We start from the raw sequence: 144,179 nt of genomic DNA, 5'->3' as shown, positions 1-144,179 counted from the left end.
TGAGTTACTATTTAGGAAGGGGCATCCGAAGAAGTGGGTATTCACCCACGAAAGCTCATGCTGCAAAACGTCTGTTAGTCTTTAAGGTGCCACAGGATTCTTTGTTGCTTTTACAGATCCAGACTAACACGGCTACCCCTCTGATACTTGACACCAAAAATAGAGAGAGGAACTTTTTTTAAAGAAGTGCTTTGTTTCATAATATATAGAGATTATTACATGCCCCTTCCTAAATAGTAACTCATTTGAGGTGTAAATGTTCTTTTTTATATGAGCATATTGAGATCACCTTTTATTAATGTGTGCTGTGAAGAGTTTCTGGAGAATGACACCAAAGTGATGGGCATACTGATTTCCAAAATCCATTCCAATCTTGATATCTATAAAGTAACCTTTGATTTCCCCCTAGTATTTTAATATGCAGGATGGTTTCTTTAATTTAATTCTTCCACTGAAGCATTAGAAAAGTAACATTTTATTTGTATTTATGCAGCTCTGTAAATTTCCTGAATGGAAAATACTCTGATTTGAATTTGTATCACACTTTTCATTCCCAACATTCCTCTGGCCATACTAGCACATTTTCTATTTAACTACCCATGGATTTATAATCTCCCCTGGAAGTCCAGTGGTAATTTTACATAATTATTCTGAGCAGAACTTGGCCCTTAATTAGATTTCTTCTTTCTTTCTTTTTTTTTCTTTTACAAAGAACTGAGGTCCAGTCCCCAAATAGTGGGAAACCGAGCAGCCAGAGTGTACTACATATTGTACCAGCCACTGGATGAGTAAGACCAATGAGGAGGGCCCTCCCTGTGGGGATAGGTTATCTGAATGGGTTTGTAGGATTTACCCCATAGATTTTAGGAGACTGTTGGATCATCATACTATTGGAAAAGAAGCTGTTTTTCCTTCTTCCTGAGCTTTCCATATCTATTAATGTTCTACTTGTTGGTGAATGAGAAATCTAATCTCAAAGGGGGAAAATTCTTGAAAAGTTTAAAGCATAGAAGTGCTCTTGTGAGGCAAGAGACTGAACTTGTATGCATTTATGAAAGGGTAGAGTTGTAGCCATAAGTTAGATGGGAAAGACTTACTGGGTCATCCTATCCATTTCCATGCCCAAAACAATGAAGGACTAGTTCTCTAATTTTTAGTGTTTGGCCAAGTTTAGATTTACATGTCCCAAGAATAGACCAATCATCACTTTGTTTCAGTGACAGTATTATGATAGTCAGCAAACGGGAAACAAATGAGTGATGCAGATCTCTTTGAAAGCCAGAGCTGTTACTGTCTTGTGACTGGTCCTGCTACTAAACAACTTAAATACATATATTTTAATATAATCACATTGTATTTAAATTTATAACTTAAGTAAAAAATTAAAGTTGGAATAGTAGATATATAAGAATAGCTACAGTTCTTGTTTGAAAGATATTGGATTGGCAACATGTCCCACAGTGCAGTCAATTGACAAGGACAATATACCATAATTTTTTTTCCTCCTGTGCTTTATTTCTAATTGCTACATTCATTTGATGCAACTGACATTGCCAGCTCAAAAATCATGTCTCCCCTCTCCCCCCGCCCCCCCGCTCCCGCAATCATGATTCAGTAATCATGGGTGAGATTCTGTGTGTTGTGTATTTGGTTGTTGTGGTAATAGAATCTTGTTGTTGCTACGGCAACTGAGTTAGATTATTAGGGGATAGCCTAGCCAGTTTTGGCTGGTTCCTGTTAGTTCAGTGTGTGGCAATATATGGCTGGTTGCAAGGTTTACAGTTCTCTGTGTCTCCAGTGATTTCTTCCTAAAACTGCTGACCCCAGGGATATAACAACGTGGCGATGAGGGTGGGATGTCTGTGCTGCCCCAGCAACAGAAGGAAGTAGAAGTCAAGGTACAACAAAAAAAAACCCAAACACCTTTTTGCTGCTGGAAGGGGGTGAGAACTGGCTTGTTTGCACTGACTGTGCAAACTGAAACTAAAACCATATACATACAGAGCCACTGGAACCTCTTGAGGAGACTATAGTGCAATGGCATGTATACACTGAGCGTTTTGAGCTTTTTGTTATTGCAAATGACATTACAGAAGTGAAGAATGTGCCAATATTCTTAAGTGTTGTAGGGGCTAAAACCTACTCCCTGGTATGCAGCTTACTACACCCTGTTAAGCCAGAGACCAAATCTTTGTGGAAATTGTGGGGCCCCATTTTTCTGTACAATTTGTAGCCACTTTGAAAGTTTGCAGAATATGGTGAATTTAAGGAGATACTAAATGATGCCCTACGTGACAGATTAGTGTGTGGCCTGCACAGTGAAGCTATACGGAAGTGTTTATTGACAGAGGCTCAACTTACCTTACAGAAGGCTGCTGACATTGCGGTCTCTATGGAACTGGCAACAAAGGAGGCGCAATCCCCTAGGGTGCATAAGGTGTCACAAGAACCTACCCACAAAACTGTGGGGAGTCAGGAATGTTACCACTGTGGTAAGCTGGGTCACTATGCATCAGAATGCTGGTGTAAGGACCTGGTGTGTCGACACTGTGGCAAAAAGGAACACATTGAGTGTGCCTGTAAACAATAGAAAAAGAGGCCTGTGGTCTGGCCAACCAAAAAAGGAAATCTGCATACCCTAGAACAGACCCAGGATGACCAAGGAGACACCTCATCACAAGAAGAGCCACTCCACATTTTGTCTTTGGCAGTGGGTTCACATGAATACTAGGTAACCGCGTTGTTGGACGGCAAACCTATATGGAGTGCAGCCATCTTGATGGTCTCTGAGACTGTGTACAAAGAAAAGCTACAACATCTTCCACTTAAAGCAACAAAAACAATTCTGAAGACATATACGGGAGAAGCTGTGCCCATGTTGGGCACTACTGATGTTAAGGTAGAGCTCAATGGACAGGCTGCTAAATTGCCACTGTTTGTGGTGAGAGGTATTTACCCAGTCTTAATGGGTTGGTCTTGGCTTAGGAAGATCCAGCTGAACTGGACAGAAGTGCATCAAATGACTAAAGAAGAAACCAGTCTGCCTGATATACTAAGGAAACATGCTGCTGTTTTTGGAGAGGATCTGGGAAGTATGAAGGGAATCACTGTGACATTGAACATTAAACCTGACAGTCAACCAGAATATCTAAAAGCTAGAACTGTGCCATATGCCATCAGGCTGAAGATTGAAGTGGACCTGGAGCACTTGGCAACAAATGGAGTCCTAATACCTAATACCTAATACCTAATACCAGGGCAACTCCTATTGTTGCAATAGTGAAGAAAGATGGCTCCCTCTGGATCTGTGGTGATTTTAAAGTCACTGTCAACCCAGTGTTGTGTGCAGAGCAATACCCGCTTCCCTGCATCGATGACCTCTTCCCAGGTCTGGCTGGGGGATAAAAGTTCAGTAAGATCTATCTGAGTCAAGCATATTTACAGATGCACATCGATGAAAAGTCCCCAAAGTTGTTGACTATTGTGATGCATAAGGGGGTTTATCAATACTGTCGCCTACCCTTTGGAATAATGTCTGTTCCCGTCCTGTTCCAGAGGGCTATGGACCAGATCTTGTGTGTCTTGCCAGGAGTCCAGTGCTATCTGGACGACATCCTGGTCACTGGAAGGAATGAGGACGATCACCTAAAGAATTTAGATGCTGTCCTACAAAGACTGGAAGAGTATGGCCTATGAGTCCGCAAAGACAAGTGTGAATTCTTCCAGCCCTCTATTAAATATTTGGGACACATCATCGATGCTACAGGTCTTCGTAAGCCCCCTGCAAAAGTTAAATCTATTGTGGAGCTCCCCCTCCTCGAAATGTTAGGCAGCTTTGCTCATTTCTAGGACTATTGAACTATTATGGAAAGTTCATCTCACAGTTAGCCACACTGCTAAAACTACTTCACAAACTCCTTGGGCAGAACAAGGCCTGGAAGTGGACTGAAGCCTGTGATGTTGCATTTAACAAAGCTAAGGATGCATTGCTAAATTCTGAAGTTCTAACACACTTTGATCGATCCTTACCCCTACAGTTGGCCTGCGATGCATCCCCTGATGGAGTGGGTACAGTCTCTTCACACATTATGCCTTTGGGAGAAGAGAGACCTATTGCTTTTGCTTCATGCACTCTACGCAAAACAGAAACTAACTATGCCCAAATCGAACGTGAGGCATTACAAATCATTTTTGGAATTCAGACGTTTCATCAGTACCTGTTCAGACAGAAGTTTTCTCTTCTAACAGACCATCGACCACTGACTTCAATTTTTGCACCCCACACAGGCATTCCCCCATTAGCTGTTAGTTTTATGCTACACTGGGCATTGTTGCTTTCTGTGCACACATATGAAGTTAAGTATTGGAAATCCACTGCATGGCAATGCGGATGGTCTCTCAAGGCTGCCTTTGCCAGTCAAATGTCAAGATATTGCACAGAAGCAAATCTTTTACTTTGAACAGGTAGAGAATACCCCCATCACCACTACTCAGGTAAAGAAAGCAACTCGAGTTGACCCAGTATTGTCCCAAGTTATGGACCTGGTGATGCATGGAACATCTTGATGGACCTCTCTGGTCTCACCCGACCTTGTTACCTACATGTCCAGGAGGATGGAGTTATCGATCCAATCTGATTGTTTGTTGTGGGGGAGACGTGTCATTATCCCACCACCACTGAGATCACAGATGTTAGAATAGCTACATTTCGGTCACTGTGGGTGGAATAGTGTGCATGAAGGAAATTGCACAAAGCTATTTTTGATGGCCTGGACAGGACAATGCTATTGAAGAGAAGGCAAAAGCTTGTATGTCATGTCAGGGTGTGAGGAATGCACCCCAGTGGGCACCCCTACACCCATGGGACTGGCCTGCAAACCCATGGCAACATATTCATGTTGACTTTGCTGGCCTACTTGAAGGAAGTATGTTCTCGGTGGTGGTAGATGCCCATTCTAAATGGCCAGAAGTCTCTATAATGCAGTCCACTACTGCAGAGAGTACTATACAAAAACTGTGAGGACTCTTTAGTCATTTTGGTCTGCCAGAACAACTTGTGAGCGACAACGGACTGCAGTTCGTCTCTCAGGAGTTTCAAAATTTTATGAAAGCAAATGGGATACACCACATCACTTCAGCACCATATCATCCATCCACCAATGGATTAGCTGAAAGATTTGTGCAGACAATGAAACAAGCTTTGACACTGGCAAGGGGACAATTATCCATTCAAAAATGTCTAGACACCGTCTTACTATCCTACAGAAAAACAACTCATGCTACGACCAAGGCATCCCCGGCCTTTCTAATGATGGGACAACAGCTGCACACTTGCTTTAATCTACTGAAACCTTCTGAACCCCAACAAATTGTGCAATGTCAACAGCAAGATCAAGTCATCAGGACTGCACCCAGAGCAAAAGACCGAACCTTTATCCTGGGAGAGCCAGTTATGGCTCAGAATTATACTTCTGGAGCTAAATGGATCCCTGCCACTGTCATCGCTCAAACAGGACCTATTTTCTACACAGTCCAGACTGCAGAGGATCTCACCTGGTGGTGACATGTAGATCAGCTGCTGCCAGGTCATACCAGTCCTCAGGACAATTCTTCAGTTGAGTGGTCTGACTTCACGACTTCCGACGAGACACTGAATCAAGAATCACCTGTTCCTGACTTTTCCCCTCCATTACTGCTGGTGGCAGAGATACCTCTCTGCCCGGAATGAGCTGATACCACATCCTCACCCATTCGCGCTACGAACCCTCAGCCCATTGTCAGGCCCGTGCCCAAGACACTTTCAGGTGCAACAACACCAGAAGTCTGCCGTAATCCACCTAGAGACAGAAAGCCTCTTCAGTGGCTGGATCTTTAGCTAGGTTGAACCCCCAGTTACAGAGCAAAAAAATCCATTGGGTTTAGACGGGAACGGAGGCAGTCTACCCTCCTTCTCTAGTTTAGTGTTTGTTTTATTTAGGGGATATACTTATTTAAGGGGGAGGAATATGTTGTGTATTTGGTTGTCGTGGTAATAGAATCTTGTTGTTGCTATGGCTACTGAGTTAGATTATTACGGGATAGCCCAGCCAGTTTTGGCTGTTCTTGTTAGTTCAGCAATAAATGGCTGGTTGCAAGGTTTACAGCTCTCTGTGTCTCCAGTGATTTCTTCCTAAAACAGCTGTCCCCGAGGATATAACACTGTGCTGTGCTTCTGAGAGACACAACTCACAGACCAGGGGAGGCTGGGACTAAGGTCACTTTAAGTTGTCCCAGTCTTGGTCTCCTCAATGGCCTCTATTTTATATAGCAATGGGGGCTTGTCCCTGGCTGTCTATGTACTGCAGTGCTGCCAGGATCTTGGCAGCACTATGTGCTATTTGCCCATGCTTGATATACTCCTTATGTCAGGGCTTGCAAGGGGGTCCTCAGAAGGCTGCTTTATGGCTGTCTTAATTTCTGTGAGGGAGAATCCTCCCCCAAAAAGAACAGTGGATAGTAGGACCCTTTATGTCATCCCAGCCTTTCTGCTTAGTGTAAGGGGTCCAGAGGATCTTTTCCAGTTAGACTTTAAAAAAATACATTATAGAACTTTTATTTGCCTTCTGATTTTGAACCTTTATCAATCACATTTTCAAGCTTTTCACTATAACTGTGAGAGTGACAACTTTTTCAATGAAAAATTACTTTTTCACCATAGTACTTAATATTGTTGATGGGTGAGGTTCATATTATATATATTTGAAGCTTTTAAAATAGCTAATTCAGGATAAGAAGGCAAAAAACAAAAAAAACAAAAATGAAACAAAACCATGGTTTTTACCAAGGACTAAAAGTATTATGTTCTTCAGCTAGTGGTTTATCCCTATTACTCTGGGGAAGAAGCCTATAAGTTAAGATCTATAATGGTGGCCAGCAGATAAGAGATTTTTCCCTCTAAAAAGCTTGGATCTATATTTTAAACTATAGATTCATCACAGTGAAATGGTTTAATTAGGCTTATGGGGAGAATATTGGCTGGGCCAAACCAAACAACCTACACATGGGCACTTTTTGTCAGGTGTTTATGGAAAGGCCATTGTAAAGTCAGGTTGTATGCAGAGAATACAAGATACAATTAAAACCAAGTATTATGCACAGAATCATAGAAGTGTAGGACTGGAAGGGACCTCAAGAGGTCATCTAGATCAGTCCCCAGCACACCAGGAAGTATGACATAATAACTAGAATACTCCTGACAGGTGTTTGTCTAACCTCTTCTTAAAAAACTCCAATGATGGAGATTACACAACCTCCCTAGGCAATTTGTTCCAGTGCTTACTCTGACAATTAGGAAGTTTTTCCTAATGTTCAGCCTAAACCTCCCTTGCTGCAATTTAATTCCATTGTTTCTTGTCCCATCTTCAGAGGTTAACGAGAACAATTTTTTGCCCTCCTCCTTGTAACAAATTTTATATACTTGAAAAATATTACCATGTTCACCCCTCAATCTTGTCTTTTCCTGACTAAACTACCCTTTTTTTAAAAATTTATTCCTCTATTTTCTAGAACTTTTATCATTTTTTCTCTCCTCTGGACTTTCCCCAATTTGTCCATATCTTTCCTAAAATGTGGCACCCAGAACCGGACAAAATACTCCATTCAAGGCCTTATCTGCATGGAGTAGAGCACAAGAATTACTTTTTTGTCTTGATTACAACACTCCTGCTAATACATCCAAGAATGATGTTTGCTTTTTTGTAATAGTGTTACACTATTGACTCATATTTAGCTTTTGATCAACTATGACCCCCAGATCCCTTTCCACTGTACTCCTTCATGGGCAGTCATTTCCCATTTTGTATGATTGTTCCTTCCTAAGCAATGACTCTGTAACAATTTTAATAGTGAATGTGATGAAAGCCAGCCCCCTTACCCTTGTCCATCCCCCACCCCCGAGCTAGGACCAGGAGCAGAGCTGTATCTCTGGGAGGTGGGGACCCTCACACAAGGGTAAGGGGGCAGAGGCTGGGACCACAGCTGGGGGTGGGCATTGGGCCAGGAGTGGAGTCCCTGGCATGGGGCTGACAGCCGGGACCCCACATAACACCTGGGGATGCTGCAGCACCCCACACATAGTTCCCGAGCTTAAGTTCCTAAGTGGAGTATTTTGCATTTGACCTTACTGAATTTCATCTTATTTACCTCAGAACATTTCTCCAGTTTGTCCAGATCACTTTGAATTTTAATCCTATCCTCCAAAGCACTTGCAACTCCTTCCAGCTCGGTATCGTTCACAAGCTTATAAAGTTTGTGAACTTATGCCATTATCTAAACCAGGGAATGGCAACCTTTAGTGTGCAGTATGAGGTGAGAACTGGGGCCACTTTATCTTTTACCATGGTTTAGATCAGAGATCGGCAATCTTTGGCACACAGCCCATCAGGGAGATCTGCTGGCTGGCCCGGATGGTTTGTTTACTTGCAGCGTCTGCAGGTTCGGCTGATCGCAGCTCTCACTGGCTGCAGTTCACTGTTCCCTGCCAATGGGGACTGCGGGAAGTGGCAGCCAGCACATCCCTCGTCCCGCACCGCTTCCCGCAGCCCCCATCGTCCTGGAACGGCGAACCGCAGCCAGTGGGAGCTGCGATCGGCCAAACCTGTGGACTCTGCAGGTAAACAAACTGAGTAAAGTAAAAATAAAAACTATGTATGTATTTCCTTTCTTCAGTTTCAGCTGCAAAGAATCCTAGTTGAGATGCCTGAAAGATGGTGAAATATATTAGATAGGTCCAAAGAAAAGTGTATTGGGAGTCCTCAGTGTAGAGTTGATAAATTCAGGTGTCCAACAAACTGTATAGGGGACAGAAGAGTATCAGATACAACTATAATAAAAATAATATATTCCTTTAATGGGGCATTTTGACGTAAGTAGATCAAGACTCATATTCCCCTTGATTTCACCAAACTCTCTGACTTGCATGTACTTAATTTAATCTGATTATGTTTTTAATTTAAGAAAATATGAAATATTTTAGGTAATTTATTTCTATTCTAAGTACCATAGACAGAAAAATAGCTCTCTCTGAGACACACTGAAATAGTGTTTGTCACTATATGATTTTTGCGTGCCCAAGATATTAATTTGAATCATCAAGAGGCCTTTTAAAAACTTCGTTTAGTAATTAATTCATCAAGTGCCTGTTCAGGTGAGTATTATAAACTACTTGGTCTTTCTGCAGCAAGGAATGTCAGTGCCACTCAAGTTGTAAAATAAAACCTGTAAAAGTTTTGTGTTTCCACCTTTGTCTAAACAACCAACACGTCCTCATAGATGATTTCTTTGTTACTTCAAATTGCCCTAAGCCATTTCAGTCTGTTAAGCATTCATTGTATTTTGATTGCCTTCAGTTGACATCAAATGGGATTCCTCAGCTTCTCTCATCTAATCAATATCTTCACTCATCCTGTCCCATACCTAAAAGAACATAATCATTCAGACATACATTTTACAATGAATTATATATATTGTAAGTGCATTCAAGAAAAAATATATATATATATATGACAGACTTCCTGCCCACTGCATATATATATATATATATATATATATATATATATATATATATATATATATATATATATATATATATATATATATATTCAGAAAAATATGAAGCATATATATCCATCATCTTCATCTTCTGCTCTGTCTGCTTCATTTTTTTCTTTAATGCACTTACAACGAGACTGGATAATTATCCTAGAATATATGCTAAAGGGAACAGTTCTTTGTTAAGGAAAGGGATATGATAATCTAAATGATCTCTTCCATATGTTTCTGTGATTCACAAGGGATGCATGCTCCAAAGAGCATTAGAGAGTGCAAAAAAAGTTGCTAGATCACTTTATATCAAAAAACAATTGTTAGAGTAGTAATGCCACCACCGAGTGCCAAAGTCAATAAAAGAGAGAGTGGATATGAATTTGCCTTTTTTTTTTATTCACAGATTCAGACCCAGGATTCTGTGCCCATGGTTATTTTCTTACTTATTTTCTTATCAGCATCCTAGATTTCTTGTTTAGAATGTTATTTGTACAAAATATAACAAATAGGACTCTAAGTAGACATTATACAATTCAGTTTTACTACACTGTTCATTCATTTCACATCTAGCTAATACCACTTGTGGGGATTTGCATTAATTGGAGTACAAGGTATATAGAATCTTTAATTCACATCTACCAAGTTACTATTAAGAGTTAATGATTCCTTATTCTACTAAAACAACGAGGAGTCCTTGTGGCGCCTTAGAGACTAACAAATTTATTTGGACATAAGCTTTCGTGGGCTAAAAACTACTTCATCAGATGCATGGAGTGAAAAATACAGTAAGCAGTATAAATATTACAGCACATGAAAGATGGGAGTTGCCTTACCAAGTGGGGGGTCAGTGGTAATGAGGCCAATTCAATTAAGGTGGAAATGGCCTATTCTCAAATGTGTCTGTTGGCTAACTATGTTCCTTCAGTGGATAAGCAGAACTCTTGAAGTTTAGTTTCTGTTGAGTATGTTCACACTTGAGTTCAAGACTTTCATTGTGTGACCGTTATACCAATATTCTGTTCCATGAATATTCCTGAAACTGGTGCCTGGGAAAGAGAGTAAGCCCATTCTGCACTGTCCTCACAGCAGGACCGCTTCTATCACACAGAGATGGGCAGGGCTCATCACTCTGGGTGTTATGGCCTGGCATACAGGGTCTCAGAACCATTTGGGTTTGTCTTGGCTGTCCCTCTTTCATGACAAGGAATGGGGGAGGTGACTGAGCAAAACTGGAGTGGCATTACAACCTGGTGCCTGGGGTCACAATGCTGCTCAGCTCCTACAGCAACTAGTCCAAACTCAGGTAGTGCTGAGACTCTGTACACCAGGTTCCAACACCACTCACTTCAATTCCACAAGTTTGGGGGCCTTGGGAAAACTTACCTTTTGCCCAGAAGATGGCCATGCATTCAGATCTGTTGCTGAATCGCCTGGCAACCTCTTCCGACTTTTGGGGTAACTATTTGTTTGAGGGGCTCTAACCTGTTGCTTATGTGTGTTTGTCCTTGAGACTAAATAAAATGGAAGTTGTATGTGAAAGTACTCTTGTTCTGTGCTGCTTGCACCAACCATCTATCAGCTGGATATGCTGTGTCCCCATTGATTTATTTCCTGACAAAGAGTAAAGAGCTTTGGGTTGAGAAAAAAACCCTGGGTAATATATACATCATTGTTTTTATAAAGATCTTAATAAATAAATAAATTAAATAATGCAGCGTTGTTAACATAACTCAAAGTATATAAAAGGAAATTATGGATTGAATAAGAACATTAACTTTGGGGATAATATACAGAACGTTATCTCTAGTGGTGTAATTTGTTCTAGTAACATTTTTAGTGTATGCTTTACAGGGCTGCTGGTTGGTTCTACTGGTATATGACATCCTTTAAGTTTCCTTGTCACGGTGAGTAAGATTACTGACTCTCTAGCTCGGGGATGGAGAGAAGCAAGAGAAATCCTGACCAGTCAAAAATATCCAGATTCTTCACTGCTTTGTCTCTTTTGTAGTTATTCATCCGCTTTGCACAGGAATAAATGATTTCACAATAGTAAATATATGTGTACTCAAAACTCTTCAATCCTTCCCTCAAAAACTACTTTCCATCCATCTTCCCTTCTTCATCCTTTTCTCAATCTGTCTTTTTTGCCTGTTGCTGTCCTTTGTCCTTTCATTTGTCTTTCCTACTAGACCTGAACATAACCGGAAGTAATCTAAATTGCAGTAATGTGAATTGCAAGATGATGAACTCAAGGACTAATAAGAAAGTCTGCTATAAAGCTTAGAGTCATGAATTGGAAACCACAGAGGAGGAGAAAGACTGGAGTTTGTTTATTGATCACAATGTGATTCAGCCATGAAAAGGCAAATGTGATCCTAGAATATAGCAGGTGAGGTATTTCCACTAGAGATAAAACAGTATTAATGCCATTGTACACAGTCCTGGTAACATCTCATCTATAATATTGTGTACAATTCTGGTCACCCAGGTTCAAGACAGGTAAATTCAAACTTGGCTATGTAGCGAAGGGCTACTAGGATGACCAAACTAAAAGATTTTGGCTTGTTTAGTCTAGCAAAACAAAGGCTAATGTGGGATATGATTGTTCTCTATAAAAATAAGAGGGAGGGAGAAGAGCTATTTTAGCTAATGGACAATGTTTGCACAAAAACAAATTTATGTGAACTGGTCATGAATAAACTTATGCTGGAAATTAAAAGGAGGTGTGAGGATCTAGAAAAGTCATCCAAAATGAGTAGCGGGGAAAATGATCTAACTAATTTTAAGAAGGCTCTTCATAAGTTTTTAAACATGATTATATGATGGCATTACCTGGGGCGTCAGAAGACTGAACTTAATGACCCAGGAGGTCCATTCCCAGTCCTATGCCTACGTGACTTGGGAGAGGGGAAAAACTTTAAAGCTCAAAAGGTTCAGCTCAAATTGTGGACACTTGTTTGTATGGGATTAAAAACTTTATCCCACTCACTTCAGTCTTCCCTAATTATAAATCAAAATCTGATCTTGATCTGACATTAATTTCACACATCAGATTCCCAGTGAAGTCAACAGGAGTTTAGAGAATATGCTAGGAATGACTCACTAATAGACAAAATATATGTAAGATATAAACAAACTGACAAAATCCTGACAATAAACTTTAAAGTTCAAATGTTAACTTGTACTAGTGTAATAAAAAGGTCACTGCAATGTGAAAGGGAAAAATATATTGAATGTCCTTATTTTACCAAAAAAGGCAAGAAAAATAAATTCGGTTACAAAATGGTTAACTATTGGGGCTAGTTTCTCCTGCCCCCTTCAACAAATGTTGACCAATAGTCCCATTCATTTCAAAGGGATTACTTGCATGGTAAGGCACTAGACAATGTGTGTAAGGTGGGAAGAACTAGGTCTTTTTTAGACATCAGTAGCCTTTAACCAAACCTTCAGAAAGATTCTATTTGCCCCAAGGAGCACAGAATATTAATAGTTGTCAGAATGTGATTTTAATATAGGCAAGGTGTCATGATGATAACATAAGAAAGGCAATATTGGGTCAGACCAATGGTCTGTCTAGCCCAGTATCCTGTTTTACGATAATGGCCAGTATCAGATGCTTCAGAGAGAGTGAACAGATCGGGACAATTATTGAGTTATCTACCCACAGTTGTCCAGTCCCAGCTTCTGTCAGTCAGAAGTTTAAGGACAGCCAAAGCATGGGGTTGTGTCCCTAACCATCTTATCTAATAGCCATTGACAGACCTATCCTCCATGCACTTACCTATTTATGTGTTGAACCAAGTTATACTTCTGGCCTTCACCACACTCCTTGGCAACGAGTTCCACAGATTGGTTGTGGGTTGTGTGAAGAAGTATCAGAGGGGTAGCGTGTTAGTCTTGATCTGTAAAAGTAGCAAAGAGTCCTGTGGCACCTTATAGACTAACAGACGTATTGGAGCGTGAGCTTTCGTGGATGAATACCCACTTCGTCAGATGCATGTAGTGGAAACTTCCAGAGGCAGGTATATATATGCAAGCAAGAATCAGGCTAGAGATAACAAGGTTAGTTTGATTGAACTAACCTCGTTATCTCTAACCTGATTCTTGCTTGCATATATATACCTGCCTCTGGAAATTTCCACTACATGCATCCAACGAAGTGGGTATTCACCCACGAAAGCTCACGCTCCAATACATCTGTTAGTCTATAAGGTGTCACAGGACTCTTTGCTGCTTGTGAAGAAGTACTTCCTTATGATTGTTTTAAACCTGCTTCCTATTAATTTCATTAGATGACCCCCTTACTTGTGTGTTATGCGAAGGGATAAATAATACTTCATTATTCACATTCTCCACACATTCATGATTTTATAGACCTCTATCATATCTCCCCCTAGTCTTCTCCTTTCCAGGCTGAACATTCCAGTCTTTTTAATCTCTCCTCATATGGAAGCTGTTCCATAACCCTAATAGTTTTTTGCTGGCTTCCTCTGTACTTTTTTCCAATTCAAATATATTTGTTTTGAGAGGGGGTACCCAGAACTGCATACAGTTTTCAGGGTGTGGGTTTTATCATGGATTTATATAGTGACATTATGAGATTTTTTATCTTATTATCTTTCTCTAGCCTATTGGTTCTTAACAATCTGTTAGCTTTTTTTATCCTTTGCTGCATATTTAACAGGTGTTTTCAGAGAACTATCCACAATAACTCCAAGATTTCTTTCTTGACAGGTAACAGTTAATTTAGCAATGTATAGCTGCACGTTGGAAAACATAATCCCAATTCTTTGTACTTATTAACACTGAGTTTCATCTGCCATTTTGTTGCTCTGTCACCCAGTTTTGTGAGACCTCTTTGTAACTCTTCACAGTTTGCTTTGGACTTAACTATATTGAGTAATTTTGTTTTGTCTGCGGACGTTGCCACCTCAATATTTTCTCCTTTTTTCCAGACCATTTATGAATATGTTGAATAGCATAGGTCCTGGTACAGATCCTTGGGAGACCCTGCTACTTAACTTATTCCACTGTGAAAACTGACCATTTATTCCTACTCGTCCCCACCCCCATCTTTTAACCCATTACTGATCCATGGGAGGACCTTCCCTCTTATCCGATGACAACTTACTTTCTTAAGAGCCTTTGGTGAGGGAAAAGCAGCAAAGAATCCTGTGACACCTTATAGACTAACAGACATTTTGGAGCATGAGCTTTCGTGGGTGAATACCCACTTCGTCGGATGCATGTCATGCATTCATGCATCCGACGAAGTGGGTATTCACCCACGAAAGCTCATGCTCCAAAACATCTGTTAGTCTATAAGGTGCCACAGGATTCTTTGCTGCTTTTACAGATCCAGAGTAACATGGCTACCCCTCTGATACTTGGTGAGGGACCTTGTCGAAGGCTTTCTAAAAGTCCAAGTACACTATATCCACTGATTTACCTTTGTCCACATATTTGTGGAGCCTCTCAAAGAATTCTAATAGACTGGTGAGGCATGATTTCCCTTTACAAAAGTTGTGTTGACGCTTCCTGAACATATCATATTCATCTATGTGTCTGATAATTCTGCTCCTTACCATCATTTCAAATAATTTGCCTCACACTACATTTAGGCTTACTGGTCTGAAATTGCCAAGATCACCTCTGGAGACTTTTTGAAAAATTGGTGTCACATTATCTATCCTCCAGTCATCTGGTGTGGAGGCTGATTTAAGCAATAGGTTACATATCACAGTTAGCAGTTTTGCAAATGATGAAACACTTAGATTCCCCAACTAGGAGTCAGAAGAGATACAAAGACATCAGATCACTCCTTTTTGTTAATTCTGATTAGTCACATATAGATAAGAACTTGATAACTATTCTAGTATTGTGGCTATATAAAAAACAAAACAATGGTTTATTTTTAATTGGTAGTAAAATAACCATAACAACTGTGGCTTAAAATTGGCACCCTTATTTTTACCAGAACGATATCCTATGTTCATGCTGTAAATAAATAAATAAATAAAAAAAGACTTATAGTGCAAGTCCTGATGCTATAGAAAAGCTTCTTCATTAAAATTACAGAAGGATAATGCATCATTATCTTGTTGCATATACATATGTAAATAACAACATTTCCTCCCTGAAGATTTTTTGGCAATCTATTCCATTTTTCTGTGCCACATAATTTAAGAACATATTTTATTTCCTTTTCTTTGGCACTGACAAGTTTCATTTTCTTGCTAAGGTGGAAAACACTTCCTCCAGCACCGATAGAGGTAAACTGTACTATACCTATTAGTAAAATAACTTATTGCATCAGTTGATATACAGTCATGTCAAAAAAATCATTCAACTTTAGCTCAGAAATGTACCGTTTCCTCTATTCTTTTTGGCAACTAGTTCAGTTGATTAGCGTTTTTTTATAATTAGGACTATAGTGTATAGAGATTATCCAGTAACCTTAGTGGCAAGTGAAGTCCCAAGAAGATCTCATCAACTTCTTTTGGCTGATATAATTCCCACCTCATGAATTAAACTAACACAGTGAAGCAGATCAGGCCCCATATATCTTCTGCATCTTGCATAACATTGGCACATATTCTTACATTTTACTTTTGAATAAACAACTGTCTTGCAATAGCCTAGTTTGTTAGTCTCTTTGTGTGCATCTATAGATCTTGCATTAATTCTGCCTAATGCCCATTTATTATTATAAAATATTTATTGCCAAGTGCACTTGCAGCTGTATAAGACACAAAATGAGACTACAATTTTTAAAACTGGGCACCTAAGGTAAGGCACCTAAACCCATATTATGGTTTCATAAAGAAGGGCTATGATTATCAGAGTGCCTCATCACCTGCTGACTTCAATAAGATCGTTGAGTGTTAATTGCTGCTAGAAATCCAGTCACTGACTGAGGTTGCTAATTCCATAAATAAACATCTACCTTTGAGCACCAAGCTCAAACTTTCGGTTACATCCTTCTTCCCCAAAAGATTGCAATTTAAAGGCCGGCTCCTGTGAGGTGCTGAGCATCTCCTGGTGGATTTTAAGTGCTCACAACTCCCAGTAATTTCTATGGGGATTGTATGGCTTCTCTTCACAGGGGGCACTCAGAACCTTAAAGGAATGTAGGTTTGAACGTCCCAGTTCTCACACTGAAGTCAAGAGAAATTCTACTTTGTACTTAAATGTAAAAGTAAACAGGCTCTAGCAGACAGATTAGGAACAGGGAAAAAATGATGTGAAAGATGGAAAATGGTTAAAACTTAAAACATTGCTTATGTAACCGTTCTGCCAGGGGGAGCCAGCAGCAACCAGTGCCAGGTTCAATATCTGGGGCTTTCTTTTCAACAATACAACACAGAACTGGCTCGAGCTCCCACCCAGTAACCTGGGAAAATTACACACCACCCCCGGGCACCTCTGAGAGGCAAACCTTCCCCCTCTTGCAAGCACAGAGTCTGAGTGTAAAAAAGAAACTTTTAATGAAAGGAGAGAAGTCACCTGACATTAATTAGGGAAAATGCCATAAGCAGGCATTCATAAACATAAAACTGTAAGCAGGACATCCATCCCAGAGTGTGTAAGTGCCTTCTGATTCATATTCTTGAGTTCTACAATCAAAAGTTCCTTTTCTGTGCCCCTTTTTGCCCCCTCACCATACCCCACTCACAGTTGTCCTTGATCAGGAGGATCCAGGGTTCAGAAGTGCATCTGTGTGAGTTCACCTCCCACCTGGGGAAGAAGACACCTGGTTTGCTCTGCCATCTAAGCACTTGCTCTGGCTGGTCGCCTCACCAGCCACTGCTCCTCGCCACCTGGCTGCCCTGCCAGCCGACTGCTTGCCACTTTCGCCGGCCACCTGTCAGTCACCTCCTGCTTCTACCTGCCTCTCTGCTGTGACCTCTGTAGGTCAGTCTCTTAGTGATTTTTAGCTCTCAGCAGGCTGGGCAGAAACACTGTCCTACCACAAGTTATTTCAGCTCTCATTGAGTACTTAACATAACAAAAGACTCACAATGAAGCCTATTTAGCTCTATCTTTGAACAGGGGGAGGAACAGGCTAAATCGGACCAGGGACCCTTAGGGAGAGTCCACACCTCCTGGCTGGGACACCTGTCTCTACCCTTGTTACTTTCACAGGAGTATGTAATTCGAGCCCCTGGTTTAATGAGGTCCTTTCAGCTAGGGTGACCCCTTCATTTTGGACAGGTTAAGCACAGTTATGTTCCCCTTTAAGACAACAACAAAGACACACCAACATTAATAACAGCATTTCACTCCCCCGCATTCAGTACTATAGTAATTTGTAATCCACCACCAGCCAACGTTGACTGCTTTGAGCAACACCATTCTATCTGCTGGATATCTAAGCAGAGTAGGTGTGTTCCTGTACATACAGTTTACTCCTGAAGTCTCTCCCTCTCCCAGATTGCTGTCAGGGGAGAGTTCATTCAGACCCTGCTTACATTTAGTTTCTTATAATTTTAAAATATAACAAATTGATGCCGTAATGGTGAGGTAGATAAGCATTGCTGGCCTTCTTGTTAAAATAAAGGTTATCTTAACTGTGAAATACATAAATTCAAATGTAACCTCTTGACCTGAAATAAGGATTGTATAAGTTGGAATTTTGAATGCCCTTTGGCAAAACCAACACTGACTTTCATTAATGGTGAGATTATGACATTTTTATTCAATGAATAGAAATCTAGGGGACTCTCTCAGAGTAAAGTACTAGACAAAATGACTAAAACTTTCAGAATTTGGCTCCAAATGTCTTTAGAAAATAAGATATAAGTGGAAATATTTGAAATACTGCGAGTCTCAGAGACCCTTGTTAGAGAAACCTCCTAATTAAATTTTATTACTCTGTCAAATACTGTCAGAAGCCATATATTAAATGTTCAGAATTCTTATAAGAGATCTGTATTTAATATGCCCAAGGATAATGATAAAGGAAATAAATTGTTTCAGAGGTAATTCCAAAAATGCAACATTAATTCCAAACAGAAATCTGTGAAATTAACCAAAGTATTTTATAATTTAGAATGCTGGAGTAGTTTCTCATTACACAGGTCTTATTGTGAAAATATGTACAAGTGCCTGTGATTTTAGAAAAAGTACTCCACTAAAACATACCAGATTACAGGTTGTGGTATGTCTGAGTTAATTACAACTCAAGATTGTCAAGTAACAGGTTCATTTGGAATTATCTAATTAAAGATTATCAAGCATAGATTAGTACAGAACTATACAGAATCCAGAAAGGATAGATACGTTGCCACCTTTTGTGTCTAACCAAAAGCTGGCTTTGTGTCTCTCCCTCACTGTATCTGGAGAAATACAGCGGAGTTCATTCTCCAACTAAGTTCCCATGCCAGTTGTTAGGATATAGATATTTAGGCCTGTTTGCAAAGGCCTATACTTTAAGAATTTTGGTGTATTTTTATTACTTAGCTAGTTATAGAGGTATAAAAGAAAGAATTAAAATTACGGTTTGCCTGTTTAAGGGCCTTTTTTTAGTGTGACAGTTTGAGGCCTTGTTTTTAGGCTAAGGCCTTCAGCTAAGCAGCAGAAGCAGCCATAAGCTGGGAAGTCTATGGTTACATTTTTACATTTTAAGCTAGTCACATTGAAATAAGGTGCTATTGGGCTGTTAGGAATACAATTTTGTTTTGAGAATGCCTATTACCTCCAGAGAAAGGGAAGAGCCTAGAAGACGTAAAAGGAAACTTAGTTTGATAGCATTTTGTTTGGCAAGAATTTACTTATTAATAGCTGGGATGTGATTTTTTACATTTTTTTAGTTGTTTTATTACTGTAGTTCCCATTTCCCTGTTGTTTGTCTGTATGATCTTTGTCTTCTTCTGTAACTGTTTCTGTCTGCTATATAATTAATTTTGTTGGGTGTAAACCAATTAGGGTGGTGGGATATAATTGGTTAGATAATCATGTTACAATATGTTAGTATTGGTTAGTTAAATTTTAGTAAAATGATTGGTTAAGATATAGCGAAGCAGAACTCAAGATTTACTGTATAGTCTGCAGTTAATCAGGAAGTAAGGGGGGGAATGGGGACAGGAAATGGGGGTGGGAGAATTGGAATAATGTTTTGCTAAGGGGGGGGATGGTAACAGGGAATAGGAACAGGGACACAGGCAAGGGTCTGTGGTGTCAGAGCTAGGAAGGGAGACACTGAGGAAGGAAATTGGAATCATTGCTTGCTGGAATTTCACCCCAATAAACATCAAATTGTTTGCACCTTTGGACTTTGGGTATTGCTGCTCTCTGTTTATGCGAGAAGGACCAGGGAAGTGAGCGGGTGAAAAAATAAGCCCTTTAACATCTTGGTGCTGTGACTCGGATGCATTGCATTGGATAGGTCAGTGACAGCCTGTAAGTCCCCCTCCCCAACAGTCCACGCAGCTGCTTGGAGGGGGTATAGTGAACTCTCTTAATGGTAGTTGTGGGTTCTGGCAAGCCAGGGTAAAGAAACCTCTTTTGCTAAAAGAAACATATTTTGATGTCATTTCTATAGATTCTCAGTTTACCTGATTTATATGTGAAGCCATCATTATTTACAACTGAGAGGACTAACGTGATAATATATTTTAGTCAGTCTTTATTCTCCCATAATTATTCTTTCTTATCTGCTGTAACAATGATCCCTTATCAGTTTCCAAGGTTTATATAGGCTTATGTAAGCTAGATAGATTAGCTAGATAGATATAGATATAAGTAGTCCCTTAATATTAAATATATAATATACATAATATTAAGGAAATGTTCCTCCTAGACTATCTGAAATTCTATGGACACAGAGGTGCCCAAGAAAATTAAATGCTGTCCAATACGTAGAATTCCTGAATAGGGTTACTTATTGGTCAAGGACCAATGTTCTGGGCCATAGAATTCAACATACTCTTTGTTAGTACCCTAAAGATTCTGAAGAATAACTAATATATAAATCAAATATAGAGAAAGTAAAGAATTATAAAAGGTTAATATTTACTAATAGGTACTAACAAGTTACTATAATCAGCAAAAATCACCTTCTGATATTTCAGTACAGAATCAAGCATCTGATATAACATATGTCATATGTGTGATCAGAAGCAAAGAACTATTGATAATATGGACCAAGGAACTTTTTCAATCTTATTAGAATCATTTAATGAAAATGCACCACACAATAGCTATATTTATTGAGCAGATAGCGTGAGTTTACTATGTCTTTAGGAGTTGCTGCTGAGCTTGCACAGTGCAGTGAGTAAAGATTTGTTTGTCATTATCATCATCTATAAATAAACAACCCCCTAAGTCCTATCAGAACTGCCATTTCTCTCATGGAAATAAATGCTCAGTGGTAGAGCAGAACAAAAATGTCATCTTAAATATGTTACAATTTCTTGTCTGGTGATTTATTATAGCGATGCCAAATGAAGCTTATACCCTGTAAATTCCAACATGTGTTTATCATCCAATACTCATTTACCTTATATCACATGTCAAAATAATTTCCTTATCTCTGTCACTGGGTTACATTAAAATTGGAATTTATTGCTCATTCTTCTTTTCCTTTTTGCAGACAGTGCAGTATGCTTCAGAGATTAAAGGCTGCATAAAAAAAGGATAAAATTATATGTAGTTCAGATAAAAAAAGCTTAGCAAATACATTGTAATGGACTCATGGTGATAACAGGAAGTCACAATTAAGGCAGTTTATTGTTCTGCACAATAATTCAGTGGTCAAAGCTTATATTTACAAAATGACACTAATTCAAATTCAACTGTGTTAATGCAATATTAAGTCTGCATAGCTAAAGTTACATCATATTGGTACAGAAATAAGTTTGATGCCAATTGTAACTTGGCGACAGTGCACTGTGTATCCTTCATGGTTTATGGTGTTATAGTTATATATTAAGAAGTGGGAAAACACTGTAATCAACTTCTCAGGAGAATTTGCTCAAACTTTTAAATGAACATGGTTCATCCGCCAAATTCTTTGGAGCATAGGGTCATAATTCAAAATTATCTGGACAAATTGGAGAAATGGTCTGAGGTAAACAGGATGAAATTTAATAAAGACAAATGCAAAGTGCTCCACTTAGGAAGGAATAATCAGTTTCACACATACAGAATGGGAAGAGACTGTCTAGGAAGGAGTACGGCAGAAAGGGATCTAGGGGTTATAGTGGACCACAAGCTAAATATGAGTCGACAGTGTGATGCTGTTGCAAAAAAAGCAAACATGATTCTGGGATGCATTAACAGGTGTGTTGTGAGCAAGACACGAGAAATCATTCTTCCTCTCCACTCTGTGCTGGTTAGGCCTCAACTGGAATATTGTGTCCAGTTCTGGGCACCACATTTCAAGAAAGATGTGGAGAAACTGGAGAGGGTACAGAGAGTAGCAACAATGATTAAAGGTCTAGAGAACATGACCTATGAAGAAAGGCTGAAAGAATTGGGTTTGTTTAGTTTGGAAAAGAGAAGACTGAGAGGGGACATGATAGCAGTTCTCAGGTATCTAAAAGGGTGTCATAAGGAGGAGGGAGAAAACTTGTTCATCTTAGCCTGTAAGGATAGAACAAGAAGCAATGGGCTTAAACTGCAGCAAGGGATGTTTAGGTTGGTTGGACATTAGGAAAAAGTTCCTAACTGTCAGGGTGGTTAAACACTGGAATAAACGGCCTAGGGAGATTGCAAAATCTCTATCTCTGGAGATATTTAAGAGTAGGTTAGATAAATGTCTAACAGGGATTGTCTAGACAGTATTTGGTCCTGCCATGAGGGAAGGGGACTGGACTCAATGACCTCTTGAGGTCCCTTCCAGCCCTGCAATCTATGAATCTATGAATAATACATTAGTCTACCATGAGTGATCATGACTTCTGCTAGTCACAATTATTTAGCTTGCTGAAGGTTCAATCCCTGCTGAAGACTAGTATCTCTATACTACTAGTATGGCTCAGATGCTTGGTCGCCTCAGTGTTTTCATTAAGAGTGTATGGCAATGGAAAAATTACAACATTCTGGTAGCATATAGGAATGGGTAATAATCCTTTAAATAGCTTGAATTTTAAAAGAAAGCTACCCAGTTCCTATACACTACAATGCTATATGTCTATATCTAACTTTATAGACATAAAACATCTGATAACATTCTATTTGGGAAATATCATTCACTGACATATCTACAAACTGTAATAATCCATACACAAGGGAGCATAATTAAAGCTAAACATGCAGCTTTAGCGCATACCATTCTGGACCTTCTAATAGTTAACCAAGCAACATTAACATATTTTAAAGTAGGGTTTTTAGTATGGTTGTTTCCCAGGTATTTTTAAAGAATATATTCCAAAATATTGCCAAAAACAATTGAAAATTGCAACATTCAATTTCTTTGCTCTCAGCACTTTTCAACTGAGTTTAAATTGTTGCCCGATCTTGAGATTATGGACTAATTATATTGATTACTTAAGAATCCCTAGTTATTACTTTGAAGGTTGACAGGTTCTTCTCTCATGATCAGGCCCACTATTATTTACATTATTATGTAGTTGTGGACCCCAATGTGCACAGTTGCAACACTCACACTATATGGACTCTTTTATATTTACAAATATAGTTTATTAATACATTTAGCATCCTCTGTGGGTCCGGAGACAGAATAGGCCCACTGCTTCTCCTGCATATTATAAGAGGCAATTAAAAGGGGGCTGCCTGGAGAAGGATGGGCTCTGACAGGTTAGAAATTTGCCCAAGACACACCAGATGATGAGCAAGTCAATGGTGTCTGTCATAACTATAAAGGGAAGGGAACAGCCCTCCTGTGTACAATACTCTAAAATCCTTCCTGGCCAGAGACACCAAAATCCTTTTACCTGTAAAGGGTTAAGAAGCTCAGGTAACCTGGCTGACACCTGACCCAAAGGACCAATAAGGGCACAAGATACTTTCAAATCTTGGTGAGGGGAAGGCTTTTGTTTGTGCTCTTTGTTTTGGGGGTTGTTCGCTCTTCGGATTAAGAGGGACCAGACATCAATCCATGCACTTCAAATCTTTCTGAACCAGTCTCTCATATTTCAAACTTGTAAGTAACAGCCAGGCAAGGCGTGTTAGTTTTATCTTTGTTTTCTCAACTTGTAAATATTCCTTTTTGCTAAGAGGATTTACCTCTGTTTGCTGTAACTTTGAACCTAAGGCTAGAGGGGGTTCCTCTGGGATCTATGAATCTGATTACTCTGTAAAGTTATTTTCCATCCTGATTTTACAGAGATGATTTTTACCTTTCTTTCTTTAATTAAAAGCCTTCTTTTTAAGAACCTGATTGATTTTTCCTTGTTTTAAGATCTAAGACTGGATCTGGACTCACCAGGAATTGGTGGGGGAAAGGAGGGGGGATGGTTAAATTCTCCTTGTGTTAAGATCCAAGGGGTTGGATCGGTGTTCACCAGGAACTTGGTGAAGAAGTCTCTCAAGACTATCCAGGGAAGGGAGTTAGTATTTGGGAGTGATGGCAGCAAAACCAGATCTAAGCTGATAATTCAATTTAGGGGTTCACATGCAGGTCCTCATATCTGTACTCTAAAGTCCAGAGCGGGGAAGGAACCTTGACAATGTCTATACCGGATTGATCGCAGCCCAAGCTAATAATGACCATGCCATCCATCTCCCACTAGGGCAGACGCGACAAGTATACTACTGGTGTAACCCCAACAAAGAGGATCAGTGAAGCGATAACATCACCATAGCCAAATGGAATGCAAGGACATTGAAACAAATAGGGAATTTGAAAAAACTCACGTACGAAATGGAACAATACATCTGGCACCTCCTAGGAATCTCTGAGGTCAGATGGAAGAACTTTGGAGAGGTACTAATGGAGGAAGGCCATGTATTCTATTACAGTGGAGAGGACAAACATATCAATGGTGTAGGATTTCTTGTGCATAAAGATATCACAAATTCTGTATTAGGATGCCACCCAATGACCAGCAGGCTTATTTCCATCTGTCTAAAGGCAGTACTATTTAATATCACAGTGGTATAATTCTACACCCCTACAACAGACTATGACAATGAGCAAATTGAAAATTTTTACAATCAGCTCCAAGACATCATCAACAAAAGAAAGATATCCTGATTGTACAAGTAGATTGGAATGCTGAAGTGAGTACTGATGCACAGGCATATTGGCGAGATTACTGTGGTCCTTTCTGTAATGCGGTAAACAATGAGAGACGATTGAGACTTTTGGAGTTTGCCAGCTATAACAATCTGGTTCTTGCAAACACATTAAGAGCACATAAACCGTCCAGATGATCAACATGGCATGCACCTAATGGTCTACATCACAGCCAGATCGACTACATCATGGTGCAAAACCAATTTCGTTCTGTGATTAACAGAGCTAAAACAAGGAGCTTCCCTGGTGCTGATATTGGAAGTGATCATGACCTTGTGATGCTAAATTTTTGGCTGTGGCTAAGGAAAATTGTCAGGCCAAAGTTCACCAAATCCAAGTTTGACTCTGACTCAGAGTCCGAAACATCGCAGCGTCATTCCAAGCAATGATCAGCAGAAAATTTGCCCCGCTGCTTGCTGTAGAGGAGGACGTAGAAACAATGACCAACTATTTCAGTGCTGTAATGAATGAGGCAGCAATAAACATCCTTGGGAAACATCATAAGAAAACAAAACCGTGGGTCACAAATGAAATACTACAAATGTGTTTAGAAGAGAACTTGAGAGACAAGAACAGAACTGAGGTAGCTGATAAATACAGAATACTTGGCAGAAAGTTAAAGAAAGGAATGAAGGTGGCTAAGGAGATATGGATTGAAAAACAATGCTCTAACATTGAAGAGTGTATCAATAATAAAAAGAGCAATCGAGCCTTCCAGGTTGTAAAAGATATGATGAAGGAAAGTTGGACCAATTCAAGACAAAGAAGGGAACAGTCTTACAGAAGAAAGGAACAACATCAATAGGTGGACAAACTACTGCTCTGATTTATACAACCACCAGACAAATGGAGACCCTAGTGTCTTATACAGACCAGATTCAACAGAGGAGGATGACTTTCCAATACTACGTGAAGAAGTGAAGACCGATGTGAAATCATTCAAAACCAGAAAGGCTACAGGTATTGACAACATCCCAGCCAAACTGATGAAATTCGGAGGAAAAATAGTAATAGACATACTCACCAAGATTTGCAACAAGATCTGGCAGGCTGGTGAGTGGCCCTGCACATGGGCACAGTCACTAATCATCATTCTGCCAAAGAAAGGCAACCTGCAATTGTATCAAAATTACCAGACCATAAGCTTAATTAGCCATCCCAGCAAAGTGATGTTGAAAGTCATATTGAACAGATTGAAGCCACAAGCAGATAATATCATTGCTGAAGAAGAGGCTGACTTTCGTGCTGGAAGAAGTACCGTAGAACAGATTTTCAACCTTTGTGTCCTATGTGAGGAGTACTTACGACACCAACAGGACATCTACCACATCTTTGTTGATTTCAAGAAGGCCATTTGACAGAGTATGGCACGAAGCTCTCTGGTCGTAAACTTATTCTTATAATTAAACAACTGTATGTCAATGCCAGCAATGCAGTTCTTGTCAATGGCACAATAGGAGAGTGGTTTCGCACCACTGTTGCAGTCCGGCAAGCAGGGCCGGCGCTTCCACTAGGCGATCCTAGGTGGTTGCCTAGGGCAGCAGGATTTGGGGGGGCGGCATTTTGCTGCCCTCGATGGAAATTCGGCGGCAGGGGGTCCTTCCACTCCGGGTCTTCGGCGGAAATTCGGAGGCGGGTCCTTCACTCGCTCTAGGACCCGCTGCCAAAGTGCCCCAAAGACGCGGAGCAGAAGGACCCCCGCTGCCGAATACTCAGAGGAGGAGCACTGCCGCCTAGGACTGCAAAAACCCTGGTGCCTCTCCTGCCGGCAAGGTTGCCTTATTTCACCGACACTGTTCAACATCTTCTTGGAGCACATAATGATTGATGCCCTAGGCAGATCACATATGTACAGTCAACATTGGGTGGTGAACAATCACAAATCTTCAGTTTGTTGATGACATTGATGGCCTGGAGGCAGCGAAGATGAACTTGCCAACCTGGTGAAATGATTGGATGAAACCTCCACAAAATATGGCATGTAAATCAGTGCAGAGAAAACTAAGCTGATGACAAACCAATGTGGTGGGATCAGCTCACATATCACTGTCAGTGGACAAGAGCTGGAGACAGTGAAATCGTTCAAGTATTTGGGGCCAATCACCACTGAGGAAGGTTCCAGGGCAGAAATTCAGGCAAGAACTGCTCAAATAACAGCAGCAGTGGCACAGCTAAAGCCAATTTGGAGGAATAAGAAAATCTCCCTGGAACGCAAACTGAAACTGCTGCACATATTGGTCATCTCCATTTTTCTGTATGCATGTGAGACATGGACCCTTACAGCCGAACGTGAATGAAAAATACAGGTAGTAGAGATGAGATGCTTCCGTAAAATCCTGGGCATCTCCTACTTAGACCACGTCACTAATGAAGATGTCCGCAACATCATCACCCAATGCGCTGGGTCATATGAAGACCTCCTGACAACTGGGAAGAAGCGCAAGCTTAAGTGGTATGGCTGTATAAAAAGATCATCTGGCCTATCCAAAATCATCCTCCAAGGGACAGTACAGGGGAAGAGAAGAAGAGGTAGACAGAAGAAGAGATGGATTGACAACATAAAAGAGTGGACAGGAATGGACTTTGTGGAGATTCGAGCACTGACACACAATTGTCAGGGGTGGAGGCAATTGGTTGATTGCTCATCAATGATGGTGCCCCAACGACCAGTGTGGTTATGGGAGTGATGATAATGATGATGATGAATACATTTAGCACAGTCACAAACACCCCAACTTCATAAGGTAGATAGAGATACTACAGAATGTACCTCTGCATATCCATATACTTACACCATCCTTTGTAAAACAACTTGAAATGTTAGCCATCATCTTCTTCATCATCACCAGTGTCCATAACCTGCCTCATTATCACCACTGGCCATCATCCTGGCACCTCTCAAGGACTATATATTTTATAATATGATATGCTGATGACAATATGTTGATGTATATTCAGTAGAGGTATTTCCCTTTTTCCTTATTTGTATATCCTCACCTCCTAATTTTGGAGTGTCTTTCTTCTCTAGGTTAGTATATCAATGATCTCAACTTATTATCATATACATTAATTCGTTACAATGGCCCTTTTGTGGTTAGGTATCTCAGGATGTGCTCATGTACCTGTTATGTACTTCAGTTCTTTGCCAGGACACGCTGGTGATTGGACCATGCTCCTGTGACCAGAAATTCCCCTTAAATATTCTATTTTCAGTTCCCCAAATACTTAGGGTTTTCCACTGGGCCGTTTATCTGTGCAAAGTTCATACACCTCAAGCCTTACGCTAACATGCTGAAGCTAATGTCTTACAGGATACAGGTCTGTAGGTTCCTTGCATTACTGCTAAATATAATGCAAAGCAGTGAATATAATAAAGGCAAGCTAGCCCACTGGGCTACAAAACTCTCATCCAATTGAAGGAGTTTAGCACACACTTTGTTTACCTGTACTTGCATCCTCACCCAGCCTGGGAATAACTCTAATAATTCTACAACAATGCGTAGTAGGAAGTCCCTTTCTTGGACTCCTACTAAGTTAGCCTGAGTCCTTACCTTAATCCCTTACAAAGTCCACTTGAGCCTTTCTCATCAACCTGACTAGCCATTTCACTGAGAAGACCCAGATACTGTGATGTTCTGGGTCTTGAAGCCAGGCCTGGGAGTCCCCAGACAGCTGCCACATACTGGCCTTCACCCAGTGGCTACTGATACCATATGGGCTGAGAAACTACTAGAGCTATAGCTCCAGCAAAGGAAACCCACAGGAACTGTGATTGGAGGATGGCCCGGCTCACCGATTGGTCCAACTATACTATTTAAGCCAGGAGGAGGAACAAGAAATTTCTCTGAGTAACAAAGTGGTTTCCTGTTGTGCATGCCTCCTGCACTTAATCCTGTTCCTGCTCCACTCCTAGCTCCTGCCTTCACTCCTGTTCCCACTGTGCTTGAAACTCATCTCTCCTCCTGCCTTCTGCCTCACCTCCAATCCTCAGGGACCAGTCTTGGCTATGACCCTGGCCTCTGACTTCTGACCCTAACTCTGGCTTGATCCTGGGCTCTGGTACTGTAATTTGACTCTGGTGCCTATCCTTGGCTTTGTTCCTCAACCTGTATGTCTGCTCTGCCCACTAGACATGACCACCTACATCCCCCTCCATAAAAATACATACCAACTTGCCTTACACTTTCTAGTGTGGCTGTCAAACGATTAAAAAAATGATAATAATTAATAGCGAGATTTAAAAAAGTGATTAATCACAGTTTAATTACACTGTTAAGCAACAATAGAATACCAAATTTTTAAATATTTTGGATGTTTTCTACATTTTCTAATATACTGGTTACAATTACAACAGAGAATACTGAGTGCACAATGCTCATTGTATATTATTTTTCAGTACAAATATTTGCACTGTAAAAAAGGTAAAAGTATTTCTATTCACCTCATACAAGTGTTGTAGTGCAATCCCTTTATAGTGAAAGCGCAATTTACAAATGTAGATTTTTTTTAATATAACTGCACTCAGAAATAAAACAATGTAAAATTTTAGAGCAGTGTTTCTCAAACTTTTTGTGCTGGTGACCCTATCTGGGCTTAAAAAAACTTCCCCTCCACCCCACCGCTAGAAAAAAATTGTGATCCCATACCTTCAGCTTGCAGGGCTTGGGGCTTCAGCCTTCAGCCCCTCCTTGGGACACAAGGCTCCAACTCCCTGCTGCCTCTGGAGCTCTGGGGCTCAGGGCTTCAGTCCCCCTCGGGTCTCCAGACTTCAGCACCACTTGGGGTGGGGGATCTGGCCTTCAGCCCCACCCCTCACTCCAGGGTTTGGGGCTTCAGGCCCCCTTGGGTCTCCAGACCTCAGCCCCAGTTGGGGCACAGTTCTCCTGCCTTCATCTCCACTCGGGGTGCAGTGCTCCAGCCTTCAGGCCCCCTCAGGGGTTCAGGCTTCAGCCCCCCAGGTGGCGTGAGGCTTGGGGTTCCAGCCCCACTCCTGACACAGAGCTCCAGGGCTAAGGGTCCATCCCCCCCCATTCCTCCCTCCAAGATTCGAGAGTCGGGCTCCAGCCCCCACTGCCTCTAGAGTGTGACTAACTCATGAAAAAATTAACACATTAATCATGCTGTGAATTAATCCTTAATTGCCAGCCCTAGTGCAAAGTGAAAGGTCATGAGGATTTAACAGTTAGTAGTAACAGAGGAGGAATAAAGCCTGGGTGTATTGGTTGATGACTATGAGCTGCCAATGTGACGCAGCTGTGAAAAAGGCTAATTCAGTCCTAGGATGCATCAGGTGAGGTATTTCCAGTAAAGATAGGAAAGTGTTATTACCATTGTACAAGGCACTGGTGATATGTCATCTAGGATACTGGGTGCAATTCTGGTCTCCCATATTTAACAAAGATGATTTCAAATTGGTTCAGACTTAAGAATCTTGACTTGTTTAGCCTAACAAAACTAAAGGCTGAGGGAAGGTATGATTGCTCTTTATAAATACATCAAAGGTATAAACAGTTAAGGGCCAGTGGTAATACAAGAACAAATGAATATAAACTGGCTATCAACAAGTTTAGGCTTGAAGTTAGATTAAAGTTTCTAACCATCAGAGGAGTGAAGTTCTGGAACAGCCTTCCAAGGGGAATAGTGGAGGCAAAAACTCTAACTTGTTTCAAGATGGAACTTGATAAATAAGGCTCTCAAATGATTAAAAAAATTAGTCAGGATTAATCACACTTTTGATTGCACTGGATAAAAAGAGAGTATAGGTAGCTATTACAAGGCTAAATTCCAGTATCACCAAAGTACTTCAAGTCTGCAGTACCACATACACGTTAAACATGCTTTCACCTCCAGTTCTTGTGCTACTGATAACCACCGACAGCAAACGAATCCCATCAGCTGTGATAGAGCACATTTACAGAGTTTCAGGATTGCTAGAAGCCCATGGAACAAAGTATAACAGCTTAACCCAGGGGTTGGCAACCAAGGGGTAATCACACCGGCGGGCCAGGCAGTGTGTTTACCTGCCGCGTCAGCAGGTTCGGCGGACCGCGACTTCCACTGTCCATGGTTCACCATCCCAGGCCAATGGGAGTGGCAGGAAGCGCCACAGGCCTGGGACAGTGAACCATGGCCAGTGGGAGCCGTGGTCCGCTGAACCTGCCGATGAGGCAGGTAAACGAACTGGCCCTGTTCGCCAGGGTGCTTACCATGGCGAGCCGCGTGCCAGAGGTTGCCGACGCCTGGCTTAACCAATGCTATTGGAAAGTGAATAGCTATGAACTTCAGACCACTCAACATTTTAAATGACAGAGGGATAAGGGATGTGATATGACAAGGGGGGAGGGATAGCTCAGTGGTTTGAGCATTGGCCTGCTAACCCAGGGCTGTGAGTTCAATCTTGAGGGGGCCACTTAGGGATCTGGGGCAAAAATCAGTACTTGGTCCTGCTAGTGAAGGCAGGGGGCTGTACTCAATGATCTTTCGAGGTCCCTTCCAGTTCTAGGAGATTGGAGATGTTATTCAGATTGCCTCTTCCAATCAGTCATACTCCTTGCCCTCCCGAGGAACCATTGCATCACGAATACATGACCTATTTCACAATGAAAAGGCTACAAAGTAGGAGCTTCTGAAAAATGCACTAGCTGTTGCTTTAACTGGTGATCACTGGACATCCTTGAGCTATCTTGGAGTCCCAGCACACCTGACTTATGCTGTTTCATGGGCAGCAGGTATAATAAGCCGGGGGATGCGGCACAGCTGTCACAGACCAGTTGCTGAACATCTGGGCAGTGGTGGCTCCGCCTCTTCCCCTCTGTGCTCCACCTGTTCCCTGAGGCGCCTGCTACTGCTGCCTGGTGAATCTTCCTTTCTCCTCCACTCCACCTCGCCCTCCCCCGGATGTCCCCACCGCCTTGGGTTAGGAGACGAGTAGCAGGCAGGTGGTAGAGTGAATAGGTGAGCAGTGGGCAGGAGGGTGAGGAGGTGAGTGGTAAGCAATGGGGGAGTGAGGAGGTGAACAATGGTTTGGGGGTGAAGAGGTGAGCAGCGGGTGAGGAGGCAAGAGACAGTCAGGGGAATGAGGAGAGAGTGGAGGATGGGTGGGCAGGCGGGGGGTCTCATGGCAGACAAGGGAATGATGAGAGAGCAATAGGCCAGGGGGTCATGAGACGAGTGTGTGTGTGTGGGTCTTGCACCTGGCTGGGGTGGGTGGGAGGTGAAGAGGTGAGTGGAGGGCAGGGACACCTTGGCTCCCCCACCCTTGGCAGGCAGGGGGTCCATGGCTCCTCCCAGCTGTCTGGGCTCCAGCTGCCTGGGGGCATGGCCTCATGGAGAAGGGGAGAGACAGGTGTGGGGCCATGGAGGAGACGGGGGCCCCTGACCCCTTGACTTTTGAGTGGGCTCCACTGCCCCCAAATGCTTCTCTCCTGTCTGCTGTGATAGAGTTACAGAATATTTATTTATTACCTTATAATGTGGGTATAGATATTATAACTGAGATTAATGCATACAGCAATTTACAAGCATTTCATAGAGTCTAAACACTAAACACATTCTTATAATGCTAATATCAACACATCAGTGAGCCAATCTGGTTCTGGCTATGTATTTGTATGTGTTCAACATGATATACCTAGAGGCCTTGGCATCAGCTGGCACCTGATCTGCCAGCATCACAGTGATGACTGGAGCAACCTTGAAATGCAAATACTGATTATGAATGGCATCAGTGTACAGCAATGTTTAGTTCTACCCTTGCAAATGCGAACAGAACATCTCATTCAGAAGTGTGAAAACTGCATTGGTTTTCTTTAAAAACGGGCATAAACTCAAAGGCAGAAGAGACCCTGTAATTAGTAATGACTTCCAATTAATTTCTGGCTGTAAGGGAAAATTACTGTTTTTGACATATAAGACTCTAAACAGTAATCAGTCTTTAGATAATGTTAGCATATGTCTAACCTCTAGCTGACTTTTAAAAAATAAGCACTTACAGATGCTCAGTTGTGTCCTTTATTAAAGTCAAAGTTTGGAACAGCTGAAGAGATGAGACAAACTGTATTTTGCATAGTAAAATGGTCTATGTTATGAACTGTACAGCCTGGACTTTCCAAATGCTAAGGAATTTAGTCTCTCCATCTGGTGTCTATGATGCTTCCATTAATGTCTATGGGTATTGTGTTCCCAAAAGAAGAGGAAAATAAACTCTTGAAAAATGAATGTGCATAACTTAAAAAATTGAGGAAAAAAGAATCATATGAGTCTAGGGCTCAGAAGAAACACTGTACTGACAGCCCTGAAGATCGGAACAGATACAGCATGGAAAGTGGCAGTATGTTCTTCCTCAAGCTAAGTCAAAAAGGCAGCAACAGGTATTAACTATTTGGATGGTAACTTGTGCATAGCTTGGTCTCTTAATAATTCTACTAACTTCCCTGACTGCTGTTAGCATTAGCTTAAAAAAAACCAATGACAAATCGTGATTTTTATTCAAAAAGTCTGCCTAAATTTCCATGTATATAGACTTCCTGAACTCTAGTAAATGGAACACAGCACAGTGCTACACAGTTCTATCCTTACCAATAGACTTTGGCAGTGCTAATCTGGCTAATGGCCAAATAATAGCATAAAAGGTTCTCTGAAAGATTAATGAAAATGTCATGCACACCAGGAGACAAGTGAATGTCCCAAGTATTTAGCAATTTTAGAATTAAAGACCCTGCCAGCTGCTTATCACTCCATGTATAATTAAATTGATTTAAATTAAGAGGAAAGATAAGGAGTTCAATTTGTCTCATATTTGCAGAGATCAGAGCTGAAGAAATGTACTTTATTCTAGAAGCACCATTTGCTGTTCAAAGGGGTATTTCACAGTAAATGAGACATTCTATACCATTTCTCTTTCATATTTGTTCATAGAATTATTTAAAACAAATCTTTTTATGGTTTGAGTACTGTTACTTCACATCATATTATTCTCATAGCCAATATATCTCAGTGAACAATATAGGAATAACTGTCTCATCTTTAAACAGGATAATAAACTTACATTTTGTAGGTATTTATAGCCTCTGAAACTGTCATTATAGTAACAAAAAATCCTGAATTAAGAAGACTATTTTTGATACACAAAATTTTTAATTTTTTATATGTCATGGAACTTACATATTAGTGTATGTAGGGAATATTAGGGCAAGGATAGACTTGTGATAAATACACTGGGTGGGGATTCAGAAAATCTGGGTTCAATTCCTAGCATTGCTACAGCCCGCCTGTGACCTTGGACTTTCTCTCTCTATGCCTCAGTTATCCAACTATAAAATTGGAATACCACTTCCTTACAACATAGGCACATTCTATGGATAAATTCATTAATGTTTGTGAGGCAGTTAGTGACAAGTGCCATATAAGTAGACAAATAATGTGGTATCCCAATAGATAAGAGAGAAGTACTATATTACATGTTCCATTTTGTACCAGAGAGTTATAGATTCCAAGGCCCGCAGGCATCTAGTCTGACCTGCTATATAACACAGGCTATAGAATGTTCCCCAAATAATTCCTAGAACATATCTTTGAGGAACAACAAAAAAAAAAAAATCCCATCTTGACTTAAAAATTGCCAGTGATGGAGAATCTACCACAACCTCTGGTAAATTGTTCCAGTGGTTAATTACTCTCACTGTTAAAATTTTACATCTTACTACCAGTCTGAATTTGTCTAGGATTGTATTATACTTTTCTCTGCTAGATTGAAGCCCATTATTAAATATTTGTTCTCTGTATTGATACTTGTAGACTGAAATCAAGTCACCCCATAAACTTCTCTTTGTTAAGCTGAAGAATTTGAGCTCCTTGAGTCTATCACTATAAGGCATGTTTTCTAATCTTGTAAATATTCCCGTGGCTCTTCTGTAAACTTTCTTCAATTTATCAACATCCTTGAATTGTGGGTATCACAACTGGACACAGTATTTCAGTAGTGGTAGCACCAGTGCCAAATTCAAAGGTACAATAATCCAGAGGTGAAAGTAATTTAACAGACTTACCGGTATGCAGGGTGGCCAGGGTCCTGGGCAAGATGGTGGAGGAAGCTCCTGGAAGGGGCGGGGCCTTGGGCAAAAGGGGTGGGTCCAAACTCCCCCAGCCAGCCCTTCAGCACTCCCCGGCCCATGCCACCCGGGTCTCCAGTGGCAATTTAAAGAGCCCCTGGCCCTTTAAATTGCCAGGCCCCGGCGCAGCTGCTCCTTTTGCCCCATCATCAGCTGCCCTGCCGGTATGGTCGGCTGACCAGGAGCCACTTTTTTACCGGTACACTGTACCAGACTGTACTGGCTTACTTTTACTTCTGCAATAATCCCTCTACTCCTATTCAAGAGTCCCCTGTTTATGCATCCCAGGATCACATTAACTCTTTTGGCCACAGCATCACATTGGGAGCTCATGTTCCTCTTATTATCCACCATGATGCCCAAATCTTTTTTCTGAGTTATTGCTTCCCAGAATAGAGACCCCTATAGGCTAAGTATGGCCTGCATTCTTTGTTCCTATATGTATACATTTAGCCACAGTAAAATGTATATTATTTTCTTACGCCCAGTTTATCAAGCAATCCATATTGCTGTGTATCAGTGACTTGTCCTCTTCATTATTTAGCACTCCCCAATTTTTGTATCATCTGTAAACTTTATCAGAGATGATTATATGTTTTCTTCCAGGTATTGCCTTGGTAGTCCATCGATCCGATGATGACAAATCTGTGTAGATCATCTATTGTTGTTCTCATGGTGTGCCCTCTGATGACTGTTCAAGCCAATTCTAGAGGTGCACATTTTGCTGCAGATGGTGCATGGGAAGTTTGCGGTCAGTGGATTGTGTGCTGCTGGTGCTCTGTGACATCGTTTGCATGCCTCTTGTAGACGCTGGCAGTGGTCTTCCTCAAAGGTGATATCTGACTGTTGCACACCACTGTGTTCTGTCACTGGTGGTGTCCTCAAGGTCTCTAGGTTTGATACTGCTGTACTGCAGATTGGCTTTGATGATGTCCTTGTAACATTTCCATGGACGACCTATATGCCGGATGCTCTGGGAGATCTCTCCATACAGAAGCTGGCAGGGGATTCTGTTGGCATCCATGCGGCTGACATGACCAGTCCAACGTAGCAATGACTTCATGATCATCATTTCAATACTTGTCATCTGGGCTCTCTTGAGGACCTTGAGATTGGGCACTTTGTCTTGCCAGCGGATCTTCATAATGTTGTGGAGACAGCGCATGTGGAATGCTTTGAGCTGCTTGATGTGACGCCTATATAGTGTCCATGTTTCACATCCGAACAAAAGAGATGAAAGAACAACAGCTCTGTACACAAGCAGTTTTGTTGACATCCGGATGTTGTGGTGATTTAAAACTTTCACACGCAGACAGCCAAGTGCCTGGCTTGCTTTGGATATTCATTCATTGATCTCATTATCCAGTGATCATCACTGGATATGACACTACCCAGGTATTTAAAGTTCTCCACTACTTTCAGCTGAGTGCCATCAATGGAGATACTTGGGACAGAAGCATTTGATCCAGGTGCAGGTTGATGGAGTACTTCTGTCTTTCCGAGGTGGATAGTCCGAAAAGTTGCGAGGCCTCAGCAAACTTGTTGACAATGTGCTGAAGATCATTTTCAGTGTGAGCCATGAGGGCACAGTCGTCAGCAAAAAGTGCCTCAGGAAGGAGTTTCTGCACTGTCTTAGTCTTTGCATTCAGGAGACAGAGGTCAAAAAGTGAACCATTGTGCCGGTATTTCAAGTATATACCTTGCATGGTTAAGGACACATGCAAAGAACAGATTAAATAGGACAGGAGCGAGAACACATCCTTATTTCACGCCGTTGGTGATGTTGAAGGGGCCTGATATGGCTCCATCAGACAATACTTTGACTGTTATGCTGTCATGAAAATGGCATATAATCTGGACAAATTTTCTTGGGAGCCAAGTTGTGTTAGAATGGTCCAAAGGGCTTCCCTGTTGACGGTATCAAACGTCCAGGTATTGATAAATATGTTAAATAGCATAGGTCCACAAAACAGTCTCTGTAGGATGCCACTGTAAACACACCCTCTTGATAACCATTTCCCATTTACAATTTCATTTTGACATCTTTTAGTTATCCAGCATTTAATCAATTTAATGAATGCCATGTTAATTTTATATTCTAGTTTTGTAATCAAAATGTCATGCAGTACCAAGTCATATGTGTTACAGACATCAAAGAGCATTATGTCAGTTCTATTACCTTTATCAACCAAACTTACAATCTCATCAAAAAGATATCAAGGATCTATTTTCCATAAACCTATGATGATTTGCATTAATTAAGTTACCCTCCTTTAATTCTTAATTCATTGAATCCTGCCTCAACTGTTCCATTATCTTGCCCAGGATCGATGTCAGGCTGACAGACCTATAATAACACAGATTGTCCATTTTATCTTTTTTTAAATTTACCCATTAGCTTTCTACCAGTCCTCTGGAACTTACCCAGTTCTCCGAGACTTATTGAAAAGCTACAGTAAAAATCCAGCAAACTCCTCAACCAGCTCTTTTAAAACTCTTTGATGCAAATTATCTGGACTTGCTGATTTTAAAATGTTTATTTTAGTAGCTTATATTTAACATCCTCCACATGTACCAATGGAATGGAAAGTCCAAAGTTTATTATCGCCATATGATGAGATTTTATTTTGTATGTGTTTTGTCAACTATTTTTTAAAATGTGCAATATATGAAGAGCAACATTGAAATTATCTTCTGTGGCTATAATTATGGATTTCTAAATAGGTTTGCAGCAGTGTGTTTTTGTTTTTGTTTTTTTCATTAAGATGCAAAGTAAGCATCAAGCACAACTGCTGAATATTAAATATTATCTTTGAACAGCAGTACAATAGCTGCAGATTGTGCCTTAAGTTATTGAGCCCAGTCTATGGTATAAGTTACACTGACACTTCCCATTAAATTCAAGTGCCATTGTGATTGAACAGAATGTGGCCCTCTTGGGGCCAGATCTTGAAGTCCTTACTCACCTATAACTATTTCATTACATTTTGCTGATCCATTGAATACAACATACATTATTTTTAAGGCCATGTAATCTAAAGTTGATAACTTCTGTAGCTTGTCAGAATCATCTCTGTAGATATCACTTTGCCTTCTGAGCACTATCCATACAGTTAAGCTCTTGGTCAACAATTTCATATTCCTAACCATGTGTCCAGTTGTCTTTTTCTAAAGAAAGGATTAGAGTGACTATTATACTATAAATGTTGTATACTATAGTTGTGGTTACAGGTGTTGATTAAGAAACAGGATACATTTAAAAAAATACTGCACACTTTACTTTTCTTTAGACAGAACTCCCTTTTCAGTCAATGCAAGCTTTGCTTGAGCATGTGTAGCAACTTAGATCACAGGACAACAGCAGGATTTTAACCCAGGACTTTAAGCACTGCAATCACACTTCTACTACATGATAACTAAGTCTATAATTAAGTGTGTGCCTAATGTCCATTAGTAATGTGGTCTTGAGTTCAATGAAGGGATTACTGGATGAAATTCAATGGTTTGTGTTACACAGGAGGTCAGGCTGATAATCATAATAGTCCCTTCCGGCTCCAATTCTATGAGTTTGAGTAATAGACAGCTATCCCTGTGGATCAGCCATTGAGAAGGGATGTGTATCCCAATGAACAATGAGCATTATAAACAACCAATATAAGGAATGCAGAATTAGGGCAACATGAAGAGACTAAGTCTCCAGAACAAAACAAATATTTTGAGTCATTCCAACACAACCAATTTTCTTGTCTCAAATTAATTTTAGTATTCAATAGATTGTGAAACTATTTATTTACCTAAAATAATAAAGTCAAGAGGTAAGTGCCAAAGATTGGCAATTGTTTCTACAAGCAGCTGCTTGCCATCAAACAACACAATTTATCCACAATACAACTAGTTGTTTATAATGTTCAATCATTTCTCATTAGCATTTTGTCTCTTTGAGACCTAACATCTAAAACAAATGAGAAAGCAAATAAAAGGTAAAACCTGATGGTTTGCCAGTAAACTGTTAGCAATTAGCATAATTAGATTGGACACATACAGAGGAAAGCTTTTATTTTATTTTTCCTTATTGAAACTGCCAATATCATTCAAAGACTAGGCCATACAATTTTTCAAATAACTCAGTATTGTCATCACATTTTAAAATCTCCAGATAGGTAATAATTGGAGATATACCAATCTCCTAGAACTGGAAGGGACCTTGAAAGGCATTGAGTCCAGCCCCCTGCCTTCACTACCAGGACCAATTTTTGCCCCAGATCCCTAAGTGGCCTCCTCAAGTATTGAATTCACAACCCTGTGTTTAGTAGGCCAATGCTCAAACCACTGAGCTATCAGTTCCCCCCAAAGATGTCTTCCAGCGGGGTGTATCAAAAGTCTTGCCATAAGAACATATAGTAACTGAGTTCTGCTAAAGGAACCTTTCTCACTGCTTTATTCTCAACAGACTAATTCTTCGGTTCCTGTGCTGGAAAAAATTTTCTACTTATCTAAAAGGCTGAAGGGAAAAACCCTTAACTATCTCAGATTAGTTGTTATCTTATATATCCACTGTCTTTAAGAATTTTGTATCCCACAACATATGTTCTTTTGTCTTTAGCAAATTAAAACTGAGAAAAAAACTATACAAACAAAATTGAGATTTTTCTGTATGCTTACAGATCTTCAACATTCTTTAAGCCTTATCTATTTAATCCCCTCTAACTCCAGACAGTAATATCTGAGCTAATTTGAATCTGTTAATAGCCAGGATATACTCAGAACATTTGTACTCTGACCTTATGGTCTGAAAAACATTTCTTAATGAGGCATTATAATAGTGGCATGTTATCCACATGGAACTTTATCGCTAGCTTTAAAACTTTGACTTTGTGAATTAGTTCACTGTGGAAAGCCATCAAAAGGTTCTGGATATCACAGTTTGACTACTCTAATATTAAATGTTAAAGTTGATCTCTTTTCAATGTTTGTAAACATTTTAGTTTCATTTTAGTTTCATTTTAATATTCTGAAGAGTCTGTCTTGCCAGTTTTGTTTTTCCTCATTGGACAGTTTATGCTTTCTATCCCTCCAAAAACAGATTACTGCATCCAGGGTGGCTGACATTGCTGTATGCTATGGGCTGCTACTGGGAAGTCTTAAGGGTATGATTAGAGCTCCGTTTTCTTCCCTTCTTTTGTTTTCCTAATTGTTTCTCAGTGAGGTTGATCTTGGTGACTGGACTTCAAGTGACCGCAACAGAGACTTTGTACTCGAGCTGGTTGGAAACAGAATGTCCATTCCATTTAACAAGAAACTGTTCCAAAATGAGCCAAAAAGTCAAAGTTTCACATGTAGGAAAAATTTTGCTTTGAGATCATGAAATCATTTTGTTTTGATAAAGTAAACATTTTGATGTAAAATATGATACTATTACATATAATGTAACTGCATTTTCCATGACAAAACCACTCCATTGAAATAATGTTGACCAGCTGCACTCGACACCAAGCTAATAGCAGTGGACACATGTACACAGACTCCCTCAGCCTCTTTTCATGCTAGCCAGGATAAAAAAGGCTGCCAATGGGGACATGAGCCATTCTTGCTCCCTTACTTATAGCCCTAAGTGCTTTCTCTGGATGCACTTCTAACCTATGTTAACAGAAGAAAGGTTTTGCATGACAGTTGCTTGCATGACCTTAAATCAAAGTCACTGAATATGGATTTAGCTAACAATAAGCACTCAAGTTTGAATACTACCCAAGTACAACAAATATTCCACTGAAAAATCGCCACAAGTACTCCTGTTCTATATGCTCCGTATTACTCTGACATCTTCCATGAGTTCTATTAATATAGAGGTCTACTTCATTTTTCTACCTTAATGGTGATTTTTTTTTCTTTTCAAAACTAACCTACTAATACCTTTAGTGAGTTCTCACATCATTTGTGCTTTCCGTCTTTGAATTTCTGACATATATTCCAGACAAAGCATGGTATAAACATAGCCAGTTATTCTATTCACTTGTTACACTTGCTGTGTAGTGCCAAGTGCAACATACAAGTACAACAAGGTTTCAAACAAATGTATAAAACAGATTATAAATTCTCCAATAATTGAAAAAATATTAAATTTGTGGTAACTTTGCACCACCTTCCAAGAATGATTCCTTCCCCCTCCCTCTTGAAGTATCCACCTCTATGAACTATGAAAAGATAAAATATTTTTAATCCCCTTCAGTAACTGGAAAAATTATAACTATAGATCAAATACAAATATAAAACAATATTTTTTAAAAAGTAAGTAAATGTCAAAGTATAATGGCAAATTTATACACTTAACCCTGACCTTGCAGACATTTGTATAACTTTTTTTCTTCATTCAGTAGGACAATTGAAATGCATAAATGCACTCATATCAATAATTGAGGGACTTAGACCATAGCCAGGTGCAGAACATATAATTACTGATATAGGTTTCTAAGTAATCCCAAAATGTAAACCCGAATACTTAGGTACATCACTCATGAAAAGTTGTACAGAGATTTGTTTGTGGAAAGCAAAATGAGTGGAGATTGTCCCTCAGTAATTGAGAATTAGGTAGGTTGTCTATTTAGAAAACACAATCCATGAGAAAAGTATTTCAGATACTTTCCTGGCTGCGCTTCTCATCGGCACTCCAGCTCATCCCTCCTAGTATTGCCGATGTCCGGTGATGAATTCTATGTAGATGTCCCTCGACCACCTGATGGGATCCAACACCATGAGTTGCAGCATCAGCTGAGCGTAGCGTTGACTGATTCCGCGTTCTCTCAGCACTCACTAGTTACTGGGGTCCCCTGAGCCCAAGGCTCCAATAATCAGTGGACCTGGTAACCCTTAGCTCTCAAGGTGTCGGCCAGAGAGGCATATTTCTCTACCTTTCGAGCTCAGGCATCGTGGAAGGCTGGTGTCCTGTTCTCGAAGAGCATTGTGATGTCCACCATGATGATCTTCTTCCGGTCCTCATGGGTGATGACGATGTCCAGTCACAGTTGGCTGTCGGTTCCGGGGATGGCGGATGCCCACAAATGGGCAGACAGATGCAAGAAGTGGACAAAGTCTTAGCTCTGCTCCTCCTCAGTATGCCAGATAGTGCAGCTGAATCTGCTTGGAGGGAGAACCAAACTCTCCCAATAAGAGGGCTGCTGTAGCTTTTTTCCTGTATGATATGAGGAAGAAGGGGGGATCAAGTTGTGACTTCCAGAGTCAATTTGGTCTTTATTGTGCTCCTGGGTCAGTGCACGTATGTACGTCTCCTTGCCTGGGGTTGATTTCAAAGTATCAATCTGCCCTATAATGAGATAATTACTAGTACAAAAGACATATGAGCCATTTTGAAAATATTACCACCAGCTGTATGATTTGGATGGCCCCAAAACTTTTTTGTCATTAAAGACACATTTTCCAATGGTAGACAACGTATTAGAACTAACCATTGCTCACAATTTTTTCCAAAAATGCTCACAAATAGTTTTTTTACTCTCTTTTCTATACAATGGACATAAATTATACAATTTAGAGAGGGCTATGACTTCCTGCTAAGTCATGTATTCTATCCTCTTGCTACTACAGTATAATTCATCACAGTATATTCTTCTGTGTCATGTTATGTGTTCTCACTTTGCTATTTCCTGCTCATTTCTTTAAACGGTTGCCTTGTATTTCACTTTTCAGGCAAGAATTTAAACCGCACAACTTAATATTACCAACAGACTTAATTGACATACCCTTTATATGCTTGTCCTAATACTTTAAAAAAATATGTTGTAATGCCTGCAGTGCCCTACTGGTCACCTTTACCTAATACAAATATTACAGTAACCTACAATTAGGGTACAAAACCTTTCCTACAACAGTGTTAGTGCAGTCTTGAAAGCCCTTTTAATGTACAATATATACAAGTATTTTTAATAAGTATGAAATTCAGAAAAACACCAAATCCTACATTTAAAATTAAATAGATTTAAAGTTAAATAGATAAAAGTCAATTGAAACTCATAAGAGCACAGACTAGTCAGGGCTGGCTCCAGGCACCAGCCGAGCAAGCTCATGCTTGGGGCAGCAGATTCCAAGGGACGGCATTCCACCCAATCCTTTTTTTTTTTTTGCTTCAGTGCTTTGGCCGCAGGTTTTTTCTTTTTGGTTCGCTGCTCCAGCCGCCCTGTAGGGGGCAGCAGCGCAGAGGAGGGGAGCACCCTGCTAGGAGCAGTGCCAGGTCTGTAGCAATCCCGGCAGGGCAGCCCGCGTCCTTCCCTGCCTGCCGACCGGAGCGGCGCAGAGCCCTCCTGGCAGGTGGTGCGGCGAGCGCCCCGCTGAAGGAAGCCCTGGCTGCCCCACTTCTATATCTCCCCTCCGCTGCCCTGGGCACATCTGCAGGGCCGGGAGTCCCCCTTCACCCGCGCTCCGTCTGCCCTGCAGGTTTGTTTGTTTGTTTGTTTGTTTTTCCCCTTCGCTGCTCCGGTGGGCTCACAGGTTTGTTGGTTCCCTTCCCCCCATTCGCTGCTCCGGCCAGCCCACAGGTGTGTTTTTGCTTGGGGCTGTGAGACTAGTGCTCTAGAGACAAGTATTTTGCTAGTTGTGAGAAGAAAAATGTTTTTGGTAAGTTGTCACTGTCCAACACATATATTTACTTCTATTGCTGTTATGCTTCTCCATGGACCTTATTAGTGCAGTGTCTTTCTTTGTTTTCCTAAAACACCCTAGCAACCAAAAACCAAAAACAAAAAAAAACCTAAAACACAAAACCCCATATGTTTTCTGAAATGCATCTAGAGAGATAGATTGGTATCAGAATAGTCAGAAAATTATGCCTATTTGAAATTCTCACTGTTCATTCCTGATCACATACAGAGGAATTAGTGATCTACATTACTCAGTCAACATGTGCTATGCATTAGGGCAATGATTCAGGATGGGCTGTACAATGAGAAAGTTAACTTCATATTTATTTCAAACTTCTTTCTTCAACTATTATGGTTCTCTTGAAACCACGTCCAGTATAATAAATTACTTGTCTGACCTTTTTAAATGTAATTACTTTTTAAATTTCATAATTATTTTCTAAAATGTGTGTAATATTTTTTATTCTAATTATTTATCCACAGTGCAACAGCTTTCTCAGGAAAGACTGAGGAAGGCCTATATTATATTATCCCATGGACCAGTGACCAGGTGCTAACTTGAGAAGTGGCAGATCCTTCATCAAATCCCTTCTTCCTCTTAGGTGAAGCAGAATTAGGAGACTTCCACATTCCAGGTGACTGCCCTAATCACTGGACTAAAAAATATGAGGGAGGTTACCTTCCCTGTGTCCATCCCCAGCTGTTTTGAGTAACCTTGTCTATAGGGGCCTGAACCTGCAGATGAGGTTTGAGCATACTTACCAGACCATGAAGGCAAATTAGAGGGAGAAATAGCTATCTTCTCTCAGTGTGTGTATCATTCTGGAGATTAGTTGCCAGAATATCTGGCATGAGGCAGTAGTGTGCATGGTCAAAGACAGAAATATTTGTGTCTGGGGAACTTTACAGCAAAAATGTAGGTGCCTGGTGAGCTTAGACACCTACAGGGCTTAGGAGCAGCTAAGCAAAAAGAAACACAAATAAAGTGAATTGTTTGACTTGTATTGTAAGTGACACTCCTAGATCTGCCTTTTAACTGTATGGGGGCCAATAGCAAATCCCAACTGCCAATCTTTTAGTCAACATGCACTAGCCAACAATGATACTACATTTAGAATTACTGTACAAGGATTAGTAATTTCTTCTAGCAGATTTTTTTTTCATTTGTTGGGAAAATGTGGAAATTGTCTGACATCCAAATGTACATGGCCAGATCTAAGAAGGCTGAATTAACCATGGCTTATATTAATCATAGTAAACCATTGAGAGGGAATGTAGTGCTTTTAAAATGGTAAAATTCAAAAAACTTTAACAAAAGATACCCTAAATATTATCTATATATTGACTAAATTATATTGGAGAGCCATGTGATAAATTGTGATGTTGCCCCTTATGGGGAAAAATTCTTATATAATTAATAGAAAATGATAACAGTTTTATGGCAAAATGGGAGGAGGGAAGGACAACTGTGACTTGATTCTCAGAAGGGGAAGAGGAAGAGGGACTGCAGAAGAATACCCAGTATGACTATTGGTGCGGAGGACTAGCCATGTCACAGTATCTCTATTGGGAGAAGAAGTTGTATTAACAAGGATTGTAAAATGTGACTTGTCTATCAAGGAGGACGAGGTCACACAAGTAGTTGTATGGATAAATAGAGGAGTTCCACTATTTGGATCATGGCCAAATAACTGTATACCTTGGAATCCTAAGCACTAATTGCTATTGCTTTCTCAATATATTAGTCAATATGTCAGGTTGCCTCATTGCAATTAAAGGAATGCCTGCTTCTGCTGATACCATTATCAGCCACAACCCAGCACTATGCATGGCAAAGATGTTTCCCATCAGAGATGTTGGCTATGGTTTAGGCAATGGGCTGAATGTTGGTTTTCCTGACTGTTAAGGTATGATCTGACTCTTTTCACATTTTTTTCTGTGAGTATTATATCAGGCTGGATTTTTACAGCATTGAGAAAAATGTCAGCTTTTCCTCTTCTCTTATGGAATATCCACATTCAAAGAAACCATACCCACTGGTTCTTGCTCACATTAAAGATTTATGTGGATGTGGTGGGAGAAGAGGGAGGTGTTTACATTTTTCTGATTTTCAGTAATTCTAGGAACATTGACTTGCATAGTTTTGATTATCATTCTCCTTTTTATTTCTCTTAAGATACATTTTTTATTTTTGTCTCTGTAGAGTTTCTTTGTTCCTTTTCAGTTGATGGTTGTTCTCATACATTTCTATTTAATTCATGTAGTTTATTTTGTGTACCATACTATTATGGCCCATTTTCACAATAAGTTTTGTGAAATCTTATTGACATATTTATTCCGTTTTATTTTTTTTCACATAGCTTCACCTGCTTCTTTCACTACTTACGTGGTCTCTGATTGTGCTGCTGCTCAGTAACTAGCAAACTGAATGCAAAAGAAAGTAGGATTTTCTGATCACAGGTCTGAGATTGTTCCATTTTTAAATGTATATTTAAATTTATTCATAGGCCTCTGTATAACTGTAGTTTCTGAGAGCATTCACAATTTCAAACTAATCTGTCACATAATGCATTAAACGTAAACTATTTGTATATTTTTGTTAATCTTCCCTTTATTCCTTGCGCAGGAAGAGGGATGCATCAAATGGAATACAAACCTCAATCCACAAGTTACTGCTGTTGTTAGAGAGTACCAAAGGGGCAGCCTTCTGCTGTTTAAGATCCTGATTCAGCAAAGTAGTAAAGCACATGCTTAATTTTAAGCATACTCTTGAATTAGGAATTTAAATATGTGCTTTCCTGAATTAGGGCCTAAATAGTCTAAATAAATAATACCCATTCAGACTTGTCATATGCAAGTTTATGAACTCTGATGGAAATAGGAGAGTTAACAAGTAGTCTTAATTGTGCCTTATTTAACTTGTCTGTTAAATCACTTATTCCTTTCACGACTAATCTGTTTTTTTAGGCATTATGGCCTACGGTTTCAAAAGCAATTAATGATTTTTAAGTCCTCAAACTGACACACCTTAACTGCCTGTTTTTCAGAGGGCAGGTGTCAGCATTTTCTAAAAATCTGACCTTTCCCAGTGCCTCAAGCTAGGCACTCAAACTCACTTGTCACTCTAAGCTTTCATCTTGACATGGCCGAACTGTTCTTTTTGCACATGAACAATAAAAGATTAGATAATTAAATTGCAATTGGATCTGAGCCAATGTTATTTTCACTATAAAGAAATCCTGCTCCAGGGTTCTCTGAAATGATGCTGGGAATTTCAATGTACCTTGAAGAGGTGGGCAGTAATGTTACTTGGTGAATTATCTATTGAAACCTTCTCAGTTCCAGTAAAACTACTACTGATAAATTCATAGGAGTTTATCATCTTATAGATTAAAGAGAAAATTTGATTAAATGAAAAATGATTAATTTTATTCAAGTAGCAATGTATTTCTTTTCACGAAAATTGTCACATCTGCTGCTGTTTCTGTTGTTTATGGTAATTGTTGTTAATATTTAGGTATTGGGATATTACAATATCATAAGAAAATGTAGGTCAAAAATTACCGCTCCTATTACTCTTCCTAGAGCTTTTAATCTTTAGATGCCTTTATTTTTTCTAAACATTCTCCTTGACTTGTCCTTGTGTTAATCTCCCACCAATATTTGATAGATGTCTGGGGCCAAATTTTCAAAAGGTTTAAGAAATGTGTTCAAAGAATTTGTAGCAACTAATGTGTACAAATCAGGCTTCAATCCTGCATACATTTCAGTGGCCCATGCATGTAATGTTACATGTTTAAGTTACTGGAGAATCAGGACCTTAGTATTTATACATGCAGAATCCTATTTTGTACATTTGCATGCAAAAAATTGGTGCATTTGTAAGTTCTTGAATAGGCTTTATTTCGGCTAAAGTTAAGCATGTGCTTACATGCTTTGCTGGATTAGGACCAGAACGTTCTCCACTTTATAAGATCAAACTCCAGTTTTACATTTGTGAAGGGAGTTTCTGGAAATTGAAATTGGACCATCCTGCCTGGCCCCTGAGCTCCTGGCCTGGGAGGCTAGCCCCTGGCCCCTCTCCAACTGTCTTCCCTCCCCCACAATGCTCGGAGCGGCAGGGCTGTGAGCTCCTGGGGCAGCGCAGCTGACCCAGTGCTCTGTGCTGCATGGCGGTGGCGGTGGCAGTGGAAGTGTGGCCCAGATCCAGCCATCCACCAGTGCTCCAGGCAGCACGGTAAGGGGGCAGGGAGCAGAGGGGGTTGGATAGAGGGCAGGGGAGTTCGGGGTGGTGGTCAAGGGGCGGAGGTGTGGATGGTGGTCAGGGGGGAAACAGGGGTTTGAATGGGGGCAGGGAACCTGGGGGGCAGTCAGGAAGGAAGGAGGGTTGGATGGGGCAGCAGGGGGCAGTCAGGGGAAGGGGTTCCAGGGGCAGTCAGGGGACAGGGAACAGGGTTCTGTAGATGGGGCAGGAGTCCCGGTGGGGGAAGTAGGAGGTGGGGGCCAGGCCACAACTCCCTCCCCTAACCAGCCCTCCCCTAACCGGCCCTCCATACAATTTACGAAACCCGATGCAGCCCTCAGGCCAAAAAGTTTGCCCGCCCTTGATGTAGACCCAGGCAAAGAGATAATGTGTTTAAGTAACATTTCTGACATTAGACTTTGTGTCTGCTTCATAATGGTTCAGTATTTTGGGGAAACATTACTGTATTGATCTGAAATAAGATGTAGTTTTCCTCCAGTGAGAGAGAAATTGAGACAAGACAATCCCTACTTACATTACTTTGGCCTAACATCCTAATTCTAATTTTGTTGTTGATTTATCTAAAAAAAGCACAAATTGTGATATTACTTAGCAAAACCGGGTGGACTTGATGAACAGATTTCAAACGTTGTGAGGTTACTTTATCTTGATGGCTGTAAGATTACAGAAACATTTTACACATTGATGGTATCATAGCCAATCAGAGTAATCTAAAATGTAATTGTGCAAATATCTTCTAGAAATATATTTTGTGACTATTTCAAATCCAAGATGTAGTGTAGGTACTTTGGACTTGATCCTGCACCCCTCACTATCACAAATAGTCCTAGTAAAGCTATTTGGGCTGCTTTAAGGAATAGGGTTTATTAATAGTGAGAGTTGCAGGATGTGTCCGTCTGAAACTCATGCAATGGTATTTGTCCATATACTTCAGTCATCTTACCCTTTACAATGTGATTCACTTCCAGTACTTTTCATCCTAACTTTTTCCGTGAAAACATTTTCATTGCAATCTTTCCCATTCTCTGGCTTGTTGCAACCAACCTGAGAGTGAGGACTCATTTTTCTCCAACACCATGCTTGTTGTACTGTACGTAATATAAAACCACCTCTTAAACCAGGGGTGGGCAAACTACGGCCCGGGGGCCATATCCAGCCCTGCAGACGTTTTAATCTGGATCTCATGTTCCCACGGGCAAGTGCGGTTGGGGGCTTTCCCTGTTCTGGCGCTCCAGCCCGGGAGCGGAGTCAGGGGCTTGCCCTGCTGGGCTGTGGCTCCGCACAGCTCCCAGAAGCAGCGGCATGCCCCTCCTCCAGCTCCTATGCTGCTCCCACCACAAGCACCACCCCCGCAGCTCCCATTGGATGGGAACCATGGCCAATGGGAGCTGTAGAGGTGGTGCTTGTGGACGGGGCAGCGTGCATAGATGCCTAGCTGCACTTCTGCACAGGAGATGGAGAAGGGACATGCCACTGCTTCTGGGAGCTGCTTGAGGTAAGTACCACCAAGAGCCTGCACCCCTGACACCCTTCTGCTCCCCAACACCCTGCCCTAGCCCTGATCCCCATTCTGCCCTCCTAACCCCTGGATCCCAGCCTGGAGAACATTCCTTAACCCTTAACTCCTCATTCCCAGCCCCATCCCAGAGCTCCAACCCCCAGCCGGAGCCCTCACCTCCCCACCCCCCATGCCCCAACCCTCTGCCCCAGCCCAGAGCCCGCATCCCCAGACGGAGTCCTCACCCCCTCCTGCACCCCAACCCCCAATTTCATGAGCATTCATGGCCCGCTGTACAATTTCCATACCCAGATATGGCCCTCGGGCCAAAAAGTTTTCCTACCCCTGTCTTAAGCCTTTCTTTCCTGAAGGTCCTTGTAGAGTTGAAGAGGACAGATTTCTCACTTTTGTTCCTCCTTCTCTCTCCTGCAAAAAAAGCAAACAAAATTCCCACATGGTTTTTAAATTTTAATAATCCATTACTCTCAGCCAGTTTTACAAGAATGTTCATTCTTCAAGAGACCTCCATTTACTTTGTTTCATCTTAAAACAAAAGTATTTAGGTCTTATTATAGTCAAAATGCACATCCACGATTGCTGGAAGAATCCCCACAAGCCTCTTGTGCTTCACAGCCACAGAGGCTAATCGTGATGTTCGGCATACCACGTGCCATATTAGTCATTCTGTGCTTCACCTTTCCCAAGGTCTGAGCCTCTGATCCCATTTGACATATCTGCAATATGATAATGATCAGAATGCTACCAGGGAACTCCACTGAGGATGCGAGGAGTACCATAGATATCTGTCTGTTTGAGGGAGAAGAAGAGCTGTTTTCTGCCTGCCTGCCTGCCTGTGTTCAGCTGTGGGAGTACATTACAGGGGCAAAAGCCAGACGTTTCGCAGTTGGGCTCTTGCCAGACTGAATGAATGAACCATTCCTGAGTCAAACAGCAACAGATGTGCCTTTCAGTGGTTTAAATAGGAATGTAGGGGTGGAAAGATAGCATTGTGGGGCTGGGTACAGAGCCCCTTCTTTTCCCCATTTCCCGACTTCCTGCTACTCTTTGCAAACTGGACTGGCTGGGTGGATTGGGTAGTGCCAGTCCAGAACAAGGACACAGAATAAACTATGTATCAATTGGAAGGGTTTGAGACAATGAATAGACGAGGGAAGAGCGAGACAACAAGCCCAGGAAGATTTGAAGGGAGGACAAAGAGAAAGCTGAGAATCAGCAGTGCTGAGCTGGGCCTAGAGAGGCCACGTATCTGGTTTTTGAACTGGACAGTCCACTTTTGGAATGGTTTGTCCCCCATCCAGTACTGGGACAAAACTCGACGTGCTTTTCTCTGGTATTGGATGGGTGATGCCATCTTTCTGAGGGTTGTGTTCTGCTCCCTGCTGGTGTGACCTCGCCCACACGGTACATTCAAAGTCATGCTGGTGAGGGGGGTCACACCAGTGGGGGTGGGCACACACCCTTCCTGGAAGTACCAGAAATTCCAGTATTCCAGGAACCTGTGAGTGGCCACCCTAGCTGGGGCATAGAGCAGCTCCACGATGCAGGAGTAAAATCTGAACTAGGTACTGCTTGCAGAAGAGCCTGCTACTGCACTGGTGCTTTCAAAAGGGGCTCTTACAGCTGCGCAGCCTGGATCTGACATGATACCTGAGATGACATAGAAAGACCCAGCATTCTGAGCTCACAGTGTATGCCAACATCAGAGTTCACCGAAAGGTTGCATTGAATGAAGGGAAGAGGGCTGCACTGGCATGGGGCAGAGTGTCTATGTGTATCTAGCCACGTGTGGGGGTGGGTGTTATGTGCCATGTGCTTTATGCTGTATCAGGGCAAGGGAGTCTGTGTAACAACTCCTGCTAGAGACCCTGATCTGGGTCTATCCTGACTTTGCCTGGGCTAGATGAAAATGTTGTTCTATTGCTAGTTGTGGTGCTTGTTCCAGGGGTAAACTCTGACACCACATGGAAGGAAGGTTGGTATTTGTGCAGAAGTGAATGGCTGGGATCTGGGACCCTTTCCCCAACTTCTCTGCCACCAGAGAACACCTTTCTTCAAAAACCTTAACTTTCTCATGATTGTTGAGACTGGACTACTCTCACCTCTGCCTGGAGCTGAGTGGCCCCATTCCAATCTTGGCTTTCTCGTCTCTTTTTGGAGAAAGGGAGATTTATGTAAAAGATCCATGAGGCCTAGTGCAGGCAAGTTCCTGTTTCAGGTCCTATCTTACACTATTGATGTCAATGGGAGCCTTGACATTTACTTCAATGGATTCAAGACCAGACCCGTAGTCAGTGATGGAGCAGGGTCAATAACACCTATTAATTCTTGAGCTGTGGTTCTCTAGAAACTAGAGTACAGAAGGGAGCCCAGGTTATACAAACTGTATCAGCAACCAAGGTCTGCAATTTAGTGGATTTTCACGGCTTGATTTTGGGTTTGGCAGGAAACACAAATGGGCCTTGTATCCGGGTTTCAGCCTTAACTTCTGAACAACCCTGCCATTGCATCATCTATTCCTCTACCTTTGGTTGCAACAGAGAAATTCTCCAGCCTAGAACACTATCACGGAGGATCCCAATGTATCAGTGTTCCCTAGTCCCGAGGTAGAATTCCCTCCCTTTTGCTGTCTGACAAATGGGGAAAATCAAATAAAGTGAGAATCCAGCATGTGTATGGCCAGAAGAGACATAATGATACTTTAGAGAGGGTGGGGCAGAAGTTTCAGGTTCTGATTATTTTCTGCTAAAAAGATCAGCTTGGAGCTTCCATGGCTTGGAAAAACTTGGATATTTTAGGGTGAATCAAATCTTTAGAGCTATTTTTTTCCTAACAAAGCTTGAGAGGATTCTTATTAACACTCCTTTCCCCCCACTAAAAAAAAATGGAGACAAAAGCTTGAATGAAAACCTTTGTATTTATTGAGGGTTTTTTGTGGGGATGTTGAGAAGGGGGAAATTGTTTATGGAGTCCTTCCTTTTTCAAAACTCTATTTAAAGAAAACCATTCTAGATTTTCACAGATAATACCGTTTTTGTACTGGTGCATCATTTTCATTCACTAGTAATAATTCCACAGCTGCAAAAAGATGCACACTGTGACTCATCAACTAGCTGTACTTCTGAGTGACATCTATAACAAAAATGTCTCTTTGCATTGCTATTAATATCTGATACATTCATGCTCTGTCTCAACTGGCATCACTTTAAGTCAGAGAGCCAGACTTGCAGCTGGTATAAACTGGTGTAGCTCCATTGAGGCCAATGGACCTATGCCAATTTACATCAAATTAGGATCTGGCCCAGAAGAGATAGATTTCCACAATAGGAAGTGCTGTTGAATAGATTCTGATCAAACAAAAACCTAGTCCTTTTTTTCAGCAATCAATGGGCCAAATTCATCTATTAGTTACATTCATACAACTTCATTAGAGACACTGAGGTTTCAAGTGTATAGCTGACATCAGAATTTAGTCAATTATTACTCAAATTACAAAAGCTTGTTTCTCTTTTAAAAATAATTATTCCTTTAAGAGAAACCTCCTATTTTTTTTTTCTTTACAGAATTATGCTGCTTTCTTTCCAGATGGGGAAAAACATAATGAATGTTTTATGGCTTGCATTGGCCTTCAGAAATACATATATTGTGAGGTATAATTTTTCTGGGAAAAGGCAAGAAATTGTAGTATTGTTCCTGAAATACATGAAATTTCAACTGCCCCCAAACAAATTTTCTAGATTAAAGTCTAAACTTAAATTCATATATTTCATAAATTAGTATAAAGTAAGCAGCATGAAACCCCTGAACACTCTGATTTCCTCTGTCATCTATAAATCAAATACATTTATAAGGAAATAAATAAGTATATTTTAAAGTGAGGTAAAATAATTCCAAGAAAAAATTAACAGGCAATAACCTGGGGCAAGACAGTAATGTGTGAGGAAAGGATACAAAGAACACTGATTGTGGTGTAGGTTCATACATTATAATATTACAGTATTTAGCATATGAGATCAATGAATAGGGAAATTCAAACTCCTCTATTAAAACTGTTAGTTTATTAGCATAAACCAAAAAAAAAAATCTGAGTTGAGTTAATTTTTAGATTCATTCTCTACTTGCCTTTTTTTCTACAAGAATTCCCCTCAGAAGCTTGGTGAAGAAAAAAGTTTTTGTATCTTGAATTTTCCTAGGAACACGATAGAGGCAAAAACACATTCATCTAGGAAATCATTTTCAATAGCCTGCTTCTCCCATGAGATTCTGGGCTCAGGTCAAGGAAAATCACTATTTAATTGTCTTCTATTTTAATCTCTCTTCCTTTTTTGCAAATTTCTGCAGCCAAAAAACATCTTTATTTCAAGTATCTGATAAAAAATCAACCATGATGCTTCTTAAAGCAGTACATCCTTTATTAGCTTTTTGTGGCAACTTGAAGCAGTGTTCCATATACAAATAATCCTCACTTCTTGCCTAAATAGTCCTAGATAACAAGTTTTTTTTTCTAAAAGTTCCACTAATTGCAATTAAAAAAAAAGTAAAGACTCAAGTGACACACACATTTGAACAGTGATAGTATATTGTTTTGGATGGTTACCATCCCATATAGTAGTTGTGTGAGGCAGGAGGAGGGTATGTTTGTTTTTTACAAGAGAAGTATTACACAACTGGAAACCAACAGCTTTTAAAGATTTTAGATCTGACTTGATTTCCTTCTGTCCTGCTCAGGAATCTTATAACTACCTCTGCTCTCCATCTATTGCATCCAACATTCCAATGTTTTGGGGGATTTATGAAAGAGTTTTTAGTTTATCACTTTCCTTTTTCCATCTTGTCTACTTACACAGTAAGAAAGGGCAGAGATTGTTTCCTAATATATAGTTGTATAGCACCCAGCAAAACGAGCTCAATGGTTTGAGCATTGGCCTGCTAAACCGAGGGTTGTGAGTTCAACCTTCAAGGGGGCCATCTGGGGAGTAGTCCTGCTTTGAGCAGGGTGTTGGACTAGATGATCTCCTGAGGTCCCTTCCAACCCTAATAATCTGTGATTCTTATAATACAAATAAGTTTTAATGGGCACAATGTTAATTTTACAAAACTATTTACATTTCTTAGTCTCTTTTTATTTTTGTTTATATATTTTATGGTCTGACATCCATTTGTGTATGTGAATAAATGCTAAAAGGCTAATTCCCAGAGGTAAATGAGACTGAGATATGGCTAGTGGACCTTTTGTCTGTAACGAAAAGGGGAGGCATGACATTTTTGTAGACTGAGATCCCCCTTGACACTCTCTACCCCTCTTATGGCAGGGGGTGAGGGTGAGAAGATTCAGAAATGAGCTGAGTTAATCTAGGTGTTAATCTGAAGAGGGTCTAGCCCCAGTTATTCATTATATGACAGCCTAGTAGACCTACACTACAGTTAAATGTCAGGTGTGTGACAGGTGTGGGTAGACAAATAGCTTCCCTACCTATTGTTAACTTCATAAAGTTGGGGCCTGATGCTTAAATCCATCCTTGTGTCCATTTCCCATTCACCCAAACGTCCTGATCAATAGTTTCTTTAAAGAAAAACAAACAAACAAACAAAAACAATCTCAAAGGATGGTTTCTGTTGGTCAAATTGTCATTTGGGGGTACAAGAAAATATGTTTATGGGTGAATGGCCAAAATCATAAGTGAAATTTCAACCTGGGATAATTTTCAAGAATGTGTTTTTTATGGTAAGGCAAAATGTCACTTCTGTTTTCAGCAAGAAGCTGTTAGCTGGATGAATGGCCAATTTTTTCCTTAGCTACACCTAACAAATTCATAACAATGTCTAGGAACATCTTTGTTATTCATATGCTGATACATACAAACTAAAAGTTGGTGGTTTGCTTGGCTCCAACCCACAGAGTTTTATTTTTGTAGTAGATGGGGGGAAATAAATTCACTTATTTCAATAAGTGTAAATTAAGAAATGCTCTCATGCCAGTAACAAAGATTACATCATAAAAGAGAACAGACCTAAAACTGGATATAGTCCCAAAGAAAATGGAAAACAAGTCTAAATTTCCTACAAAATCCTGTTAGTTGCCAGAAATTACAAGTAATAAATTAGACTAAATCCTTATGTATGAGCACAGGTACCACTTTTTTTACTGTTAATCCAGCAATGTACTGACTCAGTAAATATTATATAAATTCCCAACTATGATTACCAAATATATACATCTATATTGATAAAAAGAAGATATCACATATTGATATAAAGAAAAAAAACACCTTGTCACAGTGTAAGGGAGGATTTTAATGCAGAGAAAATGAATAAAAAATGATATTTCCATTAATTTGCATTACATGAACTGGATGGTGCACCAGCAATAATGTCTTCAATAAAATAATATTACAAGTTTCATCCCCAAAAGGCTTTCAGTTGACATCAACAACTTGTACATCTCATACTTCATTGAACCTGGAACCCATTTAAAAATGGATATTTGCAATGCAACAATCCTGATGTCAAATCACTGCAATATTTTATATTGCTATTCATACTAAGTAGATTATTCGTAGTAGATGCATCTTGAAATATATAAAGTATGGAATATTGTTACAATATTTCAGATTTTTTTTGATTGCACGGGCTACAATAAGACAAATCCTTGCTTATACAAATTGTCATATTAGCTTGACTTCAGTGGTGAAACTACCATTGACTTTAGTGGTATTGGACCTTGATTATATAATGTGCATAGAACCTCCTGTAAATTTTACTAATATGAGTAATTATTCCTTATGTCAGGGGAAATTCATCCTTGTTCAGAAGGCCAACACTATGCCAATACACTGCTTTAGTCTCTAATAAATCTTATTTTGAGGGCTAATATTGTTCCTCTCTACAGCAGATGAATTTCGCCTGTTAGTAGTAATGGAACATTGATGGGAATAAAGACTGCTGGATTAAGGTATTTAACACTAATGATAATGACAATGGCTTTACATAAAGTCAATTGTGGTTGTAGGTGATCAGCAGCATCATGATTTGGCCCATAAGGTGCCAGAATACATCTCCTTCCGTCTTGTGCAACTCAACTCTTGTTCAAACATAGCAGTGTCAATGGCAAAATTGGCAAAGTCTACTTTTCCTTCCTGGAAGATGCGCTAGGATGAAATTCACTCCTTGGACGCATCCAGAAAAAGTACCAAAACACGTCAAGAGAGACTTTTGTTGGGGTTTTTCCAGTACAACTGGAATCCTGCATCTTGTTAGGGGGTTATGCTTCTATTATGGGTACGTCCAGACTACCCTCCGGATTGGCAGGTAGTGATCGATCTATTGGGGATCAATATATTGCATCTTGTCTAGACGCGATATATTGATCCCCGAACGAGCTCCCGTCGACTCTGGTACTCCACTGGGCAAGCGGGGGAAGCAGAATCAATGGAGGAGCCATGGCCGTCGATCCCACACCATGAGAATGGGAGGTAAGTTGAAATAAGATATGTTGACTTCAGCTACGCTATTTCCGTAGCTGAAGTTGCATATCTTACATCGACCCCCACCCCCAGTGTAGACCGGGCCATATGATACTGTGATTCTAAATGAGAACACATCAGGAATCTCAGGAGAGATCTGTTTTTGTGATATTTCCAGCCCAAGGTACCCAGAAAGGTACAGACAATCTTGGAAAAGCTTCAGATAGAAGTTGCAGAACATTCAAACTTTCTGAAATTTACCTGTGACTAATATTAAATCTCTACTTTAAATCTAGTTCTTAGTTGCGACAAAAGATGTCGCTAATATCCAGATTTCTGTTGACTCATTTCCCAGTTTTCAAGTGGTAAATAAGGGGCTACCCTTTTGATAAGAAAAAAGAGAGAGAGTTTCTAGCTCCTGGTTGGGTAATATTGCTGAAAATCCCTTTTCCTTTAGCCCATCTTCGTGCAATAACCTGCGCCTTTCTACTGCCCGTAGCAAACACCTGTATCTCAAATCAGGAATCAGCGGCAGGGAAGATGTGTCTTTTTGGGAGAGAAAAAAAGAGGCAAATGGAATTAATATAGAGTTAATAATGGGTCATGGAAAGAAGGCTGGGCCAATTGGAATGCTGGGAGCAGAAGGTTATTGTTCCACTGCAGTGGCATCTTCTAGTGCTTCATAGGGATGACTAGGGAAGGACCTCATTGATCTCAGGAATCATGTTGAGGGAAATGGAGCTCTGGTTAATCAGAGGGTAGATGTCTGTGTTCTAAGGCTTCATAGGAATAAAGAGTGGGTGAAATTGCAGCTGGTCTAAAAGTCAGAGGGGCTGTGCCAGATTACACCAGCTGAAGATCATTGCTTTAATTCTTTTCCATCCCCATTTTCCTTGATCCATTGTCAGAGCTTCTCAACCAGTGAGATGCAATTTATAGATTAGATGGCCAGAAGGGACAATGTGATGATCTAGACCAGTGTTTCTCAAACTGGGGTCACCGCTTGTATAGGAAAAGCCCCTGGTGGGCCATTTTGTTTACCTGCCCCGTCCGCAGGTAAAGCCGATTGCGGCTCCCACCGGCCGCGGTTCGCTGCTCCAGGCCAATGGGAACTGCTGGAAGTGGTGCGGGACAAGGGACTTACTGGCCACCGCTTCCAGCAGCCCCCATTGGCCTGCAGTGGCGAACCACCGCCAGTGGGAGCCGTGATCGGCCGAACCTGCGGACGGGGCATGTAGACAAACCAGCCCGGCCTGTCAGGGGCTTTCCCTACACAAGCAGCAACCCCAGTTTGAGAAACACTGGTCTAGACTGACCTCCTATATAACACAGGCCATAGAACTCCCCCAAAATAATTCCTAGAACATATATTTTAGAAAAAGAATGCAATCTTGATTTTAAAATTGTCAATGATAGAGAATCAACTATGCCCCTCATTAAATTGTTCCAAAGGTTAATTACCCTCACTGTCAAAAATTTACACCATACTTCCAGTCTGAATTTGTATAGCTTCAGCTTCCAACCATTGGATCATTCTACACCTTTCTCTGCTAGACTGAGCCCATTATTAAATATAACCTGGCTGTGAGTTACACAGTACTGACTGTGGAATAATTATTGGGACATTGGATCATCCCTCTGCACATGCAAGATTTTTTCATATACTACTACTGTGAGTAGCTTGTCCAGACTAATTTTAAATTATTCTAGAATGGTTTGCCTGTGGATAATATTTCAGACATCGTTGTTTGCAAAGTTTTGCCTTATTCCCAGCCAAAATTATTTCTCCAGTTCAGGTCATTCCTTCTCATTTTAGCTAGTGTTGTTCAAACCCTGCAAAATTAGGTTCACATGCAGTTCACAAACTGAGCAATGCAATTTGGTTTGCTGAGCTTTGTAGCAAGCAAGCCCCTGAGCTCTCTTTTGGAAGATTGGATTCTATCTGAATCTGATCCAGAAAAAAAGAAAGAAAAAAATCTCCCCCTTAACCTGTATCCCAGATATATTTTGCAGAAAATGTCTACATAGGACTTACCATACTGGATCTGAAATGTAGTCCATCTAGTTCAGTATCATGTCTCCAACAATGGCCAGCACCAGCTATTTCAGAGGACAGTGCAAGGAATCCTGCAGTAGGCATATGTCAGATAATCTGCCTCCCATATAAATCATATTTTAATCCTTACTAGTTGGAATTTGGCTTAGGCCATGAAGCATAACATTTTCTATCTCTTTCAGTACATATTTTTCTATATATTATGTTTTAGTGTTAACTGTTATAACTCTGGATGCTCATTATCCCTATTTATGTTCACTGATATCTTCTAGGCCCTAAGATCCCAATATCTCCTTTTTTTTCGATGTCTTCAGAAAATGCCCAGTCATTTGAACCCCTTACTTCCATCAACCTGGGATTTGAGGGTGCCATCTGATAGTGATAAAGTCAGTGACAATCTTCAAAGGGCCTCAGGGGGCTACCTGATATTTAATTGACTTTCCAAGTCCATAATGATACGTCTAATGGGAAAGAAATATTTTCCTTTCCCATTAGCTTACTGGGAATGAGGAGAACACTCCTTCTCCTTTATAATGAAGCTCCTCTTCTACTACAATGCCACATTGCATCCTGTCAGGTTTATGGGCAAGCATATTCCCATCCTTAGTACTATTGTTAGGGATTATGACACTTCTGTTCTCTATCATTGACTGCTAAATTGTTGCCTGGGTGTAGGGGCTGAAATGGGGTTGTGCAAACTAGATTAAAATTTGGAACATTAAAACAATTGGTTTCAGTAATGTAGCAGATGAGGAACAGAGTCCAGATTCAGTTTAGGGATCCCAGAAAAGGTTGCAAGGTGCTTTATTTTCAGGGAATGAAGTGCCAATTCTTATTAAAAGCAGATGAAGTGCGTGGTGCTGCATAAAATACACACACTCAAAGAGCTTAGTCTAAACTAAATAGAAATACAACAGATATCATGTACTTGGAAACCCAGAGGAGAGAATAACTAAGCTGGTTTCTATTATGTTTTGTTATGTCATTGTTATATTGTTGACTCACTTCTTTCAAGCAACACAGAAGTTAGTGTTTGGCAGAGATCTGAAGGAAGAAAGATCTCTGGCTTGGTAGACTGGCACTTCATTGTTGGAACCTTTACGCTTGCATTCCTGGCTTTTTGAGACTGTTGAAAATGCAAATATACCATTATATCAACCACAATTCGTTTACATTAAATGTATTTGGTATAGCTTGTTGAATTTACATTTGAGGTATATATAGAGAGAACACATCCAATGGCAAATTGTACAATAACACGGGGTTTTGAACAGAAAAGAGACTGCTTCCCTCTAGCGTATTCTGATATAACTGCATAGGATATTTGAACATTTGAGCCAAAGTCACGTACTGCAGATTGCGTGAAGGATTCTGCAGGAAATGAAAGATTTGTTCAATAACTGGTTGTTTCGACTGAATGTCCTCCGAGTCTAAAATAGAAATGACAGTCATACAGGTCAGGGTATTCACCTGAAACAAACAGGTGCATTTCGGGGGGGGGGGGAGGAGTAAGTTAAACAACAAATGCATTGCAAAAGTGTGTACTTTCAGGCATAAGACATTCATTTTTTTGTGCACTGACTTCTCATGGCAGCTGTTTCACTGTATTCTATGAGATGGGTCATGGCATAGGTGTAGCAGGCTGTCGAAGCCTGAAATTCAAGACAATCCCAGAGGATTACATCAAACAAAATATGTAGAGTGGAAGATGTGATTCTGTACAAGAGTTTTGTTGAATGTCTATTTATATTTCCCAATATTTGAAAAACATGCTCAATTGTAAATATTTTTGGCTGGATGGTTTTATTTTGTTATTTAGTTTTACTGTACAACCACAATAGTCTGTTGGTTACTCACAGGAATAACAATACATTCAGTTTTCATGGCTGTTATCAAACAAAGGTGTATTGTCAACCTATATAATATACTGTCTTTGGGCAATCTAGTCATAGTTGGTAGTTTAAATTAAAATCAGAGGCCAAAATTTTCAAACATTGGGCCCACAAAGCTAGGCACTTACATTCACATGTAGGTATCTAAATAAGTGACCTCATTTCCAGAGTGTTGAGCATCTGCAGCTATGGTTCACTTTCATGAAGCTGCAGGTGATAAATCAGAGACCTGATTTTCAGAGTTGCTTTAGTGCAGAAGGGTGGGATTTTCAAAAGGGCCTAGCATTGGCCTAACTCTTCTCCCATTGAAGTAAATGGCCTAATTTTGTCCCTATTTAAATCAAAGGAAGTCGTACCAATGATGTGCACTTTTGGACATTCTACATCAAAAGCCTACTTTTAGATACCCACCTTTGGCCAACATTTCTATACATTATATATTGCTGTGCATATAAGAAACAGGTTTTAAGTGTGTAATACCTTTACATAGCAGCATAAATTCCATATACTTCTATCTTCAAACTCTGGCAGTTTTAGAAGATAATACAACATACCAGGTAGAGATCGAGGCAGCATAATAGTCAAATGTTCACCATTTCCGGATATGTATATTATTTGATATAGCTCCCATCAGCATGTACCTGGGCAATGAACAAAATGTTTAAAATAATTAAAATAAATCTGGACACAAAGGGGCTGGTCCTTCTTTACATTCTGTAGAAACCCTGCTGTAAAAAAATGGGGTATTGCACAACAAATTATAAAGACTAGTAATAAAGCAAAGGGAAAAAACAAAATATAAAAAGGAAGTTCTGGTGTTATAAGGTCAAAGCTGAACTGCACAGGAGAACAAAACCCATCCCTCTATGTGTCCTAGGTTTAACTGTTAAATTTACATAGTTTCATTGTTTCCCTAGTCAGCTTTGTCCATAGTTCAGTATGTGTCCCCTGGCTCATCCTGACAATGCCCATCTGTTCTGCTGTCACAGACCAGAGTTATGTCACTGTGAGCCCCAACCATGTAGAGTCCTCTTCAGGGATATCAGGGGGGCTTTACAAATAGATCTCTGCTCCAGAGAATGGGGATGGGAGCCCCCATACAGGGTCATATTCTGGAATGTGCTGGGTTATAAGCCCCTTCTTCACATAACTAAGGTCCAGGGGATGGTAACCTTCTGCTCTAAGGGTGAACTGGCATGCAAGTGGAAGGGGCATATAACAGGTGCCCTTCCATCGTTGTTTACTAGGAATATCACACAAGGTAGCATTAACAGCTCTGGTGGACTAGAGACAAAGGTCATGCCAACTTGCCTGTTGAAGGGGTGAAAATGGCAGCAGCAGCCTTCTTCCTCTCTGGCTGTCCAAAGAAAAGAAATGGTGGTGGCCTGAGGAGCAATGGCAACAGGAGGAACCAGAGTTGTGGGCACCTGCTCAAATTGGACACCTGAGGAGTAGCAGCACCAGTAGTCAGGGACTCCTGAAAAGTGTAGACACTGGTGGCATAGGATATGGGTCTCTACCATTAGGTAATAAAGAAAATACTAGTTAGCCTTTCATGTTGATTATTTCCTAAGTCTATATGAATAATAAAATGGCAGTTTTCCATCCATAATACAATCTTCACTGAGAGCAGGATCGGCATATTAAGCTCTCCATTTACTATATTCTGTGGTTTTGACTAATGTGACTACAATCCAAATTGAAACAGAATATTCTTATTTTGTATATCTTTTTTTCTATTTTTAAAATATGTGCTGAATGTAGTACTCAGAGTCAGATTGCATCCAGTTTTGCATGCCAGCATACAGAAGAAAGGGGTAAAAAGGCGCCTCCTTAATCCCTTGCACCAGTATGCCACAGTACTTCTTCCAGAAAGTGGGGTGTACTTGGCTTCAATGAGCCATTCCCTCTCACCCTCACAAAAGTAAGTGGGAAGTGGTGGGAGGAATTTGAGAGCGGACAGAGCTTCTGCACCATTCCCCCAACATATCCAACAACACAGTGATGCTAGCATGTCAAGGAGTGTACACCATGCAGGGTACAAACCGAGTGAGGTTTACTTCCTCCCACCAGCAGCATGGGTACTTTGAGACACAATCTCCCTCATGACAACACACTGTCCCTTATGCTGAGGAGAGCACAAACTGATGACTTAGTACTAGACAGAATGCTCCTTGCAGATTGCAGGGAAGCACTGTGTGTTTCTCCAAATAGCTCTGTCATTGCACACCTATTGGCCCACAACACCCCTCCTATTCTTTTCTTGGTTGTCTGCTAAGCAGTCAGTCATGTCAAACAGTGTAGCAAGGCTGACAAATGAGGACCAAGAGGAGACCACAAAAATCACTTTCACTGTGTACTAATTAGGGTTTACTGCAGGTCTAGAGATGAGAAAAGATTGCACTTATCCACTTCAACCTTCATAATAACAAGATGCTCGTCTTTTAATTGAAGATGGAGATAAAACAAAATCTAGAATCTATATTCCTTTGGTTACATTGGTGGGTGGGGGTGGGACATCAAAGTCTAATCAGTAGGTCCTGTACTGCCCCTGCTGATTTAATTCAGGGTTGGAATCAGAAGAGGTTTTTTTGTTCAGATATGTTCAGAACAACTATTTCTTGGTTCAAATATGATCAGAATCATGCACAATCAGCTGTTTTCTTGAGATTTCTGCTATTTAGAATAGCAAAAAATCATCAGATTCACTGATTCCTGATACCAACTGTTCAGTAGTTCACTTGATCTCATGCGTTTTCCACCATTTGAAGTTGATTCCTCATGAGGTAATAGCTAAGAAGAAGTCAGAGCTGTTGAATCCAAACCAATATTCTAGCCTAACCTTGATATAGCCTCAGACTTGAACTCTAGGCTAAACTTGATTCAGAACTGAATCCACATCCTACTATCTTTAAATTATATTTCCAAAATGTGCTATGTTCCTCACAAACCAAACATAGTGCTGTCTCATCCTTGAAGAGATTACATTCTACATTCAACAAGACACAAGTGGGAAACATAAACAGATAAGAGGAACTGGGAGAGGGAAGAAGGCAGGAGGAGACTATAGTAAGATGGTGACTTGGTAGGGCAGATGAAAGTTGACCTCTCAGAATAGAGTTATTGTGTTTATAATATGAAATGCATCACCCCATCCCTAAACAACTGACCAAGGTTTAATAAGTTATTCATGGTATAAATTACTCAGCAGGTGAGAGCTGGAGGAAGGGATGGGGAGGGCTGTCCTACACCATGATAAAATGTTATTTAATGTAGACAAGATAATACAGATGATTGTCAACAAAAATTCCAAGAATTTTACTGGAACAAAAAGAACTGAGTTCCACCTACAAAAATATTAAACATATGAAGAATATATATAGTACAAAACCCAATTTAAATACACACAAACACACACACGATACCTTATTACTAAGTATACTAAATTTAACACTCTAAATGTTGTTGTTGTTATTATTATTATTAAGTTCAAGTTTTCCCTTTCCCCAAATCTCTGCTGGGTTCTGTCCAATGCCCAGGTCAGTCTTTGAGTCTCAAGTGCCTCTCATGACTTCCTAAAGAGATGGATTTGATTTCAGTGATGCTTGCTTGCAGGAGTGCCCATTAGACCAGACTCATGGACTTGGAAAGACCTTTGGTTCTCCTGTTCTGGATTGCTGGAATCACATGAAAGGAGACAACTGAAACCAATACTCAAGAACATATAGATACAGATATTCAGGAATGTGCCATCAAACAAAGACTGACTTGACCAGCCACATTTTAACTGATTGGGCCTTTTCCTGCCATCTGTCTGACCTGCCCAACCTCAGCCTCTCCATTCACTCTTGGTTTCTCTCAGTCCCGGTTTCCCTCCATCCCTCTGGCTGCCACCTCCCCTGCCCCATCCCCACATCCTCTCTCAAGTTACTCCCAGCCTTTGTTTCTCTCAGTCTCCCCCCAGACTACATCTGTCCCTAAATTATCACTTCCCCTTGCCCTGAGGGCAAGGGCCATCTCCTCCCACTATCACAGAGGGACGTGCTACATGCTCTCCATAGGACAATGACAACGCTTTCACTCTGAACACACCTCAAATCATATATCCCCATCAGCGTTGTGTCCCTTTACCATATTTACACATTTATGCATGTTTAAGTGGCGAGGAAGGTTATTTTTTAATATGTTTGTGATGACTAATACTCAAGGCAACCAGTGTTGTTTGTTCTTTGCCATATTCTTCCCTCTATTGTCTAAGTAGCATAAATTAATCTGTTCATTTCTTCTATTCATTAATATTAACTGATCTGAGGTTTGAATCCTCAAACTTTTACATTTATAAAATTGGCTTGTAATCTTGCAACAATTATTTTACCCAGTTGAACATTGCCAGCTAACTGATAATTAACTGAGTTTTCATAACATTTTCTCACCCAATTTAAATTAACACAGATCAAATTACCTGATGCCAGCTGTAATTCACAGTTGGTCAAATGTGTGGTGGGTGTTTTTACTCTGGGCTTGTCTGTTATCTATTTGTTTTGTTTTCACTTTAGATATAACTTTCCAGAGTGAGATCTACAAGGGGCATAAAGAAATATTTCCAGTGAGTTTTTAAGAATATGGTCCTAAAGTAAAAGAGTGAGCTTTCTTTATATTTTCTAATACTAACAGATTCAAAATAGATACCCTGTGTTTTCACAAAGCAAAACAAAATAATATTGTACCTCCATGAAATTTCAGAATACTTGCATGAACATTTCTCCTGTGTTCCTGAATGTTTGCTTTTACTGCCTTATTTCTAATCTCATATTTTTTTTATAATGGCTACAGAATGAAACATGTCATTAGTGTTATATTTCTGCCTGGCAGGTAAAATAAGCTAATAAATTCAATGAAGTTGTCACAAATGTAATTCATAACTTAAATATTGTATTCAGCTTCATTGTTTGAAAGGACAATTTTTTTCACCTACAACTAATAAGAAGGGATGAACCTGCCAAATAATTTACATGTTCTTGATGGACTGTGCCACCACAGATGGGGAAGATTCAAGCTAATAGCTGTGTGATAAAAGCTGCCCAGCTCAAAGAGACAGTAGCACCTGAACATATTGCTTTCCATTTTGAGTGTCTTAGTCTGTTAAATATTCCAGATGGTCTGAGGGTAAACAAAAGAGCTATTAACTTCTTAAGAGATTGATTCATTGTGTTGACATTGTGATACTTAGTGTACTCAATTGTGGGTGTAAATAAAGCTTTTCACATATTTCACAGTCAAGGACTTGGTGTACATCTGTTCACTGAATAGCAAGTCTGAAGTCTTTGGACTGTAGTATGTTGCTTCTCCCTTACCTTCAGGTTTAATTAAATAGATAAATTAGTTTTGTGTGTCACATTAGGAAGTTAAATATGAATATCTATTTAGAAGAGTGGATAATATAATTTTAAAAGATTCAGAATAGCAATTGCTACTTCATAAATAAAACTTGCAAATAATTAAAGTTCATCTGGTTCCGTAAAAATTCCAGTTTTCCTTCTGGAGGGCATGAATCAGATTGAGTTGCATGGGAGCTGACTTGTGATAACTTCTGTCTAGTTCTTTGTGCAAACAAAGGGACAGAGTCACAAAGGAGCTTAGGTGTTCTGATGTTCGGTGTCACAACACCTAACTTTTAGGAGCATATAAAATCACTGGGATTCACAAAGCCTGGATTCAGCATCTAGGAATCCTATAAAATGAATGCAGAGAGAGCTAGACACTTAAGCATGGGTTTCACAAAAGCCATCACACTGGGCAGGAAGCTGTTTAAGCTAGACAATGAGAGATGCTGAGCCCTGCCCTTCTCAGGGAGTTATGCACCTAGATCCAGTCACAGGGAGGTACCTATCTCTACTTGAGATCCACAGCCATGAACCCTCTCCTGGAATTAAGCAGAGAGGAGGAAGTCGACCTCCCTGATAACATTTAGCATAGTCACATGGGTACTTACCTGGGACATGGGAAACACCCCCCACCGCATTTCACATCCCCCTACTGCCTGTGCAGAGAAGGCATCTCAACATGGATCTTCTATCTCACAGATGTGTGCTCTATCCTCTGGTCTACGGGATATTTTGAGGTGGGTCTCCCATAGTCAATCCTGTTGAAGCACTTCCACTTTGGCATCTGAGCTTACCTACCAGATCAGTCCCCATAAATGAGTTAAGTGCTCCCCTAGCTATCTTCCTCTGGTTTATGGATCTCATTGGAGATTAGGCACCTGAACACCTGCAGGCAGAATGGGATTTAGGCACAGAAGTAGCAATTAGGTTCCTAAGTCCCCTTGTGAATCTATTCCATACATCCCATGGATAGTAACATGTCAAGGCATGAGTTGAAATGATCTAATGCCATCTCAGATAAAGTAATAGTGTGTTTAGTGTGCTGACTTCTTGTACTTGCACATGGTATGTACTTGAGTAAATGCACTTCCAGCTCCTTAGCAATTAACATGTATGGAAGTTATACAAAAGCGCTGGTATATGTGCCCCTTCTTTTTTCCCAGGCACTTTGTGATTTATCAGAATCTTCACAATATAAAATGGTCTTTTCAAGTGATATGTCTTGACAACTCATATCTCTCTGTACAGCTCATTAGTTTCCAAGTCACCTTACTAAAAAAGATTATGCTGAAATATAAAGGTATTAATGATAACATTTAAACGCAAATACTTTGAGAGTCTTCATAATGCTTTTGACACTTTCTAAGCTTTCAGAAAATTAGATTCAAAGATGTAACTAGGGCTTAATTAATTTCAATGATCAATCAGTTAAACACTCTATTTGCTTCCTTTAAAAATTACAGTATATGATAGAAAAGCTTTGGTTCTACTTCTGAAATTTATTTCAATGTGTTGTCAATATTGCCACTTTCATGCAACATTAATTATTTAAATGTGAATTATCACAGCTTAACACAAATTCACCAATAGTGTCAAGTTCTGCTGGGTTTTTTTTTTTTACAGCATGTGATAAATTATGTAAGGTACATAAATTTTGGGATAATATTGTGGTGTAAGGCTGTTCTAACTTAAGCAAGAAGGATGATCAAGTGAAAGAACAAAAAGGTAATTATAATTATTCTATGTTTTTGTATAGAATTGTTTTGCAAATTTTATTACAAATGGATTCTCACTAAGGACCAGATTTTGCTAGAGTTCAGTTTTACCTTAGCCTCAAGTATTATTGATTTCAACAGGATACTATTCTGCAACAGGTCTTACTCAGTGTGAATAAGAGTAGCAGACTATGGTCCTAAATCTCACTTCATTAATTCAAAAATCCAATAATTCTCATAAAAAGCAGGTGTTTTTGGCTCTCTTGTCAAAGATTTAATAGCAGAGTGCAGAGGTCCAGTAGCCTTTGTTTGTTTGTTTGTTTGTTTGTTTGTTTGTTTGTTTGTTTGTTTGTTTGTTGCTAATTTGCAAAATTTAATAATCCCAAGTAGGTCTCCCAATTATTATTGCAAATTAGCAGGGTTCTACTATAGACATTTTTAAGGAACTGTAGGAATTGTTTGTACTTCTGAAAGATAAACAACCATCTCACCAGTTAGTCAACCAATTAGATTTCTAATAATCAAAGGACTGCAATGAAGTGACACTTAATAAATTAAAAGTAGGTATTAAATTGCTAAATCTATGGGCTAGAGAAGAGATAATTGCTTGTAATTGTCTATAAATACTGTCAAGTCTTATGTTCTCCTTCAAATAAAACTTTCATTATTAGAAATATTTTAAATTCCTTTGTATTCTATGGAGCAGGGCTTTAATTGTGACAGTGACTCCTTTTGATTATGGGGTTTTATTTTTAGTTTGTGTGTCCTGTGGAGTTCATGTGCAGACATGTGGGTCACTTAAAAGTGAAGATGGTATATTGATAAATTCATTAATTTGAGCCTCCATTATATGCAGTGCATCTCTTTTTCATGGGGAATTCATGCAACACAGTAGGGACATTTTTACTACAGTTGTGTGATCCATCTCAAAACCACATTTTTCCAGGTTAAATTGCCACTATAATACAGAGTAATGTGAAATTCAGTAGCAGCGTAAAGAAACAAAGTATATTGTGCTCAGAATCAGAACCCCTCTATGAGAATCAAATTACTTAAAAATGTTAAATCAGAGGCAGAAAAGAGGAGCACAGGTGGCAGAAGAAGAAATTGTGACTTGACAGAGTGGAATGGAGCACCAAAGGGGATATAAAACCATGCCCATATTATGATAAAGTTGAAGCCTCTGTGACGGTTCCAGAATCTGAAGCAACTATGACATAGGTGCAGCCACTAGAAGGCATGGGGAAGCATGTCCACAGCATTTTTCTTCTTTGCTAATGCTCCCTCAGTACTGCCTCCCCTATTGCTGGGCAGAAAAAATAAATTATTCTGCCTCTTCCCTTAAAATGTATCCTAATGTTCACCCCTGTACAAAACTGTCCATTTCTCCTGTCCCTAGCTCCTGAAAACATCTGTTGTCTTCTGCTGTATTGCACTGGGAGAGCTTGCATGGGGGACAATGAAACACAGATGCTCCAGTGTTTCTTCCTCCAGTTCCACAGCAGGCAGCATTGGAAGGACTAGGAAGCACTAGGAGGTAAAGTGAGATGTGGAAGAGATATGAGAGCATGGGGAAGTTGGGGGGCTGAGGAGAGGAGCCTGGGGAGGTGGAGGAGACAGAGAGAAGCTCAACCAAGTGTAAAAATATGGTATTTTTCCAACCAGCCCAATAGTCTCAGAGTTCAATGACCAACTCTAGAAGTGTTGCCACTTCATATAGTAAACATTACACTGCCAAAAGCACAATGACGGTTAAGGAGATGTTAATTTTTGTTATTGTTTTATTATCATTTATTGATTTGTGTGTATTGCAATAAACCCTAGAGGCCCCCTCAGGGTCAGGTCCTTGCATTAGGATGGTACAGCACAGAACATAAAACAGAAACTTTGTCCATGTTCCATAGAACTTGAAATCAAAGCATATGACCAGAGACGAAAGGTGGAGACAGGCAAGGTCACAGTGAGATAGTAATGGGTGGTTCTTAAAAACCTCCAATGACAGAGATTCCATAACCACCTTTTGACAATTTGTTCCAGTGCTTAACTACCTTGACAGTTAGGAAATTTTTCCTAATGTCCAACTTAAATTTCTCTTGCTGCAAATTAAGCCCATTGTATCTTGTCCTCTCCTCAGAGATGAAGAAGAAATTTTTTTTTCACCCTCCTCCCTGTAACAACCTTTTATGAACTTGAAAAATGTTATACTATTCTCCCACATCTCCACTCCCCAGTCTTCTCCTCTCCAGACTAAACAAAAACATTTTTTCAACCTTTCCTTATATGTTATGTTTTCTACTCTTTTAATATTTTTTGTTGCTTTCCTCTGGACTTTTTCCAATTAGTCCACATCTTTCCAGAAAAGTGGCATCCAGAACTGGACACAATACTCCAGTTGAGGCCTTATCAATACTGAGTGGAGTGGATGAATTATTTCTCTTGTATTGCTTACAACACTCCTGCTAATACATCCAGGAATAATTTTTGCTTTTTTCACAATAGTGATACACTGTTGACTAATATTTAGCTTGTGATCCACTATAACCCCCAGATCCCTTTCCATAATATTCATTCCTAGGCAGTCCTTTCCCTTTTGTATGTGTGTAATTGTTTGTTCCTTCCTAAGTGGAGTATTTTGCATTTGTCTTTATTGAATTTCATCCTATTTGTTTCAGACCAGTTCTCCTGTTTGTCCAGATCATTTCGAATTTTAATCCTGTCCTCCAAAGCACTTGCAACCCCTGCCAGCTTGGATTCATCTGCAAAATTTATAAGTGTAATCTCTATGCCATTATCTAAATCATTGCTGAAGATATTGAACAGAAGTGGACCAAGAATTGATCCCTGAGGGAACCCCACTCAATATGCCCTTCCTGCTTGACTGTGAACCACTGATAACTACTCTCTGCTTTTCCAACCATCTTATAGTAGCGCAATCTAGGTTGTATTTCCCTAGTTTGTTTATGAGGATGTCATGAGAGACAGTATCAAAAGCCTTACTAAAATCAAGATATACCACATCTACTACTTCCCCCCAGCCACAAGACTTGTTACTCTGCCAAAGAAAGCTGTTAGGTTGGTTTGACACAATTTGTTCTTGACAAATCCATGATGATTGTTACTTATCACCTTATTATCTTCTAGGTGTTTGGAAATTGATTGCTTAATTATTTGTTCCATTATCTTTCCAGGTAGAGAAGTTAATCTGACTGGTTATTTAATTATTTAATGTTGAAAAGATCACCTTTTCACAGTACCGCTCTGCCTTCTTCTTGAGTCTTTGCATTTGCTTTTCTTCTTCCCCATATATTTAATCTCCTCTTCACCTAGAAAGCATTCATACCTCCAGTGTCACCAATATTTTTGTCCTCGTTTTATGTTCCCTCCCATTTCCTCAGTCCACTCAAACTCTACTCCTGACTTCTTTCTTTATCTCTTTTACTCACTCATGACTATACACCTGGTCTCCTGAAATCTTCTACACATGGCACAGCCCGTTAATTAACACCTTTATCATCTAGTTCTACAAAATATTCATGATAACAGCTACAAAACATCCCAGCAAAAATGACAACAGCCCACCTTGTTTGCCTATATAACACCAGCACTTGTATATTATGCCTATGTCTTTCAACTTCTTCAAGTCAGAGATACTATGTACTTTAAAGAATATTATACTTCTGTGGTGCTGCATAAACAATAACAAATACCCATATCTGCTACCATTTTAGTATGCTTTTCTAAAATATTTAATTTCCATGTATTTTATTATTCCCTGTACAAGACCAATTTTTTTTTAAATATCCTTTGAAATTTCCATATGTTTCCCTATTCATGCTCTTTTGAAATGTTTTCTTATTCTTCTCTGCTTTTACTTGTTTCTCAGTTTTCTTATGCCCCCTCCTTTTTAACATAATTTTGAATTATCTAGATTTGTACTTCATGTTGAATTACTACTACATTGACATTCTGAATTCTGAAAATGGGACCATCTATGTATATGTCTATATCTATATAAACAAAATCTTTATGAAGTCAGAAATAAATGGAGTGTATCTGTAGATGGAAAAAGTTACTATACTTCTGTATTCAAGCTTCAAAATATACATTAATTAATATAGCTACATTACCCTTTTTGAGTACAACAATGGTAGGAGTTCTGCTTTCACAGGCCATTTTATGAGACATTCCTTGAAATTTTTGGCTGAACTAGAACATACCTTTCCAAAAGCTGCCTAATCTTGATTTAAAGAGTCTAAAGTGATTTTGAATTTATCACATCCCTTGGTAAATCATTCCAATGTTCAATTACTCTGTCTGATAAAAATTCACAGCTAATTTCCTATTTGAATATTTCTGATTCCAGATTTCAGCGGGAGGAACTTCTTATGTCCTCGGCAGTGCCACTTCCCGCAGCCCCCATTGGCCTGGGAGGGCAAACTGCAGTCAGTGGGAGCTGCGATCAGCTGAACCTGTGGACGCGGTAGGTAAACAAACTGGCCCGGCCATACCCTGGTGGTCTGTGTGCCAAAAGTTGCCGATCTCTGAGATAAATTCACCTTGTTAGGGCCTTATTTATTGCCTTTAAATCATCTCTTAACATTCTCTTTGATATGTGTGACAGATTGAGCTCCTGCACACTCTTATTGTAATGTATGTTTGCCAGACCCCAAATCATTCTTGTAGCTCTTCTCTGAACACTGACCAATTTTTCAACATCCTTTTTTTAAGTGAGGACACCTTGAATGGGACACAATATTCCAGCAGTGTTCTCATCAACTCCATACACAAAGGTAAAACAAATTATATTATGTAAAACCCTAGGGACCCTCCTCACTTATTATGCATCACCTGCAGAGCCTGAGCCCTGAACTTTCAGCACATTTCAGTCATCTCCTATTTTGTATGTGTGTAAATTGATTGTTGCTTCCTTAGTGGAGTACTTTGCATGTGTCCTTGTTGAATTTCATTCTGCTTACTTCAGACTATTTCTTCAGTTTGTCCACATAATTTTGAATTTTAATCCTGTCCTCCAAAGTACTAGCAATCCCTCCCATCTTGAAATACAGACCCTGGACTTCAGAAAAGCAGACTCGGACTCCCTTAGGGAACTGATGAGTAGGATCCCCTGGGAGGCTAATATGAAGGGGAAAGGAGTCCAGGAGAGCTGGCTGTATTTTAAAGAGGCCTTATTGAGGGTGCAAGAACAAACCATCCCGATGTGCAGAAAGAATAGCAAATATGTCAGGCAATCAGCTTGGCTTAACAGTGAAAACTTAAGTGATCTTAAACTCAAAAAAGAAGCATACAAGAAGTGGAAATTTGGACAGATGACTAGGGAGGAGTATGAAAATATTGCTTGAGCATGCAGGGGTGTAATCAGGAAGGCCAAGGCACAAATGGAGTTGCAGATAGCAAGGGATGTGAAGGGTCACAAGAAGGATTTCTACAGGTATGTTCACAACAAGAAGGTCAGGGAAAGTGTGGGACCTTTATTGAATGAGGGAGGCAACCTAGTGACACATGTTGTAGAAAAAGCTGAAGTACTCAATGCTTTTTTCGCCTCAGTCTTCACGGACAAGATCAGCTCCCAGACAGCTGCACTGGGCAGCACAGTATGGGGAGGAGATGAGAAGCTCTCAGTGGTGAAATAAGAGGGTAAGGACTATTTAGGAAAGGTGGACATGCACAGGTCCCTGGGACCAGATTTAATGCATCCAAGGGTGCTGACGGAGATTGCTGGTGTGATTGCAGAGTAATTGGCCATTACCTTTGAAAATTCGTGGCGATTGGGAGAGGTCATGGATGACTGGAAAAAGGCAAATATAGTGCCTGTATTTAAAAAGGGGAAAAAAGAGAACCCAGGGAACTACAGACTGGTCAGCCTCACTTCAGTCCCTGGCAAAATCATGCAGCAGGTCCTCAAGGAATCCATTTTGAAGAATGTGGAGGAGAGGAAGGTGATCAGCAACAGTCAACATGGATTCACCAAGGGCAAGTCATGCCTGACCAACCTGATTGCCTTCTATGATGAGATAACTGGCTCTTTGAATATGGGGAAAGCGGTGGATGTGATATCTCTTGACTTTAGCAAAGCTTTTGATACAGTCTCCCACAGTATTCTTGCCAGAAAGTTAAAAAAGTATGGATTGGATGAATGGATTATAAGGTGGATAGAAAGCTGGCTAGCTCATCAGGCTCAACAGTTAGTGATCAAAGGCTCGATATCTAGTTGGCAGCCGGTATCAAGCGGAGTGCCCCAGGGGTCGGTCCTGGGGCTAGTTTTCTTCAACATCTTTATTAATGATCTGGATGATGGGATGAACTGCACCCTCAGCAAGTTTGCAGATGACACTAAGCTTGGGAGCTTGGTACGTATGCTGGAGGGTAGAGATAGGGTACTTGACAAATTGGAGGATTCGGCCAAGGTAAAACTGATGAGGTTCAACAAGGACAAGTGAAGAGTCCTTCACTTAGGAAGGAAGAATCCCATGCACCGCTACAGGCTGGGGACCAACTGGTTAAGCAGCAGTTCTGCAGAAAATGTCCTGTGGATTATAGGAGACAAGAAGCTGGATATGAGTCAGCAGTGTGCCCTTGTTGCCAAGAAGACCAACAGCATATTGGGCTGTATTAGTAGGAGCATTGCCAGCAGATCAATGGAAGTGATTATTCCCCTCTATTCGGCACTGGTGAGGCCACACCTGGAATATTGCATCCAGTTTTGGTTCCCTCACTCCAGAACAGATGTGGACAAATTGGAGAGAGTCCAGTGGAGGGCAACAAAAATGATTAGGGGGCTGGGACACATGACTCACGAGGAGAGGCTGAGGGAGCTGGGGTTATTTAGTCTGCAGAAGAGAAGAGTGAGGTGGGATTTGATAGCAGCCTTCAACAACCTTAAGGGGGTTTCCAAAGAAAATGGAGCTAGGCTTTTTTCAGTGGTGGCAGATAACAGAACAAGAAGCAATGGTCTCAAGTTGCAGTGGACGAGGTCTAGGTTGGATATTAGGAAACGCTATTTCACTAGGAGGGTAATGAAGCACTGGAATGGGTTACCTAGAGAGGTGGTGAAATCTCCATCCTTAGAAGTTTTTAAGGCCCTGCTTGACAAAGCCCTGGCTGGCATGATTTAGTTGGTGTTGGTCCTGCTTTGAGCAGGGGATTGGACTAGATGTCCTCCTGAGGTCTCTTCCAACCCCAATATTCTATGATTCTATGATATCATCTGGAAACTTTATAGGTGTACTCTCTACACATTATCTAAATCACTGATAAAGATATTGAACAGAAACAAATTCAGGACCAATCCCTGTGGGACCCCATTCAATACGCCTATCCAGTTTGTCTGTGAAGTATTCAGAACTACTCTCTGGGAACAGTTTTCCAAACTGTTCTTCTCCCACATTATAGTAGCTCTATCTAGGCTATATTTCCCTAGCGTGTTTATGATGAGCTCATACAGGACAATATCAAAAGCCGTACTGAAGTCAAGATATACAACACCTACTGCTTTCTCCCTATCCACAAGGCTTGTTACCCTGTCAAAGAAAGTTATTAAGTTGATTTGACAAGTTTTGTTCTTGACAAATTCATGGTCAATATTACTTATCGCAGGGATTGGCAACCTTTGGCATGCGTTCCATCAGGGAAATCCACTGGTGGGACAGGCTGGTTTGTTTATCTGCAGTGTCCGCAGGTTCGAACGATTGCAGCTCCCACTGGTTGCAGTTCACCGTTCCAGGCCAATGGGGGCTGCGGAATGCAGCGTAGGCTGAGAGATATGCTGGCCACCACTTCCTGTAGCACCCATTGGCTTGGAACGGTGAACCACAGCCAGTGGGAGCTGCGATCAGCCAAACCTGTGGAAGCTGCAGGTAAAGAGACCGGCCCAGCCCACCAGCTGATTTCCCTGACAGAACGCGTTCCAAAGGTTGCTGATCCCTGACTTATCGCCTTATTATCTTCTAGGTGTTTGCAAATTGATTGATTGATTATTTAATCCATTATCTTTCCAGGTACTGAAATTTAGCTGAATGATCTGTAATTCACCCTGTAGTTCTTATTCCCCTTTTTATAGGTTGGTACTATCTTTGCCTTCTTCCAGTCATCTGGAATATTTCCTGTGTTCCATGAGTTTTAGAAGATAATTGTTAGTGGTTCAGATATCTCCTCAGTCAGCCCCTTGAGTCTTCTCAGATGTTTTTTCATCAGGCCTTCCTGATTTGAGGACATCTAACTTGTCTATATAATTTTTAACATGTTGCTTCCCTAGCCTCAGATCCTACCTCATTTTCACTAGTGTTCACTATGTCAGATGTCCAATCACTGCTAATATTTCTGTTGAAAACTGAAACACTTCAGCCATGTCCACTTTTTCTGTTATTGTCTTTCTCCCTCATTGAGTAATGAGCCTACCCTGTCCTTTGAATTCCTCTTGCTTCTAATGCATTTGTAGACTGTTTTCTTGTTACCCTTTATGTCCCTAGTTAGTTTAATCTCATTTTTGTGTCTTGGTCTTTGTAATTTTGTCCCTACATTCTTGTACTGTGCATGCATCATGCCCAACGTGAGTTTTAAGAAGGAATTTGAAATAGGGGCAGTGTAGGAGAAATCAGGAAGGTACTTGAGGGAAAAAAATGCGAGCATCAAGGAGTAACAGCTTCAGCAGATCAAGGGCAGAGATTTTCAGCTTGATACAATGATTGTATTGTAATTACACTAGTAAACTTAATAGAAACTTGTTCTTTATTTGACTGAATTATACATGTATATAAATGTAACTCAGACACTAAAATAAATAATGCATCATTACTCTAATTATATCAAAATAAATAGTTCAGGACAGTGGAGGTCAATAGTGCTATGACAATTTATACCAGCTATGTCTTTGATAAAAATATAATTTTGACTTGTTATAGAAATTAATCTTTTATCTATCATCTACCATCACCATGACACCTGAATGCTTGGGAGTATTTAAACACATATAAATATATAATGTGGCGACTAAATAGTAGCCCTTAGAGACCAAATTAGTTTGTGATAAATTAATTCAGATAGTCCCTCTGACTCTCTTGTTTACTCCTGCATAAAAATAAGAAGTAAAATATTACTCTGAAAACTCCTGAATATTCACATCCTAATATCCTGGTCAGGATGGGGATTGGCATCACTGAAAACAGGGTAAGGATATTGCCTCCAAATTAAACATTTATTATGTATGAGAAAAGACAAGAGGTCCTGCATCCATCTGTGTTCCTTTTAGCACTCATCCTTCCTGAATCTGGCAGCATGACCAAGTTCTCTTCCATGTTGCTATTAGGCCTCAGGCTGCAGAAGCACTCTCATGACCATTGTAATGTCAATCAATTATTACAGAGAGGAAGTTATTGCTTCTCAGAGAAATAAAAACAATCTCTGAGTCTTGTTCTTATTCTTAATGTTTATTATGGAAGTGTCTAGGGAACACGCAAGAGTGGAGCACCATTGTGCTAGGCACTATACAAACTAGGTGTTGCATGCAGTCTGCTGGAGAGTCTTGCCCGCATGCTCGGGTTTCAGCTGATCGCCATATTTGGGGTCGGGAAGGAATTTTCCTCCAGGGTAGATTGGCAGTGGCCCTGGAGGTTTTTCGCCTTCCTCCGCAGCATGGGGCGGGGGTCGCTTGCTGGAGGATTATCTGCTATATGAAGTCTTTAAATCAGGATTTGGGGACTTCAACAGCTGAGTCAAGGGAGAGAATTATTTCAGGAGTGGGTGGGTCAGCTTTTGTGGCCTGCATTTTGTGGGAGGTCAGACTAGATGATCATAATGGTCCCTTCTGATCTTAAATTCTATGATTCTATGATTCCATAGAGCTTACACTCTAAGTCAGGGATCAACAATCTTTGACATGTGGTGCATCAGGGAAATCCGCTGGCGGGCTGGGCGGTTTCTTTACCTGCAGCATCTGCAGGTTCGGCTGAGGGATGTGCTGGCTGATGCTTCCCACAGCCCCATTGGCCTGGAATGGTTAACTGTGGCCAGTGGGAGCTGTGATCTTCTGAACCTGCAGATGCTGCAGGTAAACAAACCGGCCAGGCCCACAAGCGGATTTCCCTGATGGGCCACGTGCCAAAGGTTGCCGATCTCTGCTCTAAGTAGACAAAACAGGAGGGGAGGGAAAAGGAGTAGAATATACAAGGAGAGGGAACAATGTGATGGAAGCAAACGTGTTAGTTCCACAAGATTTTTTATAAGTGGGAGTTATGGGTTGGGGTTTGGGGATTTAGTTAAGAAGGAATGGAGTGGGGAAGGAGGCTGAGGGAAAAGGACATCAAGAAGAGGGGAAGATATGGAGTGAAGTTGAGGTGAAGAGATTGTGAGGGAGGGGAATGGAGAGAATTGGAGTAAACACCTAATCAGCACAGGCAAAAAAAAGCCGAAACCAACCTATACTAAGTTGCCTGAATGTCCAAAGGTCCCTGCTTTGGTTGTTTCTGCAACTGCTCCTAAGGGCTGGAGTCTCTGGCTGATTTTTCTCTACAGTTTTTCCCCAACACCACATGGCAGGGTGTCCTAGTTTCCTCACAGTGGGTCTCAGTGACACAGATGGAGAAAGTGGCATGTTGAGTAGCTGCCAAGATGCAAAGGGAAATATTCAAAGAGCCATCACAGGTTTTCCATGCATGGCCCTTCCAACATGTAGAGTTTGTTTGGGAAGGTGGGTGGAACTTATGGCTGCTACAGTATGTGATTTGCTACCGTATAGTATTGAAGTAGCTATGTATGAGCATGTTCTCACTGCGGAGTTCTATAATCCTGTTTGTGTTTGGTACGTATTCTTTAGCCACCCTGTGAAACTGCCAGCTAATGAGGTTGGGGGTTCCTATGTCTGTTCTTTTTTTGGAGAAATTGGAAGATTTTATAAGGGTTTTTGTTTTGTTTTGTTTTAGAATATTTAACGCCCCGAGGTAGTTCTTCTTTACTATGGTATCTCTTTAATGCTATCCAGAAAGTTCTGCAAGGTTCCCAATGAGTCTCCAGGGCTCCTGAGTTGAACCAGTCTGATTATAATGATTCTTTGACCTTGGCAGCCAATCAAGTCCAAAATGCATTGATAGTTCAGTTCATTAGAGTTGAGGTAAAAGAATCAATATCCTTACACTGGATAAGGCTTTTTATTCCTTCTAGATTCAGAGGAGTTACACATTTGTCTTGAATCTTTCCTCAGTCAGCTCTTCAAAAAGTTTTATAGTGGCAGTGCCAGACATCACCTGGGACACCACAGAAGTTCATTTTTTGGTTTGTTTATTGTTTGTTTTATGGGAAGTTATATTTTAAATGCACAATTTTTACAATTTTCTTCTGATTTTGCAATCCTTATGAAAATACTGACGTTATCTCTCACACCTTAAGACCAAATTAAGGTAAAATGTAAATTTGAAAAATTCATATAAATAGTTCTTGTAAAATGGAAGTCTGTACAATGCAAACAATAAGAAATCCTATCTGAAAATAAGTATTGTCCCTTTAAGTGACTACCAGCTGAATATTCAAAAAGAAAAACAACCCACCATGTGTTTATATAGAAATCACGTTTTGTTAGAGCCTAATGTAATGCAAGTACATTTGAGCTTTCTCCTCAAGAACCACATTTTTATCATGTTTTGAACTAAGTAAAACAAATTCATCCATCCCTAGTGTTATCTTTCCAGAAAAATTTGAGCTAAAGTTGACTACATTAACAACTTGCACAATCTGTGTGAAATTTCTCATTTTTATTTTATACAGATTTGAGGGGAAACTGATTTTTAAGACATAGTAACATATACCATGGAGTGTTAGTGCAGGAGATCATTTTTTATCATATAAATTGGCAAGTGAAAATGTAGCTGTTTAGTTGTCCTTGAACTCCCTTCATTAAGAATTTGGAGTCTGAAAAGATTTATGTTACAGTCAATATTCTGTGACATAAAAAATAAATAGCCTACTCATTTACCACAGCTTTGTGCATTGTTCCCTGTATGGTTTGTGTCATCATTTGGTAATACAATACCTTTCTCATGCTGTATATTCAACAGTACCTTAATAATTTAAATAATAATGCATCAGATCTTGCCAATATAAACAATAATGGCTCAGTGACATAATTGCAGATTTGTGCTCAAAAAACAGTATGGCAGAGCCCATAAATGCTTTGTGTCACTATAGCGTAGGGGTCGGCAACTTCTGGCACGCGGCTCGCCAGGGTAAGCACCCTGGCAGGCCGAGTCAGTTTGTTTATCTGCTGCATCGGCAGGTTCAGCTGATTGCGGCTCCCAGTGGCCGCGGTTTGCCGGTCAAGGCCAATGGGGGCATCGGGAAGCTGTGGCCAGCACATCCCTCACCCGCATTGCTTCCTGCGGTGCTTACTCTGGCAAGCCATGTGCAAGAGGTTGCTGATCCCTGCTATTGCGCATGGGTGGACAAACTGCGGCTCGTGAGCCGCATGCGGCTCTTTTACAGTTAAACTGCACCTTGTGAAGCATCCCACACTGTCATAAACAGATAGTTAAGGGTTAATGCCTCTTTTACCTGTAAAGGGTTAAGAAGTTCACCTAGCCTAGCTGACACCTGACCAGAGGAACCAATGGGGGAACAAGATGTTTCAAAAGGAAGGAGGGAAGTTTCCTTTGTTTAGTTAGTTTCAGTTTCAGCCGGAGTGAAAAAGATCAAGGAACCAGCCTCTTATCAGAGTGGTAAGTTTTAGAAAGGAATAAATAGGTTTATGTTTATTTCTTTGTAACCTGTCTTGTGCAATTAGAGGAAGAATCAAATTGGATATTTGGGTATTTTTTGTGTAACTAAGATTTGCCCAAGGGAACATCCTCTGTGTTTTGAATCTTTTGTCTGTGAGAGTAGCTGGTATGCTAATCTCAACCAGGGGGTTTTCTTTTACCTTTCTTTTCTTTAATTAAAAGCCTTTTTCTTAATATGTGATTGATTTTTTCCTTGTTTTTAGATCCAAGGGGGTTGGATCTGGGTCCACCAGGAAATTGGTGAAGTCTCTCATGGCTACCCAGGGAGGGGAAGGTTTTGGGGGCAAAGAGGGTGTTCCAGACACTGAGAAATCTGGATGGTGGCAGCAAGACCAGATCTAAGCTGGTAGTTAAGCTTAGAGCTTCTCCTGCAGGTCCCCCACATCTGTACCCTAAAGTTCAGAGTGGGGAAGGAACCTTGACATATAGCGCATGGGTGGACAAACTGCGGCTCGTGAGCCATATGCGGCTCTTTTCCAGTTAAAGTGCACCTTGTGAAGCATCCCACACTTCCTCCCATTCTCCGCCTACCAGACTTGAGGCGGGGGAGGGGAGTTCAGGGCTTCAGCCCCACTGAGCGCATCTGCTGGGGTTCAGGCATCAGTAGGAGTCAGGCTGGAGACCCATTAGGTGCCTCCTGTGGGGCAGAAGCCCCAAGACTCCCCTTCTTATGGGGCTGAAGCCCCTGCAGGTGCATGTCATGAGACTGAAGCCCCGAACTCCTGCAGGCGAACCCTGGCTCTCAAAAATCTGAAGATTGTCAAACACAGCTCGGAGGGTTTGGCCACTTCTGCTATAGTGACTTCTGTGCAAGGATTTCAAAACACTTTACAAATATTTGGTTTAATCCTGTGAAGTGCAAAGCATCCTCAATTCTCACTGATTTGCTTCCTCTCATGGAAATTACCCACATTGTTTTAGACTCAGGAAATGCAAACATAGGATTAAAGACATTAATAATTTCATCTGGATGTCGAACATAAATCTGTCAATATATGTCTGATTCTCATTTACACTAAGTCCTTTTTATATTGCTCTGTCAGTATAAAAGAGCCTTAAAGTGATGGTAAAATGTAATTTATACCTTCTTTAAGTCCCTTCTACACAGGCTTAAGATGGACATAAACTACATTTGCTGTCACTTTAAGGTTCCCTTACATTGACAGAGCAGTTTAAAGAGGTGTGTGTGTGTGTGTGTTTATATTTTTCAATACTCCAAAACTGACTGGGTGGTGAGTGTCAGAGAAGCTAATTGCATTTGGTAGAAACTGGGAGGAAGAGTTGTCTGATTTTTTTAATGTTTTTTTTTTCCTTCTAACTTCAGCTCCTAATCAGCAGAGTGTTATTTGTACATATGCAAGTGAAGCAGTTTTAAGAAAGGAATTTTATTCAGTGCTGGACCAACATAACTCCTCTTGTTCCTTTTGAATCAGGGCACTGACATCTGCTGTGAGGTAGGCATATAAGCAGCATGGATCAAATGAATAGATAGGAAGAATTCAAACTCTTTAAAAGATATTGTGAACTAGAACTTGAATGATCAAAAAGCAAAGAAAAAAGTGTGTTAACAGGATTGTTAAGTTCTGCTTATTTTTTCTGTTTTTTTCCCCACTGAATATATTGGATGAGTTGGGAAGAGACCTGCCAGACCTATGAAGAAACTCAGCTATTTATTGTTGAAAGGAATTTGAAAAATTCTGTAAATATGGACTTCAGTTGGGGATATCTATGTACAGTATCAGGATTCTTTGACAGGGGAGGAGAGACACAGGGAGACTCAACTCATTCTACTAATCAATATCCTGTCTTACTTCAAGATGCCAGCAAACCCAGCTGTCATCACTGACTACCTAGGAAAGAAAGATTTAGTAACTCTAAGGCATATCTGTAAAAGCTAGAATATTTTGGAAGAAGACAAAATGTAAGCCAAAACCCACATTGAGGCAATTCATAGGTGCACATATCCTATAGGGCCAATTACTACTATGATTAAACTGGATTGAGGGTGAAGCTCCAATATAATGATAGGGGCTTACTGAGCAGTAACAAGTGGCGAAATAGGCCCCACTCCAGCAAGTTGCCATGTGGGCAGATCCCTGTGTTCAAATAGTGTCTCAGAATGTCTTGACAGTAAATTGGTTGGCAAAATGTTTTGTTTCAACACACAATATTTGGATAAAATTGTGAATAAAATTGTTTTAATAAAAACAATTATCTATGATTGTGGTGTGAGTTTAGTTCAGAAAACAACAGCCCCAAACGTGAATAGTTCACTTTTCACCAATGAAAAACACCCCACTCCCGGCCTCCTCAAAAAAGCCAATTGGGCAGTTTTACTGAATATTTTGGTTCTCAGTTTTTTTATTAAAATAAATCATCATCATCATCATCACCACAAATTAACATTTCCTATGGAAAGTGGTGAGGGTTTTTGTTGTTGTTGTTGAAAGAATGTTTTGAATGAACACTTTTAACCAACTCTACCTGACAGTCATGGTAGGTGGGCATCTCCCTGCTGCTGCCTTGAGTGTTAGATGAGAATCTTGCTCTGTTGCTGTGCAGGTGCACTTGCACTGAGTGGTTTGTAATAGAAGCTCTATATTCCCTCTTCCCAACCTCCTGTGCATCTCTAAATGTGCAGTGCAATATTTGGACCTTAGTGTGCAATATCTCTTCAGTAATGTCCCTCCAAGAGCATAGCAGAGTATAAACTCTTATAGAAATCATAAGATATAGCATCTATGCTACAGTTATTTGGAAGGGAACACTGCACCCCACAACAGAAAAAGAAACTAGAATTATACACAAATAATTGAATGAGTTATAGGTAAGTGTTAACTGTCATGAAATGGTGAATGAGCTCTTTAGCCTAATACTCATACTTCCTTCCTGCTCACTAAGATATGAGGAGAAAAATTGGCTATGAGGAAAAATATCTACTACTTAAGTTACATTCTTCTCCAACATCACTATTCAGGTATCAATATCTTGGGAGAGTCCCATGGCCAGGAGAGGCAAACAGGGACATGACAGAATCATACAACTAGAAGGGACCTCGGGAGGTCATCTAGTCCAGTCCCCTGCACTCAAGGCAGGACTAAGTATTAGCTATACCATCCCTGTCAGGTGTTTGTCCAACCTGCTCTTAAAAATCCCCAGTGATAGAGATTCCACAACACCCTAAGCAATTTATTCCAGTGCTTAAGCACTCTGACAGTTAGGAAGTTTTTCTGAATGTCCAACCTAAACCTCCCGTGCTGCAATTTAAGCCCATTGCTTCTTGTCCTATCCTCAGAGGTTAAGAAGAAATTTTTTTTCTTCCTCCTCCCTGTAACAACCTTTATGTACTTGAAAATGGTTATCATGTCCCCTCTCAGTCTTCTCTTCTCCAGACTGAACACACACAATTTTTTCAATCTTCCCTCATTGGTCATGTTTTCTAGACCTTTAATCATTTTGTTGCTCTTCTCTGGACTTTCTCCAATTTGTCCACATCTTTCCTGAAATACGGTGCCTAGAACTGGACACAATACACCAGTTGAGGCCTAATCAGTCTGGAGTAGAGTGGAAGAATTACTTCTCGTGTCTTGTTTACAGTACTCCTGCTAATACGTCCAAGAATGATGTTTGCTTTCTTTGCATCAATGATACACCATTGACTCATATTTAGCTTGTGATCCACTAGGACCCCCAGATCCCTTTCCACAATATTGCTTCATAGGCAGTCATTGCCCATTTTGTATGTGTGCAACTGATTGTTCCTTCCTGAATGGAGTACTTTGCATTTGAATTTCATCCTATTTACTTCAGACCATTTCTCCAGTTTGTCCAGATCATTTTGAATTTTAATCCTATCCTCCAAAGCACTTGCAACCCCTCCCAGCTTGGTATTATCCACAAACTTTATAAGTGTACTCTCTATGCAATTATCTAAATCATTGATGAAGATATTGAACAGAACTGGACCCAGAACCGAACCCCGTGGGACCCAACTCATTATGCTCTTCCAGCATGACTGTGAACCACTGGTAACTACTTTTTGGGAATGATTTTCCAACCATTTATGCACGCACATTATAATAGCTCCATCTAGGTTGTATTCGCCTAGTTTGTTTATTAGAAGGTCACGCGAGAAGTATCAAAAGCCTTACTAATGTCAGGATATACCACATCTACCGCTTCCCTAGTATCCACAAGGCTTGTTACCCTGTCCAAGAAAGCTATCAGGTTGTTTTGACACCATTTCTTCTTGAAAAATACATGCTGACTGTTATTTATCACCTCATTATCTTGTAGGTGTTTGCAAATTGATTGCTTAATTATTTGCCCCATTATCTTTCCAGGTACAAAAGTTAAGCTGACTGGTCTGTAATTACACAGGTTGTCTTTAGTTCTCTTTTCATAGATTGGCACTATATTTGCCCTTTTTCAGTTTTCTGGAATGTCTCCTGTCTTCCATGGCTTTTCAAAGATAATTGCTAATGTCTCAGGTATCTCCTCAGTGAGCTCCTTGAGTATTCTAGGATGCCTTTTGTCAGGCCCTGGTGATTTGAAGACATCTAACTCATCTAAATATTTTGTGACTTGTTCTTTCCCTATTTTATCCTCTGCTCCTACCTCATTTTCACTGGCATTCAGTATCTTAGACGTCTAGTCGTCACCAACCTTTTTGGTGAAAACTGAAACAAAGAAGTCATTAAGCACCTCTGCCATTTCCACATTTTCTGTTGTCTTTCCCCCCTCATTGAGTAACAGGCCTAGTCTGTCCTGGGTCTTCCTCTTGTTTCTAATATATTTGTAGAATGTTTTCTCGTTACCCTTTATGTCCCTAGCTAGTTTGATCTTATTTGGTGCCTTGGTCTTTCTAATTTTCGCCCTGCATACTTTTGGTGAGCGACCTTGTCAAAGGCTTTCTGGAAATCTAAGACCACTATGTCCACTGGATCCCCCTTGTCCACATGTTTGTTGACTCTTTGTAATTTGACTGAGTTTTCACTTTTTGTAGAACTTTTTTTTTTTTTTGAGTTTTAGATCATTGAAGATCTCCTGGTTAAGCCAGAGTGGTCTCTTGCCATACTTCCTATCTTTCCTACGCAGTGGCATAGTTTGCTTTTGTGCCCTTAATAGTGTGCCTTTGAAAAACTGCCAACTGTCTTCAACTGTTTTTTCCCTTAGACTTATGTCCCATGGGATCTTATCTACCAACTCCCTGAGTTTGCTAAAGTCTGCGTTCTTGAAATCCATTGTCTTTATTGTTCTGTTCTCCCTCTTACCATTCCTTAGAATCATGAACTCTGCCATTTCATGATCACTTTCACCCAAGTTGTCTTCCACTTTCAAATTCTCAACCAGTTCCTCCCTATAGTCAAAATCAAATCTAGAACGGCCTCTCCCCTAGTAGATTTCTCCACTGTCTGAAATAAAAAAAAAATGCCTCCAACATTCCAAGGACTTGTTGGATAATCTGTGCTCTGCTGTGTTATTTTCCTAACAGATGTCTGGGTAGTTGAAGTCCCCCATCACCATCAAGTCCTGTGCTTTGGATGATATTGTTAGTTGTTTAAAAAAAAGCCTCATCCACCTCTTCTTCCTGGCTTGGTGCTCTTTAGTAGAACCCTTACCATGACATCACCCTTGTTTTTTACCCCTTTTATCCTTAACCAGAAACTTTCAACAAGTCTCTCTCTTATTTTTATCTCAACCTCAGCCCAAGTGTATACATTTTTTTATATATAAGGCAATACTTTGTCCCTTTTTTCCCCACCTGTCCTTCCTGAGCAAGCTATACCCTTCTATACCATATTTCTAATTATTTAAAAAAAACCACCTTTTTAAAAACTAACATTAAAGACTTTCATTGTACCAAACATAGAAACACTCAAAGCAATATTATTTTCTTTGTTATTCACCTTAAATTTAACATAGGGAAATTATATTTATCTAAAAATGTTTCAAATATGGTTTGTAAAACTACATATTTATATGGTTCTTATTAGATTTTCTTTTTATATGAGAACAGCTCTGAAAACTGAGGTTGCATTTATCCCAGTGGTAACAAGACTACAGGCAACGACCATGAGAAATTTATCTTTTTGGACTGCAGTGCTAATGAACACAGATTATGCAGAGTGAAATATCCACAATAACAAAATGCCTGCAGATACAGAAATTACTTATTTTTTCTCATGAATATCAAATGTGAACTAGTAACCTGCAAACACCTGGGATAGATGACCATTTCCTGGATTATTTTACATATAGTATTGTGGTGGTGTGAAAGGGATTTTTTTATTTTATTTCAGTTGTTTTTTTGCAGGAGAACAGAGTGAAAATGAAATGAGTTGGAATTGGAATGTGAAAAACAATATTTAGAATGGTTTGATCTCTCAATGCATTCTCAACAGCTTTCACTATTCAGGTCAAATGAATGTGTCAGCTGTAACGAAAATGAAATATGATGTAAAAGGAGAGAGTCAAGGAAAAAAACAATACTGATTATAACATTTTGGCGATAGTGCTCTACTTTACATTGACACATTGCAGTAATCATGGATATGTTTAAAAATGCAGCATTATTCTTATTATACAGGGTTTGATCGGGGTCTTTAAGCACAGCCTTGAGGAAGGGGTGTAATGTAAGCACCTGACTTCTGCATGAACACTTGGATGTACTGTGCTTGAGAGACAACCCTCTGAGGCACAATTCCTCTCAGGGCTCTCCTCTTGTGCCAAAAGGGAGTAGTTTATGACATACATTTAAGGGATGCAGCATACTCCCTGCCTGTGCTTCCTGCCAGCTCTGTGGGCTGGTACATATGAATATAAATACATGGCTTTGCCTAATTTATCTCTCCCACTTTCTCATAGAGGAGCATCTCTGCCACAGTCCCTTTACACTCGTCAGCACTGGGAGCTGTAATGGAGATAGCCCTAACTTGGCCACAGGAGGTGGGAATCCTTATTTCCTCCAAATCTCCTGCATGGCCTCATTAGTGACAATCCAGCACTTAATATTTATATTACAGAAGTGCCCTGAGGCTCCAGTCAAGTTCAGTGCTCAGTTGTGCTATGTGTTGTTCAAACACATGAAGACACTGTCATTTGTTGAACAGCTTGCATTAATTTCCCCACTGAAACATCCATCTTGTGCAGGAATATTTGAAAAATCTGGAATCCTTGTGCTCCTGTAAATGTTAATATACAGTTTATACATATTGACAGGAGGCTTAGCGACATAGATTATATTTACATATGGAACACCAGAACTGTAGTTGATGTTTACCAGGAGATAAGAGGATAAGGATTTTTTTCCCCAAGGAACTTACAACTTATTTTTATATTATTATTTTTATGACCTGGGTGAAAATCATATAGAAAATAAATGACCCTCAACTGAATGATATAAAGCAGTATCTTTGGGACAGTTGTTTCTTGAGACAATGGCCTGTCTGCTGATACTATTAAAAATGGTTTGAACTGATGGGACTCTGAATCATTTTATATGCAGGCAAGGAAAGGGCTCAATTGAATATATACAAAAACAAATACCTTTTCTTTTCAAGGCATCAAATTACTTTATCCATCATTTTCATATATTGGAGTTACCATTAGTACATGGAGCTACTCTAGAATGTTCATCTTTATTATTTCTTGCAAAATTAAATATAGATATCTTAGGTATACGTTTATTTAAATTCCCGTGTTGCCTAAAATTGATCATGTGTAATGTACTTCATGTTAATAACATTGGTTACAGATGGTTACATCTGCATTAAAAACAGTCATTTCTATAGTGAATTATAATGTAGTTTTTCTTCTGGCAGGGTCAGCAAAATATAGTGACTCTAGATCATGAGGGTCAGACAAAACAATAAATGTAAGTAGGATTTTTCAGGTAACACATGCATATTCTCCCAGCAAGTTAAAGAAGTATGGGCTGGATAAATAGACTATTAGGTGGATAGAAAGTTGGCTAGATCATTGGGCTAAATGGGTAGTGATCAATGGTTCCATGTCTTGCTGGGAGCTGGTATCAAGCAGAGTATCCCAAGGTTCAGTCCTGGGGCCAGTTTTATTCAATATCTTCATTAATGATCTGGAGGATGGCGTGGACTGCACTCTCAGCAAGTTTGCAGATGACACTAAACTGGGAGGAGTGTTAGATGCGCTAGAGGGTAGGGATAGGATAACGAAGAACCTAGACAAATGTAGAGGATGGGGCCAAAAGAAATCTGATGAGGTTCAACAAGGACAAGTGCAGAGTCCTGCACTTAGGATGGAAGAATCCCATGCACTGCTACAGGCTAGAGACCAAATGGTTAGGCAGCAGGTCTGCAGAAAAGGACATAGGGGTTACAATGGACGAGAAGGCTAACGGGATTTTGGGCTGTATAAGGAGGAGCATTGCTTCCAGATGGAGGGACATGATCATTCACCTCTATTCTGCATTGTTGAGGCCTCATCTGGAGTACTGTGTGCAGAAGGATGTGGAAAAATTGGAAAGAGTCCAGCGGAGGGCAACAAAAATGATTAGGGAGCTGGAGCACATGACTTATGAGGAGAGCCTGAGGGAACTCGGATTATTTAGTCTGCAGAAGAGAAGAATGAGGAGGGATTTGCTAGCTGCTTTCAACTACGTGAAAGGGGGTTTCAACGAGGATGGAGCTAGACTGTTCTCAGTGGTATCAGATGACAGAACAAGGAGTAATGGTCTCAAGTTGCAGTGGAGGAGGTTTAGGTTAGATATTAGGAAAAACTTTTTCATTAGGAGGGTGGTGAAGCACTGGAATGTGAGACTTGCCTACCAAATCAGGCCATAGTTTGCGCGCTTACACACAATGGCAATGGGGGTAAGGAAGAACCTTGCTCATAGCTTTTAGCCCATTGGTTAGGGTACTCACCCAAGATGTGGGAGGCCCCAGTTAAAGTCCCCCTCCCCAACCTAAGGGAAAGAAGAGAACTGAACAGAAATCTACCACCTCTCAGGTGAGTGCTCTAGCCATTGGGCCATGGGAGATTCTGTCAGGGGTTCCCTCAGATTGATGGTTAGCACACTCACTTGGGAGTGGGAGACCTAGGAATCCAGCTTCCTATTCCAATTACAGTCTCATCTGGCGCAATCCTAACTCAGAATAATTTTCTTGTTCTGAGTTTATCTTAATCTCGGTATTTGTCATTATTGTGTTTCTTTTTTTTTTTTTAAATAAGGGGTGAGATGCTGAGTGGAATACATTCAAAGTGTGGTTTTGTTTCCTGAATATTATATGGAATATTTTCTTTTTGTGTGGTAGCTCTGTGAGTATATCTCTTGTTCTCCATGAATGCCTTTCAAAAGCAAGAATTCATATAAAGATCCATGTCCTCAGGAGGGCAACTCACTAATAAATCCCCTGAAGAAGTACTTAATGAAATCTAATCCTTTTAAGTAGCCACTTTACTAGTGTTACAAGTAGAACTCAGTAAGAAGATGTGCTGCTTTTATTGATGACTATTTTTGTACAACAACAAACTGTATCACATTATTTTCAAACTGCAGTGTCTGCTCTGGAACCAACAAAAACCATCAGCACATCTGGTTTTTGCTCTTAACAGTATAGCCATGAAGACATTTGTAACAAAACCTGACATTAGGAGAAAGTCACTTGGCTTTAATCTTTGATCCGGAAGCTTGGTCCAGGTTTGCTGATGTATGGTGAATTAGACCAAATTTTGTTTATCTTTTAAGCATTGATTAATACTTGCAGGTTTTAATCATGATTTATGAAACTTTTGTGACAGCAGTTTGGCCATGGATATGCTTGCAACTCAACTGCAGTCTGTACTGCTTCAGCTGCACCCATTGTCCACAATGGGTATCATTCACAGTATAGACAAAAGACCAAAGTGATAAGAAATAGTCTTCAGCTAAAGATGTGCTATTTTCTAACAGAGGTTGTGTAAAATTGTCACTTTTTAAAGTTCTATGAGTCAGAAATGCTGTGTAAGTACAGCATGCTAATAATTAGTGTTTATAATTTTTCTGATGTTTTGCAGGGTGCAGGTCTGCCTTAGATCACTGCGAGATTCTCTCATCCTCCTGGTAAGGGGAAAAATTGTCAAAAGTGCCCAAGTCCCGTTTTTCAAAAGTAACTTGGATACTCAGGAGCCTCAGTCTTAAGTGCTTAAGTCCCATTTTCAAAAGTTATTTAGGCCCCTAAGTCACTTAAACACCTTTGAAATTTTTACTCAAGAGCTGCTTGGAAAACAGGGGGGTGTATTTCACATGCTCCCCCCACATTTTTTATTGAAATATCAACATTTACAAACTTTGATGAACATGGTCTGACTTCCAACTTATAAAACGTGAAAGTAGGTGATATTCATTCAGTGTTGGGTTTCATTGCAAACAGCATTAATGAAAGGAAACCAAGAAAAACATTTTGACACTGTGAACTGGAGCCATCACATTTTCCCCAGGCTTATTAGACATAGGTTCTCACATCCCATAATAGAACAGAAACTATGTTAATGTGCTATGAATCACCTCCCTTTCCATTTGTAAGTGCAGGAATATCCTTTTTGCATTCACAGTTGCATAACTACTATGGCAACTACAATACAATCTTACATGGCAAGTAACATTCACAAATATTCATGCATTCAACTCTCTTTCAATGTGATTTAGCAGTTAGAAACAAGGGGCAGAACCAGCATCATGGGCCCAGCTAGCTGTCCGCTGCTTAAGCAATGGTGCTCCTTGGATCAGTTGTAATAGATATATGGGTCTGAAAGCTTTTGTGTCATAATTCTGTTTTAATCAAAATTTGAGCTGTATGTCTTATGACATGACTGAGAGTTTGACTCTGATATCACTAATTTTCTCCTTTTTCCAAAGTAATGTCATGGATGGAATCAAAGGTAGAAAAGCAAGATACAGTTAAAGTGATTAATATGATAGACTATGTGCTGTAATATAAATGAAATAATTAGTAATCAAATTGCCGATAGCTTGCAAAATTATTCTTACCGCCTCTTGTCAGAGCAGATAGGAGAAAGTCAACTTTGAGTAAGAGTAGGGCTGTATTAGGTGTGCTTTTTTTTTCTCACCACTAATTAATTCAGTGTAATGTCCGGTCTTTACATGACAAAGAATCCCATATTTTAAAATTTAAGCTTTTATTACTCTTCCTGTACCAGGATATTTGTTACTCTTTTAAAGCAAAATTCCCTGCAATTCGCCTTGACTTAAAGGTGACTTTATCAAAATATTTTTAATATTAATTAATTATAAATTATTCCTCTGAAAGAAGAGGGGATGGTGATCTCTGTTTTCACTTCTCCTTTTGCTGAACACTAACAATTTATGAAGGCTGTACACCAAGATTAAACATAATCTTTTTGTGACAGGATAATTCATGTAAATTCAAAGCATTTGTGAAGTGGTTCAGAATAAATAAGAACATATTTTTTGCAGATGCAAAATATTGGATCATAAATTGATCTCCTCCAGGGCATTGCATGCAGTGAGTAAAATAGGCATGGAAATCCAAGCTCATTTCTGATCTACCTAGTACAGTTTTCACACCTTAGATGCCTGAGTTTAAAACCTTGACATAGCCAACATTTCTAAAATACCGCTAAAGAATACACACATCTCAGTTCAGCAATGACCTACCAGCACAACTGACCCCTGTATGGTGATCTGATAGGTTCACATAGGCTGATTCCTTTGCTAATCGCCTTCTGGGGCTAGAAGTATTGTGTCTCCACTGTTGGAGGGAGACCTTACCTCAGGTTAAGGAGCTCTGTTGAATTTTGGATAGGAGTGGGGAGCTTCTGTTAATATGTTCATTAACATGCTTAGCTTTATTTTTTGTGATTTTGGGGTTGTTTGTTTGTTTTCAAACATGGCAATACAATATTTGTTCGTATCTTGGAATGACCTTTTCTTCTGACTTTTGTCCTAATTTTTATATTTATCTGCCTCAAATGTACTATAACTTTCTGAATTGTATTGACTTAAACACAGAGGACAAATAAACAAATAGCACAGTCATGAAATGTATTTATGTTTGGGGAGAGGGGTTATTTTTTTGCTGGAATAATAGAGAAAGTCACCACAACTTTTCAAATATGAGTGCACCAAGATCCATTTTGGTGCATCTGTGTAAAAGTATCCACAGTTTGAGGTGATGAGCACTGATGGTTTACAAAGGGGAGGCTAGAAAAATGTTGGAAGTTTCCAGTCTTACCCAAGTTCTTTGATTGGCCTCATTCCCCAGCCAGGTGCTGGCCTTCCACTGTGGTCTGTGACCCTTTGAGTTCCTTCTGCAGTTAAATTTTACTCTGTAAATCCTTGCTGCAGCTCATCTCAATTAATAAGTTCCAAATTGGCCATTTCTGTGAAAAAATGTCCAGTCTATGGCAGTCAGTTTGCTGGTCAAATATTCTAGCTGTTTCACTATTGCAAACTGGATATTGTGCAGTTGGGTTTTCCAGTCTGTCTGGGCACTTGTAGTAGCTGTCCAACAGGGATCTCATCTCAGCCTGCAAGTCATCTTCCATCTTCCAGGGAAACTTTTAGATGTTTTTCAGGTCTTGTCTTAATTCTTTGCAAAATCCCCAGCTCTTGTTTTAGGTCTTGTTTTAAATCCTTTTGCCATCTTGCATTCTGCAACCATTGCCACCATTTTTCACCATCTTTGTTCAACAGGAATACGTTTGCAATATCTCTCCTTGGAAACTAGATCCCACTGTTGATAAGAGTGTTCAGCCTTTCTGACCTGAGGAGCTTGTCAAAGTTCAGGGCCTTAGAGATGTTCCAGCTGGGAGTAGAAAGAGATGGAGTCTGGTATTTTCTTTGATGCATTATTGTTTATTTATAAGGAATGTACAAAATTGTGCTTTTGAAAACACAGTAGGGACCACAATAAAGGGGCTAGTCACCCTCACCAGACCCAGAACCTTCCTCTAAGGTTCTCCAGAGTCACACAATTTTTCAAGTTTCTGCTTGGCTTTCTTCTTCCCTCTGAATCTCAGTTTCATATTTGCTCCTGCCACACCCACCTCCCAGCTCCACTCCACTCAGATGGTGCTAGTTTCTGGACAGACTCAATATTAAGACTTGTTTTAGATGTGGTCTGTTAACTGTATCTTACAACTATGTTAAAAGAAAGTCTAATTTACATATCATTTTCAATGAGGTTTTAACTTAAACCTTAACAAGGCTTAACACAGGTTATAGGGATAACAAGAGTTTGCCAGCTTTCAGTGCACTCTGGAAGGCCCACCTTTTTCTTCCATGAGGCTCATGAGGAAATGGGCATTGAGCAGTGATAGTGAAAGATATTGGAACTCAGATGGGACCAATTAACGTCAACTATATTTACATTGTTGCTGTGTATTTGTATTGAGCTGCAGGATTGATAGTTCTGATTATTTTCAAAAGTTGAAAAGGGTGCAAAAGCATTGGACGGACATCTCTGTCACTATTTTATAAATCTAAAATAATTAAAACTATATTAATCTATTCTGTGAGCTAGTTCAGTTGGGGTTTAGGATTTCATTTGAAAGAAATTAGCCATTTGAAGTCACCAGCTGATTTTAACCAATAAAAGGTCCATAAATATGTTTATGATGTATGCAATTGCAAAAATTGTATTACTAATTTCAGTGCCACATGCTGCCATCTGAGACACAAGGTATTTGCTCTTGGGCAATTGTAGGTTAGGGCATGTTTGATCATGGTCTGGAATTAGATCATTAGTGATAGACCAATGCGGTAAGAAAGTGACCTCCTCCACACACTGCCGGTAAAGCACTTCTACAGCTTTTATAGAGGGACCAGCAATAATATGTCCTTCTGATATTAATGTAACCTGTCTACAAGTTTTACAGAGTAAGATAGGGTGAACTTATTTCATCCCATTTTACCACATATTAAAAAACTGTAAACAGTGTCAGTACCAGGTGAAAAATTTGCATATTTATGAATAAGGATCAATTATTAACATAAAAACATCACTTTATTGACCACAGGCCACTCTCCTTAATTAAAATAATAAAATTAAATTATGTTGCAATATCTGAAGGTTGGAGCTCACTGAAGGTGAGTGAGTTTGCCTCAGGTGCGAGTGATGACAGCCGTGTCTGCCTGAAGAGAGGACTACTGGCATCTACTTGGACAATCCACTTTGGGCCTGATACAAAGCCTATTCAAGTCAACAGAATGAATTCCATACACTTCAGTGGACTTGGCCTTAAACTGGATGTTTATCCTTTGTCACAATGTCAAGACAGTATTATGGTTTATACCAAATTACAAGCATTTTAACTGTGTAGCAGGAGGTTAATACATTGTTTAAAGAGAATGGTTCATTAAACCCTAGGGCTCTTCTGCTGAGCTTCACATTGCAAGAAATATTGAAAAATATCGGAATGAAATGCTGAAATAGCAGTTTGATTTTCTTTTTGCATTACTAGATTTGCTTATATATTTGTGAATATCTTGTGGAAGAGTCTTAAGATAATATGATTTTACTTTAATGGCGATGTTTGTAGCTCGGATCTTAAACAAATTTGTAAATATGGACGAAACTACATAGGAGACAATTTTCCCTGGTTTGTGGGGATCCATGACCTCCTAAATGCAGGTGTTTTTTTTCTATTTTAGCCGTTTTAATTGCTGTCAGCTATATACTTTGTTTTCTAGGATATCGGGCGGAATAAGAAAGACCTGTTTTACTGTAGCCTTGGGAGATATTTCATTCATGGGAAGAACTTATACTGATTAAAAAAGAATCATATGCTTGGACTGAAGGTAATTGTTTTAAGACTAAATAGAGAACTATATTTCATATTTGTGATGACAATGTAGTTTCTGGATATAGAGATTGTGAATCAGCTAAGTTTCCTAAAGAGAAACAGAAACCAGCTTTGAGAGAAAAGTTAATAAAGTAAAATATCCAGAACAACAAGGTCATTACAAATTATTTGGAGACCAGGGAGGGCAGTGATGGGACCCTTACCATCTGTCCTTCTGATGCCCTGAACAGGATTTATCCAATGGATGTAAAGGACAAGTGCATATTATGATGCTTGTTTTATATTAGTGTTAGCTAGTATTGTACTTTGTTCACCTGCAGCTAAGGGACAGCACAGGCGGTGGCATAGTTCTTTGATGTACCCGGGATTCAGTGGAACTTTAAGTATGTCTGGATATCTGACTGTCAAAAAGCCAGACTAGAAAAATGGAAAGTATGAAATCCATTTTGCAAGCTGTAGAAAGTCAATGCCTATTATATCGCCATGGGAGTTTAGAGTAATAATATAGGGCTAGATCAGGAATGTGACACAACTGGACAGAGCACCTGACCTCTTTTACACTTTTCTCATCATTGCAGAGCTCTAGGCAAGGTTGTTTCCCTTTGCCATGTTAGAGCAGTCCTCAGGCTGCTCTAATTTATATGCATACTATGACAACAAAGGGCTGAAAACAGGATTGGTATATCACAAAGGTGTCTTATCCATGCCCATTTTCTTCCAGCCTCACCCTCTTTTCCCTGCTATGCCAGCAGCCTTTGTTGAACATAATAATTTAGTAGTAGTAGTAGTAGTATTTCCTTAGTGCCTAGGAACCCTAGTCATGGACCAGGACCCCACTGTGCTAGGCGCTGTTCAAACACACAACAAAAAGAAGGTTATGTGTTATGTGATCTTTCTTGGGATAGTTAAACTGGTTTTAAGGCCAAATGACACAGATACAGTATAGCAAAGCAGAGCAGCCACATTGCATCAGTGAATCGGGCCCAAAAATGTACCGCCCCTCAGTTGTGACTTACATTTTTTTTATTTTTAAATTTGTATTGAGGCAAAGTTGTAATAAAATGTTATCATATTACATCATACATTACTTATTTATTTATTCAAGATCAAGTTAATAGTCAAAGAACTTGGCTAAAACCCTGGCTTGCTGGCAGGAAAGCCATCCTCCTCTGAATATACTAGAAAGGGTGACCAAATTTCTAAATGCCTGTTGTCTTTCTAGTGCTTCTCTTCTTTACACACTTGGTATGAAAGCTTTTCCAGTACAAGGACGGTACATCTCTTCTTATAACACAATTCCATAGGAGAAGTCTATGCAACACAAAGTCTAGCTGCTAACAATAAAAAATAAATTAATTTATAATTCTGTTTAAAGTGCAGATCCTTCACTGGAGCTTTAAGTAAACAGGTCAGGGGCTTTTTGGGAAGCTGGCTTTCTGTCATAAGATGAATCTCTTTGATAAGTTCCTCCCAAAACCATCTAAAAGGAAAGAGTGCAGCTGGTTGAAAATCAGAATTTCCATCCTGTAGGAAATTCTCATATTTGTTTTTTTCATCCTGAATCATAAATTGTCATGTTAAAATGGAGTTTATATTAGCATATGTCTTTTAATTATTATATTGTTATGCAACTAGAATATTAAAATAGGTACCAAGTAAAATTAAGCACTTTTGTCAACTATTTTTTACAAGTTTAATTACCCTTGTCTATTGGTTCAACAGCAAGGCATAAGCAGTTAGCTGCAGCAACACACTTCTTCTTTTATGCTTGGCCAAATGGTCTGTTCCCATGTAGCCACAAGGTCTTGATGGGTCGAAAGTCCAATGCTGGAACAGAATTGATGCACCCATGTAATAGGTGGTCTGCTCCTACACCACCTCCACCCATCAGTCGGTGAAATTTTATCTTAGAATCATAGAATCATAGAATTCAAGATCAGAAGGGACCATTATGATCATCTAGTCTGACCTCCTGCAAGATGCAGGCCACATAAGCCGATCCACCCACTCCTTAGCAAGTGAACCCTGCCCCATGCTTCGGAGGAGGAAAAACCTCCAGGGCCATAGCCAATCTTCCCTGGAGGAAAATTCCTTCCCGACCCCAAATATGGCGGTCAGCTGAACCCCGAGCATGCGGGCAAGACTCTCCAGCCAAACCCTCTGGAAAAGGTTACATCATACCAGGCACATAATTGACCTATTGACTAAGCCCGTTATCCTATCATACCATCCCCTCCATAAACTTATCTAGCTTAATCTTAAAGTCGTGGAGGTCCTTCGCCCCCACTGTTTTCCTCGGTAGACTGTTCCAGTATTGCACTCCCCTGATGGTTAGGAACCTTCGTCTAATTTCAAGCCTGAATTTCCTGACTGACAGTTTATATCCGTTCGTCCTCGTGTCCACATTAGCACTGAGCTGAAATAATTCTTCTCCTTCCTGGTATTTATCCTCTGATATATTTAAAGAGTGTAATCATATCTCCTCTCATCCTTCTTTTGGTTAAGGAAAACAAACCGAGCTCCTCAAGTCTCCTTTCATACGAAAGGCCTTCCATTCCTCGGATCATTCTAGTGGCCCTTCTTTGTACCTGTTCTAGTTTGAATTCATCCTTCTTAAACATGGGAGACCAAAACTGCACACAATACTCCAAATGAGGTCTCACCAGCGCCTTATATAACGGGACTAGCACCTCCTTATCCCTACTAGAAATACCTCGCCTAATGCAACCCAAGACCGCATTAGCTTTTTTAACGGCCACATCACATTGCCTACTCATAGTCATCTTGCGATCAACCAGGACTCCTAGGTCCTTCTCCTCCTCCGTTACTTCCAACTGGTGCGTCCCCAGCTTATAACTAAAGTTCTTGTTAGACATCCCTAAATGCATAACCTTACACTTCTCACTATTGAATTTCATCCTGTTACTAATACTCCAGTTTACAAGGTCATCCAAATCTCCCTGGAGAATATCCCGATCCTCTTCCGAATTGACAATACCCCCCAACTTGGTGTCATCCGCAAACTTTATCAGCCCACTCCTACTCTTGGTTCCCAGGTCAGCAATAAATAGATTGAATAAAATCGGACCCAAAACCGAGCCTTGAGGAACTCCACTGGTAACCCCCCTCCAACCGGACAGTTCCCCCTTCAATACTACCCTCTGCAGTCTCCCCTTTAACCAGCTCCTTATCCACCTCTGGATTTTCACTTCGATCTCCATCTTTTCCAATTTAACCAATTTAACTTAGATCTTACAAGCCACCAGGAGAATGGTGTTTGCCAGAATCTCTTGCTGCATTCTGCTAACAAGTCTGAAAATTGTAAGATGCTGGTTGTAGACAATGGCTTCAGTGGTCTGTAGATGAGCGCAACCATTAATGCCTGTGTTACAAATAAAATTGTTCCACTTTATGCCCAATATACAATGTTGGCATTTTGTATGGAAAGCCTCTAGCTTTTTCCCAGTCTGAGTGCCATAGTGTCCATATTTTGGAATCGTACAGCAGTATGGAGAGGATCTACCTCAAATAGATCCTGACCTTGGTTGTCATGTTGATCTTATGTTGATTTCATATTAATTGTAAACAATATTTAGCTACTATGATGCCAATCCAGTGAAGAACCTCCCTATGACAGTTGGAGGAACTGGTGAGTATAGAACCCAAATAGCAAAAGTTGGAGACTGCTTCAATAGATTTATTATTCAAACAGATTGGAACCGTGGGTGAACCTGATCCTAGGTTTTCCAGCTTTGTCTTTGACCACAAAACATGGAGACCAAGCTTAGCTGGCTTCTCCTCCATTTGCTGGAGTACCTTGTGAAATCTGTCAGGGTTCTGTAGTAGAAGAGCAATGTCATCAATATAGTCAAGGTCTGAGAAATCTCCATAGCTCTATGGACCAGATGGAATGTTGCATTATGAAATCTATTGCCCAACAAAAGAGCTATGGGGCCATGCCACAGCACTGTCTGACACCGGATACTGATTTAAAAGATGCCAACATCCAATTCCCAACACGTTCATGTGCAGTGGTTCCATTATGCAGCTCACTGATCAAGTCCAGCAGAGTGGTTGAGACACCTACCACCTACGCCCTTTAAGGCATTCCATAGCATGACTTGGTCAGCTGAATCAAACGCAGCCTTAAGATTGACATATTCTACATACAGGGGCTTCATGAACTCACAGTGTATCTCCGACAACAATCAGAGGGCCAAAACAGCATATAATGTGGACTTGTTCCTCGTAAAGCCTGACTGTTGTGGGCGACATTTCTGATGTAGGAGGGGATTCAAATGCATCAGCAGAACATGCACAAATACCTTCCCTGACAAAGAAGGCAAGGTGATTGGCCTGCAGCTCTTACATTTGCTGATTGACTCAAAACTATTTAAGAATTTGACCATCTGGGTGGGGGGGGGAAGCCATCTTCAGAAAAGTGAGTTTATGTGTGTTCTTTCTTCCTTTACAACGTTTAGCCCAGTGATGGGTGTACTTGTGTGGGAAGTGAAAGAGCCATATTTGAATCCCCACAGTAGAGGCTGTGTTCCCCTTATGAGTGCTGTAACCTCTAGGCCAGTGTTTCTCAAACTGGGGTCTCGGGGCCCCCAGGGGCTCCACAAGAGTACTCCAGGGAGTCCCAGAGCTCCACTGATGAACTCCTTCCCCTCCCTCCCAGGTGTTCCCTGGCATGCAGGAGGTGCTGGGAGGGAAGGAGAGGAGCAGGGATGGGGCATGCTTGGGGGGGGGGGTGGAAAGAGGAGGAGAAGAGGAGGGGTAGGGGTGGAGTAGGGAGTGGGAAGAGGTGGGGGGTGGGTGGGGCCTTAGGGGAAGGGGTGGATTGGGGGCAGGGCCTGGGGTTGAGCAGAGGATTTGGGGGTCCGTGGCAAAATTTTAAATCAAAATGGGGATCCTCAGGTTACTAAAGTTTGAGAACCGCTGCTTTAGGTTATAGGCTGTTCTATTCTTGAGCTCTCCTGTTGGAACCTTTCCACTTTGTATAACTGCTTAAAGATTTATTGGTCCAGAGAGAGACCAAGAGCGAAAATGACTGTATCACCTGGTGATTAAGGCACTGACCAGGGAGGTGGGAGATGTGGTAGATTCAAATGCCTTCTCTGACCTACACAGACAGAACCCTTGAATCCATATTTTTTTACATATCAGGTCTGTGTCTTAATTATCTGGCTATAGAGTTGTTCTCACACTTTCTCTCTCTGGACCAATGAATATATAAGTATTTATACAAAGTGGAGCAGCTTCAACAGAATATCACAAGAGCAGAATTGCCAATAGATTGGTGGCTAGGCTATTCACCATGGAAGTGAGAGAACTGACTTCAAAACCCTGATCTTGAGAGAACATTCAGACCTGGGTCTCCCATATCCCAGGCAAGGGCCCTACCCGCTAGGCCAGGGGTCGGCAACCGGTGGCTCGCGGCTGGCCAGGGCAAGCACCCTGGCGGGCCGGCCCGGTTTGTTTATCTGCTGCGTCGGCAAGTTCGGCCGATCGCGGCTCCCACTGGCCGCGGTTCGCGGTCCCAGGCCAATGCGGGAGGCAGGAAGCGGCGTGAGCCGAGGGATGTTCTGGCCACGGCTTCCTGCCTCCCGCATTGGCCTGGGACCGCGAACCGCAGCCAGTGGGAGCCGCGATTGGCCGAACTTGCCGACGCGGCAGATAAACAAACCGGGCCGGCCTGCCAGGATGCTTACCCTGGCGAGCCGCGAGCCACCGGTTGCCGACCCCTGCGCTAGGCTAAAGGTTATAATGGAGGGAGACAGCTGCATACACACATAGATTTTTCTGAAGTTGAAGGGAATGAAACAGTTCATGTGAACTGAAATGGACTTTTCCAATGTGCTTACAAATTCCAAACAAATTTTTTTTTTTCTGATTTGTGTTTGTTTTCTGGCCAAAGCAATGATTCACCCAACTCCAGTGATGAAAAATACCTCATCTGTAGTGACAAATTCACATTCAGAGCCTTAGTTTACCTTACTCATTGTTTTCTGATTAAAAGTACTATAATTAATAGTTCTAATCTGACCCCTTATATGCCAACTGCTAATATGTTCATAGGATCACACAGCTCAAGGGGAGACTACTAATCTGTAAGGAATGGGTAAAATGGATCGGCAGGATGTATCCATTACATTCCTTGAGCAATGTCATGTATTATGTGCTTAATATCCTAAAGCAGTAAGGAGTTAGATAAGTAATTGTACTTTTACATTAAGTAGAATACCTGACAAGATTTAATCTGCTCCTTATATTTTAGCAAATTGCTCAAATTTTATATCAATTAGTTACAAATAATTATCCCATTCCTTTCATTCATTAGGCTAATGACTTTGACCAGGCTTTCACAGCACTCCTTTAAATGCCTTCTCAAGTCTACTCTGACTAACAACTAGCTGGCAAAGAGCTCACCATTGTGGCATGATATCAGCATAGATGCTGAACAATTCCTGATGATGATGCACCAGCATATCTCTGCTGATAACTACAGGGACAAAGGGAGAAGCTGCTACAGAAGGGGCCTGCCACTCTTGCTCCTTAGTGAGTGGCAGTTTTAGGGTACATCTCCACTGCTAGGATGCTGAAGTTATGCTGCTGTTGTGTATATGACAGATATTACAAAGTCCTGTAATATCCTGGACAAACCTTATTGAATTAAGTTTTATATCTTTGGAGTTGATTGTATTAAAAATGCACGTTGTATGTGCTATTGAGAGATTATGTATGACTTCTCAAAGAAGAAGGGGATGCAAATTTAATGGGGAAGGGACCCATTGTCTGGCTACAGATCCATTCATAATCTCTTCAAAAGTTCAAACCAGATTCTCTAGACACTAGCAATCAAAGAAAGGATGTTGGGATATATAACCTGTTGTTGAACTGACTCAGGGCTTTTGTTCTGATCCTGGAAATGGACATGGCCTCTGGGCCACAGAAGGCTCCAGTCATTAGTGAATGCTTGGAAGGACTTTGGCCTTCTGATGCCACATAAAGCCTGTGTGCTTGTCCTGAGCTGAAGCTGTGATGAACTTCAAACCACAAGAAAATCCCTGAATGGGGTTTTGAAGGACTTCTCCTGCCAGAGCCCAGGTTGGAGTTGGGGTGATCTCTGGTAAGCTTATTAGCATGCGTGTAAGTTCTTTTATTGTTTTCAGTATGTTTTCTCTGTAACGCTTTTACCATAAGAATAAATAGGCTTACTTAGAAAGAACTGCACAGTAACTTTAACTGCAGCAATTACACTGTGTATCATCTCTGAAGGGAGAAGCGAAGCAGGCCTGCTTAGTCAGGTTGTCTTTTTGCTGTGAAGGCAGGGAACAGTTCAGTATAGAAATACCCTGGTAAGGAGCGGGAGAGACATGGGTCTCCACTGAATAAAGGCAATGGCTAGTGGGCCAGAAACTTGAGAGTGGCTGGACCATGAGGAGGAAATACAGGTGCAGTTGACACGAACTGTGACAGTGTAGATCAGGGGTCGGCAACCTTTCAGAAGTGGTGTGCCGAGTCTTCAGTTATTCACTCTGATTTAAGGTTTTGCATGCCAGTAATACATTGTAACGTTTTTAGATGGTCTCTTTCTATAAGTCTATAATATAGAACTAAACTATTGTTGTATGTAAAGTAAATAAGGTTTTTTAAATGTCTAAGAAGCTTCGTTTAAAATTAAATTAAAATGCAGAGCCCCCCGGACCGGTGGCCAGGACCCGAGCAGTGTGAGTGCCACTGAAAATCAGCTCCCATGCCGCCTTTGGCACCCATGCCATAGGTTGCCTACCCCTGGTGTAGATGCTTCCTACATAGATGGAAGGGCTTTCCCCATCAATATAATTAATTCACCTCTTGGTAGCTAGATCAATGGAAGAACTCTTCCATTGACCTATGTAATAATAATATGGACATATACCTAGCTCATAGAACTGGAAAGGATGCTGAAAGGTCATCAAGTACAGCCCCCTGCCTTCATTAGCAGGACCAAGTACTGATTTTGCCCCGAATCCCTAAAGTGGCCCTGTCAAAGATTGAACTCATAACCCTGGGTTTATCAGATTAATGCTCAAACTACTGAACTATCCCTCCTCTAGCTTCAGCTACAGTGGGGCTTAGGTCACCCTAACTATGTTGCACAGGGCATGAAGTTTTTCACAGCTTTGCGCAATGTAGCTAGGTTGATGTGTTAGGTGCAGAACAAGGTTTAGCTTCAACAGTAACACTGTGCCTTCATTGTAATTAAAAGGCCTGTAGTTCATTGTATATTGTGTTTAATCACAAACAGCAGAATATTGGTTGGTAAGAACCTTAGTTGATATGTTCTAAGTGATATCATAATGGATAATTGATGTAAGTGGAGTTACTCTAGATTTATACCAGTGTGACTAGCAGCAGAAATTATCCCTAACTAAAGATTCTCAACATAGCATATATATGTACAAGTAAGTTCTTTCCTGTGTATTGTGTTTTTTCTTTCACAGACAACTTCACATTTTTCATTTCCCAACTGCTGAGTTTTTGACATTTTGGAGCTGAGTCATTAAAGTGGAAAAAATGTACCAACAAGCATTAAAATTCAAAAGCAAATGTATATTTGACTGTTTTGGTGACCCTTTCATGTTTACTTCTGGAAACGTTTCCTTACTCAAGTTCTATTAGCCAAATACTTCAGAAAAGTAACTCCTTAGTTTGAATGCTTGCACATTCATAAAAGATGTTACCTCATACACCTTCTCTCTTGCATATTCACTGAAAAAAATTAAAAGACTATATACTGTTGTAATGATGGTCATTCACATTGTATTGGTTAGTCATCTAAGTCATCAATCAGGGAACATAAACAATAATGTATTACTTATATGATTAACCCCCACTACATTAATTTTGAATGATGAATATTCACAGTAAATTTTTCACCAAGAATCTACAGATCAAAAATTATCTTCAGAAGAAATTAGTACATAATAGTGAATGAATATATTTGGGAATTTTGTGATCTGTTTAGACAATTTGTGAATTGAAACCAACAAAATTAATCTAATAAAATACTTGCTAGTTATTTGCTCAGCTTTGCAATATATGATTTTGAACATGACAATTTAAAACAAAACAAAACAAAACAAAAACTTGTGATGACTATTGTAAGCCACTATTGTAAGCACCGGCAATTAGATGTTTTAGATCTATTCCTGTGTGTATGTACTGTGAAGCATATTGCAGTGACATTTATATTTATATTGCTCAACACTTTTCATTATAAAATATTCTATAACTTTAACACTCAGTTTTCCCTGGTGAACATTCCAGAATATCCATGGATACTAGGTTCCTTTGATAATCTGATTGTTTATACACATTACTGTTATCAAATGACCAGACTCTGATCAGTGTGGTGACTTCTCAGATGTGTTGTATCAAATAATGGCTTCTGTATGGATGTGTATGGAACTAGCACACTAACTTCCACTTGGAAAAACTATACTGTGGTATAGGTAAGCATTGACATGATGAGTGAAACCATGGCCCCATTGAGATCAATAGGAGTTTTGCCTTTGACTGAAATAAAGCCAGGATTTAACCCTAAATGTCCATCCTGGACACTTATAAAGTATGTGGAATTGCCATCATGGTTTCACAAATGTATCTCAGATATACTTCTATCCATGGTTGCATACCAGCCAGAACTTATTATGGGATAACTTGAGTCTACAATGAAAGAAGTAGAAACTGGCAGTTATGTCTTATGATTCAGCTGTGAAAGATAAGTATTGATATGTAAGCAGAAGATGTCATGGAAGTTTTGGATATATGAAAGACTGCTGATAGATCTCATAATATCAGCACTGATTCTTGACCTCTGTCCACAGCCCTGCGGGTCTAATCTTTTAGTACAACCACTGTCTTCTCCTAGATCAATGACTTAAGGAATATCACCATCAGTTTTCCAACCCTCATAATCTATTTATATTTTATAAGCTATTTCTATAACAAGAAAGTCAAGAAGCTTACTTTGGAAAAAGAAGAAAAAACTGAAATGATAACTTACACTCAAAGGGGTTTGAAAATCAATGACCTATAACTGTAGGATATTTGGGCTCTCAGAAGCCAGTTTACTAATCAGTCTGACATGTATTAAACAACATAACAGTCCTGTGAAATTCTTAACCTCTTTTAGGCCCTGCTACTGAGTGGTAATATGTTGTTCCTGGGAGGTCCTGAGCTCTGTCAGCTTCCACTGAAATGATTAATTGCAGGTGCTGTGTATTATTAAGGTTGCCCAAAATGTCCCACCACCCTGTTTTTATTTGCTTATAGCTTTGCCAGACTAACAGTTGGAGCTACAATTTTACATGCCAAATGTCTGCCTCAAGCTGAAGTTTTTGGGGAAGTTTCAGGAAAAAAATGGTTCAGCTATTTCTGAGAAATAGATCAGGTAAAAATAAAGTTTTGCCCATATTGGAAAAACAATATTATAACCATTTTATTGAGTAGATCTAGCATCACCATGCTCTGGATCAGGTTCTTAAAATTTTCCTAAAGGTGGCCTTTGTGTCAAGGATGATATCCCCATGAAAAATTAAACACAAATTACACCAATTTGGCCAACATATAAATCTTTGAAACAATGCCATCCACACATGGTTGGTAGATTTTCCCTATATTTCCAGCTCTGGGGGCTGTTGCGGCAATTCAATGGTCCTGGTTCCCCAGGTTCCACCTTGAGGCTGAGGGTGTGTGATATGGTATGCAAAACCCACACTGGACAACAAGGATTTAAGCCATATTCACCCCACCCCACCTGTAAGAGATGCACATACTGGATGTGAAGTTAAAAGAGAGCAGAACAGCACACTTGTGAGCATGCCAGGGAAGAGAAAGGACCTTTAACATGAAGTTCCTGAGAAAAGGCAGGATCTCCCATCATCACCTTCTTTGAAGGTCCCTCCCTGAGGAAAGGGAGAACCTGCTACTTTGTTATGAGAGGGAGACATTTTCTCCATCTTGCATATTGACTCACTTTGTTTGTTTTAATTCCCCTTGTTTTGTTTATGGGCTGCCCTGGAAGGGAAGAGATTTAGAACTGACCTGTCCAGAGGGCCAAGTCACAAGAGGAAGCAGCCACCATCCCAAAAGGGAGAGAACTGCCGTGCCACAGCCAGATGTGAAGAGGCACAACAAGGTGAGCTGACCCCTTTCTCATCTTCTTTCTATGGACTGTGAACTTTGGACAATAGAGGCCAGGTAGGAATTGGCCCAGGGAGGGCAGCCTTCAGGTACTTCTGGGTGTCAGACCTGTGGTAGCTGTCACAGGGCCATGGGCCAGAGCCTGATGGAGTGGGAGGGCCTGGGCTCTGCTGCCAATCGACCCACTCTGCATGTTGAAGGTCATAATCCCCTGACCAGTAGGCAACACTCCCCCTGAGCATTGACCGTCACACAGGGGAAGACTAATATCAGATTAGGACCCAGCAGGGGAGCATGGGACTGGCTAGCTAAAAGCCAGGGTGCAGGGGAGGAGATTGAAAAAGGAATCCAGGGAGGTAAACTGTGAGTTGGAGCCAGTGGAGATGGAGAAAGTTGGCAGTGGGGTGAGTAGCTAAGAGGGACAATCAGGGCAAGTGGACACTATGGCGCTACATCAGCACAGCTGTACCGATGCAGCCATGCCACCATAGCACACGTGTTGAAGATGTTCTATGCCAACGGGAAAATGCTCTCCCATCAGCATAATTACTCCACCTCTACAAGAGGCGGAAGCTATGTTGGTGGGAGATCATCTCCTGCAGCACAGTGCCGATGTGGATAGCGTATACATCGATGTAATTTGTGTCACACAGGAGGGTGTCTTTTTCATACCCCTAAGCAAGGTAAATTACATTGACTTAAGCTGTAGTGTAGACCAGAAAGAATGGGACCAGAAAGATTGGGAACTGGGACTGGCTGAGCAAGAAGACGGGGAGTATAAGTGTAAGGGGACTGGCTTGAGGGGATAGAGCAGAAGGAGGTCAGGCTTGAAATGAATGGACGAAAGTGTCTATGCCCTCTCCCCTCCAGAGACTGGAATAGAATACTCTCCCCTCCAGAGACTGGAATAGAACCCAAGATTCCTGAGTCTCACCATTCCTCTGCTGTGAGCAAATACCTGAGACAGGTACTCACAGAGTACCTCATCTCCCTCTTGTGCTGGTTGATAATAAGCTACTATCACTGTCAATTACTGTCTTAGCTCAGATGGCACAAGTCTTTGCAGTGGTTCAAAAGTTTCCACTCCACTGATAATCCATGTGCGTATATATGATGCCACATGATAAAATATGTTTCTTCAGTTTTCTTTAGGAAAAAAAACTAAGAAAATAAACACCAGAAATCTCATTAAAATAATATTATTAAAGTGTACAGTCAAACTCCCAGAAGATAGGAAATGCCAGAATTAAGGCTGCCTGTGAAACCCTAATTCAGCCCCTTGTGAGTATGTGCTATCACACAATCTTTAATTATATAACTACATACAATTAGACTGTTTCATCCCCAGAGCAGTTGTGTGCTTTGTACTGAATGAGGCAGCATTTGTATGGTGGGGGGTGGGAATCTGTTATTGTACTATTAAAGACTATTGAAATGAATACAAACAAGGGGGATGAAGTAAGGTTTCACAGGTGACTTTAGTTTGAGCAATTCCTAATTTCTGAGTGCTTGATCTTGCAACCTTAATAATGTTTTTTTTTTGCTTAGTTTTCAGTGTGTAATTTATGTATATATGAGATACTCAGCATCCTGAAGGACTGTGATCTGAGTTCAAAACATTTGAAAAGTGACTAGTGGTTTTGGGTGCTTTGAAAGTGGGCACCCAAAATGAACTGGGCACCTCCAACTAGTCGCCCCTTCTTAGTACAGGGTTGCAAGTGACAGAACACTTCTTGAATTTTCATTTGATTAAAATAAGTGATCTTAACAAGCATTCAAAATTAGAGAATAGTACCAAATAACCTAAAAAGATAATGTATTCCAGTCATTTAAGCCTTAAAACCTAAGTGATCCAACACAGGCACATCACATAGAAAAATGCTCATTATTTATAAATCCACAGCCAAAATCTTTTTTTTTTCCCCTGGAAGAAAGCATTTGAGCTAACAGCATGGATAAAAAGTTAAGAGAAAAGAAAACAAATTAAAACAAACAAGCAAACAACAGCAACAACAAAAACCCACACTTTCTGGACGGAAGCTGCAAATAAAAACAAAACAAGACAACGACAGCAAGGAAACATTATCAACTTTTCAATCATTTATATTAGAAGTTTCAGTACATTTTGGCAAGAATGCTAGATATTGTCAACAAGGTGAGATAATTTAGTTGCTGTAGTCAAATGTCTTAATTATTTCTGAAAAACTGGCATTAAGCGAGTACCAATAATTGTGCTATAATAAATAATTAAATGACTTCTTGTTGCTAATTGGTTTTGGTTCAGTTTGCCATGTTACAACCACATAATCAGCCATGCTTTGAGTCCTCTCTTCAGGGTTCCTACATTTTGAATAGTACAGTTCATTATACACAACTATGAACACAGTCAGCTATTAGACTGTCTTGCCTGACTTCTTTCGTCTTTTTTAATATGCTGGCAGGAGCTCTGATTATAGTATAATACTTTATCCTATTTTATTAGCCAGAGGTTTCCAGTTGTTCTTTCTCCTCTTTATAGTTGTAATCACTTACAGTTTAGTTAGTTGATGTAATATTTATTTTTTAGGCTTTTATCAGTTTGTTGTTAGCAAAAATAATCATTTGCATATTTCAATAACACTAATGTAACAAACTGACTTAATTTCTTATAAATGATAAGTGTCCACAGTAATTAACATGAATAAATATAGGACAAATCCTCCTCTTGGTTACACTGATGTAAATCTGTTGTAAGACCACTCTTTTCAGAAGTTGATCAGTAGTGCAGCTGCTCAGCTCTTTTCAGGATCAGGCTCCTACCTCTCACATGAGTACCTGGCATTCATGGTCAATGTATTTCATTCAAGTCTAGACAAGTATTATGCGCTCTATTTAGAATGGCCTGATTAACTTTAAACATAACACTAGCTAATTGAGCAGCATGCCACTTACATAAGACTAGCTAGTAACAACAGTGCACATCAGTGTATTGAATCTTCCACTCAGACCTTGCCTGCTTCTAAGTCCAATTCAGGGTCCTGGTCCTGCTCTTCAAGGTTTTGGATCAACTATTTCAAAGATCACATCTCTACGAAGCAACTACTCTTGCTGGGATCATGGAAATTACCAGTGCCTTCAGAGAAATGTAGGTCGCTGAAGGAAAGGTCTCTTAATGCTGGGCCCTAGATTGTGAAACACACTATCAAAATGAGCATTAGTATGACAATTTTCAGAGCTTACTGCAAAATTCATTGGTCTGTCCTTTATCTATATTATTACCTTATGTTACAGCTTTATTTAAATAGAATTCACTGTCAAAGAAACATAAACTGATGCTGTGTGTACTGTTGCGGGTAATGAGGGAAAATATATTTCTCTTTTGCTAGTGGTTACAAGCTTGTGAGCAATGAGATAGGTAATTGTCAGTGTAAGAGTCTCCTTGAAAAACGTGGAATCATTGCCCTTTGGATTATTTGCTTTTTTTAATACTAAAAAAAAGAGTTTATACAGGCCATGAAGAATTAAAGTACGGTGAAGGATATGCAATCTCTAACTTTTCCATCTACTTTCTGTGCTTACAAATATTTCCTTCAACTCTACCCCTTTAAAAATAATGATACAGTCTCCAAAAGTGTCTATTATGAGTGAATCTTATGTCTATTATAACCAGAAAGAGTTTTAAAGCATTTATGAAAGAAGCTGTTCATGCTTAGAGAAGCTGCTAAAGAAAATAGAGCAGTCACTATCAAAAAAGGTACCCTTTGTTCAACAATTTGGTGAACCTTTCATATGACAGTCAAATACCCATATGGTGCAGCTTTTTTAATTAAATGGGAAGCATTAAGAACACTCTGACTTCATGCTGCTGGACCATAAGACTCTCCTGTGGGCAGCATAGCACCTGACTCACATAAAATGTCTAGTAACAGACATATACTGAAGTTTATAGCAAGCTTTATGACTGCCTCTAGGGACGGTCATTTTGAAGTCTTTCATAAGTACCTACACAAGTGAACATTGATACTAAATACACGTTGGGAACTTATTCATGGGCTACTTTCTCAACACAAACCAAATGAATTCAAATTCTCTATAATACACTGGTTCTTTAGCTGAAAGAAATCAGGAATCAATTGCATCATTAATTAAGAGCTGTCACAGGCTTTTTCAAAACCAAATTGCTTTGTCACTATATAGAATAACTTAATTGTGTTACGTACCTAAGTTCTTTTTTTCTTTATTGACGTATTTTTGATAAATGCCTCATTTCTGCCACAGATTTCTTTCTTTTATTTCTAAAAAAAAAAATAGCATTGAAAAATATTTTGGGAGATTTGGAGGGGAAGAAGAGGAAATACCTTGCATAAGGAATTGCATTAATGCCCTGACCCTGCAAAGACTTATGTGTATGATTAGATTCATGTGCTGTGAATGGACTCCTTGAATCCCATAGGATTACATCTCATCCATAAAGTTAAGCAAGGGTTTTACAGAATTTATCACGGCACATGTTGCATGCTATCTTATTGCCTTCCTCTGTTTTAATAAAATATTTTCTTGTTTTTTGTTTTTTGTTAATATTTAAAGATTTCAAGGCCAGAATGGATCACTGTGATCATCTAGTCTGACCTCCAGTATCACACAGGCCATAAAACTTCCCAAAAATAATTCCTAGAGCACGTTTTTTAGAAAAACTCCCATCTTGATTTAAAAATTGTTAGTTATAGAAAATCTAGCACAAACCTTGGTAAATTGTTTCAGTAGTTAATTACTCTCACTGTTAAACATTTATGACTTATTTGCAGTCTGAATTTGTCTAGCTTCCACTTCTAGTCATCGGATCATGTTATACCTTTCTCTGCTAGATTGAAGAGCAAATTCTTAAATATGTATTCCCCTTGTAGATACTTATAGACTAACGTCAAGTCACCTGTAGCAAGGAGGCCTGGCCTCCCTCAAAGATTGACAAGGAGGGACCACAACCCTCCCCTTGAGTTGCAGAGCGATGAAAGCCCTGCCCACCCCACTGGAAGTGAGGGATGGGAAAGGAAGCAGAAATATGAAAGGCAGGCCCTGCAGCTCAGTTGGGGTAGAGCTGCTGAGGGAGACACGTGCTTCTTCACAGCTGCTAGAGCGGGATGCCAAACAGGACCGCTGCTGCCCGAGGAAGTTCATAGACCATTTGCTGATCTGCCCCAACATTAGACCAGAGCTCCCTAGCTGTTTGCTGCCCTGCCCTGACTGAGGGCCTGGGATCATAGACTTTACTGCACTGCCTGATTTCAGTCCAGATCCCCTTACTAGGTAGTGCCCTGTCTTGTCTGAGGGCCTGGCACCTAGACTCGGTGCTGCTCGGCCCAGATCACGTGGCCTCAGCGTTACCGGCAGCTAATTCCCCATACAGTGAGCACCACAACAAAGGCGACACTGTAAGGAAGTCTGGCGTCCCTCAGAGATTAACAAGGAGGGACGGCCATGCATCCTTACACACCTTTTATTTTTCTCTTTGTTAAGATAAATAGATTGAGCCCTTTGAGTCTATCACTATAATGCATGTTTTCTAATTCTTCATTCATTCTCATGGCCCTTCTCTGAACCCTCTTCAATTTATCAGCACCCTTCTTGAATTGTGGATGTTATGCTATACAAAGCACGCGGGATCTTTTCAGGGGGGAAAAGGCAAATATGCCACATTTATTGAAAATACAACTGTTAGCATATGCTTTTCAGTCACACACACACACACACACACACACACACACACACACACACACATACACACAGTCCTGCCAGTTGATGTTTATAGTTACCAGTCTGTTGTAGCTCGAGTCAATCTAATGGCCAGTTAGATTGAGCACGAGTGAAGAGCTGGACTCTTGTCGGTAGCGATCCGATGCTCCGAAGCTTTGCAGGACTGAACCCAGAGTTCCATGGCAAAACACCCCAGCTTTATAGTTGTAAAAATTCCCATTTGAGTCCATGCATTTTGCAATGTCATCCTGTAATCATCAGTCCTTAAGTGGTGTTAATCTTGGGGTTTTCTGCTGTTATCATTTGATGGTTATTGTCGGGCTTCCCATCGTTATCTTCTATTTGTTGTCTCACCTTTGGGGGTGCCTGCCTCACCTCTGAGGTCGTCAATGCTGCTAACATGTTTAGCATTGGCTACAATGGATGTTTTCTGATTGTATACTCATTTTTCCAAGTCTCTCACTTTTTCTTGACCATCTAGACATTTGTGATGGCTTTCACACCTTATCTTTTCCTGATGCATGCATTCCTCATTCACACAAACAATCTCTTACATAAACCTTCAAAGGTATACAGACAGCATTTTATATTCAGCAGAATACATTGTAAATCAAGCCTTGCTAAATCTTATAACTAAAACAATTCACACTGGGGCTTCAGGCCCTCACCATTTCTTCTAATCTCTTTAAGATAGATAAAATACAAGATCCTGTCTCTTACTTATTAAAACCTTAAAACAAAGAAATGTATATTTAACTAGAGTGCCTAATTTATAATACATATAGGAAACCATAGTAGACATTATAACTTATCCTAAAACAAAAAGGTGACCATAATCGGTTGTTCTGGTCTGTCATTCCTTTCATACATTCTTTGTTCCCAGGTGTCATCCCGCCAATGGGGGTGGCAGGAAGCCGCGACAAGCATATCCCTCGCCCATGCTGCTTCCCGCTGGACATGGACACAGACTTCTCTCAAAGCACGGGCCCTGGCAATTTGGACATCATGGTGGCAATGGGGTAGGTTCATGACATGAAATGCCAATTCTGTGTCCGGGAAACAAGCACAGACTGATGGGACTGCATAGTGTTACAAGTCTGGAATGATTCCCAGTGGCTGAGAAACTTTTGCATGCATAAGGACACTTTCATGGAACTTTGTGACTTGCTTTCCCCTGCCCTGAAGAGCAAACAAACCAAAATAAGAGCAGCCCTCACAGCTGAGAACGAGTGGCAATAGCCCTGTGGAAGCTTGCAATGCCAGACAGCTACTCGTCAGTCAGGAATCAATTTGGAGTGGGCAAATCTACTGTGGGGGCTGCTGTGAAGCAAGCAGCCAAAGCAATCACTGAGCTGCTGCCACCAAAGGTCATGTGCAGGTCATATTGGATGGCTTTGCTGCAATAGGATTGCCTAACTGTGGTGGGGCGATAGATGGAACCCATATTCCTATCTTGGTACTGGAGCACCAGGGCAGCCAGTACATAAACTGCAAGGGGTACTTTTCCATGGTGCTGCAAGCACTGGTGGATCACAAGGGATGTTTCACCGACATCAACGTGGGATGGCTGGGAAAGGTGCATGACACTCGCATCTTCAGGAACTCTGGATGCTGAAATACCTATAGTTATCCATGGGGACCCAGCCTACCCCTTAATGCCATGGCTCATGAAGCCATACACAGGCACCCTGGACAGTAATAAGGAGCAGTTCAACTATAGGCTGAGCAAGTGCAGAATGGTGGTAGAATGTGCATTTGGACATTTAAAAGCTCACTGGTGCAGTTACTGACTAGGTTAGACTTCAGCTAAACCAATATTCCCATTGTTATTGCTGTTTGCTCTGTGCTCCACAATATCTGTGACAGTAAGGGGGAGACGTTTATAGTGGGGTGGGAGATTGAAGCAAATTGCCTGGTGGCCTATTATGTGCAGTCAGACACCAGGGCAATTAGAAGAGCACAGCTGGGCACCCTGCACATTAGAGAAGCTTTGAAAACCTGTTTCATGACTTTCTAGGCTACAGTGTGACCATTCTCTTTGTTTCTTTTTGATGAAAATCCGCCCCCTTGGTTGACTCTACTTCCCTGTAAGACAACCCACCTCCCGCCTTCGATCACTGCTTGCAGAGGCAATAAAGTCATTATTTTTTCCCAAATCATTAATTCTTTATTAATTCATCACACAAATAGGGGGAAAACTCACAATGTAGCCCGGGAGATGTGGGTGAGGAGGGAAGCACTGGATGGGGTGGTGGATGAGGGGAGGAGGGAAGGACAAGGACAAGGCCATTTGATATGTTCAAAACTTATTGAATGCCAGCCTTCTGTTGCTTGGGCAAACCTCTGGGGTGGAGTGGCTGGGTTCTCATAGCCTCTTCCCACGCCCCCTGCCCCCGGGTTCTTCGGCATCTGGGTGAGGAGGATATGGAACTTGAGGAGGAGGGCAGGTGGTTATACAGGGGCTGCAGCAGTGGTCTGTGCTCCTGCTGCCTTTCCTGCAGCTCCACCAAACACCTGAGCATGTCATTTTGCTCCCCCATTAGCCTCAGCATTGCATCCTGCCTCCTCTCAGCATGCTCTTCCCTCCTCTCATCGCGTTCATTTAACGCTTTCCTGGACTCTGCCATTATTTGTCTGCACGCATTCTGCTGAGGTCTTTCAGTGCGGGAGGACTGCATGAGCTCTCAGAACATCTCATCACAAGTGTATTTTTTTCCTTCTAATCTGCGCTAGCCTCTGGGACGGAGATGACAAGGGGAGCATAAAAACATTTGCAGCCTCAGGAGGAAAAAAAGGGAGAGTAGCATTTAAAAAGATACATGTTAGAGAACAAAGGGAAGACTATTTCACACTGAATCAAGCGATTCATATTACATAGCACATGTGTTTTTGGTAAAAGGTCGCATTTTGCCTCTTATATTCAGTGCCTGCTGGTTTGGTGTGAGACATCACACATGCTTGGATGGGCAACAGAATTCAGCTTGGTAAGGCAAAGGGTTTCGGCTTCTTCAACCTTCATAACATCTGAGAATGGTTTCAAACAGCAGTTCCTCCTTTCCTATACCAAGCAAAGCCCGTTGGGTTGGCCATTTAAAAGGAGGGTGTAGCAGGGTGGACCTCTGCTCCTGCCCTGAGGGGTTTAAAAAGGGGCCTGGCAGGGCTTGAGAGGGGCAGCTCTAAAAGCTGGGCTGATTGGGGAAGTGGCTGCAGCTGGACCACACCCCAATCAGGCCACAGCTGGCCCCTATAAAAGGCCAGGGGAGCCACGAGTCAAAAGACAGCAGTCTCTCTCTGCCTTCAGAGAGAGAAGGGCCTGGCTGTAGGGAGCTAGAGACTGGGTACCTAGGGTGAAGCAGGGCTGGGGAAAGGCTGAGGAGCTGGGGAGCTCCAGCTTAGAAAGCCCCAGGCTGCAGCCTAGCGAAGGGCTAACAGGTACTGGGGGTTGCAAAGGGCAGCCCAGGGGTAGGCTAAAGCAGCAGGTCCAAACCCCTTTGCCTGTGATGAGTAGGCTGATACTGCAGTCTGCCCCAGAGTGTGGGGCTAGACAATGACTGGCAGTAGCCAATACTGAGGCAAGGTGGGGATAGAGGGTGAGGGTTCCCTGAGGAGGGGAAACCCAGAGAGAACGGGGTTGCTGCTAGGGGGCAGCACCCCATGTAAGAGGGCACCGGGTCCAGGGAGGGACACGGGGGGCCTGAAGACAGGTGGATCACCGGCCTGCAGAGGGCGCTCCAGCGCTGCAGAGAGCTAATTCCCAGAGTCACCAGCAGGAGGCGCCACAGGGGTGAGTCCGACCCGTTACAGAGGGGCTGCGGTTTTAGGGTGAATGTGCGGCACAATCCAACCTCCCCACACACCTAATTCTCTGGGATGATCACTTCACCCTGCCCCCCACCACGTGGCTAGTATCAGGGAAGATTCCTGTCAGCCAAATGCGAGCAGCTCAGCATGAATGGGCCTCCCCACACCACGTGGCTAACAGCAGGGATGATTTATTTTCAGCCAAAGGCAAACAGCCCAGCAGGAACAGCTAAATGTCCCCTTAAACAAATTTCCCATATTTCAACCAGGTGACCATGAATGATATCGCTCTTCTGAGGCTAACACAGAGAGATAAAGATAAAGAATGGATGTTGCTTGAATGCCACCAAAGCCCGGGCCCATTTGTTGCAAGGTTTTGTTCTGCAATGATTCCAGACTACTTGCTACTGGCTTGGCGTGGTAAATTAATCATTAATCACGCTTGCTTTTAAACCCTTTATTATATTTACAAAGGTACACTCACCAGCTGTGCCTTCTCCAGCTTCATGGTCCAGGAGCCTGCCTGGGGAGGGTGGGAAGGGTATTGGCTCCACGGCGATGAATAGTTCCTGGCTTCTGGGGAGAAGGGATTCTCTGCTTGCCTGCTGTGCACTATCCTCAACCTCCTCCTCATCTTCAAACTTCTCATCCCTATTGCATGAGACTCCCACCTTGAAGGTGTCCATGGACACTGGTGGGGTAGTGATAGGGGCCACCCCTAGAATTGCATGCAGCTCATCATAGAACCAGCATGTATGGGGCTCTGACCTTGAGCAACCGTTTGCATCCTTTGGTTTTTGATAGGCTTGCCTGAGCTCCTTAACTTTCACACGGCACTGCTGTGTGTCCCTGTTGTAGCATCTGTCCATCATGCCTTTGGAGATTTTGGCAAATATTTTGGCATTTTGTCTTTTGGAACAGAGTTCTGCCTGCACAAATTCTTCTCCCCATACAGCGATCAGATCCAGTACCTCCCGTTCGGTCCATGCTGGAGCTCTTTTGTGATTCTGGGACTCCATGGTCACCTGTTCTGATGAGCTCTGCATGGTCACCTGTGCTGATCAGTTCGCTACACTGGCCAAACAAGAAATGAAATTCAAAAATTCCCGGGACTTTTCCTATCTACCTGGCCAGTGCATCTGAGTTGAGAGTGCTGTCCAGAGCGGTCACAATGGAGTACTCTGGGATAGCTCCCAGAGGCCAATACCATCAAATTGCCTCCACACTACCTGAAATTCGACCCAGCGAGATCGATTTTAGCACTAAACCCCTCGTCGGGGAGGAGTACAGAAATTGATTTTAAGAGCCCTTTAAGTTGACAAAACAGGCGTGGTCGTGTGGACGGGTGCAGGGTTAAATCGATGTAATGCTGCTAAATTAAACCTAAACTCGTAGCGTAGACCAGGGCTAACAGACTAAGACATAACAAGTTCTTGTGGCTGAACGCTGGAGTCAGAAACATTAAAATAGGAAATAAGCAATTTTTTTAATAGAAAGAGTAATTAAACATTGGAATAGTTTACCAAGGAATCTGGTAAATTCACAGTCACTTTAGACTCTTTAAATCAAGATTAGGCATCTCTCTAACAGGTATGTTCTAATTCAGCCAAAAGTTTCAAGGACTGTTTTGCAAACATGGCTTGTGAAAGCAGAGCTCCTACCACTGTTGTACTCATAAAGGATAATGTGACTTTATTAATGAAAGTGTATTTTGAAGTTTGAATACAGAAGTACAGTAATTTTTTTCATCTACAAATGCATTATTTATTTCTGCCTCAGATAGATAGATACAAAGGCTTACATTTTCAAAATTTAGAATAAAGTTGTGGGGACGTAAGAAAACTGAGAAACAAGTAAAAACAGAGAAGAGTAAGGAAATATTTGAGAAAGCACATGAATAAGACATTTCAAAAAAATATTTGGTCTTGTAGAGGAATAACAAAACACATGAAAATTAAATATTTTAGAAGAGCATGCTCAAATAGTAGCAGATATGAGCATTTGTTATTGTATAGGCAGCACCAATTATACTAATTATAGAAGTATAATTTGCTTTAAAATAATAGTATCTCTGACTTGAAGAGTAGACAGTTGAAAGGTGTAGGCATAAAACAGGGATCGGCAACCTTCGGCATGCAGCATGCCACGGTAAGCCCCCTGGCAGGCTAGGCCGGTTTGTTTACCTGCTGCATCCGCAGGTTCGGCCGACTGTGGGCCCCCACTGGCTGCGATTCACCATTCTAGGCCAATGGGGGCTGCGAGAGACCATGGTCAGCACATCCCTAGGCTCGCACAGCTTCCCTTTGGGCTTACCCTGGCAGGCCGTGGGCCAAAGGTTTCCGATCCCTGGCATAAAAAATTGTATATCACAAAAGTGCATGTGTTATATAGTGAAACAGAGTGAGTTATGCTCATTATTGCTGAAATATTTTATAGCTGTTTTCATGAATATTTCGAAGAACTATATGAAGGAGGTTTTAATTAAGGGGCTGTTCCATGAGTAGGAGATGTCAGGAGACAAGGTGTATGGTCATGAAGGAGTAAAAGAGATAAAGAAAGAAGTCAGTAGTAGAGTTCAGGTGGATTGAGGAAACGGGAGGGAACATAAAATGAGGCAAAAAATATTGGCAACACTGGCGGCATGAAAGCTTTTTAGGTGAAGGGGAGATTACGTATGTGGGGAAGAAAAAAGAGAAACATACACAGAGACTCAAGAAGAAGGCAAAGTGGTAGGATGGAAAGGTAATCTTGTCAACATAATTTCATGACTAAGTACCCATTGGCGATTATCTTAAAAAAGGTATGAAAGATGGGAGAGATTCCTGAGTACTGGAAAAGTGCAAATATAGTGTCAATCTATAAATGTGGAATAAGGACAATCCATGAAATTGCAGACCAGTCAGCTTAATTTCAGTACCAGAAGAGATAATAAAGCAAATAATGAAGCAAACAATTTTCAAACACCTAGAAGATAACAAGGTGATAAGTAACAGTCAGTATGGATTTATCAAGAACAAATTGTGTGAAACCAACCTAATAGTTTTCTTAGCAGGTAAGAAGTCTTTTTGGATAGGGGGGAAATGATAGATGTGGTAAATCTTAACTTCAGTAAGGCTCTTTATACTGTCTAGCATGACCTTCTCATAAACCAACTAGGGAAATACAGCCTACATGGAGCTACTATAAAGTGGGTGCATAACTGGTTGGAAAACCATTCCCAGAGAGTAGTTATCAGTGACTCATAGTCAAACTAGAAGGGCATATCAAGCGGGGTCCTGCAGGGATCAGTTCTGGGTCTGGTTCTATTCAATGTCTTCATCAGTGATTTAGATAATGACATAGAGAATACACTTATAAATTTTGCAGATGATACCAAGCTGGGAGGGTTGCAAGTGCTTTGGAGGATAAGATTAAAATTCAGAATTATCTGGACAAAATGAAGAACTGGTCTGAAGTAAATAGGATGAAATTCAATGAGGACAAATGCAAAGTACTCCACTTAGGAAGGAGCAATCAGTTGCACACATACAAAATGGGCAATGACTGCCTATGAAGCAATACTGTAGAAAGAGATCTGGGAGTCCTAGTGGACCACAAGCTAAATATGACTCAACACTACACCACTGTTGCAAAGAAAACAAATATTATTCTGGGCTGCATTAGCAGGAGTGTTGTAAGCAAGACACAAGAAGTAATTTTGCTCTACTCTCTGCTGATTAGTCCTCAACTGTAGTATTGTGTCCAGTTCTGGGCACCACTTTTCAGTAAAAATGTGGACAAATTGGAGAAAGGCCAGAGAAGAGTGACAAAGATGATTGAAGGTCTAGAAAACATGAACTATGAGGGAAGATTAAAAAAAATTGTTTAGTCCAGAGAAGAGAAGACTGAGGGAGGGCATGACAACAGTTTTCAGTTCATAAACGGTTGTTACAAGGACAGAAGAAAATTGTTCTCTTTAACCTTTCTAGATAGGATTTTTAAGAGTAGGTTAAACAATCACCCATCAGGGATGGTCTAGATAATACGTAGTCCTGCCTTGAGTTCAGGGGATTGGACTAGATGACCTCTTGAGGTCCCTTCCAGTCCTATGATTCTATGATCAAGGCTGCCACCCCCACCTTTTCCTGTAACCCTGGACCTTCTTCATCCTAATCCTGAGGTATGTCCTGAAAAGAATGGGTCAGAGTGAAGGATCCAGATGACATCACCACCCCTATCATCTCTAGCTGAATTCCAAATGCCACCTGAGATTAAATGAGATTGGACTTTAACAACATCAGCATCTACAACAACTTAAAGTCATCTCAAATAATTTCTTCTCTTTTACCCCAAAAGGGACAGTTATTACCATCTCTGATACTGACAGAGAGACTGTCAAACAAGGGTGGAGGGGTTTCCTTCTAAAAACTCTCTCTAGCTAAAGAAAAGGAGGACAAGAAATGATGTTAAAATAAAGCCTAATTTAATACTTAACATTTATAATGCTTTAAATGTTCATCCTGCTTTTCTGTATCTTTTGTAAAAGGTTAGAAGGATTTTTAATGGTGTGTTTGCCATAAGCAGGCTAAGGTCTCTGTATACAACCCCCCTAAACTTGTTTAACATTGTTTAATGTTGGACACTGAGTGGTTTATGTTAATACTTGTGGTACATTTATTCCCTCTAAATTAATACAACAGATCCCTATAAATTTTTGGTTTAAGTAATTTTGAATTGTCCCCACACCTCATTTTTTGAATATGAGATTAACACAATGCCCTTGCAGCCAGCTTCATGCAGCTTCATGCAGCCAGCCCACTTTGAAGGTTCTGACCTGAGCCTAATTTGAACGACTTTGAAGGTTCTCTAAATCAAGACTATAAAAGCCATAAAAGTGACCTCACAGAAACAAAAGATGTACCAAATTAGAAGTATGAGAAAAACTGACAGTCCCCAGCTTACAATGTCTGTCATATGTATTGAATACTCCACTTGTAGATATTCTGCTGAAATAGTATAATCTCTTATATTTGTTGAGAAGCTTCTATTGCCCATTCTAAATGCTCCAACATTACAAGGCTAGAAAAGTTTTTTATTACCACAATAAGAAATATAGTCTTAGTTTAGCAAAACTTCAATTACCTAAATCCAAGAGGATTTAGCATTTTCTTTATTCTGTGCTGTAATTGGGCCTTTCAGTACAATAATATTAGTTTTTGGCTGAATTACTTTCTGGACAATATCTTCAGGGACATAACTTGTCTTTTGCTGTCTATGTAGACAAAGCTTTGCTATACTACACTATAAAGTGAACATTATGAAATAAGGTATTTGATTTTTATGGCAAAGGTTATGACCATAGGGAATCCTGTATAAACATTTGGTCAACACTTGTCAGTCCTTTACTTTCTCTTAACTTATTATGTCTATGAAAGGAGAAAAGTGTTTTTCTTGCTACTTTTTTTAACAATCCAATTTTAAAACACTATGGACTTTTGAAGACTGTTGGGCCCTAAGTCTATGTAGTTTGAAAAATAGCTTTAAAAATACTCTGCCTGCAGCCAGAGCTGAACTTTACAGGAATTCTCATAAGTCATCTGAAAAAGACTGCTTCCATTCCTGTTGTAATGGGATTGCCAGTTGGATACCTGAACATGAAGCAAGTTGTTTTAAAATAGATACGATTGGAGTTGGCACAAAGAATTTGAGATATGCTAGCCTGAAAGCAACAGGTCCTTCAACTTGAGAACACAGCAGATCCCACTTGAGAAGAAGATGGAACTCATAATGTACTGGGTGGGGAAAGGAAAAGACTCTGGCATAAGTAAAGGATGAAATCCATATGGAGGATTGGTGCAGAAGTAGAGATAAATTGTGTCCTAAATGAGATTATCCCTGGGTTTACATATGGAAATCAAGAGCTTTCAGCCACATGTGTTATATACCTATTTCTGAAGACAGAGGTCCACATCCTCAGCTGTAGCAAAATGGCATATTTTACACCAGCTGAGGATCTAGCATGGAAAATTGACCAGCAAGTATCAATAGATATCCTTCCTCCTTCATCTTCTTCTTCTATATTGATAGTAAAACTTTGTTTGATGTTATGGGTATATAAAGATAACGGATGAGATATATACAGATACCTGCTGAGGGCTATATAAAGAACAATATGATTAGGTTAGATCATTTTTTTCTCAGCCTTTTCAGGTTGGCAACCCCTTACTCAAAAGGTGAAAAATTTACATTTCCTATAAAAGGTAAGAATAAAAAATGTAGCAATGCTAATCATTAAGCCTATATAATTCATTTGTGTATGTTTTGAGTATTTTGAAGAGAGTGTGTGGGGAGTGGGAGATTGAAATTTTCTTTGCTTTAGATTGTAATAAAAAATTCAGTGCCTTTTAAGACCAGTCTCCATCTCTATTGCCTTTTGTTTCCCCCTAGGGTCATGACTGCTGACAAGAGGGGGTGCTACTACCCCTGAAATGGATCTTTATCGGCTCCTGGTGTCATACCAGTGAAAAAAGACCACAGTAATTATTTTCAATGCAAGCAGTTTATTGAGAAGGAATTTAAACAAGCGGTAAAGGATTATATTAAGCACATAACTCCTATTTTAGAAATTAAGAGCTATACACTAAGAGCTATACATTCTTCTTAATGAGTCACCCTTTCACAAACACATACAAACAGGCCCTGCATTAGCTTCACGCAGCTCTAGGTCTGTTCTTTTCAGCCCTCTGGTTTGTCTCAGATTCCCTCAAGGCAAAGCCTTGTTTGCCCACAGACCCCTCTGGTTCACAGTCCTATTTGAGTCCACGGAACAGAGTTTTGGCTACTTTGTCTAGCAGCTTTGCTTCTTTAAGCACCAATTAAGGAATTCCAACGACAGTAATTTACTTTGCTTGATTCTTATACTCTTTTTCCTCAGAGGAGTCACATGTCTTAAAAGCATGCCCAGTGGGCATGTGGTTATTAATTTAATCTGATTATCGATGGTACCGAATGAAGATCACCCCATGTTTATTCACTCATCAATTATTCACTCTGGCTCTTTGCGAGGTATCCTTGCTGTAAGGTTACTATAACAAGGTCAACCAGTGCTCCATACTGGAACTTTATATATGTGATATTTACTTTTGCAGGGGCCCATATTTGCTGACCAACAGGTTCAATATCGATCGCTCACACAGACTTTGCCAGTCCTTTATCAAATCTGCTTCTGCTTAAAGGGACCCTGCTCTCAGGATCCTCTGCAGCCATTAAACCATGTTTAAGTCATGTCAAGTTATCCTCACACCACTCATTCAGTGTAGCCACACCAATTTGGCACCATCCCAAAAATGATAACCTGGTTGTATACTGGATTAGATAATTAGACTTTTAAAAGGATAATGTCTGATGATATACATCCCAAATGCTAAATTTTGCAAAAAAGCTTTTACAAAAATTAAGATCTAAAGGTGTATTTGCATGATCACTTTATAAATCCCAAAGTAGTTTTTAAACAAATATTCTCCTTCAATGTTTGTAGTCCTTGTGACATTGAGACTCCTATAGTGAAATTGACTCAAAACTATATAAACAAAAATGAAGCTGATTACTCCATTTTCATTGTCCAGGCTTAGACAAATATATATGTGTGTGTATGTAAATGTGTGTATAATTTACACACATATATACACACTAAAATACTTTGCAAAATGTATAGAGAGAGAGAGAGAGAGAGAGAGAGAGAGATCATGGATCAGCAACCTTTGGCACACGGCCCACCAGAGTAAGCACCTTGGTGGGCCGGGACGGTTTATTTACCTGATCGTGACTCCCACTGGCTGTGGTTCGCTACTCCAGGCCAACGGAGGCTGTGGGAAGTAGCATGGGCCAAGGGATGTGCTGGCCACTGCATCCCGCAGCCCCATTGGCCTGGAGCAGCGAACCATGGCCAGTAGGAGCTGCAATTGGCCAAACCTGCAGATGCGGCAGGTAAACAAACCAGCCCGTCCCGCCAGGGTGCTTACCCTGGCAGGCCGTGTACCAAAGGTTGCTAATCCCTGATATAGATAGATCGATACAAACATTTAAGAGGCAGACTGAAGAAATTCAAGGTAAAAAAAAGCATTTTAAAAAACAAGTCTGAACATGTATACTCCAGTACACTGCAAACTATATGTTTGTGTAGCCAATCATCTTATTCTCTTTAAAATGTTCAGACATTTTTTTTAATCTATGAAACATTGCCCCAAATAATTAAGACTAAAAATTTCTTTATCTTTTACAAATCAATATGGGAGATGTAATGAATGAGGAAGGCTAAAAATGCTTTTTTTTTTACCTTGAATTTCTTCAGTCTGCCTCTTAAATGTTTGTATCTATCCAGTGACCTTTGGAACACAAAATTGTTTCTACAGAGAACATTGACAGGCACTGAGGAAGCATCCATTGCACATGATTTGTTATGACCTCAATCATGAATAAACCTTTTCATTAACATAAAGTAGCTCTCAATATCTCAAAGCAGTAGTGTCTCTAGAAGAAAAAAAAAGAATGATGCAACTGCTTTAAAGACACTCCCTAATGTTACCAGTCATTCTCAGGGGGCCTGATTCAAACCCATTGCAGACAGCAAAAAGGCTTCTATTGACTTCAGGGAACTTTGGATCTGGTCCTATCAGTCTATCACCCCTCTAAATCTCAGCAGTATTACCTTAGCCATCCTCCACTGCTTCGGGGCATGAGCTTTGCTCAGCATTCGGCATTCCTATATATAACGTGGCATTCATCCAGCATAGCTAAATGTCAAACAGAATTGTACCTGGCACAGTACAGTGTGGGGCTACTGAGCTTCCTATCAGTAAGAATAAGTAAAGAGAAGAATTGGGGATGCTTCAGGCTTTAGTCTGACATACAGGCACCAATATGAGGGTTCTCATAAAAATATGTAGGATGGATAGATACTTTAGGTCATGGGTCGGTAACCTCTGGCATGCGGCTCACCAGGGTAAACACCTCGGCGGGCTGGGCCAGTTTGTTTATCTGCTGCATCAGTGGGTTTGGCAGACCGCAGCTCCCACTGGCCGTGGTTCGCCATCCCAGGCCAATGGGGTGGCGGAAAGCCGCAACCAGCACATCCCTCGGTCCACACAGCTTCCTGCCACCCCCATTGGCCTGGGACGGCAAACCGCGGCCAGTGGGAGCCATGGTCCGCCAAACCTGCCAATGCAGCAGATAAACAAACTGGACCGGCCCTCCAGGGTGATTACCGTGGCGAGATGTGTGCCAGAGGTTGCCAACCCCTGCTTTAGGTAGATCATTTAAATGGTTGGTGAAATAGTCATAATTTCACTTTTTTTGTTTTACTATTTAAGGTAAAAATTCAGCAGGAGTCTTATAAAAATTTAGATGTGAAAAGTCTATGCTTTGCTGCCCCCACAGAAGTAAACTGACATTTTAACACCAAAGGTCAGATTAACAAGGTCTTGAATCATTGATATTGCTCCAAGAATAGATATCATGCAGATTTGTACTTAACTTACCAGGACTGAGAAATCTGAGACAAGATGTCATGCTAGAAGAGAATTTGCTGCTAATTTGCATGTCTGAAAGACCATTAGTATGAAGCATAACTGATTGCTTACAATTATGGGAAAAGCAGCTTTAGCTAATGATGACATTTTGCTTTTAGGTTGAAGTGCAGTATAATAAAGGTGGAAATGTGTAATTGAACTGAAAAAGTTCAGAACATTTTCATAGTTAAAGGAATCTCATTGCAATGAAACTACCTCAGGAATGTTTATTGCAGGATTTTGTCTGTATTGTTCTATTTAATATAATTTATCAATTACTTCAGCGGATTATACGGAGTCTCTTTTAAATAGAAAATGGTTAAGGAGAGGGATCCTCACAAAGTTAAAAAAGGTGTCATGTAACTTTCACACACTTTCAGACAGATACTTTCACAGGAAAGTTTTCAGCCCTGGACAACATTAGAACTTTCATATATGATGCTGCATGTATCTGAACTGACAATAAAATTTAATAATACAACCATTTCAAGTCAAATAAGTAAATAAATAAAGGGCCAACCTCACCGCCTGAAAAGAAAGGGACTAATGGGGAACCAAGCTCCACAGTGAGCCCCTCATGGAGTTCCGCCCTGACATTTCTGTTGAGGATGGGGAGAAGGATTTTCAAATCATCCATGGGAATCTGCCCTTAAACCTGGCGGATTCCCCTAGTTCCTACAGACCTATCCATGGGAAGGGCCTATGCCTTTGTATTGTTTCTGCAGTGACACACACTTACACAAGCTGAGGGGCTTACCATGAGGATCTGGCCCTATCTCTCCAAGGTATAGCCTTCACATGCATTAAACTCATTCCTTATAGATAGTACAAGAAGATTTTTTTTTCTAAGATGCAAATTCCCAAATTAAGAGGAACAGCAAGAGGGGAAAGGCATGAGTGTGAATTATTTTATCTAGTCTATCTTTTTTTCCCCAACCCACAAAATGTATAGTATTCTGCGCTCAAGATACAAATACAAATCTATGATTCCAAACTACTATTCTGAATATCAAAAATGTGTACATTGGATTTGTTTCAATATTTTTATTTAAAAAGTCAAATTAGCAACAACAATATAAAATATTTTAGGTCTTTGTGGGCAGATTCCTCAGCTAGTGTGAACTGAGTTGATCTGGAACCTTGACTTCTGGGTAATTATTGCACTTCTTTTGTGAGAAGCAGCAGTTATTTTATTTAACCTGAATTCAATGCATGCAATAATTATACAGTAATGCCATGGCTGTCATTTCTTCTTATTCAAGTCTTTCTGTTCTATACTGCTTGCCGTTGCTACCTAACACAGAGGCTGATTTACTGATGAGGTAAGAGCTTATAATATCTAAAGTTCCAAGCTGAACCCGTAATAGTTCTCAAAATGAGGTGAACTCTCACAGTGACTAGATAATACTTACAGTAAATTACACCAATGTTCTGCAAAGCCTGTGGCAGAAGGCAGCTATAATATGCTATGTTGCTTGTTAACTTTGTCTTTGTTCAATCTGGACATTGTGACCTTTAGCCTTTTGAAGTAAGAAGGAGAAGTTGGTTGCCCTTGAGAGAGTCAGAGAGATCATAGTGTGCCTGATGAGCCTAATGATAAGCTACTCTTTAGTTTCATCTCCCTAAAATAAAAGGTTGTTCACTGAAGTCAAAGACCTTTATCATTTCAGCTGGCTCCCCTCAAGAAGCAGATGTGTACTGAGTGGGGAAAGGAGGTGGTACTGTTGCGACAGGTGTTCCTATATTTCTGTTCCCTTGACAGAGGAGTTTCTGGGCACTTTGTGTATTTTACCTCCGTCACAGGTCAGCTCAAATGGTGGGTCTAGCTTTCATAAAATAAAAGTCCCAGGGACCTTTCTCTCTCTTGTGAATGAAATAAAAGCCTGCAGGCCTCCAAGGTCTAGCTCCCAGCATAGGATGCTTCACTGTCCCAGCATTCAGGTCCAGCCTGTCTGAAGCTTCCAGTGTTTAAAATGCCCCTACTCAAACTCAGGAGCTGCCTCATCACATGAGGGAATGCTAATGAGGGGCAGCGTGAGGAGGTAGGAGGGACTTCGGAGGAGGTCATGGAGGAAGCCCTGGAGAGGAGTGTATGACTCTGCACCTCTACCCAGTGGACTTGGTTGAGGAAACCCCCCTGGAGGAACCTGAGCAAGATTCTGAGATGCTACAGGAAGCTACACCTTTAGCTATTGTTTTCTCATACAGAGAGTGCCTAAGCCCTTTCACGCCATGATTGAGCAAAGTGGGTATGTGTTCATGGCTCTGTTTCAGGGTGCACAATGGGGAGCTCTTAAGCATTGTTAAAGTATTTTAAAAACAAATCTGTAAGGTTTTGGGAGAGGCTTCAACCAATTCCTTCCTCTCAATGTTTTCTGACACTGTTCCTCACAGTACATATAAGGTGCTATGCCTGAGTATTCCCCGTGGTTATTTTTGGAAGGGGGTGAAAGAGAAGGGCTTGTAGAAGCTCCATTCCATGTCAGATATCTTCCATGTTAGTTTACTTTTGTTTCCTTTATCTGTATTGCCAATTAAGTTGTTAACCGAAATGTCTTTATGGCTTTGCTAACTTCTCTTCTGGTTTAATTTTCCTGCTTTGAACAGAAACGGTTATTTCACAATTTAGTTCATTGTTATGAGCACTGTTTATTTATTTATTTATTTTTACAGTAGCAATTGGAAATTCATGGCTGGGAGGGAAGGGACCATAGGAGGGAAAAATTAATTGCATTTCATTGTCACCATACATTTACAGAAATCACAGTCTTGTGTTGTTAATCCTGTCGTCCCATCCCAAATGTATGAGAAATATGACATTGATCATATTGAGAAAGCAAGGTGCACACACAAAGTGAAATGAACAGTAACTTGTTTACAGGCATACATAGTACATAGAGCTAAGACAGTTTGAAACAGTAACAAATGAACAAAACACCCAGTCAAATTCCCTGAGAAGTGGGCAAACATTATTGTCTGTGGACATCTTGCTTTGCCTTTACCCTCCTCATCACACTGGCAAGGTGGTGAATGGCTATGGAATACTGTGCAGGAGGACAAACAGGGACATCTCCTGTAGAGGGTTAGGGGGCTGAACAGAGGCTGGATTACAGGGACTGGATTGGACTCATTGATCCCTTCCTGCATGCTCTGGGGTGGTTCCACTGTGAGGGGTTCCAGGTGCCAGCACAAGTTGTTGTGCCAGGTGTCCAGCATGTTTCTCCCTGACAGTACATCAGTGCCTCCTCCTACCTAAGGATCCGATCCTCCTTTACCCTAAGAAACTTGAAGTGCTCCTGACTCCTTCTGTCAATGCCAATAAGCAAGTCTTCCAGGGCACTTCTCCCTCTCCTATCTCTGTAGTTCTGATCCTGCCCTACCAGTGGAATATTTTCCCTGTTGGCATAGGAATGTCCTGGTAAGTCAAAGACAAGACTAGCATTATATTTCATTTCACCTTTGAAGTAACCTATAAAATCCTCCAACATAAATTTCCAATATTGATACTTTTTTTAGCATCCCAGGAATGCTACTGTTTCAGCCTCCTTCCTTCCAACTAGTTTTGTATCCCATGAGGAAGGGGCAGAGGGTAAAAATTGTATAAGATTACAGTACTGTTATTAAAATGTTGCATTATTTACAATGCCTCCAGGTGCCAGCAGGAGTGGGTTTCGGTTCCTTTCAGGGATTATGCTACTTCTATAGTTACCTAGCTCTTCTTTAAAGAGTGGCCATCATTTGGAGAACATAGCAATGTTTGGAGAACCAAAATGGAAAAGAGAAGTGACTTTCCAGTCCTGAGAAGGATACCCAGCCACATATGCCAGGAAAATGCTACATATTGCTGAGTGGAAATGTTTTGTGATCACATTTGCCCTGACATTAAATCTGAAGAACCAGCTTGAATTTATAATACACCCAAAATTTGCTGAATTATATTTACAGGACTGAGACTGTACTCTAAACTACAGGCAGTGTTCCCATGGAAAAATAATAGAGAACACAAGAAAACATCTATGTACCACTTAGCTCCCCCTGCCTCACCAGAAAATCTGGCCTGTTTATCCAGTGAACAGCACTGAAAAGGACGGGGAAACAGAAAGTCACTTCAGAAGTTTATTTTCTTCTCTGAATTTTTGGATTAACTCTACAAGCCTGTCATCTCTCCACTGCTAAGGAATATGGCATTACGTATGTGACGCTACTGGGGCGGATGTTTTACCTACCTCCTCTTCTCTCGGTTTCTGCAGTGGTTCAGCTCATGGAGGGACAGAGTGTCAACATCCCTTCTAATTTTTTTACACCCATGTGTGGGATGAATTTTGTTATGTGCACCAATATGGAGGTGATGAGTGGCGGAGGTGGGGCTGAGGGGTTTGGAGTGTGGGAGGGGGCTCAGAGCTGGGCAGAGGTTTGAGTGCAGGGGTTGAGGGCTCTGGCTGGGTGTGCAAGCTCTGGGGTGGGGCTGCGGATGAGGGGTTGGAGTGTTGGAGGGGGCTCAAGGCTAGGGCAGAGGGTTTGGGTGCAGAGGGATGAGAGCTCCAGCTGGGGATGCAGGCTCTGGGGTGGGGCTGCGGATGAGAGGTTTAAGGTGCAGGCTGCCCTGGGCTGTAGTAGGGAGAGAGGACTCCCCCCAGCCCTCTCTCACTACAGCAGCCTGGGATGAGGTGAGAGGCACCTCTCCCCAACCGTGGCAGCTCTGGGGTCAGGGTTGGGGGAGAGGCACCTCTTCCCACCGCAGACCTGCACACCCCCTACCTCTCTCCACCTCATTTAAAGAAAAAACTTTAAGACCCAGAGACATCATACTATATGTTAGAAAATAATTAACCCTTTAAAAATGATAGAGTGAAAAAAGCCATTTTACTCCAAACTACCCAAAGACTGCATTGCTTAGTCAGAGTACAATAGAAATAATCTTAGCAGGGTTCCTCCCTTCTACACACAGCACTAGAGAAGGGTAACTATTGTGTGGTGTTTTAGCCACAGAGCCATACTATAACATCCCCTTTTCCCATCTTTGGCTGTTGTCTTCCCATCTTTGGCCATTGTCTTGAGAAGCTGAGTCACAGTAAAACCAGTATAAAGAAAAACAAATGCATTTCCACACTAATGTGTGGACTGATTAAAAAAACAATAGATTTCCTGGCTGTCACTGTCATGGGATATTATTCTCCACAAAGCAACTAAGGTTCCAGAAATAGCCCCATATTGAGTAAAAAGCTTTATGTACACACAACAATTTGCTGGAGTGATTTGCTGGACAAGTCTCTGGCCTATTATATTCCTTTAGCAAGCTATAGTATTAAATTGAGAGCATATAAATGGTTTGTGCCCTGAGGCAATGCATGATCACTCAACCTAATGGCCTTTTTGGAAGATCATCATGCATAAGCTATATCTATTCTGACCCCTATTTTCCACTTTCTAGCTCACCCCCCTCCACATGTGCAAGTAAATGGGCACAGATTACTGCATCATTTTACCAAGTAAAGAGGATCAAACTTAAGGAGAAATACAACATAGAGAACTTGGTATCATCCTTCCTCATCCCTAGAACCTATCAGAAACCCGCCCTGCATGCAACATGGGGAATAGTTTCTGGGGAAATGAGCAGGCCCTGGTCTAGCAGCCCGGGACCCACAACTCTTTAGCTTCACTCCTGTCTGACCCCACAGATATACTATCGATTAGTTTCTGTGTAGTCAAATTCATGATTGCAATCATACAGCAAAAGGCATTTCAGCCAGTGACAACATGGCTCTTCTGAAACTGATACTAGGTCATAAGAGGTCAACAGGGCAGAGTAGAGTACCAACCCAGCACATGGCTGTCCACTGCCTTTACGCATGTAAGGTTCCTTTACCTTATTCACATAGCCTCAGGATTTATGGGATTGGGAATCTATATCATCTTCCCACTCTGTGTCTCAAACCCTTGTTTGTGGGGATGATTTTCCAAGGGGACTTATTTCCAAATCAGTTGGGGAGTATCTCTGCCTATCTGTCCTTCTGTAAGTCCTTGCACAGGAGCAATGAGTGTAGCCCATGATAATTATTAGATGTGGTCCAAAATTTCCAATAGAAATTTTCTGCTGTAAAATGCTGATTTGACTAAATCAAAATGTTTCACAGGAACATATCAAATTTGTCAAAATCTTCACAGGAAATCACAATAATGTTTCATTATTGTAATGTTTCTGTATTGTTTTACTTGTATGTTATATAATACGTAATATAGAAATTATATTACATAAAAATGGAAATGATAAAGTCACAATGGAAAAGTTTCCACCTTATCTAAATCATCATAGAAAAAACATAGAATCATAGAACTGCAAGGGACCTCGAGAGATCATCTAGTCCTATCACCCCCACTCATGGCAGGACTAAGTATTATCTAGGCCAGGGGTTGGCAACCTCTGGCATGCGGCGTGCCAGGGTAAGCACCCTGGCGGGCCAGGCCAGTTTGTGTACCTGCCGCATCGGCAAGTTCGGCGGATCACAGCTCCTACTGACAGCAGTTCGCCGTCCCAGACCAATGGGGGCGGCGGGAAGCGTCACAGGCGAGAGATGTGCTGGCTGCGGCTTCCTGCCACCCCCGTTGGCCTGGGATGGCAACTGCCGCCAGTGGGAGCTGCGGTCCACCGAACCTGCGGATGTGGCAGGTAAACAAACTGGCCTGGCCAGCCAGGGTGCTTACCCTGGCGAGCTGCATGCCAGAGGTTGCCGACCCCTGATCTAGACCATTCCTGACAGGTGTTTGTCTAACCTGCTCTTAAAAATCCCCAATGATGGAGATTCCACCACCTCCCTAGGCAATTTATTCCAGTGCTTGACCACCCTGACAGTTAGGAAGTTTTTCTGAATGTCCAACCTGAACTTCTCTTTCTGCAATTTAAGCCCATTGCTTCTTGTCCTATCCTTAGAGGTTAAGAAGAACAATTTTTCTTCCTCCTCCTTATAACAACCTTTTACATACTTGAAAATTGTTATCATGTCCCCTCTCAGTCTTCTCTTTTCCAGACTAAACAAACCCAATTTTTTCAATCTTCGCTCAGAGGTCGTGTTTTCTACACCTTTAGTCATTTTTGTCACTCTTCTCTGGACTTTCTCCAATTTGTCCACATCCTTCTTGAAATGTGGTGCCCAGAACTGGACACAATACTCCAGTTGAGGCCTAATCAATGCAAAGTAGAGCGAAAGAATTACTTCTCGTGTCTTACTTACAACACTCCTGCTAAAACATTCCAGAAGATTTTCGCTTTTTTTGCAACAGTGTTACATTGTTGACTCATATTTAGCTTGTGGTCCACTAAGACCCGCAGATCCCTTTCTTCAGTACTCCTTCCTAGGCAGTCATTTCTCATTTTGTATGTATGCAACTGATTGTTCCTTCCTAAATGGAGTACTTTGTATTTGTCCTTATTGAATTTTATCCTATTTGCTTCAGACTATTTGTCCAGTTTGTCCAGATCATTTTGAATTTTAATCCTATCCTCCAAAGCACTTGCACCCCCCTCCCAGATTGATATCTCCCACAAACTTAATAAGTGTACTCTCTATGCCATTATCTAAATCATTGCTAAAGATATTGAACAGAACCAGACACAGAATTGATCCCTGACGGACCCCACTCATTATGCCTTTCCAGAATGACTGTGAAGCACTTATAACTACTCTCTGGGAACAGTTTTCCAACCAGTTTTGCACCCACCTTATAGTTGCTCCATCTAGGTTGCATTTCCCTAGTTTGTTTATGAGATGGTCATGTGAGATAGTATCAAAAGCTTTACTTAAGTCAAGTTATACCACATCTACCACTTCCCCCCAATCCACAAGGCTTGTTACCCTGTCAAAGAAAGCTGTCAAGTTGGTTTGACATGATTTGTTTTTTAACAAATCCATGCTGACTGTTACTGACATGTTCTGATACAATTGAAATTAAATGTTTTTAGAATACTCCATTTCACGTACAATTTTGATTTTGACTTCTCATCCCAATTTGAGAGACAACAAAAATTTGAAATCTTGGAGTTTTCTGCAGGATAGAAATTCCATTTTTTCCAGTTCTAATAATTATTGACCCTCCTGGTAACTGTGATGTTTAGATAAAAAGATGCTACTTAAATTAAGGCCAATATCATTGTACTGAAACTCATTAGGAAATATTTTAGACAGAAATTGTTATTTTAAAAGAACCAGAGTCCTGATGTTCCTCTCACTTATATCTGTATCAACTGGGAGTAAGACCAAAAGGTCCATAGAATTAACTTATGTAAAAGAAGAGTAAGTGATAAGCAGAATTAGCTTGAAATACTCTAATAGGAGCATTAAAAAAGAAAGAAAGTGACCTGGATAGATGCAGTTCTCTATTAACCTTAAAAGAAAACACAGTACAGGCACAGTTAGAACTGTGACTTTTAATATCAGAGGGGTAGCCATGTTAGTCTGGATCTGTAAAAGCAGCAAAGAGTCCTGTGGCACCTTATAGACTAACAGACATTTTGGAGCATGAGCTTTCGTGGGTGAATACCCACTTCGTCGGATGCATACTAACCCTTTCCCTGCTTCACTATCTGCACTAGTAAACATACCAGTAGCAGCTTCATTGCATTATACTCAACACAGGTTGATTTTTCTTTTGCTGAGTACTTCCCAGCTATCTCAATTTCAATAAAAAGATTGTCAGTCCAGAGATTCAATGATAGCTCTTCTCAAAAGGTCCTTAAAATATGCAGAATGTAGGATTCCATCTTTATAGCTTGGCAGGTTGTAGAGGTGCAGAATTTTCTAGAATAACTATTTTTGCAGTCACGTAAAAGTGGCAGTCTTTATACCAGATCCTACGGACCAGATCACTCACAGGGAGAAGAAATTTGATTCTTACCCTCACATTTGAACATGTACATGAAATTATTACCAGCAGTGATTTCAGTCACTGCAAAAGCTTTGTGGTTTGAGAAATGCTAATATTCAGGGCCTGATTCTGCCTTCATTCATGATGAGTGAAATTGAGGACTTAAATGGTGCATGGGACTTAGGCAGGCCCTCTGCACAGGCATGAATTTCACTCAATCAGATGTACCCCTTACTTCACAAGCAAGGAGATTGAAATCAGTGGGACTACATACAGATTAAGATACTACTAGATGTGAATAAGGGTTGCAGAATAAGTTTCGAACACCAGCTGCAACGTGCGGCCTGCTGCTGTTTGTGCAATCATTCAAAATGTTTGATGAAGAGTCAAAATCTTAGTTGTCATCTGTTAGGGCTGCAACTCTTGTGGGTGCATGTAATTAGAAGAGTTGTGAAACAGGTTTTCAGTGGGCCTCCATTAGGGTCCCTGGAAGCAATGGTGAGCTCAGGCATTCTTACAGTATGTGGGTGCAGTAAATATTTAACAGAAACTCCTTTGTGTAGTAAAAAGAGCTGCAGACCAAAGAGAGGTTGAAGTCTGGAACTACTTGATAAGACTGTATGGCTCAGAGGGGAGTGTACAACAAACAAGGTTCCCTGGCTTTTGCCTTCACTGCCCCAAAAGGTGTGTTTTTACAGTGAGATAACTATTGTGCATAGCCTACCCTGCTGTAAAATCCTATTGTTGACCAATCTAGCTACCCCACAGTAAATTCTACAGAGTTGTGTTTTAACTAGGATTTTATAGCAGGATAGCCAGTGTGCATTAATTATCTCACTGTAAAAACACACTGTTTTTGGCAGTGAAGACATAGCCCTAGTTTCAAACTTGAGTTAGAGGCTGGAAAAAAAGTGTTGTGTTGCCAGTAAGTCTCTATGGGTTTCTGGAAATAATTAGGTTGGTTGGTTGGTTGGTTGGTTGGACAAGGCAGAAATGCCCTCGACTGAGGATTCAGCAATAAAAGAGCTGTCTGTATAAAGTTTAAATCCAGCTGCTATGCAAGGAAACAAGATGCATGTAAATTTTTCAGATAATGAAATTACACACAAACTCTGTCACCAATTTCTCATCTAAAATGGATACTACTTTCCAAAGCCTCAAATTTCAGCTTCCCATTGGCCAAAGTGGCAACAGAAGCTTATGAATTTTCCCCCAATCAGCATGATTAATCATTAATAGATGTACCTGATATTCTCTTCAGAAGCACACTTGCACCCACATTAGCATGAATCAGTATAGGGTAGAGCAGGGATCAGCAACCTTTGGCATGCAGCCCATCAGGGAAATCTGCTGGCAGGATGGGACGGTTTGTTTAACTGCAGTGTCTGCAGGTTCAATCAATTGCAGCTCCCACTGGCCAGTGTTCGCTTTTCCAGGCCAATGAGGGCTGCAGGAAGCGTTGGCCAGCACATCCCTTGGCCCGCGCCATTTCCCGCAGCCCCCATTGGCCTGGAACGGCGAACCGCGGCCAGTGGGAATGGTGATCGGCCAAACCTGCAGACGCTGCAGGTAAACAAACTGTCCCAGCCGGCCAGTGGATTTCCCTGACTGGCCACATGCCAAAGGTTGCTGATCCCTGGGGTAGAGGCTTGCATTGCAGGAGATGTTCCATTTCTCTCCAGGAGAAGAAATGCATGGCAAAGGGCTGTTGTGCAATGCACTGAATTTTTTGTTAAGGAGTATAGATATTTGGGTCAGAATTTATCATTAATGTTTTCAGAAGATAAGTAGCATCTCTCAAATCAGGGAAGTATATTTCTGCTATGAGCTGTTCCCAGTAGCATCCAGGAAGCTGGTTACAATTAATTGTACTTCAGCAAATATTTGCAGACCGCATGCATCTCAGGGGACTCAAACTCTCCCTGCCAGACCAGAACTCCTGAAAATGTGCAAATCAGGACATGGTCCAGGGTACTGTGTCACTATGAATCCTTTCTTTTCCCATAGGTTGCCTCATTCACTGAGAACAGGAGTGCAGTAGCCTTCATTTGGAACAGACTAGAGACACTGAAAAGTCATAAACTGTCTCCCTTTTGACTTGCTGTTAGTGTAGCTTGTCTCAGTGGGATCTATTCTAATGACTAGTCCTCTGAGACTGAAACTCAGAAACAGCTCCATGCAGATTAAAGCAACAGAGTGGCTTCTAATCTCTGTGGTGTCTCTGGATTGTTCCCTTATGGGATCTGTCGCTAGGCACCACCCATATAGTGATGATTGTAGCCACCTCAGCATGGTTTCTGTGTGTGACTCTCTCAACTTTTCTTATATCTCCTGGGAGAAGTTTGCAATAGTCTGCGAATTGTATCTCCTTTTTTCCTGTGCTAGATATAGTCAATTTAATTGTGTCCTCTAAATTCTTTAATGGAGATATACATGACCTCCGTTCCATCCACAGGGCCAGCTCCAGGCACCAGCAAAGAAAGCAGGTGCTTGGGGTGGCCAATAGAAAGGGATGGCACGTCTGGGTCTTTGGCAGCAATTCAGCGGCGGGTCCCTCAGTGCCTCTTAGAGCAAAGGACCCACCACCGACTTGCCGCTGAAAAATGAAGTGGCGTGGTAGAGCTGCCACCAAAATGCCACCGATTGCGGCTTTATCTTTTTTTATCCTCCGCTTTGCCACTTGGGGCGGCAAAAAAGCTGGAGCTGTCCATGTCCATCCAGGGGTCATTTTCCTTCATTTTCTCATACTTCATACTGTGATCATCTAGTCCAGTGGTGGGCAACCTGTGGCCCACCCATCAGGGTAATCCACTGGTGGGCTGCGAGACAGTTTGTGTACATTGACTGTCTGCAGGCATGGCTGCCCACAGCTCCCAGTGGATGCAGTTCACCCTTCCCGGCCAATGGGAGCTTCGGGAAATGGGCCTCAGGTTGCCCACCACTGATCTAGTCTGACCTCCTGCATAACACAGGCCATAGGGCTTCCCTGAATTATTTCCTCATCTCTTTCCCAATCCTTTGTGTTCCTTTGCTGAGTCCCAGCATGAGATGGGTTCATGTTGTCAGTGCCATGCCATAAACCAGGGGTCGGTGACCTCTGGCACGTGGCTCACCAGGGTGCTTACTCTGGCGGGGCCGGGTCAGTTTGTTTACCTGCTGCGTCAGCAGGTTCGGCCGATCGTGGCTCCCACTGGCTGCGGTTCGCCATCTCAGGCCAATGGGGGAGGTAGGAAGCACCCGCGGGCTGAGGGATGTGCTGGCTGTGGCTTCCCACCACCCCCATTGGCCTGGGATGGTGAACCCCGGCCAGTGGGAACCACAGTCTGCCTAACCTGTGATGCGGCAGGTAAACAAACTGGCCTGGCCCACCAAGGTTCTTACCCTGGCGAGCTGCGTGACAGAGGTTGCCAACCCCTGCCATAAACCAAAAACTGCTGCCAATTCACTGTCTGCCTCCAGCTCCTTTAACATGGCAGGTCTGCTGAGTCAAATTGTGTGGTTTGGTTACCTGCAGCAGGACTACTGAACACAGACTCTGGAAAAAAAAAACTTTGCAGCTGCAGCTTCCATTTTTAAGCCAATCATGCATTGTTGAACATTCCATGCTGAGGGTATTTTCCAGGCCATGCTCCTCCTGCCAAGTGAACCTTGGGCAGGTGTAATTTACCAAAGCCCCAGTTGATCTCTCCTTGCAAACTGTCCAATTGGCTGATTTAGCAGCACAACATCTTTGAATGTTTAACTTTATGGGTGCAGGCTTCAGGAGACTGGGCAATAAACAAGGGATCTTTAAATACTGGATGGTTATCACTTTAGGTAAAGAAGACTCTCTTGCATCTGCATCTTTCTCTCTCTCTGAGGATGATCAAATAGTGTGAAACTTCTGATTAGTTTCTTTTTAAAAAGGAAAATGAGTCTCGTCTTTCAGAGTAGAAAACACAGCTGGCCTTACCTCGCTGATCACACAAGTAAACTAGTGACTTCTTCTGCTCTGAATTGGAAGTTGCAAGACTCATGGGCGAAAGTAATAGCTGAGCAAAGGGTAGGGACATTGGGCCAAATTCTCTGTTGATGTAACTACACTGAAATCAGGCCCACTATTGCCTCTGACTTCAAGTATTTTGTGAATCCAGAATTCTGGCAGGAGAGCTGGGAGGCTACTTCTTAAATGAACAAAAGCTTGTGAATCAGAACAATAGCAACTACTATTAGCAAATATCTCCAATGGCTGGAGGTGGGACACTAGATGGGGAGGTGTCTGAACTACTACAGAGAATTCTGTCTCAGGTGTCTGGCTGGTGGGTTTCCCCAACCTCCTCAGGGTCTAACTGATCACCATATTTGGTGTCCTGAAGGAATTCCCCCCCCAGGTCAGATTGGTGGGGAGTGGGGGTTAACCTTCCTCTGCAGCCCATAGGCATGTGTCACCTGATGGTCTGAACTTGTATAAATGGTGGATTCTCTGTAACTTGAAGTTATTAAATCAAGATTTGAGGATTTCAGTATCTCAGCCAGAGGTTCTGTGGCCTGCAATGTGCAGTAGGTCAGACTAGATCAGGGGTCTGCAACCTCTGGCATGCGGCTCACCAGTGTAAGCACTCTTGCGGGCCGGACCAGTTTTCTTACCTGCCACGTCGGCAGGTTCGGCCGATCGCGGCTCCCACCGACCACAGTTCACCGTCCCAGGCCAATGGGAGAGGCAGGAAGCTGCGGCCAGCACATCCCTCGCCCGCGCTGCTTTCCGCAGCCCCCATTAGCCTGGGAGGGCAAACTGTGGCCAGTGGGATCCACGATCGGCTGAACCTGCCGACACGGCAGATAAACAAACTGGCCCAGCCTGCCAGGGTGCTTACCCTGGCGAGCCATGTGCCAGAGATTGCTGACCTCTGGACTAGATGATCATGATGGTCCCTTCTGACCTTAAAGTCTGTGAGTATATGAGAAAAAGATGGCTCCAGTCCAGTCCATCAGGAACAGTTTTGCTGTAGCTTCACTGTAGATGTGAATTTGATCTGGGCTATAGAGTCTTACTGTATATTTAAGAAGATTGGAATAGGAGGAGGCATTCCCACCACAGTATCCAGGGACAAGAAGGTGATATGCCTATACATTTAGCATTATCAGTCAGGATGAGCAGGAGCTCTCCCTCTGATTTTAACAGAGGAAGGAGATCTGTAATCTCCCCCTACCCCCTAACTTTAATCACAGGTCTTATCCATTTGTTCTAGTAGAGAGAAGGTTTAAATACGTGAAATAATCAGCTATTTTCAGAGTTAACACTCTATGAATTTATTTGTGTAAAGAAAAAAAAGTAGGAATTCAGCTTTTACATAGAACAGAATGGGACAATCTCTAGTGGGCTAGTGCCAAAACAATCATTGAACTTTTGCATTTTATAGTAATGGGAGTTGTGATTAGAAATACGCTGCATGGATCAGCAATGACCAAATACACAGTATCAGTCACCCCACAGGCTCTGAAGTCAAAAAGGTGTTTGAGGTTTGCACAAAAAATCAAATAAGTAATGCACTTACTGCACTAATGTGTTTAATCTAATTATCACCATTAGTCACACAAACTCATATAGCCCAAGGAGATGCTGAACTATAATGCAAATAATATTTGCTTTATAAACTCAAACAGTGATGAGTGAATAACAGAAAGGAGTAACACAGAGTAAATATATTGTGTGATATGTAATTTCTCCTTGTCTTCCACTGCTGCCTGGCTTACTGTTCCTGTGCCCAACTGGCTATCCTTCTCCACTGGAGGCTTTGGAATCATTGGCAGCTTCTAGTTCTTATTCTTCCAGCAGCTCTAGTCCCTGTGGGAGAGGCTACATTCTTCTCTCTTCTTCAGTAGTAAAGCTGACTCCTCCTTGTTTTCAACTGCTTTTACGGGTGTTAAGCCTGCACTGCTATTATAGAACCTGGACACCTCTAGAAGCAATTGTGAGGGGAAAGAGCCATGAAATCTTCCAGTTCTCACCTGGAACCATTGATCTGTGTTAAATCTATGATCTATGAGGCTAATATATACATACATCACTCTAATTTCCTGTAACCTAATGTATTATTTATTTGGTCACTGTCTTTCCCATTTCAACCTAAGTGTCATGAAATAACTAAAGAAGGCCACAGCACTAATCTTTCCCTTGCACTTTCTCTGCTCAATATTTCAGGCCAAACTCATTCTTGGTTTAACTCCAGGGATCTCAATAAAATTACACTCAGGATAAATTTAGCCAGTCATTTTGAGGAGCTATTTGAGAGTGGCAAAACTGTGATGTGCCACATGACTTTTGAGATCAGACCTATCAGAATGATACTGCTAAGAGGAACAGAAATCTATTCGCAGGTGTATATTTAATAGAAAAATACAGCTCATCAACAGTAGTGAAGGCAGAAAGCCAAGCACTTCTGTTTAGCAAACTCTAAGTGTAACATTTATATCTGCTGTGACCGTAGGTTTCAACAATAGATTTACAGTTATGTTTTTTAAAAGTTGTGTCTGCTTTCCTCTCCTGCAACAAACAGGTTTGATCCAAGAGAGACAATTATACATCTGAGAACTCTATGTGTGATGAATTGCAGGGCTCCTCATGCAGAACATCCTAATAATCAGAATTATAAATCACCTAAGTATATTTCTGCTCTCTGACAAGTAAAAATCTATGGCATAAGAAGTCCTCTAATTCACCATAATGAGGTCTGCTGCACACTATGTGCCTCATATAACCACACACTTAAAGCCACTTGCTTTCATGACATTTCCATATGCTAATCACCTATCTCAACATGCAAGTGAATGAATTTGCTGCCATTAAAAGCTCCTTAACGCCTTGGTAACAGTGGTGCAAAGCTCACAATAAGTGTTTTAATATTAAGGGTTTTGGGTAGCCCAATTATAGCATCAAGGGATGTAAATTTCTTGGGTTATAACAGTAAATGCCCATCAGTGCAAATATGTGCATCTGACCCATCTGGTAATGCATTCTCCTTAAGATCCACTTCTCCATCAGGTACCTAAGTTTGGAGAAAAGACCACATGGGCAAGTTATTTAATCTGTAAATTGGGAAAAACACTATAGTCATGTTGTGTAAATGACTTACCTAATGTATGTAGCTCGCTTTGAAGCAGCACTACTATTAAAGTAGGAGAAAGTAAGAACATGTAAACAATGAATGTACAAAGGTGTAGTAGCATAATATGCTCTGCAGCCTATTTTGGTTCTAGCAAATTTCTATGTTTAAATTTAGAATACTGATCTGAGAAAAGAAAGTGACCCCATGAGTAAATGACTAGCTACTTTTTGTTGGTGGTGGTTTTTGTTTTGATGTAATGGTGATGGTTATGGTTTGGAGAGGAGGAAATGGGGCAGGTTCCAGGAAATCGTTTGTCATCAATGTGTTTTGATTGTCCAGTGCTGAAAGGCTTTTTGTTTCAATATCACTGAAGGCTTTATAATCCACATATTCAAATGCTACAAATGTTGGCCATCCTCCCAGAAGAAGTCTCTTTGTTATAGTATAGCACAATTGTACCCATAGCCTGTTGTTGGAAAGCTTAAGGAACTTAGTAGAACAACGGATGTGTATTCACCTATGTCAGCTATTTTGCTTATCTTGTTTGGCTTCGGGGGCCAAGTATATGTTGGCTCCCCAAGTATATACAGCTGTGTTCCCATGTATGTCTCCAAAGTATTTAGTACAAAGGGTCAACAGATGTATCTTGTGTCCCCTTTAGAATGACAAATGTATCCTCAACAGATGTATCTTGTGTCCTCCACAAAATGATATATGTATCCTGCGTACCCAATTATCCCCTAACAGATACATGTACAGGTTCTATAGGTCAGCCAAATGACGTAGACGAACGTAGGCTAAGTTGTTTGTTACTGGTTATAAAAGGGCCCGTCCGGGCTTGTGAAGTGTGTCTCTCTTCTGGCACTAGCCGATGAGAGCACCCGCTCAGCTGACCGATCAATAAAGGGTGTGGTACTCGTGTTCCTGTCTTCCGTGCCTCCTTGGTGTAATTAGGTAAGCTCCGGGGGGAAACGAGCCCTTTTGGCTAACAAATGGTGACTCCACTGGGACTTCTCTCCCTGTAGGGGGTGCTGACCGGTGGTTGAGGACGACTCTGGGGAGTGGCCACCTCGGGCTGTTGGTTTGCTTGAGCTCTGGGTCGCCACAATCGACCGGGATGGCTGCGCCCCCTCTATAGAGAACTCCAAACGACACGGAGATGAGACAGTACCAGAAGAGGGGAAAGTCCAACTGCCGGACGCGGCCACTCTGGGCGGTAAGTGCGTTTACCTCCTGGGTTTGAGGGATAACGCCCCCGAAGTGTGGGTTGGACCCTGGACCCCTTTAGGTGATTTATATAAGGGAAGGTATCGTACGTGGATAAATGTTTTGTGGTCATAGTGACTAAAGCCAGCAACGGCTAATGAATAATTCCATTAACTCCACTAGTCCGTGGGCCGTGCTGAACAATTACTGGGACTTAGAGCAGCCCCAGGGCTTGCTTTTATTCCTGGGAGGGGTATTTTTGTTTTTCATTATATTGGTATGCTGGAAGCCGAAACTGTGATAACCGGGTCTAGGAGTGTGTGAACCCATCTTCTCTCCCCCCACCCTTCCTTTCTGTGTGGGCTACTGACAGTCTGATCATCTCACTGGACACAATCAGAGTAAGCGGCGGCGTCTCCCAGAGACTAGCCGACGCTCTTTGCTGAAGGGAGGTGTAGGAGAGTCGTGGTCATCCTCATTAGTCTCTCCTGTGTGAGTGCCCTGTAGGGAGAGATCCTTCGTTTATGAGCTGCTAGCACGGACAGGGCACCCGCTGTGTGTGTGTGTGTGTGTAAGTGGAAAATGGGTAAGGGACAGTTTAAACATTCCACCTCACCCCCTAAGGGTACCCCAGCATATTACATGTACGTACATTATGGTCCTAAAACCTGCAGGTGTTTAGAGAATTGGAATCTTCACACGCGTGAAGATCCATCTAAACAATGCCCATTAGAAGGTACCTTCAATCTAGATAAGATCATATATCTCAGAGGAGCTTTTAATCATCAAAGAAAAGCCTCTGACACAGTGTGAACAATTTGTCTAGGAATGGGTTAAATTGAAATTTAGCTTGGCAGAGAGATAAAGAGAAAGTTGCTTTATGCTCAAGGTCAAGAATCAGCGCAGACTATGCTAAGTACAAAGAAAAACTGCTTTCAGCCCCAGCTGGCTGTGGAAAAATAGAGACAGGCAAACCAAAGGCAATACAAGTTATAGAATTGAAATTGCATTTGCAAAGCTTAACTGTTCAGTGAGATCCAACAGTCTTTGCAGCCCCGGAGCTGGTGTGGCTTGGTGACACTGGGGAAGCCATAGGCAGCTGACCTGGACTGAAATCTCTGAAAGAGACACCGCAGGGGATTCCAGGGTGTAAAAGAACAGCCCTCCCAAAAGTGGAAGCATGTTGGAAATTCTGGGCAAGCTGTATACAGGATAATCTCCCATCTACCTATTCCCCTTCTCTGAATGTTATATACAGACGTGGCCAGTCTGGACATGTGTGAGTATTAAAGTGACTTAAGGCTTGGGGCATTTATATTTTTCCTGAGTGAGGTGGGAGCATTCCCAA

At 40.9% G+C, this 144,179-nt stretch overlaps 3 long non-coding RNA genes across 7 annotated transcripts; 2 read left to right on the top strand and 1 right to left on the bottom strand.

The window, feature by feature from the left end:
• The first annotated feature begins 44,049 nt into the window (after nt 1-44,049).
• Nucleotides 44,050-72,604, top strand: LOC120382731. 2 transcript variants are annotated; one of them, XR_005588230.1, is made up of 4 exons: nt 44,050-44,176; nt 69,231-69,368; nt 72,195-72,311; nt 72,560-72,604. It is a non-coding gene; the product is annotated as an uncharacterized LOC120382731 (long non-coding RNA). The 2 variants fall into 2 exon arrangements; XR_005588229.1 differs by lacking the exon at nt 44,050-44,176 and having other exon boundaries at nt 69,081-69,368.
• LOC120382747 lies at nt 59,856-78,364 on the bottom strand. The gene is made up of 3 exons (XR_005588231.1): nt 78,263-78,364; nt 61,287-61,373; nt 59,856-59,966 (listed from the first exon to the last, which is right to left on the bottom strand). It is a non-coding gene; the product is annotated as an uncharacterized LOC120382747 (long non-coding RNA).
• Nucleotides 78,365-78,506: 142 nt separating this feature from the next.
• On the top strand, nt 78,507-122,697 carry LOC120382704. Of its 4 annotated transcripts, none has more exons than XR_005588227.1 (8): nt 78,507-78,644; nt 81,935-82,064; nt 88,434-88,486; nt 90,643-90,688; nt 105,736-105,853; nt 106,487-106,600; nt 108,537-108,760; nt 122,563-122,697. It is a non-coding gene; the product is annotated as an uncharacterized LOC120382704 (long non-coding RNA). The 4 variants fall into 4 exon arrangements; XR_005588226.1 differs by lacking the exon at nt 78,507-78,644 and adding an exon at nt 80,492-80,550; XR_005588228.1 differs by lacking the exons at nt 78,507-78,644; nt 81,935-82,064; nt 88,434-88,486; nt 90,643-90,688 and adding an exon at nt 103,811-103,862.
• The last annotated feature ends 21,482 nt before the right edge of the window (nt 122,698-144,179 follow it).

This window comes from Mauremys reevesii, linkage group 1 (assembly GCF_016161935.1).
Source record: "Mauremys reevesii isolate NIE-2019 linkage group 1, ASM1616193v1, whole genome shotgun sequence".
Classification (NCBI taxonomy): Eukaryota; Metazoa; Chordata; order Testudines; family Geoemydidae; genus Mauremys; species Mauremys reevesii.
This window is presented reverse-complemented; position numbering and strand designations above follow the sequence as displayed.